Source organism: Cryptomeria japonica, chromosome 2 (genome assembly GCF_030272615.1).
Source record: "Cryptomeria japonica chromosome 2, Sugi_1.0, whole genome shotgun sequence".
Classification (NCBI taxonomy): Eukaryota; Viridiplantae; Streptophyta; class Pinopsida; order Cupressales; family Cupressaceae; genus Cryptomeria; species Cryptomeria japonica.
In genome coordinates, this window is record NC_081406.1 from 382309829 (window position 1) to 382454007 (window position 144179).

Genomic DNA, 144179 nt, shown 5'->3' on the forward strand with positions numbered 1-144179 from the left:
TTTCTTTCCTCGGTTCCTGCTCATCCAAATCAAATTCATTTCTAATGAGGTCCTTAGGAAACTAAAATTGATGGGGTCTTCCTCTGCACACTGCCCTCTTTCTGAATATGCCATTGAAGAAGTCTTCTGGATCTGCACACCTGGATATTGTAGTTGACAAATGATAGGGTTTGAGAAAGTCTTCAAAACAATTCCAACCTCCCTTGGTTATTATAAATTGATGGGCTATGGTGACCATAGGGAAAATAGTCCCTTTACCCCTGCCTGTTAGCTCTGCCTCTTTTACACTACCAATCTGTCTAAGGACTTCTGCAATTCCCACTTTGAGAGGGACCTAATAGGGCAACAAGAATGGAGTGCCTTTAAAACCAAAAACTCTGAAAACTATTGAGACTGGGTACAGATAAATGTCACCCCAATTATGAACAATCTTTATATTCCCTACAAATTCTTTTGGTCTAATAAATTCCAAAAGAACCTTGGGTATTCTTGGGTTTTCTGAGCAGAGGAGAGTCCTAATCTTGGATGCATAATATTTATCAAATTTTAAGAAACTGGCATCCTCTCTATCCCATGACAAGACGATACTCCATAGTTGCACTGGCATCTTTTCTCCTTCCTTCTCTTTGATAAGGTCCAATCCACTGGCAAAGTAATCACCACCTTTGAATAGAAATAGATGCAAAAGGAGTGAATACCATCGGAAAGGCCTATCCACCTTCCCATTTTTTATTTCTACTAACCCTCCATGGATAGCATCAGCAATGAAAGAAGCATAATCAAATGTTACTACAAGGGAAGGATTCAAAATCTGAGCAATCATTAGGAAGTAGTGATTGGGCATATTTGCCTCAGCATCTTCTCCCAAAACCTGGTAGAGTGACCAATACATTCCCTTAGCCCTGAGGGTGAACAAATTTAATGAGAAGGGCTCTTCTGTGTTGGGTCTGACAACTGTCAACCCACCTATCTTCACAAAAAATTCCTTAAGAGGCCCACTCCTAAGGTGATTCCTCTGTGCACCGTATATAGTTGAGCTAATGATTTGAAGTTTATGGGTTCCAGAAAATTTGTAAACTCATTGAGCCCAAAGGCACTTCTGAACTCTTCAGTATTAATTTCAATAAGGGATTTTCCATTTATGTCCCTAATGCTTCTTGTAACTGGATCATAATTGTGTGCAATTTGAGTCAATAGATCCATGTCCATGAATACCCCTGGAACTACCAACTTCCCTACATCTAATTACCAGATGTTATTTTGTGGGGCCAGAGAATTCCTCATTCCAAATCCAACCTTGAATAACCCCAACCCAGACAATCTGACCTATGGATCTCTCAACCAGTTTCCCTTATCATATAGCCCTTCTCCTATCTTCAAACGAGGAGCTCTAGGCACTAATTCTTTTACTTTTGATGCCTGGTTAGTTGACAACGTCAACTACTCAAGAAAATCATCACAAATGGCCCTCTCCTAATAATTAATCTTCTTGGAAAACTCTCTCTTAGGTGCCATTTTGAAAATGCAAGCAATCAAAATACTACCCCCAAATGGTTTAGCGATAAATCAAGACCTTAATTAAAACACTATAAAGCAATTACCACATAGGAGTAAAAGAAAACCTGATTTTAGCTCGAAGGAATCTTCTCTGCAACTGAATTGACTCGCTCTGTATCTGAAGACAAAAGCTCTATATCTCCTCTTCTGCAACAATTCTTTTAAATAATACCTTTACTCAATCGACAAGAGATCATCTATGGTACCCAGGGTCTTAACTGCAACATTGATGCCACATGCTTCGGCCGTCCCTTCATAATTGAATTCATGAGAGAATTCATATTTTTAACTCCAACAGGGCACAACATTCCTGCAATTCTTTCCTTTCGCTCTTTCCCTGTTTCCTGAAGCATAACCTTCAGGCAATTTCGTTAAGAGAAATCACGCCAACCGTCTGTTCAAAAGAAACTTGATCGGCCTTTATACTGACTTAACAGTCTTACCTTCGCACTGGGCCCCACCTCCTTTTCGCCATTTCACAGACTTTATATTTTGAGCACTTCTCCTTCGCGAAACCGCGCCAGATGTTAGATGGAATTCTAACTACTCGGCATTTAACTCTCATTGGGACCACCGACATCTTTACTAACCGCGCCTTTACGTTGACTGCTAGCAGTCTTTCACTATTTTGTGGAGCTTAAACATCTATCAACTTCAAGCTACGAAACAATGCGAAGCATTGGATTAATTCGGAGATGACCATCCTTTAAGGGACACCCTTTATGCCTACTTTGGTTACACCACTTTTTTATTGGTTATTGATTACCACGTGGCACTCAACCATTTGTTTTAGAAAATCGTTCAAGCCTAGTTCCACGTTGGCCACGTGTCTCTCCCTTTTACCGCCGGTTACACCTTGGTGGGCCCTCAGCTTCTTCTGAAACCATGTGTCCACGTACACATCACCATCTATCTTGGCACTTGGATGAACCCTTTTTACTTTTGCTATTTCGCGAAGCATATCCTTCAAGTATCTTGCAACCGCGAAATAGCGCTGGCTGTTGGATCGAAACAAAGTCGATCCTCTTTTAACCTTATGTTTTATCTGCCTTTGGGGACGAAAAACCTTTTCACCATTTCGCAGGGCATAAAGCACGAGCATCTTAACCTTGCGAATTCACGCGGGTCATTGGATTATTTTCTACTTGCTTGGTGCTTAACCATCTAAATAGACTTTGGTAGATGTGGGCCCTCTGACTCAACCTCAAACACCTGGCATCTAGTCACTTTCAGAGCTGACATGTCAGTCTTTCAATTACCGAGAGAAAACAATGGGTTTCAATTAATTTTTACCACTTGCATCTGCTAGGTCACCTCTTATCCCATGGCATGAATCACCTCTGGGACCCACCTTCTTTTAACCCTTCAGACCCACCTCACTGACTATTGTAGCCTCTACCATGTGCAACCATCTGACTCACTTTCTAGACCAGCTGGACTGTCTACTTGGAGTGCCACATCATTTCGCCACTTCGCGAAAGATAATTGTCGAGCATTTTCCTCCTATGAAACAGCATGAACCATCAAATCAAATGGGACTTGATCACCTTTTAGTCACTTAGAAAATCCTCGCATGTAGGGTCCCACCATACGCTTTTGCCATTTCGTGAAAGGTATTTCGCTTGCAAGTTCAGGCTGTGAAATAATGCTAGCCATTGGATCTTGGACAAGATGAGACCTCTTTAAACCTGCTCAAAATCGCCATTTAGAATGCAAAGCCCTTTCGCCATTTCACAGGTCTTAAACCACGTGCAACTTTGCCTAGTGAAATAGCGAAAACCATAGATCTTCCTGAGAGATGCGCACCACTTACTGGACCCGACAACATTAGGAGGAAAACATATAAGGCATAAAATTTTATGATTAATTCAAATGACCGCCTAGGCAAATGACAAGGGGGGACACTTCCGACAAACCTGAGACCCATTACTTAAGTGGATAAAGTAATGAAGAAATAGAAACAAAGGGTTTTTTGATAAAACATTGAACAATTTAAAACTAAAAACCCTAAACCCTTAGGATCTAACACAGGGCTGAATCAATTGATAGCATGCCTTACTCAAAATTTCAAAAACCTAGCCAATTATGGGAAAGGAAAACCCTTTTTTTAAACAATGATAAAACCAAGAAAGAATGCTCCGCTGGTGGTGCTTTTTCTATCATCCACATCTCCTACCCAATTTGCATCTATGTATGCACATAATTCAAATTTTTCATCTCTAGGATACCATAATCCAAGATTTATAATACCTTGTAAGTACCGGAAAATCCTTTTTACTATTGATTCATGATTTTCTCTAGGATTACTCTAAAATCTTGAAACAATACATACTACATTAATAATATCAGGTCTGGTTTGTGTCAAATACAATAAACCTCCTATCATAGATTTGTATCTAGTTAGATTAACAGGTGTAGATTCATCCCTTAGTGATAATTTGTCATTTGTAGTCATAGGTGTGCTTACCGGTTTAGAGTTCTCCATCCCAAATTTCTTTAGTAACTCCTTTAAGTATTTGGATTGACTCAAGAATATACCTTTATCAGTCTGTGAAATCTGCAATCCTAAAAAGAATTTTATTTCTCCAATCATAGACATTTCAAATTCTTGCTGCATTTTAATAGAAAATTCCTTATATACTCCATCTTCTCCTCTAAAGATTATATCATCAACAAAAACTTCTATAACCAAGATATCATCATTAGTCACTTTATAATATAAATTGTTGTCTGCATTACCTTTAGAAAAACCAATCTTCAAATGATACTTATTCAATCTTGCATACCAAACTCTTGGAGCTTGCTTCAATCCATACAAAGCTTTTCTTAACCTGCAAACCATATCTTTGTTATCTGTCAAAGAAAATCCATCAGGTTGTTCAATGTAAACTTCTTCTTCAAGATCTCCATTCAAAAATGCACATTTAATATCCATTTGATATACTTTGTAGTTCTTATGTGCTACAAAAGCAAAAATAATCTAACTGCCTCAATTCTAGCTACCGGTGCAAAGGTTTCATTGTAATCAATTCCTTCTTTCTGAGAATATCCCTTACATACTAGTCTTGTTTTATTTCTGATAACCTTACCATCTTCATTAAGTTTATTTCTAAATACCCATTTGGTTCCAATTACATTTTTATCTTTAGGTCGGGGAACTAATGTCCAAGTGTTATTCTTCTCAATTTGTTCTAATTCTTCTTCCATAGCTTTAATCCAATATTTATCTTCACAGGCCTCATTAATTGATGATGGTTCAATTTGAGAAATACAACATACCTCTTCATTTTCCAATCTTCCTCTTGTCATAACTCCTTTATGCTTGTTTCCAATTATCTGATCTTCAGAATGATTCAGTCTTACATACCGGGGTGTCTTTGTTTGCTGCTGTTCCTCAGTTACTATGGAATTTTCAAATGCTACCGGTGTAACTGGATCTTCATTTTGTACTGGTGGATTTAGTGTAGGGTCATTTGTCAAAATTTATGTTGCCAGTTCAGAGTCTATACACCTTGAAGTTCCTCTGAATTGTTCATCAATCTTTACATTTGTACTCTCAACAATTTTCTGCAATCTTTTATTAAAACATCTATATGCCTTGCTCTTAGATGAATAACCAAGAAATATTCCTTCATCACTTCTAGGATTAAATTTGCCAATATACTCATCTCTTCTGATATAGCATTTACTTCCAAAAATTCTGAAATATTTAAGAGTATGAGTAATACCAAACCATAGTTCATGAGGGGTCTTACCAGTTTCACCTTTGATGTGAACTTTGTTGAATGTATAGACCATTGTACTTACTACCTCTCTCCAATATACATGTGGTAGGTTTGCTTCTGTTAACATACTTTTGGCTGCATCCAAGATAGTTTTATTTTTCCTTTCAACAACTCCATTCTGCTGTGGTGTTTGAGGTGTTGATAGCTATCTTCTGATTCCATTTACTTCACAGAATGTATTAAATTCCTTAGATGTAAATTATCCTCCTTGATCTGATCTTAGACATTTGATTTTCTTACTAGTTTCATTTTCTACCATTGCTTTTAAATAGTTTGAACTTTCCAAGTGCTTCTGATTTTTCTCTGAGAAAAGTAACCCAACACACTCTAGAATAGTCATCAATGATTAGCATGAAATATCTATCACCTTGTAAGCTTTTAGTTCTAGCTGGACCACATAAATCAGTATGAATTTAATCAAGAGCATTATTGAATTTTTCTGGAATACTTTTGAAACTAGCTCTAACTTGTTTTCCAAATTGACATTCCTTACATACTGTATTGTGAGGTTTGACAATTTTAGGTAAATCTCTAATTGCCTTAGTAGTACTGATTTTCACCATGCAATCAAAGTTTACATGACAGAGTCTCTTATGCCATATCCAACTTTCATCAATATGTGCAATTAAGCATGTCTTTTCACTATTATTCAAATGAAAGATATTACCTCTAGTCTGATTACCAATTGCAATTTCCAAAACAGTTCTATTCATGATTTTGCATTTTCTATTTTTGAATTGTAACTGAAATCCTTTCTCAACTAATTGACCAACACTCAAAAGATTATGTTTTAAACCTTCAACATAGTAAAAGATATTGTACCCTTACCTTTGATCAAACAAGCTTTATCATCTCCAAATCTTACTAATCCTCCATTGTATTCTTGAAAGTTCAAGAATTTACCTTTATCTCCTGTCATATGATGTGAGCATCCTGAATCAATGATCCACTCATCCTTTACTTCAACTTTAGCTGCCAAGGCCTGTTCTACCGGTTGAGCAGTAGGTACCGGTTGATCTTCTGTTATAGCAACAAAAACCCATCCATTGTCTATCAGATCCTCATCAGAATCATCAATCACTCCTTCATCAGCAATGTAACAAGATTTGTCTTTATTCTTCTTAAATCTGTATCTTTGATATTCAGGGTTAGGCTTGTATGTTCTTCTAGCTTCTTCTCTTAGTCTAGCATGTCTATCAGGGCATCTTGAAGCCATATGACCAATCTTATTGCAGTTAAAACATTTAAAGGGTGCTTTACCTTCATACTTACTTCTAACTTGACCTTTAGGCATTTTCCTTGCAAATAGTGCTTCAAGTTCTTTAAGTTCTTCATTTTCTTTCCTGCTTTCTTCAAGTTCTCTTGCATAAAAGGCTTTCCAATCTGATTTTTCAAATGATGGTGTAGATGATGTAGATGCTTTAAAGGCTAAATCTGTCTTTATAGTAGCAACAAGACCAAATTCTTCAATTTCAAAAGCTGAAAGTTTTCTAATCAATGTATTCCTAGTTACTGATGTATTAGGCATTGTTCTTAACTCATTTATAGAAATGACTTTCATTTTATATGCCGTTGGAAACCCTCTTAAAACTTTTGAAACAATTTCATCCTCACTTAAGGTTCCTCGACAACATTTAATACCCAAAACGATCTCATTTACTCTTTCCATAAAAGCATAAATCCTTTCATCTTCTTCCATTTTCAGATGTTCATACCTGACCTGGAAGCTTTCAAGTTTTGCAATTTTGACTATGGAATCTCCTTCATTCAGTGTTTCCAAATGATCCCAAATAGCTTTAGCAGTAGACCTATCTGATAGTCCCATGATTTGTTGATCAGATAATATGCTCAAAAGTGCTTCTCTTGCTTTGAAATCTTTTTCGTCATCTTTTCCCAAGGTAGGTGGATTAGGTTGACCAGGAGTAGGAGCAGTATAACCATTCTGTAACATCCCAAATGTCCTTTCTAATGCAATTTAGATGTGTCTCCATTCTGATCTTCCATATGCCATAGTTGGTTCCATCAAGTTTAGGACTGTCCTTCCTGAAATAGTTAGTAGACATTGGATCTCCTCAAGCTGTTAAACTTCTGCAAAAGAGGACTAAGCTCTGATACCAATTGTTAGGTCCCAGAGACAACTGAGAGGGGGGGGTGAATCAATTGTCCAACAAATTTAAACCAAAAACAACTTAACCAACTTAATGCTTAATACCGGTAAACTAGTCTAATATGTCGGTAGTGTTGGCATTTTTGATGATTATGTTGTGATTATCATTGATGGACACACACTTGCATTGAGATCACTTTTGTATGTATGAGTTATGCTCAACTAGCAATTGTTCTCAACCGATATGATGCATTATAGTCCTTAGACTATTGGTGTTTTGCAGAAAGTGCTTACCGATCTGAAGCGGTATGTTGACCCCAAGCGGTTCGAGGATCTCAAGCAGTACAAAGGATCAAAGCGGCAGAACACATATTTCCCAGTCTTCATTTTGTCAAACTGTCAACCAGTATTTTGCTTAAACCGGTATTTTGTATGAACCGGTAATACTCTGTGATGAGTTACCAACTAACATTTTGTGATGAGTTACCATCCACTGATTGTTTGATGGTGTCGACACTTTAACGGTTCTTTTTGTGTTGTGTTATAGAATATGTCTAGATGCATTGAACCTAGGAAATTGTAATGTAATCCTATTGGATCAACGTGAAATCAGATTTATTTATAAGGACATCATGTCTAGGGTTTTGAGGGTTGTTGATGTTGTTGCTAGGGTTTAAGGTGGTTGATGAGTTAGAGAGAGTATGAATGTGTAGAAGACTGAAGTAATGCTGAAAGCATTAGGAATGAGCTATCAAGGATCTAACCAAGCAATATGTGCTATTAGCTAGATCACACACTTGTTGATTACTCATATCTTCGGCAAGTCTAAAGCCCTTAATCGGGTAGGCCCAAAAAGCCTTTTGTGAATCCTCTAACAAGGTGGTTCACATATGTGGATCTAAAATCCTCTAGCAAGGTAGTCTTTAATTGGACTTATCTCCTAACAAAGATTGAGATTCCTAACAGGATTTGTTCTGGTAAAGAACATTGTATGACCTTAACCGGTCTGGTTCCTATTCTGCAGATACTTACTTCTGAGTTCCATCTCACCGTGGTTTTTCCCATTTGGGTTTCCACATCAAAATCTCTTGTGTTATGGTGTTTGTGCTTCTGTGGGTGAATGCATTATTTGCTATTTGGTTTACATGTGTGCTAACGGCTTTGTCTACTAAACTGTTTTACCAATTTACTGTTAGTCTAGCAAAGTGTTTAAGTACAAAGATTTTTGGCATACTAATTCACCCCCCCTCTTAGTATTCATCAATTGGTATCAGGGCCTACCTTTCTATAAGTTTAACCACTTGGAAAGAGATATGGGGGAATACACATTGAGGGAACTTACTCATCGGCTCACTCAGTCTGAGCAAGCCTATGATGATCTTATGGTCAAATATAAGGCATCTCAAGCAAAGAGGAGAGAACATGCTGAAAAGTTGATAGAACTATCTGAAAATAGTCATCTAATGAAGTGGACATGGAAGCCTTGATTCAAGAAGTAGAAAAGATGAATGAATCCAATTCCAACCTGAGAAAAGAACTGGAAGGATTAACTATTCAAATGTGTCAAGAGCTTGAGAACTGGAGGAAAGCTAAAAATCTGGTCAAAGATAAAGATCATGAAAACTCCAAGTTGAAGCAAGAGATCAGTGCCCTAACTGCTCAACTCCATGTGAGCAAAGTGGAAAAGGAAGACATGCATGGAGAACTAAACATTGCCATCTCTGAAAATGAAAACCTGATGGAAACAAATGCTGCTATTTCCAAAGAACTCTCTGAGTCAAAGGAAATACTTGCTAAGTTCAACAAGAGTACTGTCTAGCTAGAGAAAAAGCTTGAATCTACCAAACTTGTCAAGAATACTGATGGACTTGGTTATTCTGGTCATGAGGAGGGTGAGACCTCTAGTACAAATGCTGGAGCATCAAAGAAACAACCGACATCAAAGGATAAAGGTAAGCAAAAGTTTAAACCTGTTTGCTTTAACTATCTTAGAGAAGGACATACTGCCAATGTGTGTAGGAGTAAGGCTTACAATAATTTTCCTTATTTTCTAAATGATAAGCCTAGATCCTATAGATTCAATGGTAACTGTTATACATGCAACAAGTTTGGGCATAGAGCATTTGAATGCAAGTCTTTTATGAATAACACTGGAAGATATCCTTAGAGGACTCAAGGAGTTGGTCCTGAACCTTTTGTGAATCAGAAATACAACCGGTTTAATGCATTCAATCATTAGTCAAGAAGCAGTGGCTATCAAGCGGCAACCGGATGGAGAGTAAATTGTTTGATCTGTCATGATCATGATCACACTGCTACAACATGTAGGAGGAAGAATGACAACATGAATAATGGACCTTGGAGAGCACTTGGAATGGTCTGCTATCATTGCAACAAACTAGGCCACATTGCCAAATTCTACAGATCAAGAAAGAACATATCGGATGACATACCGGTCACTCCGAAAGGAAATATTGATATTGACATTGTTCAAGCGGATATGAACAAAACCTAGAAGAAGAAACCAGCTGTGTTACAAGAACTAGTTTCTGCACCTAGTGTGGAAATAACAGAACCGGCAAACTAAGCATCAGAAAAGCTTAGGGGGAGCAAATGGTGAAATGTTTCAAACCCCCAGTTTACACCGGTAAAAGACCTTAACCGATATGCGATACCTGTCATTTGGTGGAAGATCAGAAATGGTAAAAGACAAATTAGGGTTTACGCCCTAATGGTGGAGCATTAATTACGGTAGGTGAGGAATATGCTTAAAAGGAATTTTCAAATCATTTCTCACTATCATTTTTCAAGCGAAGAAGGTTTTTCAAGTGTAGAGCGATAAAAAGTGATTTGTGCAGCGATTCAGAGAAATTTAGAAACCTTGAAGGAGATTCAAAAGCAAATTACAAACGGTCAAGAGAAGAATGCAAAGTGGTGATTCTGCAACTGACGAAGTGGGAGACGAAGAAGAATCTGAAAGCCCTAAATTCTTAATTTCCAATAGGTATTTCTTGAGTTTTTTGTTTTTATCATGGCTTTCGCATCTCATACTAGCTCTAGTGCATCTGTCGATTTAGTAAGCTTCATTCAACGCAAGTCCAAATACAATGCCCTATCACAAGTTCTTGCTGGAGTAATAGTGGAAGAAGGAATATCTGATTATATAGACTATAAAATTGAAGACCTAGGGTCTCTAGCAATCCACTCACAGCTAGGTCTATTCTATGGGAAAGATAAAAAGATCAAATTGGAGTATAGCATTTTGGAGAAGAAGAAACATCACAATGGGGTTTACTTCCTAGAGGATTTTACAGATGACCACATTAGAACCATTCTAAGCAGAGTTCATGGTGACAAGATGTACCTGGAAAGAACGCATGATATGACACCACAAGCTATCCATACCATCACCGGTTTTTGCAACGTTGGTGAAGTGCCAACCCTAAGGAAGATCATCAAAACTGAAATGACCAAGCTCACCGGTTCAGTGAGCGACTCACGAGGAATGACTGTTAATTTCATCAAGGATGACCTCGTGAAATATGCGTGCATGGTGATAGGCTACCGAATGTTCCATGCCAGCAAAATTAACTCTGTATCTGCTACAGCGGTAAATGTCACTTACCGGATGATCAAGGAAGATGCATCATTTGACCTCTGCACCGGTATGCAAAGGCAACTCCTATTGAATCTTAAATCAATCAAACAGGATAATGCACTAAAATTCAAGTTTGGACAACTACTAGTAGGACTATTTTTCTACTTCTAAGGTTACTTTCCCAGAGTGGGAGATATTCAGTGGTCTGCGGACCAATCGGTTACCAAACAGATCAAAGAAAGCCTGCAAGTAGTTGTAACCAGCTACCTTGAAGTTCTGAGCAAGTACTTTGATATTTTCAGAAGCAAGATGAGCCTTAGGATGAGGATATCCAGTGATATTGTCAAGAAATATGAAGATGATATCTTCTTTATCATCAATGTGGATGAATACATAATGGAGGCTGTTGAGCCCAGATAGGAAGAAGTAGAGCCTATGGGCTATGAGGTGATGTATGATATGCTGGACGGGTATGCTTCTACCCTAATCGCCTCACCTCTTGATCCTAAGACAAAGAGAACCAACACCTATCTAGAAAGGGTTGCACCAGTTGTAGAACCTCCTAAAAAGAAAGGAAAGGCAGTGCCTTCAGCATCGGCACCGGTTACTGTAGCCAGTCCCAAAGTGACCAAGCGGTCACCTACAAAGAAGAAACTGGTAGCAGAACTTGCCAAAGTCTTCGAGAGAAAGAGGAAGACAAGGAATAACTCACCGGACTCAGAAGAAACTATGTCTGAGGAAAAACCTAAGAAGACAAGACAAGCAAAGAAAAAGACAAAGAATGAACTGGCATCATCGACACTGGTAAATATTGACATTTCCTCCTACAAACCTTTGACACATTGTCAAAGAACTATAAAAAATATTAGGAGAAAAGTGATGAATGATTTGATTGATTGTTTTGATGATTTCAATGATGATGAAAAAGAAGCAGTTGAACAAGAAATCATTAAGTACTTATGTGTAAATGACCGGCCGCCTTCAAAAATTAGATTTGAGACATTGGATTCTTTGTATAATTCCTTAGACAATAAATGGCGCATTGCCATAGAAAAGGAACAAGAAATGAGAGAGAAAGTCTTTGCTCAACATTTTCCTGATGTATCAAATTCAGAACTATTTGAAGTTATGAATAAATACAAAGGCGTCTTCTTCATGAGAAGAAGAAGACTCTTGTTACTAGAAGGAAAGGGTCAAGAAGTGCTCAAGAATACACACACTCTAGCTCAAGAAGCTCTTAAGATGCATCGAGTGGCTGAAGCCAACAGGAAGGCTGAGCAAGAACTGACAATAACTAAACTGGGTGAAGTGTTTGATAATGAAGGAAACCAGGTTGTTGAACTTACAGACACTATTGATGTCGATGCTCAGGATGTAGATGTTGCGCATGATATATCATCTGAAGCAATAGGACAAGAGAAGCAGGCTGAACAGGTTGAAAAGCAAGTAGAGGACAAACAGGAAGAGGTAGTGAAGGAACAGGTGGAGAAGAAGAAAAAGGAAGAAGATGAGGAGAAACGAAAGTAGGAAGAAAAGAGAAAAGAGGATGAGAAGAAAAGAAAGGAAGAGGAGAAGAGAAAGGAAGAGGAGAAAAGAAAGGAAGTAGAAAAGAAGAAGGAAGAGAAAGAAAAGGAAGAGGAGAAGAGGAAGGATGAGGAGAAGAGAAAGGAAGCAGAAAAGAAGAAGGAAGAGGAAGAAAAGGCAAAGGAGAAGAGGAAGGAAGCAGAGAAGAAGAAGGCAAAGGAGGATAAGGAAGAGGAAAAGAGAAAAGAAGTGGAGAAGAAGAAGGCAGAGGAGGACAAGGAAGTAGAAGCAGCAAAGAGCACGCAGATGGAGACTCCAAAGGCAACTGGTAGTCAAGCCAAACTGGCTGACCTCACCAGTCCTATTGACCTCTAGTCTGCAAGCAAAATGGAGCTGCTACAGAGCATTAAGGTTGCTCAAGAATGCCTTGAGGTGTTAAGGAGGAAGAAGGAGGAAGATGTGATCCAAGCTGCGGTGGACACTCTTATCGGTTTGTTACTCGGCACAAACCTTCCCATGCTGATTCAGCATTGGCACAATTGAAGCTCCTATGCACCGTAGTGGATGATTAGGTGCAGAGCCTCGAAGAGGTAGCAGAGGCAAATGCTAAGAAAGAGCATCAAAAGGCTCTCAACATTGCCCTGGTGAAGAAGCTTAATGAGCTTCGGTCCAAACTGCAAAAAGCACAAAAAGATAGAAGGAATGCTCTGGATGAGGGGAATCTACTACTGAGTAAGATTTTCCAACCCCATCTCTTCTATGATGATGTGCTTGTATAGAAGCAAAAGCTACAAACTGACTTGCAGTTTTATATGAGTACCTTCAAGCTACCGTATGACTCTTTTACAGCTTATGGGAAAACGGTTCACCGGTTTCATATCCAGTTTACCAAAATAGAGTTGGAAATAAGCAACCGGACTCGAGATTTGCAGGAACTCCAACTGGTTCTACTCCCATGCCTGTAGATCCTTCAGAAATGTTATCTCAATCTGGATTCTTTAACAGTGACTTAGGAGATGAGAACAATAGACGCCATGGAAGAACAGGTCTCCCAGATGCAAACAGAGAAGGAAGTGGCTACCTCCCTACTTGAGTCCATCCATTGAACCTAGGAAATTGTAATGTAATCCTATTGGACCAACATGAAATCAGATTTCTTTATAAGGACATCATGTCTAGGGTTTTGAGGGTTGTTGATGTTGTTGCTAGGGTTTAAGGTGGTTGATGAGTTAGAGAGAGTATGAATGTGTAGAAGACTGAAGTAATGCTGAAATGCATTAGGAACGAGCTATCAAGGATCTAACCAGGCAATCTATGCTATTAGCTAGATCACACACTTGTTGATTACTCACATCTTCAACAAGTCTGAAGCCCTTAACCCAGTAGGCCCAAAAAGCCTTTTGTAAATCCTCTAACAAGGTGGTTCACATTTGTGGATCTAAAATCCTCTAGCAAGGTAGTCTTTAATCAGACTTATCTCCTAACAGGATCTATTCTGGTAAAGAACATTGTATGACCTTAACCAGTCTAACCTTAACCGGTTTGGTTCCTATTCTGCAGATAGTTACTTGTGAGTTCCATCTCACCGTGGTTTTTCCCATTTGGGTTTCCACATCAAAATCTCTTGTGTTATGGTGTTTGTGCTTCTATGGGTGAATGCATTATTTTCTATTTGGTTTGCATGTGTGCTAACAGGTTTGTCTACTAAACTATTTTACCGGTTTACTGTTAGTCTAGCAAAGTGTTTAAGTGCAAAGATTTTTGGCATACTAATTCAGCCCCCCCTCTTAGTATTCATCAGGTAGACAATTTTAATAGTTAATTGCAATACTGGCAAGGATTAATGCATGAAACAAAAAGACAAAGTCATCCACAACACATAACACCAATATTTGTACGTGGAAACCCTGTAAGGGGAAAAACCACAGTGGGAAACCTTACCCACAATTAGATGATACTACTTCAGATAGTAAGTGTATACAAATGGGGTCTACACATGCAAAAAGGCCAAGTGCCTAGAGCTCATTGCTCAATCACAAAATAGGAGTCACACTGACTACAATTGGATGGTTAAATCCAATAAGAATGTACTACTCAAAATAGCATCTTCATATGTTGGATTCAATACTGGTGTAGTTCTGATTGTCTTCACAAAAACCCTCCTTCAACCTTCAAATGGTGTCTGCATGTATAGCTCTTCTTAATCTCGCATATACCTTCACACAATCCTTTTTTGCATTCCACATTCAATCTTACAAATAAGATCTTACAATTATACCATACCCTAAAACCAATTTTAGTAGGTTGGCTCTAAAGGATAATACAATAAAATTAATTTACAAATGAATTAATACCCAATGCAATAACTGATTCACCATGTTGGCTTAATGCATTTACAACAATAATAAGTCTTCTTCATAGCATGCCATGCTGATCTGGAAAAGATAAACCTGTCGGTGTAACCTGGACCTATTTTTCGGTAACAAAAAATATGCAAATATGAATATACTAATAAACAAAACTCCAAGACAAGGTGTCTGCATGATTTCTTCAACATAACCAAGTGTTTTCCATGCCCTTCCAAGTGTCAGTGATCATTATATCCTGCCGATGTACCAGATACTAGTGACTGTGCATAAGTCACTTGCTTGCTAGTGAATGTTGCTTATTCTCCAAAGTGCCAGAGTTGATAGGTGTTGACATCAATGACAAAACCATACCAGAATACCATCAAGTTTAATGGAAGGTAGAGTAAATGAGATTGCAGAGGAAACTGCTGATAAATGGGATATATTCTTTGTGGAGAAAGAAAAACAAGAGGAAATGAATAGGCCAAAGAAAACATTAAAAGTGTATCAGAAGGAGAAGGATAAGGGAAAAGGTAAAGTTGGTGGAGTTCTGAACATCAAGATTACTGATAATATACTACCACCACCTTTGGATACTGCACCGGTACATATTGATGATACACTAGTTATTAACACTAAAGGTGTCGCACATGAAGACACTAATCCTAAATATGAGATTCTATTCACCATGAATGTGGATACTCAGGAAGTGAATATTGTTGTGGACAAGGATAGTGCAAAGGTTAAGGATGACAATGTTGACTCTGGCAACATGGTAGAAAAACTGGTAGAGACTATTGAGGTTAAGATCTCAACCCAAACAGAGCAATCATTACAAACAGAGCAACCATTGGATACTGGGAAGAATACTAAAGGTATAGATGCTAGAACAGGGCCACCGGAGATTGAGATACCGACAGTTGAGCATACAAAGAAACCTACAGAGGTAAAGGTACATACTATGGCAGAGAAACTGACAATCACTGAGACACCTAAACAATTAGACAAACCTTTACTGGTTGAAATACAAACTCAGACTGATCCACCAGAGGTAAACACAAGCAAAATGGTTACTAATGATGGAAGCAAAGAGGTAATAAAGGCAATTGGTCAGACATCCGACACATCATCAAGTGAGTTCAGACCTACTAATATAACAGAGGTACTCCTGGATTCAATAAAAAAGATAACGGATTGCAATGCTTTGGCTTACAAAGCAATGGATGACACCATACCAATTCTTAAATTGATTGCACCGAAATGTAACATAGATCATGTTAAGGATTCTTTAGGTAAATTGGACACATTGCCCAAATTTATCACTAACAATGTATTAATGGTTGATAAAGTGAATGATGATACAATAAAGGACAGAGTTGAAAAGGAGAAGAACAAATTCTTTGATGACACCATAAAGAAGTGCATATAACACATGAATACATTATTATCGGCACTAAACTCTACAATTTTTGAATACAAAGAGTTGTATAGAGAAACATGCAAACCACACATTTTGACAGAGGATATAGACAAGGAAATCGGTAAAATTCAGAAAGAAATTGAAGACTTAGCTAATAACATAATTGGCTCATCTGGCCACATATAAGTTTTTGAGCAAGAAATGGCAGGCTTTGAAGAAAAACTAGAGAAACTTGAGAAAGAGAAGGCACAAATTAAGTCTAATGCCAGAGAACTGAAAACTAAACTTGTTCCTAAGTTAGACAATCTTATCTCTCAGAGAATGAAAATATCGAAGGAATTACTTCAAGGAGAATGATCACCAAAACAGAACATGTATCATCTCACCGAAATGATCCAACAAACTGAGGCAACCTTAAATGATAGCAAAAGGTTTATGCTGAGTCTTAATTTGGTTTTAGCAAATATCTTTCAGATTGTAACCAACTGGTTACAAACTTTGAGGTGAAATTTTTGCTCTCATTTGACTATTTTTGATTATTTAGAGGAGATCATTTTCTCAGGGGGAGCACATCTTTTTGGACTTCATTTTTTGGAATAGTTTTGGATTTTTCTCATGAGTGTTGCCATCAATGCCAGAGGGGGAGATTTTTGGCATTCTACACTCTTATGAGAATAGTTGATGTTGTCATTGATGGAAACCAACTGGCAACCAACTGGCATTCATCTGGTAAGCCACCGACAGTTATCGGCACTGGCAATAGACTTCTACATACACCGGCAGACACTTCACTAGCAGCGGCAACAATGCATACCGGCACCCCAGCCAATAGGAAATAAACTTTTGTTTATTATATTTTAATGTCATTATCTTTTGTAAAAGCCGACATGACATATTGTAAAAGACTCATATATATATGTATGAGATCTTATAGGTCATTTTGCAGTAGTAGAGTATGGAGAGAGTATATGGATAATATTTTGTATAAGGAGATATAGTTGACACCGAAGGTTTTGGTTTTAGACTGAGCTTAAACTGATACTGAACCTGGCATAGTTGATGCTGATTTGAAGCAGTACATTGTATTGGATTTTCATAATCCACTTTTGTAGTCAGTGAGACTCTTATTGAGCAGTGAGCTCTAGGCAGTTGGCCTTCCTACATGTGGAGGCCCCTCATTGTAAGTAATATTTATTCATTGGCCAGTGAGTGAATATTGTGGGTCACAAATCCCACCGAGGTTTTCCCACATTGGGTTTCCTTGTTAAATATCTTGTGTTATGGTGTGTTTTCTATGTTGTCTCTATTGTTCCTATTTACTGCATTAATTCTTATTTATCGGTACACTGTTTTGGGATGCAAAGTTCTTAATAAGTTTAAATATTCTGCTAACCGGTTAGACACTGATTCACCCCCCCCCCCCTCTCAGTGTCTTTGGGACTATCATTGATTCTAACAAATAGGACATAATTAGGGTTTTTGATGAATTAATTAATTGGAAGAATAAAATAAAAGGGGCACACTTTAGGTTAAGGGCCCACTTTTATGACGTGTAGAGTGATGAAAGAAGACTTCAGATTTAATTAAATTAATTAAATTCTTAAAGAGAATTTGAAATTCAAGATGCAAATACACTAAGGTGGGTGCTAACTTAAGCAAGAAATTGTACCACCCAATTAAGGGTGTACAATTTACGACACTACATTTAGACCCCACTTTTGCAGTCATATGACACTACGTGCATATGCAAGCTAAAGTACAAAAATGTAAACATTTCATGAAAAAGGATAATCCATAAGGTGTCGGATGAAGCCCCTAGCGGTATCTATAGTACACTATTAGGAATCACACCCTACAAAACCACTTGTTAGATAAAATCACAAAATCACCTAAATGCTTACTAAGGAAGTGATGACATTTGTGACTAACTATATGCCCCCCTGTTTCAGCTTGCTAATTATTAAGGTGAAACAAAGTATCATGTTTACCAAAGAGAATTGCAAAAAGAGGTGATGACAAATGATCACAACGAAGATTGATACAAGATTTAAGTGCATCATGGAACATTTGGTAAGAAAGAGAATTGAATCACAATCTCAACACAACCAAGGGTGTGATGATTGGATCTCTCTAACAAGAGATGAAAGATTAAGCTGAAAATGTGAAATTTGGGTTTTAGAAAAGAATTACCTTCTAAGTAGTGAATAGGAGGAAGAGATCAGTATTCAAAGACATCTTCCTTTGACAATAGAGGGGATATTTGATAAAGATAACATCTTTTAAAAGGAAGAGAAGGAAGAGAAGAATACACACCTTCTCCAATATTTAGGAAAAGAGGATTCTTAGGAAAGGATTGCACACTTTCACTAAGAGATTGTTCATGAAAGATGTATCATTACAAATAGAGAATAGGTCCTAGATAAGGAAGACACATATTCTATGATACCACTCAATAAAGGAAAGGGGAATATTTAGAAAAAGAGATAGAAGATAGAAATATCACCCTTCCTGTCCCAAGAATAGATGTAAGGACATAAAAGAGAGATCATTTATAAAGGAAACATTCTTCTAAAAGAAGGAAAGAGATACTCGTCAAGGATATGCACATTTGCAACATTGAAGGGTTATGTATAAAAGATACTACTTAAGGAAGAAAAGAATTTGATGAATGTTTAGAGTCTTCCACACCAAGTAAGAGGTCCCATTTAAGGATATGTACTTAAGATCCTTATGAAGGATACATGTTCCAATATGAGAGAAGGAATTCCAAATAGGAATATACACCTCTACAATCGATAAGAGATCCCTATAGAAGACACTACTTCACAAAGGGGAAATTTGAGAAGGGGAGATGTTTGAAATCATTCTTTCCCCCACACATAGAGACAAGAGATGGGAAAAAAGTAGTCTATTATGTTAATTCCAAAGTATTATTGTGCATGAAATTGTACTATCAAAAAATTACAATGAGCCCCTAGTAGGTAAGCTACCAATGTCAAATGATAAGGAGAAACATAATAGCCACTAATGTTATTTAATTGTATGATAGATTGGAGAAATAATATGACATGTTAAATGTTCTACAATCAATGAGAGAAAAAACATGTATAAGATGACTAGTATTGAAAGGTTTTGATCAAGAGAGTAGTCTCTAGTAGGAGAAAAATAGGCCACTAAGTCATGCTCCTCTTGCACACAAGAAACCTTAGGAGAGGGATAGGTATAATTCATTAGGGCCATATTTCTAGAAGAGAATATATTAGAATGAATAGAACATAAAGCCTCATAAGTGGGATTGGAAATCTCTTGGGGAGATTCATGAAGAGAGTTGTCAATCACCATAATTTCCTTATAAGTGGGATAAGTATTGAGAGATGTAGAGGATGATTTAATTGAGATGAGGTTATCATCACTACTAAATATAGCATTCACATTGAGAGATGGTATTTTAGATGCTTTGGTGGGCTTTGAAGGATTATATCCAAATCCAAATAAAGCTTCACATGTGTTATTTTATAAAGGAACCTCAATCCCTTGTTCATTTACACCTCAACAATTGCCATTATATCCACTTTTAGCCAGGATATGGAAACCAAGACCATAGAGGTTAGCCATTTAAGGGAAGGTAGATTCTCATAGGTTTGAACATCAAAACTAGTTGAAGTAGAAATATGTGAAGGTGTAGAAATGGAAGCAACCACAAAGTTGTTATTCAATGGTTTAGACAAACTGGGTTTCTTTTTAAGATCATCATTATCTTTCTCCTTCTCAATCTTAGATTCTTTTAGGAGACCCTATATTCTCCCACAAAAGTGTTGGCATTTGCATGAAGATTGTATTGATGAACTATTATGTTTCCATTGATGTCAATTATAACTGGTAATGATGTTATAATAATGATGTTTTGCAACCAGTAGGTGAGCTAGTGAAGGAAACCAGTATTACTAGAGAAGTAGTGAGATCAACCAGTAACCCTACCTATTGATGTGCCAAACCCTAACCGATGGAGCTTGGTGAATTGGTTGTATTTATTTATGATCAAATGATGAATGGTAATGATTATGCCACGTATGCATGTTGTATGTAAATAGTTTTCAAATGGTTTTTGGTGCGTAGAGATAACAGTTTTATCTTGGGAATGACCGAGTACATTGCATGAAGTGGAAACTGCGTGATGAGCTACAAAGATTGATGAAGCAGTGATCAAGGAGCGATCAAGGTTCTCTTGAATGATGTGCAATGATTTCTATGTAATCCAATAGTCATAGTTGAAATGATTTGTTTGTAATCTCTATGAGATCTTAGGTTTGTGATGTGTTACTGACCTATTGTTTTTCTTATAAGGTCGATGAGTTGTTTTTGTTGTAATGTTGGAAATTTTGTTTAAGTGTAAGAGTGATTGGTTGCCAAACCAGGAGATGTATCTGCAGTATATGTGAAGGCTGATAGGAACATAAAAAGGATTTGTTCATGCACAATAGAGCTATTCACCATATTAGCAAACCCCTATTGTTCTCTAATAATTACAATAGTCAAATCCCTTAATAGGGTAAGCTCTAATAGGCTTAGTGTTATCTAAATCCTCTAACTAGGTGATCCATTAGCTTGGATTTCAAATCCTCTACCAAGGTTACTCCTAACAGGGTATTGCTTCTAATAAGGCATTATAGTCAATCCCTTAACCGAGTGGTCCCTAAGAGGATCTGTTCTTAACATGACTTATTGTAAAGCTTTAATAGGCTTGGCTCCTAATAGGGAGAAATTCAAAAGAGTTCAAAATACTTATGGGTATTCATCCCCACCGTGGTTTTTCCCATTTGGGTTTCCACGTCAAAATCATTTTGTCAAGTGGTTAATGTTTGATATGGTTAATTTTCTTAACTGCTAAATCCACTTAGATATGATAAGATGACCGAGAGTAGTCTGAAATGTTCTTTTACTTTTTTCAATAAAGTATTTGGATGTTTTTGTCAAACGGTTTGAGAGTTTCAGAGTTGTTTTATTTTTATTCTGTTATGTTAGTCAAATCGGTATACTTGACAGTGATATTGCAATTTGTAGTTCAGTGTTTGAACTAGTTAGTTCTGAGTTTGACTTGAGATGTTGTTTTTGAGTTTGGTGAAAGTTTAATCAGTTTTCTATCTATTGATTCACCCCCCCCCCCCTCTCAGTAGTTGTCCAGATCCTTATTGATTCATCATACCATCAATTGGTATCAGAGCATTTTAGGTCCTCTAGTGTCTAAGCCTAACAACTTGAGGTAAAGATCTTGAAGAACATGATAAAGAAAGAAGGTTTGAAGTTTAATAGGGAAAACTATAGAATATGGAGTGATAGAATGAAAATCTTTATCAAGAGTCTAGGAATTCAATACTGGGAACATGTTGTTACTCAATATGTTGCACCTAGTGGAACTATGTCTGAGGATCAAAAGAAAGAGCAACAAGACAATAATCAAGCATTGAAGGTCATTATCAGTTCTTTGTTTGATTCAGAGAATGTTGATTTCCATGGTCTGGAGACTGCTTATGAGGTATAGAAGAAACTTGAGGAAATCTAAAGCGGTGATGAGAATGTGAAGATTTCCAAAGAAGAGAGTCTGAGAGGTAAATTTGATGACATGCAGATGGATGAAGGTGAGAATATTCAAAAGTATGGTAAGTGGATCAAGGAAATAGTTAGTGAGATCAAGAGTGATGGTGGTAAAGTGGAGGATGCCACAGTGTTTAGTAAGGTGTTGATAACCCTTCTACCAGTCTACATTATCTGAGTTGCAGCCATTCAGGAGCTAAAGTCTATTGATAAAACTAAGGTAACTCTTGACTCCATCATTGGTAAACTTACTACATTTGAATTAAATGGTTATGATGGTAGTGCTCAAAAATCTGAATTTGCATTTAGAGCTTCAGTTTCTAACCCACCTATGAGGAAAAGAAGAGATGGTAGTCATAGTTATGAGTCTAGATCCAATAGAGATGTTGATGATGAAGACAGTCTGATCGAGCTTGAAGCATTGTTGGCCAAGTGGTTACCCAGAGGTAAATTACCTTTGAAATGTTTTGCATGTAACAATATTGGACACATTGCAGCTAATTGTCCTAATGGTGACAATGATCATAAGCATGAGAAGTACAAAGGAAAAGGAAAAAGAGATTGTCTTATTGCAGTTGATGGTGGTATCACTGATGAGGAATCTGAGGGAGATGCTAATGAAGACATTGTCTTTGTTGCCATTAAAGAGAAGACATCTAATCAAAAGGCATTAGTTTCTCTCATGGCTAGTTTTGATGATTGGATCATAGATAGTGGTTGTTCACACCACATGACCGGTGACCGAAGTAAATTTATTACTTTGAAGGAATGTGATGGAGGAGTTATGATATTTGGAAATGACTCACCCTACATGGTAAAAGGAAAGGGAACCATTTCTATTAATGGAAAGAGCAGTGCATATGATGTCTACTAGGTTGAAGGATTAAAGCACAATCTTTTAAGTGTAGCTCAACTCAATGACAGAGGTTATCCATTGGAATTAAAAAATGGAATGTGCAAAATCTATGGGAGTAAAGGTGAACTGATTGCAACTGGCAAGTAGACAAAAGGTAACCTATTTCACCTGAATCCTAAATTCAACAACTATTTAATTGCTAAAGTAGATGATAGTTGGATTTGGCATCGAATATTTTGTCATATAAATTTTGATAACATTGTTAAGGTCAGTAAGTCCAAGTTGGTAAGAGGTTTGCCTGAGTTGGACAAACCGGTGAATGCTCTATGCAAAGAATGTCAATTAGGAAAGATGACATCCTCAAATTTTAAGAGCAAATCCTTCTCAGCAGAACATTTGTTAGATTTGGTTCATACAGATCTCTGCGGACCAATAAGGACTAAAAGAATTCAAGGTGACATATATTTTATGATCTTCACTGATGATTTCTCAAGAATGATGTGTGTCACATTCTTGAAGGATAAAATAGAAGCATTTAGTAAGTTCAAGGCATTTAGGGCCTTAGCTGAAAAGGAAAGCAGTAAGAAGATAAAGTATCTGAGGACTGATCAAGGAGGTGAATTTACTTAAGGGGAATTCACTAGATATTGTGAAAATAATAGAATTAAGAGGCAACTTTCTACACCGAAGACACCACAACAAAATGGTATTGCAGAGAGAAACAACCAGACAGTTGTTGAAGCTGCTAGAATGATGTTTATACAAGGAGTAGCAAAAAATTTCTGGAGAGAAGCTGTCAGCACATATGTCTACACTATGAACCAGATATTGTTAAAGAGAGGTGACTATGTCAGTAAGTTTGAGGCTAAAAGTGATGAAGGTGTATTTATTGGTTACTCCACCAAGAGTAAGGCCTACAAATGTTACAACAACCGGAGACATAGAATCATTGAAAGTGTTGATGTCCGAGTGGATGAGTGTCATGAACTTTCAAGAGAAACCAGTAAGGAAAAGAAGGAAGATGAACCTTGCATTCTGATTTTGGAACCAGAACCGGTGAAGCTAGAAGCTACTGAAGTGAATGTTATAGTACCAGTTCAACTAGAACAAGTAGATTCAGAAGAAGATGATGAAAGTGAGGAAGAAGAACCTGAAGATAATGATCATGTCATTCCAAGGTATGTGAGACTCAATCATAATCCTGACCAGATTATTGGAGATAAAGATGTTGGAGAATTAACCAGAAGAAGAATTAGAGAGAATTCTTGCATGATCTCCACTATTGAGCCTAGAACTGCTAAGGAAGCATTTGGAGATGATCACTAGATTAAAGCTATGGAGGAGGAGCTTGACCAGATTGAGAAGAAAAATACATGGACCCTAGTACTCAGATCGGTGAATAAAAATGTGATAGGTACTAAATGGGTATTCAAGAATAAACTGAATGAAGATGGATTAGTAGTCAGAAGCAAATCTAGATTGGTATGCAAAGGTTATGCACAGGAAGAAGGAGAAAACTATGGTGAGAAATTTGCACCAGTTGCTAGATTGGAAGGTGTTAGGACTCTACTTGCATTTGCAACATATAAGGGATTCAAAGTATATTAGATGGATGTGAAATCAACATTTCTAAATGGAATACTAGAAGAAGAAGTATACATTAAGCTTCCAGATGGTTATGCTTTGACTAATGCAAAGGATATGGTGTGTAAACTACACAAGGCACTGTATGGTTTGAAGCAAGCAGCAAGAGCATGGTATGAAAGGCTACATTCACACCTGATGAAGATAGGTTTTTAGAGAACTAGTGAAGACAACAATATATATATCAAACCTAAAGCAGATAAGATACTAGTTAGTGAAGTGTTTGTGGATGATATCATATTTGGAGGCAATTATGACATGAGTGATGACTTTGCAAATGAAATGAGAAGTGAATTTGAAATGTCTCTAGTAGGAGAGATAAAATTCTTCATAGATTTGCAAATTCAGCAGATGAAGAGTGGTATTTTTATCACACAGTCTAAGTATGTGAAAGAGGTATTCAAGACATTTGGAATGAGTGAGTATAAACCGGTTGGGACACGAATGGTTATAGGTTGTAAACTGTCTAAGGAGGATGATGCTGCATCTATTGATGAAAAGGAGTATAGATCAATGATAGGGAAACTGCATTATGTTGTTCACAACAGACCAGATATTGCTCATGTATTTGGTTTAGTTGCCAGATTTCAAAAGAATCCAAAGGAGACACACTTGATAGCAACTAGAAGGATATTCAGATATTTGAAAGGTACTATTGACTATGGATTATGGTATCCATATGAAGGTAACTTTTATTTGAAGGTTTATATAGATGAAGACTAGCCAAGTAATGTTGATGATAGGAGGAGCACAACAGGTGGTGCATTCTTTCTTGGAGGAAGACTTGTATTATGGAGCAACAAGAAGTAGAGCTATATATCACAGTCCACTGCTAAAGTTGAATATGTTTCAGCGTATATGAATTGTACCCAGGCAATCTGGATGAAACACATTCTGGAAGGATTCAAGCTGAAGATTACAGAACCTATAAAGATTTTATGTGACAACACAAGTGCAATAAATATTTCAAAGAACCTGGTGTTGCATGCTAGAACCAAGCGTATTGAGCTGAAATATCATTTCTTGAGAGAGAAAGTGCAGAGTAAAGATGTGTTATTGGAGCATGTATCTACCAAGGACTAGCTAGCAGATATCTTTATTAAACCTCTGCCTAACACTACTTTTGAGTATCTTAGAAGTCAGCTAGGAGTTGTGCCCCTACATGAGGTCAATTGAGTAGACATGGAATACATCAGTCCCAGAGCTAATTGAAGAATCTTGAAGTAGGATTGGTGTAGAGTGGAGTTATTCCACAGGGGGAGCATCAAGTTGTAGATTGTTAATGCAAAATAGTGAAGTATAACACAACATGTTTTACTTTCACTTTGGCATTATTGTCAAAGGGGGAGAAGAACTATATGATTGACATAGAGAAGATATATAACCAGTTACCAGCTGAAGACATGGCGACTCAGTCTAAGGAGAGTACATGGTAAAATATAAACCAGGATTCCTATACCTGTGTATATGCATTACTCTCAATCATAACAATCAAGGGTTTTGATACTTTTATTGCCATCAATGCCAAAGGGGGAGATTGTTGGTATTTACATGAAGATTTCATTGATGAACTATTGTATTGTCATTGATGTCAATTATAACCAGTACTAATGTTGTAATAATGATGTTTTGCAACTGGTAGGTGAGCTAGTGAAGGAAAGCGGTATTACTAGAGAAGCAGTGAGATCAACCGGTAACCCTACCTGTTGATGTGTCAAACCATAACCGATGGAGCTTGGTGAATCGATTATATTGGTTTATGATCAAATGATGAACGGTAATGATTATGTTGTATGTAATCAGTTTTCAAATGGTTTTTGGCATGTAGAGATAACGATTTTATCTTGGGAATGAGTGAGTACATTACATGAAGTGGAAACCATGTGATGAGTTATAGGGATCGATGAAGTGGTGATCAAGGAGCGGTCAAGGTTGTCTTGAATGATGTGCAATGATTTCTATGTAATCCAATGGTCATACTTGAACTGATTTTTTTTTAATCTCTATGAGATCTTAGGTTTGTGATGTGTTACCGACCTATTGTTTTGTTGTAATGTTGACAATTTTGGTTAAGTGTAAGAGTGATTGGTTGTAGAACCAGGAGATGTATCTGTAGTATGTGTGAAGGTAGATAGGAGCATGAAAATGATCTATTCAAGTAGAGTAGTGGTATTCACCAGATCAACAAACTCCTGTTGTTCTCTAACAATTACAACAGTCAAAACCATTAACATGGTAAGCTCTAATAGGATTATTGTTATCTAAATCGTCTACCCAAGTGATCTATTAGCTTGGATTTCAAATCCTCTATTGAGATTACTCTTAATAGGGTATTGCTTGTAATAGGGCATTATAGTCAATCCCTCAATCGAGTGGTCCCTAACAGGATCTGTTCTTAACATGACTTATTGTAAAGCTTTAACAGGCTTTGCTCCTAATAGGGTAAACTTCAGAAGAGTTCAAAATACTTGTGGGTATTCACCCCCACCGTGGTTTTTCCCATTTGGGTTTCCACGTTAAAATCATTGTGTCAAGTGGTGAATGTTTTTGTGGTTATGTTTGATATGGTTAATTTGCTTAACTTGCCGAATCCACTTAGATATGATAAGATGACTAGAAGTAATCTGAAATGTGAATTTAATTTTGTCAATAAAGTATTTGGATGTTTTGGTCAAATTGTTTGAGAGTTTATGAGTTGTTTTAATGTTATTCTGTTATGCCAGTCAAACCGGTATACTTGACAGTGATATTGCAATTTGTAGTTTAGTGTTTGAACCAATTAATTCTAAGTTAGACTTCAGAGGTTGTTTTTGAGTTTAGTGAAAGTTTAGTCAATTTTCTATCTACTGATTCATCCCCCCCCCTCTGAGTAGTTGTCTGGATCATTATTGATTCATCATACCATAAAAAAGTAGGATTAAAGTCTAGAGATCCCCAATCATCGTCTGAGAGTATCCCTTTATGATAAAACATATCTTTGGGAGAGGACTCAGATTAAGTAGAATCCCTTTTAGGGGTCTTGGATTATTGGAGTGATGTATTTGAGGAAGAAGGGATGTTAGAAGAAGAATCAGAAAGGGTTGGGGAAGAATCGATCAAGGAAGACTTAGAAGAAGATGTTTGCAAACAGGCTTGAAGATTGGTATCGAAAAATAAGGTATACATCTTGTTGTTATAAATGAACTTAACTTACCTATGCAAAATGGAAGGGATAACTTGCATATTATGGATCCAAGGTCTTCCTAACAACAAATTATAAAGATTATTGGGCATGAAATGAATAGGTGTGGGTAAGATAACAGGTCCTACTTTAACAGGTAAGGTTGTGATACCTAGCGAAGACCTTGATGAATAATGATGAACAAATAATACCTCTATGGTACTGAGAGTGAGGGGTGAATCAGTATAGACAAAAACTTTCTCAACACTTTATCATATTAAAACAATGCTGACCGGTTGTCTTCACCATTGAACTTAACCATGGGTATATCGGTTAAACACAAATACTTCAGACAACATTTGACAAATCTTAAATCCTGATGACTACTTCTTGATATAATCAACCATGAGTTGTATCAACCATACCACAATTATTTAGCACTGCATGCATAACTAACTTATTCGACAACTACTCAATCATCACATGAAAACTAACAACCCATAACACATAGATTTTTTCACGTGGAAACCCAAATGAAAAAAACCATGGTGGGGATGAATACCCAAAAGCTTCTTTTGAACTCTTTTGAAGTCCGCTTTGTTAGGAGCCTAGTCCGGTTAAAGACTTTACAATAAGGTTATGTTAGGAACGGATCCTGTTAGGGATCACCTGGTTAAGGGATTGCTATAAACCCTGTTAAAGTTTACCTCACTAGACGATTTAAAGAACTCAATGAACTTGAGTCACCTGGTTAGATAATTTGCAACAAGCCTGTTAAAGCTACCCGGTCAAGGGATTTTCCTTCTATTGAAATGGTTAGAAGTCAACAAGTAAAGCTCTGATCTGATAACAACACTACATGCTAAGGCAGATCCTTTTCAGCTCCTCTCCTCTGCAATCACACTTTTCTTTGGCAAGTATCTCAACATACAAACACATCATTTGCCAACATGAACAATAACAAACATCATCGACCTTATAGACAACAATTAGGTCGGTAGTATAAACCCTAAACCCTAAACATTTTAGGTTTATAATTACAAGCAGTCCAATCCTAACCGTCCAAACATTTGCATAGAGTGAAACAATCTAAAATAGATCTCAAGTCATTCTGCTTCCTCCAATCTTCACCGCATCTGGAAATCAATACCCATCACACACACTTCATACACCGCTCAGAACATCGTGCATTCCCGAGGTAGACATTTAATGCATTTGATCTTCATGCGTAAAATCCTCAAAGAAATCCTTCACATGCACATAACTGACATGGCACCACGATCTCATCCTTATCTCTTAACTAACTCATCACAAAATGTCATCGGTTGCATCACATAAGCCAAACCAGAAACCCTAGAGCTGAATAGAGACTACCAAATTGACTCAAATTTAATGAATCCCAACAGTGGCTCTGACTAGGGATGGTTGATTGCAAGATCAACTTAAGAATTCAGAATCTATGGCAGAGCAAACCACCCAAAAATGGAATACATATCTTCTCTTCTCAAAAACAAAGGGCTCCTTATTCTACCCAAACAACAGGGCACTTTATTGAAAACCACACAACTGAAGCAAAGCAACTGTACAAAATATACAACTTATAAATGGCCTTAGGCCATCAAAATTGAAATCAATTCTTACCTCTGTCAAACACATGATTTTCATTTCCACAAACTAGAGGTAAGCTGAAATCATTGTTATCTGCCTGATCAATCACACTTCCATTTCTAATCAGCTGATCACATAAAACATAATCAGCAACATGTTCATAATCATAAAATCTTTGAAAACCAAACGAATGCTGAAAGGGCTGATCACTAGGTGACATAAGAATGCCATACTCTTTACCATTCTTTCCCAGCTGAAATGAAAAGTAATCCAACTTATTCTGAACACTTGGAATATCAGGCATATCTTTATTGCTAGTTTTCTCAAATGATGAACACTCTTCCATGATAATGGCTTGCAAACTAGAGAGGAAAACTTCCTCATAACATGACTGCACCTCATCTTGCTGATCACAATTTTTATCAGCACTTTACATAAGCAAAAACACATGATCATCACTTATCAATGGTTCATTTCCCACTTGCAAATCTGAGAAAACTATTTCAGATTTGTCATACCTTTTAAAATCAAGATCCACACAATGCATATCAAAATCTGAGTTCATATCAACATATGAATCTACATTATCACACCTGTCAATCTTATATGCATTTTCATCTTGTCCATCACTCAAATCAAGAATAGGGAAAGAATCAACAACATATGTATCATACTTCACATCCTCAAAAACATCATCAGTATCAAAACATGTACTGGTTGGGTGTGAGAGATTAGGCACATTTTTGGATGCATACCTCTGAAGATCAGCAGCTAAGAGTTCTAAAAATTGTTCACTACTTAGTGAACCTTCTTCTTCATTTTCATTTTCCTTGGCTTCATCCTCTGAGCTATGACCATTGTCCCAATCTGATAAAGGTATTAGATCAGCAGTGCTCATGTCTTTATGCACATTCATTTCATCATTACAACAACTCGCATCTGCATCATAACCTTTATCATGCTGCTCATAAAGTGCTGCTATATGTTGCAACATAGTTTCATAACTTTGATTGCAAACATTTTGTGGATTGAAATTAACAACAAGGTGATCCATATTATTAAAATTTGAAACCTCAACAGGCTCATGATTAGTTGAACAATTACTTATGTTCTCACAAATTTCTTCTTGCTCTGAATACACATCTAAACTGTCATGCTGAGAATAAGAGTCACCTTCAACATCATAGGAAACATATCCACTCACGGATTCATCTCCCTCACTGTCCTCAATCTTGTGTACATTTTCAGATTTCATTCTTTCAATCTCATATATCCATTCCTTAATACATACAACACTTTCTTCTCTCCAGGTAGTAGACCAATTAACTGAGTTAGGCTCATCAAGCTCTAAGAATAACTCAATCCAAACAGACTCATGGGGCCTAGCATCAGCTGAAAACTCATTCAATGCAGCTATAAATCTTTCATAGAAAACATATGATGACTCTTCTTTTCTTTTCCTTACTTTCCTTTTTAAAAACCAGACAACTTTATCTTGGATCTCTTGAAGACATACTGCAATCTCTTTATCAATCTCCTTCAGATTTGACAAAGGATTTGGAGATCTAGGAACTACATCTAGATCCATTAGGTTTAAAATATCTACTGAACCATTATCTTGACAATGCATCTTATTGTTTCATGAATTCTTTTCAAAACATATGCAGTCATATTTTTAGAATTATACACACTTCTCCCATCACTTAACTAAAATTTATTTCAAAACATGAAGCATGCATACTGCAAATTTCTTTTCCTTGCAATGGTGACTGTTTCACCTTATAAGGAACTTAATTATTTCATAAAAACTTTGAGGAATACCTGGTAAAAAAAATTGTTGCTGCTGTTCACTTTACTTCTGATTGGAAATTTGAAGAACTCCTCCAAATCTTAGGTTTGTTCTTACAGAGTCACCACCTCCCTGAAGAGGAATAAAACTTAACCACTAATCTTCACTTTGAACACTTTCAGATTTCTGGGTCTCACCACACAGCAGAGTCACACAATATTTTCGAATTTTCAAGGTATACACTTCCAAATCTGAAAATGAATTTCAGATTTCTAAACTTCTAAGACTCTTCCCCAAATAAATTTTGGCTAGACTCATGGGATTTGATTCAACATGAATTATTACAACACTTCCCTAGCAGAGTCACCATTTTCGTTGTTCATAAAAAATGATTAATGCAAGTACACCTGTAATTGATCTATGAAGTAGCCAATTCAATCTATGAAGAACCTCAGGGCTTGGACAACATGACAAGGATATGAATCCTCCTAATCTTCAGGCTTTGCAAAACCTAGGTGGGTGTACCTTTGATGCTTAAAATTAAACCCATTACACACCTATGATAGCATCAACAGAAGCAGATAGATCTCATGAAAGGTTCAAACACAAGGAGGGTACTGTAGATAGGCTAAATTTGCATTGACAACTCAACAGGTTTGAACATGAGATAGGTGGAACATTTCCACACAACATAAAACATAAAAAGATATTCTGATTTGATTTTTTATTTATGGTGTTCTGACAATCCTTTGATGTTACAAAAGACCAGTGCCTTATCCAGGCCACAGAGTCATGCATAAAACTGAAAGAGAGATCTTAATTACAAGTTATTTTCCATATTAAATTCTCATGTATTAATGCCTTGCATTAACACAATCCTCTGCTCTGTCACAAAACCATACTCATATATATCCAATATACACACTCAAAATCACTAATGCTGGATTTCAGGATTTAAATCCTTCCTTGAAGAATACCCAGAAGACAAACATTACACTCTCAAAGAAGACTAAAAGAAACAAATCCAAATTACCCTTGATAAAATGAAATTGTATAAATTTGAATGGTATTTTGGAGACAATTTTGTGGGAAATCACACATGCCTTGCATATGTGTAAACCTGCAAACTGAAACAAAACTTACAATAAAGACAACACTGAAAATTCAGAAGAAAACACACTGTTATTTGCAAAACTGAGAAAATGCCAGAACTAGAAACCAAGAAAATTTGGAGCCTTTCTCTCAGAATTTTGGAACCCTTCATTTACCAATGAACAACCATTTAAATATTCTGAAATTCCCTCAGAGAACCAAGTCGCCAATAAAATCAATCCGCGAGCATGAGCCAGGTCGGGCCCTAAAGTGGGTCCGGCTAAAAAAAAAATCGTTTTCATGCAACTGACCTATGAAAAGCTTCAGGAACCTTAAACACACCTCTGGAAATGATCGACATCATTTTTGGATCATCAGACTGAATTTTGCAACCTTCAGGCAATTACGCCACATTTTCGCATTTAATCGCGAAGACGTAATTTTCAAAGTGGTCAAAACACCTTTGTGGACCTCGCCATCAGACAGGTGTGTACTCTGATATACAAGGATGAACTCTACAAAATGGTTTTTCAAGACGATTCCCGAGTGAAGAGATATTAATTTTCAAAAATGCCCAACTGGCTTTGTCGACACTACGGACCTGATGAAGTCAATGTTCTGGCAACACATGATGCCTTTCTTAAAAATACCAAACGGCCTTCGTAGACCCTCAAATTTGAAACACAGGTACCTTGAAGTACATTTTAAATATTTGGATTCTTAGTTTAACCAAAAGTCTGACTGGGTGCAAATGGCGCGCTCATGAAAATGGCTACTTTAACTGATATAGCACTAAAAGTACGGATAAGTGAAAAAGATGGCTCAATAGACCCTTTTGAAAACCGATCAAACGGATTGGTGGAGGCTTGAAATTTGAAACATGACTCGTCATTTATACCAACAATATCTCGGAACAAACATTCTAACATGACATTCACTGAGGAAACTTTTACACTTTAGCAAAAACAGGGACTTGCCAAAACACACAAACTGCGAACAAATTGAGCTTTGAAAACTAAGCAAATGGATTCACAAGGACTTGAAATTTTGCAAGATAATTCACATTTATGCATATAATTGAATCCATTTTGAAATTTCTCATGAAAATCAACAAGACAAAAGATATAAACACCCAAAGTAGGCTATTCAATAAAATCTGCATTTGTGCCTAAAATGCACTTTCAACTCACCCCTCGAAATGGGTACCTGATAAACTTATCCAAATTGAATTCTGAAAGTTGTACATCACTGAATAGGCCAAATGAAAGGTGTAGGACATGAATCCCGAGCCTTACCCCCTGAAAATCAATTGGCTCCATTTTGCCCTCTCTCTAACTAGGCCATTAAAACTGACTCATTTGGAAATGCAAAGCAAAAATTTTGAATTGGGCCTCAAAACTTGACTCAAATTTAATGAATCCCAACAAACACTTTGAAGCCATTCAGTACATGCTTCATCCAAATTGCCTAAGTGCAGTTCATAAATGTTGCCACATACTTTGCTTCAGCTGTAGACTGGGAAATACAACTCTGCTTCTTGCTCGTCCATGAGACTAGTCTTCCACCAAGGAAGAATGCTCCAATGATTGTGCTTTTTTGGTCATCCACATTACCTGCCCAATCTACATCAGTAGATACTTTGAGACCAAAGTCACCATTGTATGGATGCCACAATCCATAATCAACTATCCCTTTTAGGCATCTAAGAATCCTCTTTACCGCTACCAAGTGGGATTCTCTTGGACTCCTGAAAATGAGCTACTATGCCCATTGCATGAGCAATATCCGGTCTATTAAGAACCACATAGTGCAACTTACCGATCATTGACTGGTACTCCTTCTCATTCACCAATGTTGTATCATCCTCCTTTGTCAGTTTGCAGCCGGTCACCATCGGTGTTCCAACCGGTTTGCTCTCCTCCGTGCCAAAGTTCTTCAATACCTCTTTGATATACTTGGACTGGGTAATGAAGATACCCTCCTTCATCTACTGAATCTATAGACCAATGAAGAAGTTTATCTCTCCAATCAGAGATATCTCAAACTCTTTCTTCATTTCATCTGCGAATGCATGGCTTATTTCATCATCTCCTCCGAAAATTATGTCATCTACAAATATTTCACATATCAAAATTTGATCACCTTCAAGTTTTAGGTCGATGTTTTTGTCCTCACTTGTTCTCTTAAATCCTATCTTCACAATATGAGAGTGTAACCATTCATACCATGCCCTTGGTGCTTGTTTCAATCCATACAGAGCCTTGTGTAATCTACACACCATGTTACTATCTTTTGACAAAGAAAACCCATTCGGTTGCTCAATATACACTTCTTCTTCTAGGATTCCATTCAGGAATGCAGACTTCACATCCATCTAATATACTTTGAATCCCTTGAATGTTGCAAAAGCAAGTAGCATTCAAACACCTTCTAGTCTAGCCACTGGGGAAAAGGTTTCTCCATAGTCTTCTCCCTCTTCCTGAGCATATACCTTGCATACAAGTCTTGCCTTGTTCCTTACAACCATGCCTTCTTCATTTAGCTTATTTCTGAAGACCCATTTGGTACCAATTACTTTCTTATGTTCCAATCTGGGTACCAAGGACCATGTTGCATTCTTTTCTATCTAGTCCAGCTCCTCTTCCATTGCCTTTATCCAGTATTCATCGGTAAGTGCCTCTCTAGTGGTCTTAGGCTCAAATTCTGAAATCATGCAAGAGTTTTCTTTCACCTTTCTCCTTGTGAGTATCCTTGCATCTTTGTCTCCTATGATCTGCTTCGGATCATGATATAGTTTCACATACCTAGGAATGACACTAGCTGGTTCTACTTGCTTTTCCTCTTCTTCTTCCACTTTATCTTCTTCTTCACCTGTTGGAACTTCTACTGGTATAGGAACACTGAGGTCTTTCTAGTGTTTGCAACTTGTTTCCTTCTTAATCGGTTCCCAGAAGGTTACACCTAGTTCATCTTCCTCTTGCTTGCTGCAAGTTTCCTCAAGCTCCTCAGGGGATTCATCAACCCTGACATTGATACTCTCAACAATTTTTTGAGTCCTGTTGTTGTAGCATTTGAGAGCTTTTCTTTTGGTGGAATATCCCAAAAATATTCCTTCATCACATTTAGCATCAAACTTTCTCGAATGCTCACCTCTCTTGATATAGCACTTACTGCCAAACACTTTAAAATAACTCACATAAGGAGTTCTCTTGTTCCAGTACTCATAAGGGGTTTTGTCTTTACCTTTCCTGATGAGTACCCAGTTCATAATATAGACTGCAGTGCTTACTGCTTCTCTCCAAAAAGTGTGAGCAACCTTTCCTGGGATCAGCATAGTTCTAGCCGCTTCAAGTACAGTCTTGTTATTCCTTTCTGCTATACCATTCTACTGTGGTGTCCTTGGGGCAGACAACTACCTCTTGATGTTGTTCTCTTCACAGTACTTGTTGAATTCATCAGAAGTGAATTCACCTCCTTGATCTGTTCTTAGGCATTTTATTCTTCCGTCGCTCTCCTTTTCCACTAATGCTCTGAAGGCTTTGAAATTTCCAAACACCTCAAACTTTTCTTCCAAGAATGTGACCCACATCATTCTTGAGTAGTCATTGGTAAGAATCATGAAATACTGATCTCCCTAAATACTTCTAGTTTTCATTGGACCACACCAATCGGTGTGCACTAGATCAATTAGTTTCTCTGTTGAAAAAGACTTACCTTTGAATGTTGAGGAAGACATCTTCCCAAGGTAACATTCTCTGCAGAAAGCATTCTCTGGTTTGTTCAGCAAAGGCAATCCTCTTACTGCCTTGATCTTACTCGACTTTATAATATTATCAAAATTCATATGACAAAGTCTCCTATGCCATATCCAACTGTCATCAAACTTTGCCATCAGGCACTGACTAATCTTGGCATTCAGCTGAAACAAGTTTCCTCTAGTCTGCTTATAGGTGGCAATAAGTTCACCACTCTTTCCAATCATTCTGTAGACTCCACCTTTGAACTCCAGAATGAGTCCTTTGTCGTTCAACTGAGCAACACTCAAAAGGTTGTGCTTAAGGCTTTCCACCCAGTAGACATTATCCGCACTTCTCTTTCCATTCAGTGAGATGGATCCTTTAACTTTCACCATGTAAGGTGCATCATTGCCAAACCGGACAACACCTCCATCATATTCTTCCAGAAACAAAAACTTTCTCCGGTCACTAGTCATGTGGTGAGAACACCTGCTATCAATGATCCACTCAATAGAGTTGTTAATGCGAAAGACAAGGGCTTTCTGATTAGACACCTCTTCCTTTATAGCTACAAACACTATGTCCTCATTCTCTTCATCCTCAGATTCTTCATAGGTAACACTTTCATCCACTACAACAAGACAATTTCTCCTACCTCCTCCTTTATACTTTCTAAACCTTTCCGGTTTATCCTTATTGTCATTGTTAGGACAATTAATAGCTATATGTCCTATCTTATTGCAGGAAAAAAAATTTAGAGGAAGCTTACCTCTGTATTTTCCGTTGCCTTTTGGAAGTCTCTTGGCAAGAAGAGCTTCAAACTCCATCGGAATCTCATCATCATCCATGTCTCTACTTGGCCTGGATTCATAACTGGTGTTGACTTCTTTTCCTTTTCTGGTTGGTGTGGAGGAAACAGAAGCTCTAAAGGCTTACTCTGTCTTTTGAACACTACCATCATAGCTATTCAATTCATATGTAGTCAACTTTACAATGATAGAGTCTATAGATACCTTTGTCTTGTCGATACACCTTAACTCCTGAATAGCGGAAACCCTGATTGCATAGACCGGTAACAATGATCTTAGAACTTTACTAACAATGGTGGCATCATCAATTTTCTGCTCTTGATATCTCCAACCACAGTCTTGATCCTTATGCCATATTGTTGAATGGTCTCACCTTCAACCATCCTCATGTCTTCAAATTTTCCTCTGAGGCTTTCTTCCTTAGCCTTCTTTACATGCTCATCACCACCATAAATGGTTTCCAGTGTTTCCCATACATCCTTAGGATTGTCCTTATCTTGTACATCAATGAACTCAATATCGAGCAGGTTGCTAATAAGGGCTTCCATGACTTGCCCATTTTCTTGAATCTCTCTTTTTTGATCATTGGTCAGAGTGCCAGTGGGGATTACATAGACATTCTCAACAGAGCTCCAATGTTGAGCACCCAAACTTTTGATATAAATCTTCATTCTATCCTTCCATATTTTGAAGTTATCCCTATTGAACTTAGGACCTTCCCTCTTCATCATTAAAGCAAGATCTTTTGCCTCAAGTGGTTAAGCTTATATCACCGAGGACCTGGAGTTGCTTTGATACCAATTGATGAATAATGATGAAAAAATAATACCCTAACTGGTACTGAGAGGGGGGGTGAATCAGTATAGACAAAAACTTTCTCAACACTTTATCATATTAGAACAATGCTGACCGGTTGTCTTCACCACTGAACTTAACCATGGGTATATCAATTAAACATAGATACTTCAAACAACATTTGATAGATCTTAAATCTTGATGACTACTTCTTGATATAATCTAGCATGAGTTGTATCAACAATAGCACAATCATTTAGCACTGCATGCATAATTAACTTAATCAACAACTACTAAATCATCACATGAAAACTCACAACCCATAACACACAGATTTTTTCACGTGAAAACCCAAATGGGAAAAACCATGGTAGGGATGAATACTCACAAGCTTGTTTTGAACTATTTTGAAGTCCACTTTGTTAGGAGCCTAGCCTGGTTAAAGAGTTTACAATAAGGTTCTGTTAGGAACTGATCCTGTTAGGGATCACCTGGTTAAGGGATGGATATAAACCCTGTTAAAGGTTACCTCACTAGAGGATTTACAGAACTCAATGAACTTGAGTCACCTGGTTAGAGAATTTGCAACAAGCCTATAAAAGCTACCCGGTCAAGGGATTTTCCTTCTGTTGAAATGGTTAGAATTCAACAAGTAAAGCTCTGATCTGATAACAACACTACTTGCTAAGGCATACCCTTTTCAACTCCTCTCCTCTGCAATCACACTTTTCTTTGGCAATTATCTCAACACACAAACATATCAGTTGTCAACACAAACAATAACAAACATCATTGACCTTATAGACAACAATTAGGTCGGTAGTATAAACCCTAAACCCTAAACATTTTAGGTTTATAATTATAAGAGGTCCAATCCTGACCGTCCAAACATTTGCATAGAGTGAAATGTTCTAAAACAGATCTCAAGTCATTTTGCATCGTCCAATCTTCACTGCATTTGAAATCAGCAACCCATCACACGCACTTCATACACCACTCAGAACATCGCACATTCTTGAGGTATATATTCAATGCATTTGATCTTCATGCATAAGATCCTCAAAGAAATCCTTCACATGCACATAACTGACATGGCACCATGATCTCATCCTTATCTCTTAACTAACTCATCACAAAATGTCATCGGTTGCACCGCATAAGCCAAAATGGAAACCCTAGAGCTGAACAGAGACTACCAACCAGTAGTTACACTTAGTGAACCCCGACACCGGTCCACTCCATCCTAGTTGATGATAATAGCTTCCATTCTTCATACTTCCAATCTTCATACTGGTGGATACTGGTGCACCTGTTTGAGCATATATTGACATCAATGACAACATAAATTATCACCACTTCATCATATGCCAACTGACCTAGCCACATTATCGAAGCAACAAATAGTAAGAGAATTGGGTTTAATGAGAGAAGTGTCCACATTAATCTTATGTAGTAGGTTAACACTACAAATGTTAAGGCTAGAGACATTATCCCACAAGGGTTCATCCTATAGCATTTCCATTGATAAGAACAATAATCATAAGAGGATCATATTGGTGTTGAACTTCACGAGGAGGTAACTCATCTTGGGTGAACACAATTTGAGCTTTAGGTGTTGTCATGGAGTCAATAAAAGAAGTCATTTTATTAGGTGTCACTGCAGGTGCGACATCTAAGCTCTTTAAAGCATCTTGTAACATTCCATGATAAGTTGATGAAGTTTGAATCAAATCCCAAAGAGATATATTGGTAGGAGTAGCTTTAATTTGTTCAATAAGATCATACTCCTTACCAAGAGTTTGTGATATATGAGGTGTTGGTGGAAGAATAGGTTGAGAAGTGGGAATTGAAGAAGGAATAACCAAAGGAGGATTATCTTTCCTATTGTTTCGTGTATTATATGTGTGGGCAACTGAATTGTAACCCTCTCAGGTTATTTGTTTAGCATACTCATAAGGACTCTTAGTGGGATATCCTCGTTGCATAGTAATAATAGGTTTGTTAGGAGTGCAAAAGGGATCATTATTATAACCACCTTGAACCACAAAGAGAGGCTTATTTAGATTTGGAGAAGGACTATAGCACCTCAAACTGTGAAGATGGATTTATTAAGTGTTTCATAACCATTCACATGCACCATATTTATTGAAGAAGGTTTAAAACATGTAAAGAGGATCTAGTAGAGATAAAATCATGAGGTGGCATAAAGAGACTTATCATCCTTAAACATTTCTTCATGAATAGGTTTTCTTTGGATTGTTGGCATTTGCATGAAGATTGCATTGATGAACCTAAGTGTTGTCATAGATGTTAATTGTAACTAGTAATGGAGTTGTAATGCAACCAGTAGTTGAGCTAGTGAAAGAAACCGATATTACTTAAGAAGCAGTGAGATCAACTGGTAACCCTACATGTTGATATGCCAAACCCTAACTGATGGAGCTTGGTGAATCAGTTGTGTTGATCTATGATCAAATGGTGATCAGAGATGATTATGTCGCATATGCATGATGCACATGATGAGTTTCAAAGTGGTTTTTGGCGCGTAGAGATAACTGTTTTATCTTGGGAATGAGCACGTACATTGCATAAGTGGAAACTACGTGATGAGTTATTGGATTCGATGAGCGGTTATCAAGGAGTGGTCGAGGTTGTCTTGTACAATGTGCAATGATTGCTATGTAATCCAATGGTTATGTTTGAACTGATTTGTTTGTAATCTCTATGAGATCTTAGGTTTGTGATGTGTTACCAAACTTTTGTTTTTCTTATAAGGTTGATGAGTTATTTTGGTGGTTTTGACAATTTTGGTTAAGTGTCAGTGTGATTGATTTCCAAACCAGAAGGAGTATCTCTAGTATGTTTGAAGGCAGATAGGAGCATGAAAAGGATATGATCAAGTAGAGTAGTGCTATTTATCAAATCAACAAAACCCTGTTGTTGTGAGGCCCTACCTCGACTCAGTTTGACATTTTCAGTTATTTGCATATTGAGACTATTATGGATGCTTTATTTTATGCTTTATGGATTTAGAACTTATATGATTCCGTGATTTGGATCACATTGACATATGTTGATGCTTTATTTTATGCATGATGATTATGAAACTATATATGTTGCTAGAATAGAATTATTTTGAAATGGTGAATGTCATTATTGGAATTGCAGGACTTCATTTTGATGATAGAAAAATGATGCTTGTTTTATGAATGGTTCAATTTTGTGAGTTATGTGGAATCGAATTTGAATGAATGAGATATTGAATTATTGTTGCCAAATGTATGAGTGTTTGATGTGCAATGAAATCCATGTATTTAATTATGTATAATTGGGATTATTTGGAATTACTAATGTGTTAATTGAGATGCGTAGGAAAATTATCCATGTGACCATGGAATTTATATGGAGAACCAAACCTAGACCAATGTACGTTTGTTAAGCCAGGGGTTGTCTATTTGGAGAGACAACACCCCGTTTGTAATGTATTTTATTTGTGAAGTGTATGATGCTTGAGTGTTAAAATTAATTTTTATGTATATGTGTAATCCTACAAGAGACAAATTCCATGAGTGATTTTTATATTGTATTTTTATTGTGTCACTTGACACATGTGCTGATTAGTGTCATTGATTTTGACTTGTCTCTTGGAGGGAGTTTTGTTTCTACCAAAGCCATTCAAAAACATGAGTGTGGTCCCAAATTTGCCTTGGGTAGGGAGTCTTGGGAGTGGTCAACTCAGGTTTGACCCGTAGGTAAACTTCAGTTGGGTTTCTAAGGGGTTAAATGGACTCCTAGGGTCAGTTTTAGGGCTTTTCCAAAGGTCCAAAGGGTATACCTATGGGCTAGGGGTATTTTGAAACATGTGACTACTCCCATGTGACTGTTTAGTCACTTCAAAAAGTGGTTTTTCCAAGGTGAGCGAAAATTCAACTTAGAAAGTTCCTCCTAGGATAGACAACCTTCCCTTTTGATGTCAAACTCTCTTCCCCATCTTCTCTCACCTTTTCCCTTTCCAGTTTTAGTAATGTGTAAGAGTTTGGGAAGAGCAACCAATGGGAACTCTCACCTCACCCAAGGGGTTGGGGAGTGTGTGAGAGGCCTTCTTAGGCAAGGATTAGAGACTTAGTGAGTAATCACCCACTCTCCATTGTTGGAGATTATGCACTTGTTTTTGAAAATTAGTTGTAGTATAGAATTTTTGGGAAAGATTGGAGGAAAGTTTGTGTGGATTTGGGCAGCTCTTCCCCAGCTAAATCTAGCATACCTATTGGCAGAATAAGGTTGGTTTTATTTCCTCTTATTTATGTTGTTTATGTTGTTTTGTTGAAGGAAAGAAATGATTGTTGAAGAGAGATGTGTTTATGTAAATTGTTGTAGAAAAAAAAGAGTAGTTTTCATTTCTATGTTTGGTTTATGTTTTCTTATTTTTTTTTGGGAGTGTCCAAGATCTCCTACTCTTGGGGGAGTAGGATGGTCTTGGGGTGGAAGGAGTATGACAGCCTTGGGTGAGAGGCTCTCCTTATGGAGAGTGATCTCAAGGGTGTCCTTTATGACCCTTGCTGCATAGCCTTATGTATGCATTTGGGGGTCATAAGGGGAGAAAATATGGCCTTTGAGCCTTTGGGGGGCATAAGGTATGGAGATGTATCTTTTGTTGTATTTTGTATTGCCATGAGGTGGCTTGAGTTGTAATTTTTGGCTTGCAATCTCCCCAATGGTACTTGGTCCACTTCCACCCGTGGAAAGATCATCACAAGATGTGGTGAAAGTGTAGCTTGGGATGGGAAGATGTAGGTTGAGTGGTTGCCTTATTTGTTGTGTTGTTTGCTTGTTTGCAACCCGTCTAGTGCTTGGTTCTCCAAGCTCGGGGGTGGCTTCTAGTAAGCCTAGGCTGGGAGGTGAGCTCTCCATGGTCAAGTTGTGCTTTATTGCAGGTTGCTTGGGATGGGAAAGGAAGGAATAAAGAATGTTGTTGCTGTTTTATGTTGCAGAAAAGTTTAAATGACAAATGTATTTTATATTGAAGTTTGTTTAAAAAAAAAAAAAAGAGCCATTGTTGTATTTATTTACCAAAAGAAAAGAAATGTATTCCTATTACCATGGAAAGGAAAATATTGTTGTTTTATTTCCAAAACCATTTGTATTCATATATACTTTGTATTTACATTTGCTAAAGAAATATATATATTTCCCTACTCGGTTAGTTTCACAAAAGGAAGAGGAAATGAACTAGTTGTATTTAAATCTTCAAAAAAAAATGATGTTGTTGCATTTATGTTTATTTGGCAAATGAAAATTTATTTCTGTTTCTTCATGTTCATTTAGCTATATTAATGCTGCTGCAAATTTAATTAAACCTGTCATTATTTTTCCATTCAAAGCAGAAATAAATCTTATTATAGTTAGTCTATTTCTTTTTCAAAAAAAACTAGCATTTAGTTTTAGTTTATTTGGTTATCAAAAAAAAAAGAATACATATTAAGTTTGTTGTTTAGGATGCATTGTAAATGCTAGAAGTAGAATGCTGTTTTTAAACAAAAAAAAGACAGAATATTCAACATATATATTTCTTCAATTTTTTAAAATAAAATAAAATAGATAAATATACTCTTTCCCATTAATCAAACTACAAATAACATTAGTAAAATCCCTGCATGCATTCTAAGGTTATACAAAACAATAATGAACTCAAGAATGCCTAAGTGAGTTATAATTTAAAAATGTATCAATATATATATATTTTTTTTACTCCATTTAAGTGTTCATTCTGAAAACCTGTTTATTAAAAAAAAAAGGGGGAAAAACTAATAAGCTTGTTAATCAAGCCATTCAAATATATATATATATATATATATATCATTCATTATTTGTGAAATCTGTATATATTGTCATACCTTTATATTTATATATATATATGTAAATAGAAAAATATAATAAAAAAAAAATTAAAAAAAAGAAATTTCGCATTTTATTTTAACCCCCCAAAAAAGGGGGGTTTTAAAAAAAAATATCGCACTGTATGTAGGGGGCCGCAGCCTTGGGCGGCAGCGCCCACAGTCTGTGGGAGCCCACAGCTGTGGGCGGTGCCATCCACAGGCTGCGGAACCCGTAGACTGTGGGCAGCGCAGTCCACAGCCTGCGGGAGCTGCAGACTGCGGGTGGCGCTGTCTGCAGCTCGCGGTACCCCGCACTGCCGGCACCCCCGCACCGCCTCTCTTTGCATACTCCACTCCACCTTCCTTCCTCCCTCCGCCATGAAACCCGCTCCGGTTCGGCCCTGTGCGCCGCTGTGAGCAATAAAAGAAATATGCCGCCTTCCATGGCCGCCGCACTCCCACACCTGCACACACACACAAAAAAAAAAAATCATTCACACACACACACAACACTTGAAAGAATAATAGATGTTAAAATATATTTGCCCTAACCCTAGATTCGGGTTAGGGCAAGCACACTGGGTTATTTTTTTTTAAAAAAAGAATGTGTGTGGGAATGGCTTAAAAAAAAGGGGTTAATAGTTAAAGTAAACTATAACCCCCCCCATTCTCTTAGAATATATATTCATGAGCATAGGTATATGACATTATAGGTAAGTCTATATATATATATATATATATATATATATATATATAAATATATATATATATATATATATATATATATATATATATATATATATATAATATATATATATATATATAAGGAATTTAACTTCTATGAATATTTGAAAACAAATTAGATAGTGGTAGAACTAAGTTAAGCACGTTAAATTAGAAAATAAATGTAGAAGCATTGTGATGAGAAGATTTTAAATTCTTAGGTAGAATAGACTCTCATAAAAAGAAAAAAGAAAAAAATATAAACACAACGATATTTGTAGGGGCAAGTGGCCCATTTAAGTCTAAATTATAAAATATTTTAATTTATGGGGATTTTATTTAATAGGGTTGTTAAACTTAATAACTAGGACAATTTATTGAGACCCTAGGCGAATAAAGATCTATAAGAGATGATTGGACAAATAATTTTGGAGATTATTTATTAAGTTTGAGATTATTGACTAAGAGGGTTTAATAAATTATTAGTAGAAGATTAATGATCTCTATTTTGGGGAAATATTAGCTCGCTTATCACTTAGATCATTTATTGCCTCATTAATTTAGTTGCTTGATTTATTTGAAACATAGTTAAGACCAAACTAGATTTGCATTACTTTAATTAAGTAAGTCGTTCTAAGTTAAGTAATTTAAAAAAAAAATTATTCCGTTTGTGCCCAAAAGTTTGGGCATGACAGTTGTTCTCTAACAATTAAAATAGTTAAATCCCTTAATTGGGTAAGCTTTAACAGGCTTGGTGCTATCTAAATCCTCTAACCAGGTGATCCAATATCTTGGATTTCAAATCCTCTATCGAGGTTACTCTTAACAGGGTATTGCTTTTAACAGGGCATTTTAGTCAATCCCTTAACCAGGTGGTCCCTAACAGGATTTGTTCCTAACAGGACATTTTTGTAAAGCTTCTAACAAGGCTTGGCTCCTAAGAGGGTGAATTTCAGAAAAGTTCAGAATACTTGTGGGTATTCATCCCCACCGTGGTTTTTCCCATTTGGGTTTCCACGTCAAAAATCATTGTGTCAAGTGGTGAATGGTTTTTGTGGTTATGTTTTGATATGGTTAATTTGTTTAACTAGTAAATCCACTTAGATGTGTTAAGATGACCGACAGTAATCTGAAATGTGCTTTTACTCATGTTAGTAAAGAGGTTTGATGTATTGGTTAAATGGTTTGAGATTTTTAGATGTATTACACTATTATTTTGGTATGGTAGTCAACCGGTATACTTGATAGTTCTATTGCAGTTTGTTAGTTTAGTGATTGATTTATGAGTTGAGTTTTGATTTTGGTGAAATTTTAGTTTTTTTTCTATCTACTGATTCACCCCCCCCTCTCAAAAGTTGTATGGATCCTTATTGATTCATCATATCATCATGGATTGTATGAAAGGGAGATCCTCATAGAAGGGACTATTAAGGATATCAAGCACTTGTGACCTAAGATCATTCCCTTGTTCCAAAGTATCCTTACAAGGGGTGTACATTTTAGGATACGGATCAACATCATTTATATGGTGGGAATTATTGAAAGAAGTGTCGATAGTCTCTTCTTGCACCAAAATGTTATCATGGGTAGAATCAATTTTGGGAGATGGACTAGGAGTAGGCATGAATGCTTCATCTCTAGAAGGAGGGTTATTGAAAGAAGGCATAATGTGACTAAGGAAGGTAGATATAATATCCTCCTCTTCCACCAAAGGATCCACATGGGGAGGTACGCTCTAGGAGAAGGATCAACATTACTTTTCAAAGGTTCATCCTTGAGAGGGAGATATTTGAAAGAAATATTAACAATCTCTTCCTGAACTAGAGTATCCTCATGAGTAGAGCCAAGCTGGGGAGAGGGAGATGCTTCATATTTAGAGGAAAAATGATTGAAATCAATAGAAGGTGAGGTGTTATTAAGAGAATTGTCAATCATATCACCCTCTTTTATCATAATTTCATCCTCTTTGACCAAGGTACTATCATCAAGGAGAAACAAATTAAATGAACAATCAACATCATCATCCAATGGTTCATCCCAAATAGTGATATCATTAGGAGGAGTGTTAAAAAATCTTCCTACATAATGATGTTTGTATGGGTAGAGACAATTTTCGAAGAGGGAATAGCATTATCTATTAATGCTTCCTCTTTAGAATGGAGAGCATTAATACATGTATTATTAGAACCATCCTATTGCTTCAAAATATCCTCAATAGGCTCATTAGGAAGTGGGTGAAGTGTTAGAACAAGGTCTAAGAAACTATCATGATGAAAGGACAAGTTGGTCGAAGGCCGACATAGGTAAAGTGGGGTTCGAGGCAGCCCTGAAAAAAAATTTGCCATGAAAATATTTGAAAATTTCCTTTTCTTTTTACAAAATGTAATGAAATAAACAATTCAAGCATAATAAACTAAATATCTAATCAATGAAGCAGTTATGTGATTAAGTGCAAACATGAAAGTGAATGAGCTATATGTTTAAGAAATGAACACACAATGCATATGACAATTTTTTTTTGAGATTTTTTATATTTTTGATAGAAAAGAAACATGCAATAACAAAATCTAATAAAAAATGCAGATCTAAGAAGGTTGGATTCATGTCAGGTTCACCAAAATGTGATGTCAAAAAAGGGGATTAGGTAGTTTAGGACCTAACCCCACTTTCCTCTACACATTGGAATACAAAAGAACCTAAGAGATAATTCTCTTTAATAACTTCTTGTAAGAGAGAGAGAGGGCCAAGGAATGTCTTTAGGGTTTCTATTCATTTGCTGCTATGAAGAGGAGATGTGCAAAATGTGATGAAATGATCAACTATGCTAGGAGATGAACAAAGGTGTAAATATGAACTCAAAATACAAAAACTTGCACATCTAAAACTACAAAAGTGCAAAGATCAAAAAATAATTCATATGTGCACCTATCACTGAAATTGGAGGCTAACTAAGGAAGACTAAGGCACCATTCCCTGGTCCCTGATATTGCAGAGAGTGGAACTTCTGGATTTTATTGTCTAAGAGTCTACACTGCTAAACTGCCAAAAGAATCAGAAAAACTTCGAGGGCCAAGGCCCCACGCCTTCATCCTAAACCACAATACCATGTCCTGGTCTCAGAAAACTGAGACTTTTTTCTTTCCTTGAGTCTGCACCTATGTGTTCCATCGGTTCTAAATTTTGTGCATCCGTCAAATTCCTATACCTACACTCACAACTTGAAAAATGGTGTCTAGGTGGCTATATAGGGTTTTTCCTTAGTCAAACACCTTGTTTTGGTGATTTCCACCTCCACAAATAGCCAATAATGTATTGAAAATGTGTTCGCAATAATCTTATGTGTATGCAAGATCCTAAATGAACAATAAAGTAGATCTAGAGTTCTACCCTACACTTTGGAGAGCAAACCCTAAATGATTGTAAATGTAAATGTAAGTGCTTCAAATGACAAATGCAATAATGGATCTAAAGCATGAATATAAATCTAAAAATGAATGTTATGAAGCTCATACAAAGACGTGAAAATAATATGAAACTGTACGAAACCCTGAGGGAGAGGTACAAGCCGATCAATAGTCAGTGATCTCCCATTATTCTTCAATATCTTCAAATATCCTAATTGATGTTGAAGATGATTGATGAAGGCTTGATAAATTCTTGATGAATGCTTGATTTGTTGATTGGAGACTCCAAATAACTTGCACTTTTAGTTCATAAGAGGATCCTTCAATTGCTAAAGAGTTGATCCTTCAAATGAGGAAAGGAAAGGATATAAATGAGGAAAGGAAAGGATATATGTATAAAACCCTAACTTTGTTTTGGGTCATAGGCCGACCTAGAATTAATATAATTTCACAATCTCCTAGATTCAAACATTAAAATACTGCCAAATCATGCTCCCAAAATTCAAGGACAAAATGTCGAGACCAAGAGGCCGCCTCTTGGTCCGAACAAATTTTTCTCAAATTTTTGGGGAAGAAAGATATCATGACTCTAAAGTGAATTTCAGGAGGATGTGGAGATTCAAGGTGTCTAGATATGCAAATTGGGCCTTGAAGGTCTAAATAGGACATAATTAGGGTTTTTGATGAATTAATTAATTGGAAGAATAAAATAAAAAGGGGCACAATTAGGGTTAAGGGCCCACTTTTATGATGTGTAGAGTGATGAAAGAAGACTTTAGATTTAATTAAATTAATTAATTAAATTCTTAAAGGGAATTTGAAATGCAAGATGCAAGATGCAAACACACTAAGGCGGGTGCTAACCTAAATGTGAAATTGTACCACCCAATTAAGGGTGTATAATTTATGACGCTATATATATACACATGCACATACACATATACATACACATACACATACACATACACATACACATACACATACACATACACATACACATACACACACACACACACACATACACATACACATACACATACACATACACATACATACATACATACATACATACATACATACATATATATAACCAAAACAAAATCCATTGACCAAGTTAGCCAAGAAAAAGGATTGTAACGTGTACATAATTTTCTGACCAAGATATACAACCAGACCAAAAACATGAGACATGAAATGTAAACCATACCCAAACCATCATTCAATGTGGAAATCCAAACCAAATGAACACTTCTTGTGGGATTACCAGACCAAATATATATCATATCCAATTTCAATATAATGACCTAAAGCTTGTATCAATAACAATTTTGCACAAGAGGAAGAGTTCAGACCAACATAGACAAAACTCAAATAAATCTAGAACATAACAATATCATTCCAATGCAGCTTCTCAAACATAGAACTAATTATATCGATCTTTGGTTCCAAACCAAATCACCTCATACTTCACCAGCTTCTCAACACTATACCCATACTTATCCATACCACTGATGTTTGTTCCAAAATATATCTAGACCACACTATTTAACATCAATGACAACAAAACACATATCTACAACAATCTCCCCCTTTTTCATTGATGGCAAACAATAAAAAATATTTACCAAAAAAAGTCACCAAATAATCTGGCAAAACAAATCACAATAACTCCCCCTAACTACAATGTCTCAAAACAAAATAACATACATTTTTTAGTGACCTTTCTCCCCCTTTTCCATCAAAGACAAAGGTCAAAAAAAACACGCAACAATAATCACCAAAGAAATCATTCAAAGTTATTCAACCATATATCTTTGAACTGCTTCTTTACTTTTATCATTGAGGCCTTCCAAGAAAAAATAGTAGCATCCAGAATTCTACTCCAACTTTTAGAATCAATACATTTATTCATAGCCTCATATAATGAACTTATGATTGTAGCACCTTTCTCAATATTTTTTGCATCAATCAATAATATCAAATAAGAAGAAATTTACAATTCAATATTAGCTCTCAATTCTACAAACAACCTGATAAACTCATCTCTATGACTTCTCCTCACGGCTAACTGATTATGAAATTCACGTGTCTTATCCCTTTCTTTACCATAAACATATGATAACACATTGTAATCTTTACCCATTTAAACCAGCTGAGACCCAATCAGATCAATTTCATCTTTAAATTTTTGTGTGGTAACCAACCACATCAAATAGAATTTATACAATTTTTCAACTTCACCAATTTATTTCTTGAAATTAAACAAATTAAGAATTAACACATGATGTGCCTTCCTACATTTCTCAATAATCATTTCTTGCATATTTATTCAGTGAGTTCCCCACTAACATCTTCTACAACCATTCTTTCAATAAGAACTTCAACAAGCTCCTCTAGAAGACAATCTGCAATATCAATCAGAACCAAATTGTTCTGCACTAAATACTTCACAAAAGCCTTCTCAATAACATCTGGCTCATATGACACATGATCATTGATAAGAATCACCAACAAGATTTATTCCACCAAGCATCTCAATTATCTCCAACACTTTTTCTTCTGTCAACTCATCATCACCATATATTTCTTCATAAATTTGTTGTTCCTTCTCTTTTGCTTGTGCACTTTTAACTATTGCATATTCTTCTATAGTTTCTTCTTCCTCATCATCGCTATCCAATTTCACAAGCTCAATATTCTCCTTCTTCGAAATACTTTTCTCTTCTTTTGAACCCTTTTCTGAAAACTAGAGGTGGAGGCATCTCCAAACAAAATTCTTGATTTCTTCATCTTCTTCTCCAATACCAACATTCTAAACCTTTCAATAACTCATCTCTTGAACCCAATCTTTCTACACATGGATCTTTTGGCATCATCAAAAGTTTCTTTTCTAACTTCATACATTCATCTTCAGAAACCTCATAAGGTAGTGAAGTTTCCCAAGAAACTCTCAAAACCACAACTTCTAAGAAGTAATTATGTTTATCAACTAAAAACACAATGCCATTCTCATAATATTCCAAAACCTTGGGAGGAATCTGATTCCTCAAGACCAAAACACATCTAAGTTTTTCAAAGAAATTTCTACACATCTTAGAACTATCTTCTGGACCATCTAAATAACCTTTGATCTGAGATCCAATGGTCATATCATTTCTTTATGCAATGTTCTCAATTCCAAGCAACAAATGTAGAAAATAGAAAACCAAAAAAACAATTAGAAAACCATCCGAAACAGATACATATTGTAAAGGGGAAAAGTTGGTGACTTGGCAATTTACAAGGTAGAAGGAGAAATCACCAAATCACCTATTTTCTCTTTGGGGAGATGCCTTTACATTCAAAAGAGGGGGTAAATCCACTAGATTCAGTCACTAATCAGATTAGGATTGAATTCTAAGTAGATTGTTTGAAATGGAATATGTTTGACCCTCTTTTATAAGTAGACTAGTTGAATTAAGACTAAGTGTTCGAAATGAAGACAAATATGAGAAAACAGTGAGCTACAGATTCGAGATTTTGTCATGCACCTGGATCTAAGAAGTTTGAGATGATTTGGTGTTGCTTTGCAAAATCTACAAAAGTAGCAGGTCAAAAAGGGTTATCAAAAAGGGTTTCTTCATCTCTGCAAGTAAAGCTTAATTCCAGAGGTACATCTGTGCACCTACTTCCTACACATAGAAGGAAAGGGAAATGTGTTGGGAATAGGGGTTTGCCTTTAGGTCAAACCCCAGTTTTGGAATTAACCAATTGATTTAAATAATGTAATTGAAATGACTAAAAGTAGAAATCCTCCTCTTTGAGGGGATGCTGAATTGATTGAAAATGAAATGCTTATACCTCCTTGTGAATTTTTACATGTCTCCACATGGAATTATGACTTCATGAATTAGAATGATGATCTCCTCTTCAATGCTTTAAATCTTGACTCTATTGATACTCCAAAGCTTGAAGGAAGACTGAAAATGCTCAATTTATCTTGAATGATTGATCTCTTGGATGCTTAAAGACCTCTTGTGTGTGCATGATAGATGTCCAAATGAGAGGGGAAATCATTTTATATACCTGTCTGTCGGATTAATTGATTGATTTTCTGATATGAGCTGACATGGACAGGTTTTCCCACTTCAAATTTGAGATAGGTCAAGGGGAGGGGCCCAAGGATAAGTCCCCATCAAGGAGGACCAGGCGGCCATGCCCTGGTCCTACCCTAATTTGGGGTAGGATCAAGGTGGTAGTTAGGTGCATCATTGAGTTGAATGAAGTTTTTGACATGTGTGAGCATAATGAAGTCTCTGATTAGGCTAAGGGGCACACACTAAGGCGAAGACCCAAATATGGTTGGAAATTGCAAGGAGTGCAATTTTAGGATGCTATACATATCACTCTTTGTCATCTTTAGATTATCAAACAATTGTCATCGTAGAATCTCACATAAATCATACTCGACATTTTCTCTAACCATCTTGTATGCTATATGAACTCTGGTAGATGCACATGAGACATCTCTATTTCTATAATAAACTTTGTATGATATTCCAATTGTTGCATATCTAATGTCTACATCTCTAATGGTGTCAATTCTTAATGATCTTCCATTTTATACAACACAAGTCAAACGATTCAATTTAACATTCTTAATGGATTTCAACATCTACACTTCACCAGTCGCACATAACCCTATCACAATATGAAACACCTCTTTCAAAATCAAGTATGGTTTATCAAGCCATAAATAATCACCATGAATCCTGCTAAGAACAATTTTGATAATTCCTTCATTTTCGATCATCAGAAAATAATTCCTTGTATCCAAATCCTTATTTCCTAGGGCATCAAGTTCATTTTTCAATCTCTATGAACTATTAGCCAAATTTCTTTGTCTAAAATCTCTAATCTTTCCACAATCATGCTCCTTTAAAGTAACATGAATATACTTACAAACTCCTTATGAATAATTCGATCATCAATTTCAGAAAAAAGCTCCAAATGAATCTATTTTTGACTGAATAAAAGGCTTCAATTGTAGTGCCCCTCCCTGATTCATCTTTTCTTTTGTACATCAATAGACTATATTGTTATAGCTTAGACTATTTTATGATGCTTTTATTGGATGTTTATGGATTTACTTATGATTTGGATGCTTCAATATTGATGATAGACATATTATATTTGCACTTGGCATTTTGATTTCATGTGGATGATGATATTCATAGATTATTATGATGATAGACTCTTATATGTACTCATTTTATATGTGTGGTTTATATTTGGCTATGGTGACTTGATGATATCTTATGATGTATTAACCCTATTTCATGATTATATTGGATAAGTTGATGCTATAATTATTGTGACTGTTTACTATTGTATTCATGATAGAGCCAATGTCATATCACTCATTGCAAGCATGATATGATGTTGTGATTCTCTTCACTTGTCTGCCTATTTTATGATATACATTATTATATATGTTGTCGTACATGTTTTGTTGATGACAGGTTTGCAGGTACTAGTCATCGACTCCACTTGGCTTCACGGGTTTGAGCTTATCTTATCCCAATGGCAAGTTGATCGAAGATGACATGAAATCCCATTCTATACTCTAGGTTTAAGTTTATTACCCTTGTTAGTTTAGTGTCTTGGTGTGAGTTGTTGTTTAGCGTCAAGTGTTCTCTTGAGTTGTCCTATATTGGGTTGCTTTGAAGTGTTATGATTATTGATTAATTAAATTATTAATTAATTGATTGATTTATATAGTTTAATAATGTTAAATTAATTTAACGGATTTAAATAGTTTATAATAATAAATTATATTCATAATTGATATTAATATTTAATATTAATAAGAGATTTTAATTCTCTTATTGATTTAATGAGTATTGAATATTTATTATTTATTTATTTGAGTATTTATTTATATACCTTTGGTTATTTTATTAATTAGATTTTATATTTAATTGTGCCCATAGTTTAAACTATCATTGGTTGTTTATATTATTATTTCCCTTTTTATCCTATTGGGTCAATTAAATATTATATTTCTTACCTACCCCATTTTACGATTGGATGAGTGTATTGAGGTAAGATATTTAAATAATATTTTATGTATTTACCTTGGTAATAGAAAGGGTTGGTAAGAAATATATTTTAATAGATTATTTCTATTGGCTGATATTTTTCTATACTTTGGCTTTGCTTTTCTATTTATTTAGTTTTTTGTGCATTCATGTGGGTTGGCTTTCGGGAAGAATTTGCATTGGTGAAGATTGGATTTTGGATTTTATTGGAGTTTGCTTGTCTTGGCTGGATTTGTAGCTGGATTTGTACCTGGATTTCTCTTCATCAAATTTGGTTTTCTTTCCATAACTTCTTTATCCAGGTTGGATATTTTTACTCCCTTGATATTGAATTTGTTTTCTGGAAAAGATTGTCTTCTGCAGTGACTGTGTAAAGATTGTCGTGGGGGCTGACTTTGGGAAAACTAGTAAGATTTATGATATAGATTTACTTAAATAATCCATGAAGGGGAAAATGAAATTCTTGTGAATAATCTTTGTGCTTGGCCGTATATGGTTCTCTATGAATGCTCCAGTGATTCTATGTGATTGTGTGCTTGTCTCTGGTTGTTTTGGTCATATTATTTCACAACGATGTTATTGATCAGTTTAGCTAATGTATCATGTTGTCTAGTTTTGAGGTAATTCTATTGTAATTTTATAAATCTATCTTCAAGGTTCTTGGTTTGATTACTAAATTATCTGGTTGCTTAGGCCTTTGGGGTCACTCTTTTTATTGTATTTTCGACTTGTTTTCAACGTCATTAATGGACTTATTTATTCTCTGAGCCTAATCATATTTTTCTATTTCCTTTTTCTAAGTTTAGTCCGTGTATGCATTGAACTGGGATTTGTATGCGCTAAACCTTTGATGCGCTAATCCTTTTATCAAATGCACTAAAGAATTCAGTAAATGTGCTATTGTGTTAAACGAATGCACTATTTTGTTTAACGAATGTGTTATTGTGTTTAACGAATGTGTTATTCTATTTAACGAATGCGTTATTTTGTTTGTCCTATGCACTAATTGGTTCATTAAATGTGTTGATTAGTCATGTATATGTGTTGGGATACCTGTTAGATGTGCTACAGAGTCTGTGATATGTGCTAAAATAGTTGACAGATGCGCTAATCTGTTGTGTTTGTACCCTTGAGACAGTTTTGGATTTTTGGGCCTTTTTTGAGTTTACTGTTATGGTTTTTGTGTTCATCCAGAGGTAGGGTATGTGTGTTTTGAGTGTTATGTGGTGATCTAGGACTATGATATTGATTCTATTGAGCTTTTGAATTTTGGACTTTTAATAAAAATGATTTACACATTTTGTTGTGTTTTATGCAAGATGAGAAACACCTTGCTAAAGTGTTGGTCTCTTTGGTATAAATGCCTTTTGTGATGGTATGTGACTTATGTGTTCTATGAGGCTATGATGTTGGCGTTATTGTGCATTTATGATATTCTTATGTATATGGAGATCTTGGATAGTCGGATTATGTTTATGAGCCCTTTTTTGTTTTTCTTATGCTTGTGTTGTAACCTTAAGGCCTAGGTGCATGGTTATGGGGGTAGGCTTCCATGAGTCTGCCAAGGTCACGAGGAATAGACTATTAGGATTCCTTGTTCTTTGGAGCTAGGGTCTAGACCATTTGGATAGCTCATTGGAGGTTTATTGTAATAATCAAGTGATAGCATAATAAATTAATCATAGGTGGGTTGGGTAGTAGTAACTCATCTAAGTAAGATAAGAAATGTGTTTGTGGTGTCCCATCTCATGGCTTGGAGACTGAAGTGAGGTGGCATATTTGGTAACTCGATAAACCGAACTCCCTTGATTTCCTCAAAGGTTGAGACAGTTTGACATGTGTATCTCAGGTGTCGGGCTGAGTTCTAGGATATTCTTATTGGTGATAGCATGTGATGACACTCTTCCCTACATGTTGGTCCTAGTTCCTTATGATTTGTACTATGGTTCCTTTGGATGTCTTCTATGGTGGATTATGTTATGTCTTGTGGTCTTGGAGTTATTTCATCTCTTTGGTAGTTAGGTATTAGCCTAGATCTAGAGTGTGAGTGGGATCTTGTGTCATCTCCTAGCATGGGGGGTGGTTCCTTTGGTTCCACATGGTTGAGTGGTTTGATGCCTTCTTCCATTGGGGTGTTCTTCATTGGATTCTCTTGTGTGGATGTGGATCTATTATCTCTTTAGATATGGACGGTTCTTGTAGTAGATTATTGTAATATGATTCATTTCGGATTTAAGTTAGTAGGACTTAGGAGATGGTTGCAATTTAGGAAGAAGAATTATGTAATTGATGTTATGAGATCTTGTAACCATTATTGCACTTCTTATGTATCTTGGATAGAGATTCATTAATGGAAATAATGAAATTGTCTCTATGATTATGTATTTAGTGTTGTATATATTTCTAATGTGATTTAAGGAATGGATTAGAACATGGTAGACAATAATATAATAGAAAATGGATAATGTCAATGTGTAGGTCTCAGAGACAACTGAGAGGGGGGGGTGAATCAGTTTTCAAATAAATTCAAACCAAAAACTTATTAACTAACTTAATGCTTAATACCGATAAATCAGTTAAGTATGTCGGTAAACAGTGTTAACAGAAAATTGCTATACCGGTAAGAATTAATGCATGAAACATAAGCACAAAGTCATTCACAACATATGACACCAATATTTGTACGTGGAAACCCTATAAGGGGAAAAACTATGGTGGGAAACCTTACCCATAATCAGATGATACTACTGCAGATAGTAAGTGTACAAAAGGGGTCTGCACATGCAGAAAGGCCAACAGCCTAGAGCTCACTACTCAATCACAAATGGGAGTCACACTGACTACAGTTGGATGGTTAAATCCAATAAGAATGTACTGCACAAAATAGCATCTTCATATGCTGGATTCAGTACCGGTGTAATGCTGATATACTTCTACAAAAACCTAACTTCACCTTCAAATGATGTCTTCGTGTATGCCTCTGCTTGATCTCACATATACCTTCACTCAATTCTTTTTTCGCATTCCACACTTGATCTTACAAATAAGATCTTACATTTATACCATACCCTAAGACCAATTTTAGTAGGTCGGCTCTACAAGATATTACAATAAAAACATTTTACAAATAATACAATATCTGATGCAATAACTGATTGAACATGTCGGCTTAATGCATTTACAACAATAATAAATCATCTCCACAGCGTGCCATGCTGATCTGGAAAAGATAAACCTGTCGGTGTAACCCTAGATAACCTGGACCTATTTGCCGGTAAAAGCAAATATGCAAATAAGAATATACCAATGATTATTACTTCAAAATAAAGTGTCCACATGATGTCTTCGACATTACCAAGTGTCTTCCATGTCATTGCAGGTACCAGTGAACATTATATCCTGCTGGTGAACCATATATCGGTAACTGTTGCACAATTTACTGTTTGCCGGTGAATGTTGCTGGATCTCCAAAGTAGGTGTATTTAGTAGGTGTTGACATCAATGACAAAACCATACCAAAATACCAACACAATGAATGGTATATGGGTATTAGGAACATCTGGTATTGATGGTTTAAAATGAATCTTAGGGGTTTGTGGGATTTGTATTATTAATAACAGGATTCATGAAAGAATAGATGTTAGTAAGATAGTATGCATTGGACTATAAAAGTAATTATGATATCATGTATATGGTGAGATGTTCTTGGTAAGGTTATGTTATATGCTTGGATTAAGTAATGGGGTTAAGATACCGTAGGGAATGTTAATGATGTATTGTGTTTATTTTCGCTTGTGTTATGTGCTCTTGTGATTATGTTCATGATGATTAATCATATATCTTTTTAATGAATGTTAAATGCACTTGAGTAGTTAGTTGTTTATGCTGCATTAGTATATGTTTAAAAAAAAATCTCTATTTGCATGTTAGATAGTTGTATTTCTCTAGGATACTTTGGCAGACATTATATTAATTCATGCACAAGTATAGGTTTATCATTAATACTTACAATTTTTCTATTCTTGCCAATTATTCTTTGCAAACCATTTTGTTACACTTTCGCTTGAATTCGCTCCTTCGCACTCCTTCATTTCTCAAATAGCAAGTGCACAAATAATCATAATCGCTGAAATAAATAATCACAAATTAGGTCTTCTAAAATTTGATACATTGTTTGTTGAACCTCTGAAAAATTACATTTGACCCATAAGATAAGTTCTAAACCTCTAAAAAATCACCACACATATCTGGCAAGCATCAGACCAAGAGTGGTCGTAAGGATGTATTCATTAAGGCTCCCCCTCAAACCCTGCAATCTAAGTCAATTACTGGAAGAAGGAATTTCATCCCTAGTGGATGTCAAGGCACCTTCAATACTTCCTCAATCTTCTCTTCTGATTTCCTTACCCATACTGCCTTTCCTTTTCCTTTAGAGTCTGCTATATTCTATGGACAATCATTCCTTCCTTAACAGTTTTTACAAAATTTTGCAATATGCCCAACATTACAATTATAACATACCAGACTATTTTGCATCATACTTCTAGTCACATTTCTCCCAAAATTCTTATTCGTGCATTCAACATCTTTGTACCCATGTCCATTGCAAGCATACCCATATCCACTGAAAAATCTAATATTTTTGTTCATATTCATTCTAATCCTACATTCACTAGTCTTATGTCCAAACTTGTTGCAATAATGATAATTTCCATTGAAAGAGTAATTCTTTATCTAATTTCTACATCCACTTTCTTTTTTCTCTACTTGATTGCATGTTCAAAAAACAATTTCCTTTAAAAGATAAATACCTGGGAGGAACATGAGAAGGTCTCTCGTTCATTACAGACTTTCAAAAATTTTGATTAGGCATGAAATAATTCTTATCCTTAGTAGCATTATTCAATCCCTTGTCCTTTTCTCTATTTTCTTTTGAACATTCACCAATGTTTCCACAATTATGATATTTAGCATCTTTGTGCTCTTTTTTTAGATTTGACACTTCCTCTTCAAGTTTCAAGCATTCCTAGATTTCTCATCAAGATTTGTCTCATATTCATCAATAGATTTGTTTCCTCTACCCACTAAATTTTTTAAGAAAGTAATGTTCTCAACAACCTTCTTATACTTATCTCTTCATTCATCCAGATCAGCCAACACTGAATTTAGTTCTCCTTCCATATCAACAACTCCTTCAACATCATTCCAATCACCTCGATCAAATGAAGTCATATCAATCAGCTCTTCTTCAAACATCTTGTTCAAGACTTTGGATCTACCTCAAGTGGTTAAGCTTACTCAAGAGGAACCACACTCTCATATCAATTGTTGAACACACACTAGATGTTGAGATGGGGGGGTGAGGGGGTGAATTAGTATGAAACTAAAAAATTCAGAGCTTAATAGCACATAACAATTTGAATTCACTTAACAATATCATGGAGAATTAAATAACTGCAACATAAATGCTTGCACAAGAACACCAAGATTTATACATAGAAAACCCAAATAGGGAAAAACCACAGTGGGAGTCAACCCACAAGATAATCTACTATATATGAGATGATTACAAAAGATAAAGCTAACTGCTCTAGACTATTGCACATATGCCTTTTGTAGCCTCATAAAATTGTGACCCTGCAATTTTTAATCGCATTTGGGTCTACACATTGGCAGACTAATCCCTAAGCCTGACTGGAGACCCGAGACATGCTCGTACCATCAAAAACTTGCATTTTCTTGCACTCTGCATTGCTTGTTCTCATTGTCTGTCCTGAATTAGGGCTAGACAGGGGAATGGAGCCCTTGTCCCTACCCTATTTTTAACCCCCCTTGGTCCTATCATTCATTGGGATTGTCAATTACGAGCAGGAAAAGGTTTTCCTATGTCGGCCTAAGACGAAAAATAGTTAAAAACCCTAATTGGCAAGTATATAAGGAGCGTTTTCCCCTCTTATTTGCATAAGGTACAATAACTATGATAAGTGAAATAAAGTGCAAGTGTTCAAGCATTCAAGAATTAAAGCATCCATTGAGCATCTCAAGTCTCCTTTCAAGGCTAGGTGTTGCATTCAAGACAAGGATTCAACCATTGAAGAGGAGATCCCTACCCACATTCAAGACATTCAATTCCACATATCCTTGCAAACAACTCTATCTACATTTCAATTACATCCTATCTTGAGGTTAATTCTACTTCAGACATTTCCTTTCATTTACTTGCAAGTATTTTTCATCATTTGGTTAATTCCAAAATGGGGTTTGACCTGAAGGCAAACCCCCAATCCCAACAAAATTTCCTCTCTTTTTAGTGTGTAGGTTACAGGTGCACAGTTGTAATTACAAGTTTGGGCATCATTTTCAGATATGGAAAAACCCTTTTTGGCACACGGATTTTTCGGAGGACCAAGTACAATTTCAACCCAGTCCTGACAGCTTTCGCTCAAATTCACATGGAAGCTTCATCTCGACATTTTACTGCTAATCCCAGGTGCACAACTTTATCCCAAATCTCTATCTCAAGTTATAATCATTTCTTTATCATCTTCATGCTTAGTTTCAATTCACTTAATTCAACTTGCCTATTTTAAAAGAGGGTTACATTACATTCCAAATCATTGTCAATTCATTTGGCATTCAATCTCTTTCCATTGAGATTGGATCTAATGAATTCAACCCCCCCTCTTTTAAATGTAATGCATGTGAGAAATTGAAGGGAATCCTTTGTGAAACTTTCACTCCTTTCTTGAGGGTAAAGATTTCCACTTGATCTCCTCTCATCACTTTTTAACCCATTACACCTTTATTTTGTCATTGATGCCAACCCCTTTTATTCTGGAAGTATTCTGGAATCCAAAAGTTTAGCAAATGAAATATCTTGGGTGAAGTGGTTGTATAAGTTTGGAAGTTGTGTGCAAAAAGCTCGTGTGATGTTCTAGAGGTATTTTATGTTTTATTTACATCGTCAATAGGATTTTTCATGTATCAACCATCATTCTAGCTATTTATTTTTGGTTTGGAACTTTTTGGATTAGATTGATTTTGTTGGCATTTGCATGAAGATTGCATTAATGATATGTTATGTTGTCATTGATGTCAATTAAACTAGTAATGATATTGCAAATATTGTTGTTATTGTATATATTGTCTTATAACCGATAGGAAGAGCTTTGTGAAGGTTATTGTTAAACCGGTATGTAAGTTTGTGAGTTGAACCAGTAAACCGGAGTATAAGGTTAAACTCTTTCTATGTTATGTAACCAATAAACCCTACCAGTTGTTTTTGTTAAACCCTAACTGATTAAGGTTGTTGAATTGGTTATGTTGGTTTATGATATGATGTTGAGCGGTAATGATGGTGACACGTAAGGTCATTGTACGAAGACAAGTTCAATTGTTTTGGCGCATTTGTTTGTTTGTCTAGGGAAGGAGCAAAGTGTATTTCATCTAATACAAAACACATGATGAGTTACTGAGCTCAATGAAGTAGTAATCAAGGAGCGGTTGAGGTTTTCTTGATTGATGTGAAGAGATTTCTATGTAATCCAATGGTCATGCTTGTACTGACTTTTTTGTAATCTCGATGATGAGAGGATTAGACTTTTATTGTGTTACCAACCTAATTGATTTGTATTTAAGGTCGATGAAGATGTTTTGTTTTAGTGTTGGCAAGTGTTGGCAAGAGTTGGCAGAAATCAGTTGAGTGTGTTGTTTCCTAACCAAAGAATGAGACTGTAGTTTGAGTAAAGGCAGATAGAAGCTTAAACGGATCTAATTAAGCAAATGTAGTGCTATTCAAACAGATCAAGAAATTCCTATTGTTTTTTGATAATTACAGTAGAATTGAAATCCCCTAATCGGGTAATCTCTAACAAGATTGGTTACTTATTAAATCCTCTAACAAGGTGGTCCATTAGTTTGGATTCTCAAATCCTCTATTGTGGTTACTCCTTACAGGGTATTTTCTTCTAATAGGGCATTTGTAGTCAATCCCTTAACTGGGTGATTCCTAACAGGATCAGTTCTTAATGGGACTTTTGTAAAATCTTTAACAGGCTAGGCTCCTAACAGGGCAAACTTCAGAAGAGTTCAAATATTTTCTTGTGAGTCCCATCTCACCATGGTTTTTACCTATTTGGGTTTTCCACGTATAAATACTTGTGTCATGTGGTGAATTTTTTTGTGGTTATGATCTTATTGTTGATTTGATTATTTCTGATAAGGCATGATAACCAAAAGCATTGAGAAATGAAGCATTTGGATGTTTACAAGTTTGATGTTGTTTATTGTTAAGTTGGTGTAACAGACAACTTGTATTCTTATGAGTATTGATCTTAACAATGGTATTTCATTGATAAGTTTACTTTGAGTGATTGAGTTTGAGTTTGGAAAGTTTGTATCAGTTTTTCTATTTACTGATTCACCCCCCCTCTCAGTAATCTACCAAATACTTATTCTTTCATCATACCATCAATTGGTATCAGATCATCTCAGGTCCTCTAAGGTCTAAGCCTAATAACTTGAGGAAAATATCTGCTAGATCATGATGAAGAAGGAAGGTCTGAAGTTCAACAGAAAAACTATAGGATATGGAGGGATAGAATGAATATTTATATCAAGAGTCTAGGAAGTCAGTATTGGGATCATGTAGAAACTAAGTATATTGCACCTACTAGAACTCTGACTGGTGATCAAAAGAAATAACAACAAGAAAATCATCAAGCACTGAAAGCTATCATCAGTTCCCTCTTTGATGCTAAATATGTAGATGTTTATGGCCTTGAAACTGCATATGAAGTATGGAAAAAACTTTAAGAGATTTATAGCGGTGATGAACATGTTAAGATAGCTAAAGAAGAGAGTCTAAGAGGAAATTTTGATGACATCAGAATGTTTGAAGGTGAGAATATCTAGCAGTATGGTCAAAGGATAAAAGAGATAGTCTTTGAAATTAAGAGTGCAGGAGGGAAAGTGGAAGATGCCACAGTGATTAGTAAGGTACTAAGAACCTTGCTACTAGTCTATGATATTTGAGTTGTAGCTATTCAGGAGCTGAAGTCCATTGATAAAACTAAGGTAACTCTTGACTCCATCATTGGAAAGCTTACTACTTTTGAACTAAATGGTTATGATGGTAGTGTACAGAAATCTGAGTTTGCATTTAGAGCTTATGTTTCTAACCCATCTGTGAGAAAAAGTAGAGATACTAGTCATGGTTATGAATATAGATCCAGCAGAGATGCTAATGATGAAGACAATTTAGTGGAGCTTGAAGCATTGTTAGCAAAGCAGTTGCCCAGAGGCACTAGTAAATATAGAGGTAAACTACCTTTAAAATTTTTTGCATGCAACAAGATTGGTCACATAGAGGCTAATTGTCCTAATGGTGAAAATGAGCACAAGAGAGACAAATTCAAGAAGTATAAGGGTAAAGGCAAAAGAGATTGTCTTATTGTTATTAATAGTGGTATCACTGATGAAGAATATAATGATGATGCTAGTGAAGATATTGTGTTTGTAGCTATTAAGGAAGAGATATCAAACCAAAAAGCATTAGTATCCAGGATGGATAACTCTGATGATTGGATCATTGATAGTGGTTGTTCACATCATATGACTGGTGATCAGAGCAAATTTCTTTCCTTGAAAGAGTTTGATTGCGATGTTGTTAGATTTGGCAATGACTCAACCTGCATGGTTAAAGATAAGGGAGTTATTTCTCTTAATGGGAAGAGTAGTGCAGATGATGTCTATTGGGTTGAAGGTCTAAAGCATAATCTTTTGAGTGTGGCACAACTCAATGAAAAAGGATACCCACTGGAGTTTAAAAATGACATGTGCAAAATATTTGACAACAAAGGTGAATTGATTGCAACTGGGAAACAAACTAAAGGTAACCTGTTTCATCTCAATTCTAAAGTTAGCAACTATTTCATTGCACAAATAGATGATAGTTGCTTTTGGCATAGGAGATTTTGTCATATAAACTTTGATAACATTGTTAAAGTGAGTAAATCCAAGATGGTGAGAGGTTTGCCTCAGTTAGATAAATTAGTTAATGCTCTTTGCAAAGAATGTCAGTTAGGAAAGATGACTTCTTCAACTTTCAAAAGCAAATTCTTTTCAGCGGAGCACTTGTTAGATTTGGTTCATACAAATCTTTGTGGACCAATAAGAATAAAATGCATTCAAGGTGACAGATATTTCATGATTCTCATTGATGATTTCTCAATGATGATGTGGGTCACATTCTTGAAAGACAAGACTAAAGCTTTTGGTAAGTTCAAAGCATTCAGGGCCTTAGCTGAGAAAGAGAGCAGTAAGAAGATAGAATGTTTGAGAATAGATCAAGGCAATGAATTTACTTCTGAGGAATTCACTCGGTACTGTGAAGTGAATGGTATCAAACAATAGCTTTCTGCACCGAGGATACCACAACAGATTGGCATCGCAGAAAGAAACAACTGGTCAGTTGTTGAAGCTGCTAGGACAATGTTGATACAAGGAGGTGTAGCAAAAATGTTTTGGAGAGAAGCTGACAACACAACTGTCTACACAATGAACTGGGTTCTGGTAAAGAGAGGTAAGGAAAAGACTCCTTATGAATATTGGTATGGAAGATCACCTGATGTTATCTATTTTAAGATATTTGGAAGCAAATTTTTTATTAAGAGAGGTGATTGCATTAGCAAATTTGAGGCTAAGAGTGATGAAGGCATATTTCTTGGCTATTCCACCAAGAGTAAGGCCTACAAATATTTTAAAAACCGAACACAGAGAATTGTTGAGAGTGTTGATGTTCGAGTGGATGAATTTATTGAAGTCTTAGAAGGAACTAGTTCAGAGAAAAAGGATGAAGATCCTTGCATTTTGTTTTTGGAACCAGAAACTGTGAAATATGAAACTGGCAAAGAAAATTTTGATGCACTTGTTCAACCAGAACAGATAAATTTAGAAGAGGATGATGACAATGAAGAAGTTGAACCTGAAGATAATGATCATGCTATTCCTAGATATGTGAGACTGAATCACAATCCTGAGCAGATTATTGGAGATAAGGATGCTAGAGTACTAACCAGAAGAAGAATCAGAGAGAATTCTTGCATGATCTCCACCATTGAACCAAGAACTGCTAAGCAGGAATTTGGTGATGATTATATGGTTAAAGCTATGGAGGAGGAATTGGATCAAGTTGAGAAGAACAACACTTGAACCTAGTACCCCAACTGGTAAATAAGAATGTTATAGGTACTAAATGGGTATACAAAAACAAGTTAAATGAAGATGGTGTTGTAGTTCAGAACAAGGCAAGATTAGTCTGCAAGGGTTATACACAAGAAGAAGGAGAAGATTATGGCAAAACTTTTGCACCAGTAGCAAGAGTGGAAGGTATCAGAACTTTACTTGCATTTGTAGCCCAGAATAAGTTCAAGGTATATCAGATGGATGTTAAGTCTACATTTTTGAATGGGATATTGGAAGAAGAGGTATACATAGAGAAACCAAATGGTTATGCTTTGACTGATGAGAAAGACATGGTATGCAAATTGCATAAGGCTTTATATGGATTAAAGAAGGCACCTAGAGCATGGTATGAAAGGGTTCATACACATCTAATGAAGATAGGATTTCTAAGAACTAGTGATGATAGTAACATATATCTCAAGTCTGAAGGAGATGAAATACTGGTCAGTGAATTATTTGTTGTGATATTATATTTAGAGGTAATGATGTCATGAGCAACAGTTTTGCAAATGAAATGAAAAATGAGTTTGAAATGTGTTTAGTAGGGGAAAAATAAAATTCATAGGCTTGCAGATACAGCAAATGAAGAATGGTATTTTCATTACATAGTCTAAGTATGGGAAAGAGGTTTTGAAGACATTTGGCATGAGTGACTATAAACCAGTTGGGACACCAATGGTTATAGGTTGTAAGTTGTCCAAGGAAGATGAATCTAAGTCTGTTGATGAGAAGGAATATAGGTCAATGATTGGCAAATTACACTATATTGTTCACAATAGACCGGACATTGCCCATGCAGTTGGTATAGTTGCTAGATTCCAAAAGAATCCTAAGGAAACACACCTGATAATAACCAAGAGAATCTTTAGATACTTGAAAGAAGCTGTTGACTATGGATTATGGTATCCATATGGAGGAAACTTTGATTTGAAGGCATACACAGATGCTGATTGGGTAGGAAATGTTGATGACCGGAAAAGAACAACCAGTGGAGAATTTTTTCTTGGAGGAAGGCTTGTTTCATGGAGTAGCAAAAAGTAGAGTTGTACTTCACAATCTACTGTTGAAGCTAGGTATGTTGCAGCTTATATGAATTGCACATAGGCTATTTGGATGAGGCACATTTTGGAAGGTTTTAAGATGAAGCTCTCAGAACCTATAAAGATTTTATGTGATAATACAAGTGCCATTAATATTTCTAAGAATCTTGTTTTGCATGCATGAACCAAGCACATTGAATTGAATTATCATTTCTTGAGGGAAAAAGTTCAGAGTAAAGATGTTATCTTAGAGCATGTTTCTACCAAGGAGCAGCTTGCATATATTTTTACCAGACCTCTGCCTAAGACTACTTTTGAGTATCTGAGAAGTCAGTTAGGGGTTATCCCTCTTCATGAAGTTAGTTGAGCATGATGTTGACTGCATCGGTCCCTGAATTACATGCAAAATTTTACAAGGGCTGATGTAGAAGTGGATGTATTCCATAAGGGGAGCATCAAGTTTTAGTATGTTGTTGATACACAGTGAAAAAATTTATATTACATGTTTTACTTTCAATTTGGCATTGATGTCAAAGGGAGAGAAGAATTATGTGATTATGAGAAGGAAAACCAATGATGGACTGAAGACAAAGAGAGCATGTGAATACTTGGTAATGTAAACCAGGATTCCCATTCACAATCACAACAACAAGAAATGGTGTTGATATTTATATTGCCATCAATACCAAAGGGGGAGATTGTTGGCATTTTCATTAAGATTGCATTAATGATATGTTATGTTGTCATTGATGTCAATTGAACCGGTAATGATATTGTTGATATTGTTTTTATTGTTGATATTGTCTTATAACTAGTAGGAAGATCTTTGTGAAGGTTATTGTAAACCGGTATGTAGGTTTGTGAGTTGAACTGGCAAACCGGAGTATAAGGTTAAACCCTTTCTATGTTATGTAACCGGTAAACCCTGCCAGTTGTTTTTGTTAAACCCTAACCGATTAAGGTTGTTGAATTGGTTATGTTGGTTTATGATAGTGGTAATGATGGTGACACGTAAGGTCATTGTATGAAGACAAGTTCAATTGTTTTGATGCATTTTTTTGTTTGTCTAGGGAAGGATCAAAGTGTATTGCATCTAATGCAAAGCGGCGTGTGATGAGTTACTGAACTCGATGAAGCGGTAATCAAAGAGCAGTTGAGGTTTTCTTGATTGATGTGTAGAGATTGCTATGTAATCCAATGGTCATGCTTGTAACAACTTGTTTGTAATCTTGATGATGAGGATTAGATTTTTATTATGTTACTGACCTAATTGATTTGTATTTAAGGTTGATGAAGTTATTTTGTTTTAGTGTTGGCAAGTGTTGGCAAGAGTTGGCATAAATCAGTTGAGTGTGTGGTTGCCTAACTAGAGAATGAGTCTGCAGTTTGACTAAAGGCAGATAAAAGCTTAAATGGATCTGATCAAGCAAATGTAGTGCTATTCAAACAGATCAAGAAACTCATGTTGTTTTCTGACAATTATAGCAGAATTGAAATCCCCTAACTGGGTAAGCTCTAACAAGCTTGGTTACTTATTAAATCCTCTAACAAGGTGGTCCATTAGTTTGGATTCTCAAATCCTCTATTGAGGTTACTCCTTACAGGGTATTTTCTTCTAACAAGGCATTTGTGGTCAATCCCTTAACCGGGTGATTCCTAATAGGATCAGTTCTTAACGGGACTTTTGTAAAAGCTTTAATAGGCTAGGCTCCTAACAGGGTGAACTTCAGAAGAGTTCAAATATTTTCTTGTGAGTCCCATCTCACCGTAGTTTGTACCTATTTGGGTTTTCCATGTATAAATACTTGTGTCATGTGGTGAATGTTTTTGTGGTTATGATCTTATTGTTGATTTGATTATTTTTGATAAGGCATGATAACCGGAAGCATTTAGAAATGAAGCATTTGGATATTTACAAGTTTGATGTTGTTTATTGTTAAGTTGTTGTAACAGACAACCGATATTCTTATGAGTATTGATCTTAACAGTGGTATTCCATTGATAAGTTTACTTTGAGTGATTGACTTTGAGTTTGGGAAGTTTGTATCATTTTTTCTATTTACTGATTCACCCCCCCTTTCACTAATCTATGAGATACTTATTCTTTCATCATACCTTCAAAGTTTAACATATTTCATATTTTGGGTCCGATTGTATATTTTGGGTCAGGAACATGTATACACGTTATAATCTTCTTATGGACGACTTGATGAGATGCTTTCATTCTAGATCTTGTGTGTTTATGTGTGTGTGTGTGTGTGAGTGAGTGAGTGAGTGTGTGTGTGTGTGTGTGTGTGTGTGTGTGTGTGTGTGTGTGTGTGTGTGTGTGTGTGTGTGTGTGTGTGTGTGTGTGTGTGTGTGTGTGTGTGTGTGTGATGTTATGTTGAAAAGAACATGTATGTGTATGTGATAAAAGTGTGATGAAGATGTGAATGTGAGTGAAATTTGATGCAAGAGAATATTTATAAAGATATTATAGTATACTGGATATATATGTAGTGATCCAGAAGGTTTGGTGGTCCAAATATTTTAGTAAGAGTAGAGTTTTGTTCTTTAACAGTGACTGTAATCAGCATTCAGAGATGCTTCTATCTATATAGTTTCTTTTCTAATTTGTAATTTTGTATCTTGTCCTGAGTTTAGTTAGCTTCAGGTTTTGTAAGTCCTCTTTGTATCTTGTCCCATGAGTAGTTAGCCTTGGTGTGCAAGTCTAGAGCAGTGATCTTTCTTTTGTAATCATTTCATATATAGTGGATTATCTTGTGGGTTGACTCCCATCGTGGTTTTTCTCAGTTCGATTTTTCCATGTATAAAGTCTTTGGTTCTCATGCATGAATGATTTATGATGTTCTTGTTAATATGCACATCTGAAATAATATTGTTATAGGTTTTTTGGTTTTTGAAATTTTTAGCTCATGTTGATTCACCCCCCCTCTCAGCATCTGGTGTGTTTTTAACAATTGGTATTAAAGCTCAGTTCTTCTTGAGTAAGCTTAATCGCTAGAGGTTGATTGAGAGTATTGAACTCTATGTTTGAAGAAGAACTAAATGATATGGATTCCATGGAACATAGAAACCATGAAAGTGAAGGTGTAGTTGACATGGAAGGAGAATTAAGATCCAATAGATTACAAATCTGAATAAAAGCAGATTCAAGATAAAGAAAGTTGAAGATAGGGTTGCCCACATGATAAAGTTTTTGGATGAGGAAAGGAAGTATATGGATGATCTTGACACAAAATTGAATAGAAAAATAGAGGATTGTACTAATCTTGAGAAAGAAGAGCATAAGCTAAGAAAGGAATTGAAGCAAAGGAATAACTGAGAAAGGCCTAAATTTGAAAGGAGGAAGCAAAGTTCTTGATGTTGTACTTAATGCTTAGAAGAAAAGAAAAGACAAAGAAGGATTGGGATATGACGAAGGATAATGCCCTAAAGGAAAATAGAAGATCAATGATCCTTTGATTTCTAACAGGTACATAGAGCTAGTGAGTGTATAATTCAAGTAAGGAATCAATCTAATGTAATAAGATGCTATTCGTGCAACAAGATTTGGCATAAATAAAATGTGCGTAGAACCAGGATGACTTGCAATAGATACAGGAATGCAAATGTTGGACAATTATTTCATGGAGTGCATTACTCCTACAATAGATATGTGCATAAAGATTTTGAATGTAGAGCAATTAACACGTCGAAAAATATCAGAAGGCATGGGAGTTATCAACAGAGGAGTCTGATTTGCTACAATTGCATAAAAGTAGGACATTTGGCAAGAGAGTGTAGAATCATATCTAGTATGTCCTCCAGAATAGAAAAGAAAGTGTATATTACTCTTGAGAAAGAAAACATGAAGAAGATGTGGGTAAAATAATCTAATGAAAAGACTGAGCAGAATGCAGAGGTTGTACCAACACCGGTTGATGGTGTTATTTCCTCCAAAAATTAAATTTGCATGCCATACTAAGGGGGAGATCTGAAAGAAAAAAATTATACCCCTTCAAAGTTGAAGTAGTTGGTTAGAAGATTGTTTTCTGATGTCTTAAGAATAATTTTTGTATTACTAGAATGATAGATAAAAGGGAAGGTTGTTTTGAGAAGTACACTTGTCATTAATGTCCATGCACTTGAAAGAAAATATATTAGAAAGTCAATTATTTTAATTATTTGTGAAAACAAAGCTTGAAGATTTGTAGTGTAAATAATAAGCTTAGTGTGTTGCGCAAAGAAGCTATAGTCCATAGTATTTCAATACTAGTTGTTGTTGATCCCTCTTTGAAACCATGTCTTGTGTTAAAGTTGTATCCTTTCATCGCAATGTTGGCTAATACAGATGGAGAATTTTCTAGGGTAACTCCTCATTGTTTATACATCGAAGACATACATGATTATATTCATGTTGAGATGGAGCATGTAAGCCATTTGAAATTAAATGACCTTTGGGAGCAAGAAACTGAGGAAGACACTATAACCCTAAAGAAGGAATTCAAAAATCTTAGAAATTCAGGTTTGGTTGTTTGGAGATTTTTCCTAATTTTTTTGATGAAGTTGAGTGAATTATAATAATATTGAGTCAAATTCATAGAGATACTATGTACCTTGACAAACCCTATTGAATCACGAAGGAAGCCCTTTGAACCCTAACTAGTCTTTGTCAAAGGGGAGAGGTTTGACATGATATCTACTTTGACAATATCCAAATATGATGGAAGAGCAATGAATATAGAGAATATCAAAGATGTTGGAGTAAATCTTGCAAAAAAATATATAGCTTAGAAAATTTACATTCAGAACCGTGAGTCTTTTGATCTGTCTGAACTTATTTTGATTGAATAAAGGAGAATCTGAGAAAGATGAAGAAAAGTAAATATCCATTCAAATTGGGTTTTTGATAATTTGTTTAGCATTTATGTTTTTAAATCAACTTCTTGGTAAAGACGATGTTGTTTGGGAGAATTCATCTACAATTGGAATGCAAATGGGTGGTTATGTTAGAAAGTAAATTCTAGACATCAAGAAATACCAAAGAGATTTTTATGGTTGGTACAAATGATTTCAATCTTCTATGTAACAAAAGTACAGGTTTTCATCAAACCTAGTGAACAGTTACAAAGATAAATTCACCTTCACTGCTAGCAAGGATAACTATTACATATTTGTAGTGGAACCACAAGTTGGGTGGATTCTAGAATTACTTTACGAGGTGTTTGATATTGAGGTAGTTGCACATATTGAGTAGGTAAAGAATCTGGATATTTATATGAATGAGAAACGTTTTGGGATAGTATAGGAAATTGAAGAAAGTAAAAGAAAGGATAATTTTGCAGACTTTGCACAAGAGGATGTTTGCAATATTCACCAAGATGGGACTTATTGAATTTGCACAAAATATGTGTCTTGAATATCCAAGTCCATGCCATTACCTTCCCTAACAAAGCCTAGTGTGTCAAAAGTATCTTGAAATGTGTAGAATTGAGTTGTGTATATAGAAAATAAGAGGAAGCCTAGGGGGAAGACAAGAGCACAGAGGAAAGAAGAAGAATTTGATGAGAGCTCTGATGAGGAAGCTGAGAAAGAAAATTTTATTATGAACCCTAGAAAGCTGAAGCTTGAAGCAAAGAAACCTCTAGTCAAAAATCAAAAGAAGGGATCATCATTTAGTGAAGAGAAAGGGAAATTTGTTGTTGATGAAGAAAGTTCTAAAGTAGAAGTTTTGAATTTAGAAAAATTACTTCATGCTATTGTTGATAGCCAATCCTTGAAATATATTTTGGAAAACTATGATGTATCTGAAATTGAAAATGGGGATGTTGTGAAAATTATTGTCATTAGATACATTATTTTATTTGATAAAACATTGAATGAGATCAAAGATGATATCTTGGATAAAATTTATGAAATTTTAGTGGAAAAGAGACAGGATGCGATGAATAAAGAAGAAGATTTCAAAATGGCTATTATGGACAAACTTTGTAATTTGTTGAGCAGGGAAGCTTGTTTGAGAGTTCAACAAGCTTTGAACACCCATTTCCAAACCAAAGAGAGAGTTAACCTTAGTATGGATGGTGATCCTAATGATATCAAAAGAATAAGCAAGCAAATAGATGACATCAGAGAGGAAGTTGTAGAGCAGTTTACTATTTGTCTATCATCCTCAAAAAAAGTTTCTAAGAAAGAAAATTTATGTGAATCTAGTGTAAGTCATGTTGCTCTAGTATCTAAAGTAAATGTACCTCTAGTTGGTCCAAAACCAGTTTTCGTTATTGTTGGTGTATCTGATTCTGAGGTAGAAAAGGAAGAAGAAAAGGAAATTGAGTAAGAGATTGAGAACGTATTCAAGAATTTGAAAGATCTATAAGATGGTAACGCTTTAGATTCTTTGTTACAATCCTATGGGAGTTCTTCTAAAGGAGACACTGTTAAAGAAGATCGTGAAGATAAGCCTGAAGAAGAAGTAAGGAGAGTTGAGTTTGAAAAGAATTTGATTGTTCTTTCTACCAATATTCCTGATATTCTATATAAATTGTTACAAGTTCTTGTGTCAAAAGGAAAGTTGGACATTAATTCGTTATCCCCCCAACAAATGTTAGTGCTTGGAAATTCTTTACTATCAGAAGCTAGGAAGAAAAACTATGTTTCAAGGAATTTAGTTGATGATATGCTAAATTTTCTTCATGTGAAACTTTCGAGAGCCAAAGTTGAACTTTGGAATGATAAAGATCAGATTAGAAGTTGATGCAACCATGACCTAGAGGATCCTCAAAGAGAATAGTCCAGATCATGCAACAAGAGTTTTTGGCAACAACAATGAAGGAAAACTGAGAGGGGGTGAAGCATATTTCATTGGATAAAATAAATTAAGCACAATCTCAAATTTCAATCAACTGTAGCAAGAAAAAAATGATAGAAACACACATAACACTGAGATTTTAACATGGAAAACCCGGTTAAGGGAAAAACCATGGTGGGAACCTACCCAAAATAAGTTGATAATTTGCAGTAGTATGTGTGAATATTATAATGGGGAATGCACTCGCATTCAGGCACACTACCTAGAGCTCAATGCTCAAGATACAATGACATAGAAGGCTCCAACCCTCAGGGAAGGTTCACTACCTTACAATAATGATTGGACTACAATCCAGATTACATGAACTGCAAAAATAGCATCTGCCAATGCCTGATGATAGTTCTAGTTAAGCACATTTGTTTGCCCTGCAACAATCTCTGCTCAATACATCATACTAAAGGATAAATTTTCTTATGCGCACATACACCATTCTATGATAATGCAGACACCACATCCACACCCAAATTACATGAATCTAACACCTATTTATACAATTCATCAACCTTGACTGCAAGGTCGGCCAAATCCTCATCCCTTAATTATTAAATTATTACACGATACATAGATCAACCATCAGACCAATATAATGCCATAAACAACATAGCATAGACCTAAATCAAATCTCCAAACATGTATCACCACCAAAAATATCGCCAAGCACAACCGCAACACGTTACATCATCAGAAATACAACATAACACGAAGAATATCATTAGATCTACAAAATCACCAATACCGCACACAAGGATCAATGTGGACCAACAAAACAAATATGACATGATCAAGAAACACCAACAAGCATATTAGAACCATATGTAATAGTTTCACCAACACCATTTACTCAAATCTTCATTGATCAACATGCTAACACTCAACAACAACAATTCAAACTAGAAAGATAACTTGCAGATCACCAAATCATAAACCATCTGAAATGATTATACACATGAACATCCAAAACATTCTCCCAAATTTGCAACCAAATATATGATCATACTAGAACACAATGGATCAAATACCAGAACACTACAATATTGAACACAAAAGAACAATCTTCAAACTGAAATCGACAACTCAACCAAATCACCATATAGCATCATGGAATCAGTAAATAATGTGGTAGAGATACTAGAGATACTTCATTACTGAACCACAAATCCTCATCAGCAAACCAAACCAAATCAATTCTCTGTAATCACCAAAACACCAAACACAGGAATATGTTGACATCAATGACAACATATCCTAGCAGCAACAATATCCAAAAATCTCCCCCTTTGGCATCGATGGTAACATATGAATGTGAAAAACAATCAATCCAAAGGAATAGATCAACACCAACAATCTCCATCAAACTCCCCCTAAGATTATGCACACAAAGCTTCAAAGGTAAGGCACGTTTTCACATGCTTCTCTCCCTTTTTGACAACAATGCCAAAGACAGAATAAAAATTATGCTTCTCTCCCTAATAATCACTTCCTCTAAGAAGTACAATCTCTCCCCCTTATGATAAACTCACAACTGGTCATCTGAACCACACACTGACTTCTTCGACAGAGTAGAAGAACCAACTCATCAACCCATATAAGAGATAAGGCTTTAAAATCCACCAGATTCATGCAATTGCATGCATCTAGTTCTCATTAGGAGGGGCAGAGACCACTAACGTGTCTCTTAAATAGACAAATGTATATGCAGGCAAAGGTTTAGTGAAAATATTTGCAATCTGATCCTTTGTAGATACATATTCTAGTCTAACTTCTTCATCACTAACTTTCTCCCTCAAGAAATGATACTTTATTGATACATTCTTTGTTTTAGAATGTAGTTCTGGATTCTTGGAAATATTGATAGCAATTGAATTATCAAAATATATAATAGTAGGATCATCATAAATCACTCTAATATCCTTCAACATCTGCTTCATCCAAACTAACTGAGTGTAGTTGCTAGCAGCAACAATGTATTCAACTTTAGCGGTACATAGAGATACAACATCTTACCTTTTACTTGACCATGAAATCAACTTCTTTCCCAAAAAGAAAGATCCATCGATACTGCTCTTTCAATCATCAACATCGCTTGCCCAATCAACATCAGCATTAATATAAGCACACAATAGAAAATCATCATTCTTCAGATACCATAACCCATAATCAACAGTCCTCTTCAGGTATCTGAAAATCCTCTTCACAATAGTAACATGAGTCTCTTTAGGATTAGCTTGAAATATAGCACAAAGACAAATAACATGCATAATATTTGGTGTAGTCTGAGTTAAGTACAACAATCCACCAACCATAAATCTATACAAAGTCTGATTAACTTTTTGAGATTCATCATTCTTAGACAACTTGCATCCAGTTGTGTGTGTGAAAAAGTGGTATGTAGCTGCAAGCACAACACTTCAATTAAGTCATTATATGCATGGTTAGTAATCAATAATCAATAAGTAATAAACCATAACAAAATGACTAATTGCCTTCTAAAAGATGCGAGTATAAGATTTCTTTCAGATTGTTATAAGCAATACCAGTGACTAGACTACACCAAGATGAAGGATTTAATCTATATGATATTAACTATATGGATGCAAGATGGATGAATAATTCAAGAAAATAATCAATTCAAGCAATAATGGATGTAAGCAATGATGGATGTAAGCAAAATGGATGCAAATAATCTAAAAAAGCACAATAATCTTCAATGACTCCAGAGCGAAATTAGCATGATAATAATCTCCAAGCGTGTTCTCAAAAATCTCTGGGGTAAATTGGAATGAGAGCTGAAGACTAAATTTATAGAGAATTACCAATAGAAAAGCTCAATTTAGAATTAATTGAAAATAATTAAGAAATCGGGTTAAGTTAACCTTGAGATAGATTCCAATTTTAGTTTAATTGAAATGCATTCAAATTAGAAGTCCAAGTTGCATTGGAAATAATAATAAATTAATTCCATGCATTTGTGATAAAAATAGTTAATTCTTTTATTTATTCAAGAAAAGAGTCTTTTCAATGCAACTGAACTTCTTTTTCTGAAAAGCTTTGAGTTCCAATTTTAGAGAATAATTCAATAATTCAATTTAATTTCTTTTCTGATTTCAAGTTCTAAATTTAGAAAAAGAAATAATATCTCAAGTTTGATTTCTCTCTCAATCCAATTCTTTTTGTTTAATTTCAACTCAACTCTTGCTTTGTAATTAATTCCTCTTTTGTAATAAATTAATTCCTTTTGCATGATTAAATGACAATTCTATTAATTAATTAAATATGCAAGGATATTTAATAAATTAAAATAGGATAATTGATCAAAATGATATTCTTGGGAATGATTCAATTAATTAAATGAATATTTAATTAATATTGACTAATTGATTTGCCATGTGATATTTGATGATTAAAGAATTAATAATGTGCTCAAGATTGATTTAATAACTTTGGTTAGGACCTTGGTGATGTTGTCGAGATTAGGGGCCCATGGTTTAGATGACCATTTTTAGGGTATTACATTTGCCCCTCTTTGAATTAATGTGCTAGCAGCTCGTTGGTTCAAAGAATGTGTGATGTCTAGGAGATGCCAGTTCTAAACTTGAATGATCATGAACTAGATGAAAAGCAAGGTGTTTAGCTTGATTCGAAGCGATAAAATTGAATGAATTCTAATTAAAGTGATACTATTCTCGAACTTGATTGAACTGAGGAATGATACAAACAAAAGATACTGAACTTGAACTTGATTGATCAAGAAGCGGATCTTACAGATCTAGAACTTGATTGAACTTAGATGCAGCGAGTGATGATAAAAATTGATCTTGAACTTGATTGATCAAGATATGATGAAGATAAACTATTCAGCTTGATCAAGAAATAAATACTGAACACCTACTTAGATTGAGTGTGATCAAAGATACTCTTTAAAATTTTGATTGAGTTTAAATGAATAATCAGTTTGATGTGAAGCGATGAAACTGATTAACGTTAAGAGATTGATTCAGATGAAGGACAAATATCAGTTTGATTTGAAGTGATGAAACTGATATGCCCCTAGTGATTGATTTGATTCAGATAATCGAGAGATCTCAACTTGATGTGAAGCGATGAAGCTGAGATGCCCCTTAGCAATGAGAATTGATTTTCTTTAGTTAAAAAAGATTTTTCTCGACTTTTGATGAAGATTTGAAAAAAAATGTTCTCGACATTGAAGATATGAGGTCATAAGGTCATGAGTATGCCCCCTCGGGAGCGAAATCAAAAGATAGCGAGCGTACATGATAGGCAATTGTTGGTGATAATAAGTTATTTGAGCGCAAATTGATCCTAAGGAATTTTTGAAAAATTCGGCGTTGATTGATGAGTTAAATGCAGAGTTGATCGTAAATTTGATGTGTAGAATTGATGTGTAGAATTCAAATTGATATTAAGCATTAAAATTGAGCACAATTTGAAGAAAGAATGAGCATTTGATGAAAAGAGCGCTAAGCGGTCCAAATTATGAGATTGACTAGCAAAATGATCTCAAATTTTGATTTTGATCCTGAAAATGGAATCAGAGTGGTCAAATTAGCTAAGGGTAGAATTTTCATGTCCATCAGAGCAAGTTGAAAAATTAAGTTTTTGGCTATATATGGGACAAAAGTGTCATTTTCAAATCATTTTAACCCTCCAAGTTTGAAAATTCAAAAATCCTTTTGCGAAGAAAGTGGTGGTCCCTACTCGTCAGCGTCGATTCGAGCGCCAGAGATGTCATAATCAACCCTAAAACTATGAGCCAATAGTAAGTGATTGATCTTAAGCCTCTCTATGTTTTCAATTTTGAATTTTTTTGCTCATTTTTCAAGTTTTTCGCATGTGTGGGGTCGGGTTTCACGTTTTATCATGCGAGACAGGATTATGTCTCGTACGAGTAACTAGTAAATTTTCTTTTGTCATTTGAAGTCATTTGAATTTTCGTTCGGGATGCACCCTTGTATCATATGAAAGGTCTTTTAAACACCATTTTGTCGTGCGAAACCTAATAGTTTGTCATTTGGGTTTGTTTTGTCGTACGAGAGCTATTCCTAACTCATACGAGATTTTGTCCCTCTGTGTTTTGTCGTTCAGGAGACAGTGAGCATTTTTGAAGGTCTAAACGTGAAAATTTGATTTTGCATTTGACTTAGTTGGATTTGCTTGATGTTTTACTTCTCTTGTAAGCTAATTTGGAATGTTTTCTGATGCTTCGTTGTTGGGTTTTTGCAGGTTTGATTACCTCTTGTGCTCTTTAGATGTGTTTATCCTCCTACTATGGTGTTAGTTTGACATTTATCTAAGGTTGAGCAGGCTCATATTGATGTATGTGGTTTGACTCATCTTCTTGGTTTGCCAGATATCCGTGTGAATCATGGAATGCTCACAACATTGGTAGAGCATTTCCATTCAGAGCATAACACCTTTCATTTGCTAGTGGGGGAGTTGACTATCACTCCCAAGGATGTATATAGGATCCTTTGTATCCCTTTTTTTGGGGATAAGGTGGATTACAATTCAGGACACCTTCCAAGATTACAGGCAGTGAGGCATGTCTTCAGAGATCTTGACATTTTGACTCATTCCATTAGTTGGGACATATTGATGAGTAGATACAACGAGGAGTTTCCTCTGGCATGTATTCTAGCAGGATTTATTGGTTGTTTCCTGATGCTAGATAGAGGGCAGCATTGTTTCTAGTGTGGTTAGGACAAGATGTTGATGAGATTGATGGAGACCCCTCAGAGGCTTGGCTGGGGTTCTTGCTTGTTGGCTCACATGTATCGTGAGATGCATGAGATCGTGTATAGAGATGGTCCGAGCATGGTTGCAGGTGTATATATTTTACAGGTTTGGGCTTGGGAGCATCTTCCCATTTGTTGGTCAATGGTAGATGATAGTAGAGAGATCGGGCAGTTGATTATATATAGGTATGTCGGTTATATTATGCAGCCCCATCTGGGCAAGATAGATTTTTGGTGGTGACAATTAGACGATTTGATAGTTGTAGTGTGGAGACCTTATAGAGGTTTGGAGCCTTGGGATGACTAGGAGCTAGTCTACAGGGACCTTTTTGTCACACATCCTCTTATTGGGAGTTCACAGACCATTGTGGAGCAGTTTGTCATTTCTCAAGTGATGAAGCAGTATGGTTGGTTGTAGGGGATCTCACAGGAGTATACAGCATATGCGCATTACACATATGAGGAGAGATAGGGATGGTCTCCTCAATTATCTTATGCCTTGGCCATGTAAGAGCTAACTGGTCTACAATGCCTCAGATGGGATTATATGGATGATGTTATGGATGTGGGGGTATTGCCCTAGTACAGAGAGTGGTTCCAGTAGCATCCTTTTCCTAGGTTTACTGATCCGGGTGAGCAAGCACCACGTATTGAGGATGTTGAGGAGGATGCCCCGCACAGGTACAGGGATAGGGTCCAAGACAGGGCTAGAGACAGGGACAGGGACAGAGAGATGAGGCTCCGAGACAAACAGGTGGTGATCCTGGTGCTAGTAGTAGCAGGGTTCCAGCTGAGGGTGGATAGTAGAGGGGTGAGGGTGGATCCCTTGGGAGAGTAGGAGTGAGATTGGGTGGAGCTCAAGAGGACCGAGCAGCTCCGAGATAGGTCCGGTAGCAGAGGGAGGAGCAGGGTGATACTGGAGGTGGAGATGGGGGTAGAGAGCTGGCGAGAGAGTAGGGGACAGACACAAGACGGTCGATGAGAGCACATCTTGTAAAGCTGTAGTCACAATTGATAGTGGCTCAGACTCAACTGGCAGAGTGAGACTGGTAGCTTGTAAAGGTGAGGGCTGAGAGAGATTGGTAGTTGGCTGAGCTAAGAGCATAGCGTGATCGTCAACTTGCAGCAATGAGAGCGGAGCGAGACACCCTCCAGCAGGAGGTTTTACATCAGAACAGCAGGGCAACCTACTATGTCACGGCATATAGCGTGGCAGTTCCAGTAGTGCAACAGGTGATTCCTTATTCTCAGTATATGGCACGTTCTGAGGGAGCTCAGGCACCTCGATAGGATCCTGGTCATCAGGCTCCTCCTCCTCCACCAGGTGATGAGGGAGAGGCTCAAAACTACATATTCTTCTTGTAGCTCGGATATATTTTTTGTAGACACCCTCATTTTTTTGTAGCCTATACGATTCTTGCTCCGATGGGAGTTTGTATATGTCATTTGACATCATTTTGTACCTTTAGACATGACATGATATATATATACGAGATCCGATTCGACTTCATCGTACTTGTGTTGATTTGTTTATGAGATGTCTTTTATATGCTTTATTCTATATGTATGCATTTCTTTTTAGTATGAATGTATGTAATGCAAATGATTATGGATGTCTATTTTTGTTTCTTTTCATATGCAAATAAATGAATGTGTAATGAGTAATATGAGTAATGCAATGTTTTCATTTTTATATGCAATAAGATGAATGTAGATGAGTAAATAATAAAATATATGAAGCTATATTAAATGTTATGTATGCAGCTAACATCTCAAAAACACAAGTACTCGATCGAAGAAATGATGATAAATGGACCACTTAGCGTAAGAAATGATGATACTTTCAGCTCTCATTCAAAAGATAAAGAGATTATTATCGTACCAAAATCACTCTAAATTCACAAAAATGCAAAATGATATGCAAAATGATATGCGAAATGATATGCGAAATGATATGTGAAATGATATGCAAAATGCATCCTAAACCTAGTCACTGGATTTAAAATACTTAAGATTCATCACTGAGCATAACGAACACAATAGGCAGGTTAGAGTTCCTTTCTTTTTCAATGTGCAATATTAATTATCTTGTCCGCAATGACCCTTTTTTCATTCATATCCTTGGACAGATTTTGCAGGGACCCAAATTGCATCATAAAGAAATTCCCTCAAAACAAACAAAGAAATGATATGGACCTCCCTGTAGCATAAAAATAAGCGGAGTCAAGGTATGTGAGGTGATTTCACCTTGTTGTGAAGGCTCTTATCATAGACACCCAGCTAATTTATATGTTTCCAGATCATTAGGATCATTCCTACAAGCAGAAAACAAAGAAAATATTATGCCCCCAATCCTTGCTCCTCTTAGTCACAATAGACTTCCTCAAGTTACTCAGAGGGATAATAATAAAAAACCAATATAAAAGACACCACACAAAGAAAATTTTTGTTTTCCAATATGTTGTTTTGCTTGTTTACTCAGTGATAAAAACTCTTTGGTAGTTAGGAGACAGGTGACTGACTTGGAGTGGACAACCAGGTTTCACTAATGGAAAGATGACTTGTTTGACACTGCTTAGGATATGTAATGTGCTCTGTCAAGTAACCTAAGACTAGGATGTTGATCAGTTTCAATTCTTGAGGGTTCCAATAAACCAGGATGTCATGAAAGTGACTGAAAAATATGTACAAGTGAAAGCAAAGATGCATGGAAATGGGAATTGCCAACGTTGCGTTGATAGAATGAGTGCTTGAGTACAAGAGCGCCTATTTGCCAGGTTTTCACCTGCTTGGCAGAGATTTTAAAAAAAAAATTACCAAGGTGCCTATTTACCAAGTTTTCACCAGGGCATTTTCTTTCTTTTTATTTATTTTTTCTTTTGATGATTTTTTGATTTTTTTTTCAGGACTTTTTCCAACTGTACAAGTTGGTGGCATAGAGAATGCTAAGCAAAGAATTTCTTCAAGTGAATGTTGTTAATCGATTCATAGAGCTATTCTCCTTCTGAGTTTGAGATTTGATAGGCACCAGAGCTGAATACTGCAATAACAATGTAGGGATCCAGCCAGTTGGGTTCAAACTTCCCTTTATTGTCGTGAAACTGTTGATTTTTTGGATTTTCTCTTAGAACTAGGTCACCAACCTGAAATTCTCTTTGTTTAACTTTCTTGTTATATCCTTTAAATATTCTCTTCTGATACACTCTGAGATGATCAAACGCCACTTGTTGACGCTCATCCAACGATTCGAGTTCTTGCAATCTAGATATTCTATGATCTTCATCAGTAACAAGACCTTGCAAAGAAACTCTTAGAGATGGTATTTCTACTTCAATAGGTAGTACTTGTTCGGACCCATACACCAAAGAGAAAGATGTAGCCCCAGTAGGTATTCTAATACTTGTTCTGTAATCCCATAGTGCAGGATTGAGCTACAGATGCCAATCCTTCCTAGATTTGTTCACTGTTGTATGCAAGATAGTCAGTAGGTTTTTGTTAGATGCCTCAACTTGTCCATTACCTTGAGGGTAATATACCAATGACCAGTGTTGCTTTATTTTGAATTTCTCACAAAGCTTGTCCAGATCTTTATTCTTAAACTGTCCTCCATTATCAGTCACAATGGACGAAGGTATCCCATACCTGCAGATGATATAGTTCAGGATGAACAAGGCGACTTGTTTACCGGTTGCTTTAATGAGCAGAACTGCTTCTACCCACTTGGTGAAATACTCAGTGGCAGTTATGATGAATTTATGTCTGTTGGATGAAGCAGGATATATCTAACCAATGAGATCAAAGGCCCATTGCTGAAAAGGCTAGTGTGTTATAAATGGTATGAGGTCCCTTGCTGGGGCATGTATGAGATTTCCATGAAGCTGACATTTCTCACAAGTCTTAGCAAATTGGATGGCATCTTTTTCCATGTTTGGCTAGTAGTAGCCAGCCCATAGTAGTTTCCGAGCTAAAGTAAGGTCATTCGAATGAGATCCACAAATGCCTTCATGAACTTCTGATGACGTACATTTAGATTCTTTAGTTTTTAGACATCTAAGCAATGTACCATCCAAACCTCATCTAAATAAATCGTTAGCTATGATAACATATCTCAAAGCATTTCTTGTTAGGTTTCTTTTCTTATTTCGGGTAAGATTTCCAGGGATAATTTGGTCGCATAGATAGGAATAGATGTGGTTGTATCGGGATGAGTCATCCAATAATAGTACAGACCATTTGGGTCTTAGGAGAATCATAAGCAGGGTAATATAACTCTTCCACCAGGAAATCAAAGTGAAAATTGGACTCCTGTAACTCACATATAGATGCCAAGGTAGCCATAGCATCTACTGCTCTGTTTGCAGACCTAAGAATTTGTTGGAATGATACAAAAGCAAAATACTTCTTAAGATCATCAACCATTCTCTTGTAAGGAATCAGTTTCTCATCTCGAGTCTTATATGTATCATTGGTTTGATTAACCACCAGCTGAGAATCTCCATAGATATACAATTCTGCAACCTTCCATTCAATAGCCAATTTTATCCCATTCACCAAAGCTTCATATTCTGCAATGTTGTTTGTGCAAGGGAATAGAATCTTATAAGACTTTGGGATTGAATACTTTTGAGGAGTAATGAATAATATGCCAACACCTAAACCATTTTGGGTAAAGGACCCATCAAAGAACATTTTCCAAGATTGCTAAGTAAGGTGCATTATAGATTCATCTGGAAACTCTATGTGTAGCGGTTGAGTGTCCTCAAGTGGAGCTTCAGCAATTTGATCAACAATTACCTGTCCTTTTATGGCTTTGTGTTCCACATATTCAATGCCAAACTCTGTAAGGATCATGACCCATTTTTCTAATCTTCCTGTAAGTGTTGCCTTATTGAGAAGATACTTGAGTGGATCAATTTTGGCCACTAGCTTGACTAAATGTGCTAGCATGTAGTATCTCAGTTTTTGTGATGCAAAGACTAATGCCAAGCATGCTTTTTCTATTATAGTGTAGTTCATTTCATAAGACACAAATGTCCTGCTGATGTAATAAACAACTCATTCCTTTTTGTTGTCATCATGTTGTGCCAAAAGTACCCCCGGTGATGAATCAGTTGCTGATATATATAAGATTAGTGGTTTACCCTGAATCGGTGGCATCAATATCAGTGGATTTGATAGGTACTCTTTTATCTGCTGATGATGTTGTTTGCACTGCTGATCCCAGTTGTATATTATTCCTTTTCTCAATACCTTTGTGAAAGTTTGAGCTTTGTCTGCTAGCTGAGAAATGAATCGTTTGATGGATTGGAGATGTCCCTGTAGACTTCTCATTTGATTGATGTTCTTCAGAGGTGGCATTTCCATTATAGCTTGGACCTTCTCAGGATCAACCTTGATTCCCTTCTTTGAAATGATATAGCCAAGTAGTTTACCAGATGTCACTCCAAATGCACACTTCTTTAGATTTAATTGGAGTTTGATCTTTTCTATTCTGTCGAGTATAGGACCTAACTCTTGAATATGCGTTGATCTTTTCATAGTCTTCACTAAGGTGTCATCAACATAATCTTCCATATTCTTATGCATCATGTCATTAAAAATAGTTGTAATTGCTCTTTGATAGGTTTCTCCTACGTTCTTTAACCCAAATAGCATTGCGTTCCAACAAAAGGTTCCCCATGCACAGGTGAAAGCTGTTAGGCCCAATATGGAAAGCTAATGTACTGATAGGGGAGCGGTGAATCAATACTCCAAAACTTTTCCTTATTAATAACTTTACTATTATGCATAAACAGAATGGTGCAGTAACATAAAATAAAGCTAAAACAAATAGATAACAATCATACATGATTCACTCCATAACACATATATTTTGGTTATGTAGAAACTCTTGGTTAGAGAGAAAAAATACGGTGGGGATGGCACCCACAACTTCACTACTGCAATAATAAAGAGTGCTCGGTTAGAGCTACATTTTAGCTATTTCTGATAGCTTAACCTGTTAGGAGTAACAAGATCTATTAGATCTACCTTGCAAAAGGATTTTACAACATTTTTTCTGAATGTTGCACTTGTTTAGAGGCTTTACAATTTATAGACTTGATTAGAGTCTTTTACCCTATTAAAGGTTTCTCTTTCAACTTCACAATATTACAATAAAATCATTACAAATATCTGCAACTTTGCATCTGAAATGTTATAGTAGATTCTATGTGCTCAGAATAGATTACCTTGCTTATAGCATACCTCAGTAACCCATATAGTAACTTGGTAAACCCTTCTGTTTACTCTGTTCTTCGACTGTTCTCTGAAAACCTTCTCGGTGACCTCTGTGTCTTTGTAACAATCTTCTTACACACATATATACACCCTTAACTCATGCTGTATAAATAGATCTCTTAAGACGGTGATCTAATTCATTGCTTTGATCTTACAAACAAGATTTATCGAATGAATAACTGTACAAAATATTTCATTGGTTAGATTGATCTCAAAATCATACACAATCTTCTAGTGCAATTTCCAATGTAATAACGGTTAGATGTGCCTTGATCTTGTAACACGTTTTCATATGCATGTCCAGGTTCAATGTATCTGGTAACATGTTTCCCTCAGTGTATATCAACTTGATGTGTCATCTTTGTTGCTCGGTAGTCATAAAAAGATACTCGATAGATAACTTGATGTATACTGCGTTCTGAGACTACTTTCCTCTGTAACCGACTAGACTGTGCATACCGACTTCTCTATGTATACCGACTGCATGATTCGGTAGTGTTAACCGACTACAGTATATAGTATGAATTTGAATATAAAAACTAATGGCAATTTGATAAGTAGTATGACGTTCCAACAAAAGGTTCCCCATGCACAAGTGAAAGCTATCTTTTCTTGATCTCCAAGAGCTATTTTGATTTGATTATATCTAGAGAATTTGTCCATTAGTGAGTACATTTCATACCCAGTAGTCATGTCGACTATCATATCAATGTTTGGCACTGGAAAGTCATCCTTTGGACAAGCTTTGTTAAGATCTCTGAAGTCTATGCAAACTCTAATAGATTTATCCACCTTCGACATAGGTACTATGTTTTAAATCCATTCGGCATAATCTATAGCTCTGATGAATCTAGCTTTGAGCAATTTTTCTAGTTCAGCCTTGACTAATAGTGCTACATGCGGGTGCATCATATGGAGTTTTTGCTTAACTAGTTTTACTCCTGCTTTAATTGAAAGATGTTGCATAATGAGATCAGGATCCAAGCCTGGCATATCAGAGTACTTCCATGCAAAGTTTATTTTCTTTTCTAAGAATAGCTGAGTGAACTCCTTCAATTCTTCTACTGATAGTGATTGAGCTACATGAATGATGTGTGGTGTCTCTTGACTCCCAATGTTCACTAGCTGAGTTGGCTCGATCAATATGGAGGACCTTTCTTGGAAATGACTTGGCAGTATATCAAGTATCTCACCTTCAGGCGCCTCAGAGAGGTTTTCACCTTTAGGTACGTCCTTTATTTTCTCTTTTTTAGATTCTGACACCGCCACAATGTGGTTTTCACCATCAAATCTTTTATTTTTATTTTTCTTGTTTTTGTGACTAAGATACTTGATATCCACTTCAGTCATGTTTTCAATCTGTTCATTGGTGGAAGAGTCTATAGGTTCAACTGCATTGAGATACTAGGCTAACATATAGTCATTGGAAAAAGTAGGTATATTCATGGGCTGATTTTGTAAAGTACAGTCAATCAATTCAAGATGTACTAAGGATAAATCTTGGATATGTTCAAGAGCATTCACCGTATTGTTATAACAGTAGCGGATCAAAAAATCGAGTTCCAAAAGAATACCTTGTGTAAGTGTCTTGAGACCAGGAAGAGTCAGATCATGATTATTAAAGTTCATGTTAATATTTAGTTGATCTAATCCAATAGACATACTTGTAATGTCGTTCACTACGCCAGACTGGACGTCATATCGTGGTTTAACAGTGATAAGATCAATAGATAGATTTTCATTATTTGTATCAGTTGATTCAGAATTTGAGGCTGAGTAGATATTGTCCTGAATAGGACTGTCATTAGAGTCATCAGGTGAATTTTCTGAGTCTTCTTCAAGTGATTTAATAAGTGTATGTATGGTATCAACACCAACATCTTTAATACTGCAAGTTCCTTCATGTTGTGGTTCATTTATCACTTGTGTCTAACACACCTATTGACATGATCTTAATGTTTCTATGATTTGCTGTCGTCTACTCCATTCAACTTCTTCTAGACTGATAACTGGTTCTTGTTCTATAGCTTCCAACTCTTCTTGTGTAGTGCTATACCTGATTTGTTCTATTTTAGGATAGGGGTACATAGATGAGAAACTTTATGGTATTCTTCCTTGTTTCAGTCCTTGTTCATAATTTGCTTATCTCTTTTGTCTAATCTCCAGTATTTCTTTCTTTAGTTTTATGTGCATTAGCTCTTGAGCATCATTCATGACATCGATAGACTCTTCTAGAGTTTCTGTAGTGGATGTGTCTGAGAGGTGGTCAGGACCCCATTCATACTCGTTTGAATCAGTCTCCAAATCATCTACTTGTTTCCTGCTAGTATATGTGACTGGAACTTTTAGTGGTGCAAACAATTCTCTGATTCTTACTACTTCATCTCTTATATCCTCAGGGACTTCAACTTCCTATATTATTGTAGTTGATACCATCGAAGCTTGAGCACTGACTGTTTCTTCTTTCTTGACTACTGATTCCTCTTTCTCTTTTCTACACTCTGCTTTTGTTTGTTGAGTGTCTACTTCATGTAATGTTAAAGGCGATATTCTTTTCTGCCACTTAGACTTAGAAGCATGTTTTTGGTCTGATGTCTTTTTTGGATTGTATCCCAGTCCAGCCTTATCATTTGTGGATTCGATTTGTAGCTGAATTGGTTCAATAATACCTTCCTTTTGTTTGCCCAGAGGACCAGTACCTGAGTACCCCATGCGTTGAATCATTTTGTAGTCGAGACCATATTGGTTTGAGGAAATCTCACAATGTCGTACCTCCTCATTTTGACTATCTTCCTTAAAGAGCCAGTTAAGAACAACCTCTTCTTCTATTTCATCCACCAAGGAGGTAGAAGACTATACAAAGAGACCATCATATATGGTATTTGGAGCTGAATTTTGTGTTCTCATTGCCTCTGATGGCTTGCCCAACTATTTTGGTGATGGAGGGAGAGAAACTAATGAAAGTACCAATTCTATCTTGTAGCCATCCATGCTGGTATTTGTAATCTTCAATCTCTTTTCTAAGTATTTCATTAGTGTTTTTGGATCTACATTTGGAGAGGCTGCCCTATTATGAGGCACAAAAGTATCTACACCTTTTGTCAATGCATTATAGATGATATTTGTATCAACAGGAATACTGACTTCAGTTCCGTTATAAGGAAACTTTAAGCATTGATGATATGTTGATGGTACTGCCTTCATTTCATGAATCCACGGCCTGCCCAGTAATATATTGTATGACAAAGGAATATCAAGTACTTGGAAAAGGACATCTCTTTCTATTGGTCCCACTTTGATAGGTAATGACACCAGACCTTTAGAAGTCCTTTCTTCCTCGTCATAGGCTTTTATTGTTATTTTCTTGCCGGGATCAATGGCATTTTCAGAGAATCCTAGTTGTGTAAGCAGACTATAAGTATAGATATTCAACCCCGTGCCTCCATCTATCAAAACACATTTGACTCTATGTTTGTGGATCATGGCTTCAATATGAAATGGCTAGTTATGTGGATTATTTAGTGAGTTATCATCTTCTTCAGAGAAGGTCAAATAGTGAGGTGAAGTCATATGACCCATCATAGACTGAAACTGATCAATGTCTAAATCTTTTGGAATGTTGGTGGTGAGCAATGCTTTGTCTAGGATCTCTTTGTAAGTAGATGAGAGTTTTAGCAATTCAAAGATTGAGATTTGAGAATTTGTCCTTTTCAACTGTTCAACGACACTATATCCAGAAAATGATGATGAAGTTAACCTTTTAAATTTGTCCAAGGTTGATTCTTTTTGTTTGTTTGGTAAGGTTGGTGGATTTGATGTTGCTTGAGTTGAGTCGGAAGAATAGCTCCTTGGAGGGTGACTTTCTTTTGAGAATGGGTGAGAGCTCTTGCATAGCGTAATTCATTTGGTTTATCTTGGACTATAGTCACATTGTAATATTTCGAGTGGGAAGGCTCAATCATGTTGATAACGTTGTCCTGACTGGCATAAGTATAATTTACCTTGGCACCTCCTTTGGTCTTCGAAGAATCACCTTGTTTGTAAATAGACAAAAGGTCTTTAAATGCTTTATGATCTGCATTAGTTGGATGATTCCCAACAACAACTTTACCAGCGTCTATGAGATCTTGAATCTCATGTTTTAGCTTCATGTAATTGTTTATGTTATGACCTTTATTTCAATGGAAGTCACAGTATTCATTTTCTCTCCACCATCTTGGTTTAACTTCTAGATCATATGGTCTGGAGTTATCTGGTAGTGTTATCAAGTTGTTTGCCAATAGAGTTTTGAAAGCGGATTTATACAATTCTTCGAGAGGAGTAAAATCATGCTTAGGTTTGGAAAGCCAAGGCTTTTCTTTGAACCATTCCTTTATTTTCTTTGGCAGATTTTCTGTTGTAGCCTCAGTGGCTTTAAGTGCTTGTGTAGCACTAGCCAAGTTGAATATTATGGATTTTGAGTTGGCTTTGACAGTGTCTACTACTCCATCATTAACAACATTCTTGTTGTTGTCTTCGCCAAATTTCCAATACTTGTTCTTCTCTTTAGAGCTAGATCCTAGTTGTGTTTCTTTCCAAGGTGTGATATCCCCCTTGTTTATGAGCACATCTTCCATTCGAATGGCATTATCTACCATTTTGTTAAATGATGGGTGTACTTGCATTTGTATACTATATTTTAGTTCAGGGACCAAGTTATTGACATATATATCCATTTTCTCAGAGTCTAGGATAGGTCGAGAATACCTAGAAAACATCTTTCTCCAGCATTGGAGAAAAGTAAGAAGAGGCTCCCCTATTTTTTGTTTAGTATTGCAAAGCTCGATCATAGTCACATGATGTTGAATGTTGTATGAGTACTGTTGTAAAAATAGTTGGATTAGTTATTCAAACGTTTTTATTCCTTTGGGTAGACTTGAGAACCATTCCATTGCTTGACCCCCTAAACTCCTCGAGAAAAGGCACATGAGGTATGTTTGATCATGCATGAACTCCATACAGGCAGCACAAAACTCTCTGACATGATCTTGGGGATCTGAGGTACCATTATATTTGTCAAATTTTGGGATCTCCACTCATGAGGGAAATGGAGGCATGTATAGATTCTTGTCAAATGGAAAGGGACATATTGTTTCCAGAGAATATTTTTTTGGGGACTTGTCCTTATTCTTTAGTTTTGTGACCTCCATTCATAAGGCTAGTAATTGTTTGTGTACCACGAGTATAGGTGATTCTTTCTTTTTAGTAATGAGTGTCTAAACATCATATCCAGTAGGAAGTTTAGCACCTTGTTTTGCTAGTTCTAAGAAATAGTCTTCCTTCTCTTGGGTCATGATAGCTTTCATCATTTTTCTAAAGTCTTTGTCCTTTTGATAGTCAAGGATTTCTTTTTCTAGAGGTTCAGTGTCTTCATCAGCCTCACTTGATGATGAGGAATCATTATCATTTTTGAGAAGGTTATTATCGTCCTTATTTCCGTCATTGTGTTCCATCTCATATATAGTGGGAGATTTAGGCTCATCAAAAATTGGTCTGCCTGATGATGACGGTATGTCAGTGAGTGGATCCTTTTCGTAAAATGGATTATCAATGTATGAAAAGGGTATTCCTTTGCCTTTGGCTTCTTGCTTATGAGAACCCCTGGTTTGTGTAGGCATTTTTATGGATTAGTGTGACCTAAAGTTGTTTGTGATGTAGAGTTCAAGATCAATTTCAGAGCTAGTTGTTCAGTTAATGTATTGTTTGGGAGAAACAACTGAGATTCATTCTAATTTCAAGAATGATCTATCCTGTATAAGACGTTTATCTAAGTTGAATTTAAGCATAATGTAAGATCCAGTCTGGTTTCAAGAATGATCTATCCTGTATAAGACGTTATCTAAATGGCTAAAATATGATAGGTAGTTTATTGAACTAGCTGAAAGATGATTGACCAAATCATACAACGCAAATGGCAGAGGTACACTGTCTTGATCTGTTTATGCTCAGGAAAATTGATAACCAATATTATGTTTGCTGTAAGCTATTTTTAGGCAAGTTTGACTATTCTATTTTGACAAAACCAGAGACTCGTACGACGGGATATTCTGAACCGGATGACAATTTAGCAACTACAATATGACAAAAGTTCTATTTCATATGAGTTTATGCCTCGTACCGTATGATAGATGGGTATGTGTAGGACAACAAAAGACTTAGAGCAGTTATGTTTCATATGACACAGGATACAAAACTAGACGACAAATTAAAATGATTCGTACGACACAGGATCAAGTCTAGGATGACAAACCAGAAAACTCGTACAACATAGGATCATCTATAGCACAATAAATTATCAGACTCATATGACTTTTCACAGGATAGAGCCTAGAAATTCTGAGTTTTTTCGATTGCTGAGTATGATAACTGAGTATGACCAATTCTGAGATGGACTAATTTTGGACCAGGATATAAAATTTTGACTTAAGATGGACAAGTTTCTGACACGGACACAGTTTTGACTTAAGATGGACTAGTTTCTGACATGGACAGAGTTTCGACTTAGGATGGACTAGTTTCTGACACGGACAGAGTTTCGACTTAGGATGGACTAGTTTCTGACATGGACAGAGTTTCGACATAGGATGGACTAGTTTCTGACACAGACAAAGTTTCAAATCACTTAGTTGTTTCTTGTCTTCTCCAATTTTTGGTATTTCAATTTTTGTTTCAGGGATGAAAAATTAGAAAACAAGTATTATGTATAGTAACTCCAGTCACAGCATGCAAACCCTAAGGAATTTGGTGAGGAAAGAAAACCTTTGGTTGTAGACTAAGGTTCACACGCAATAGCTAATCAGAATACGGCTATTGAGTCTCACGCAATGGATTCTCAATGTCGTATTATCAGGCTCCAAACGCTAATGGGGGCATGAAATGACAAGTATCTTGGGAGAGTTACTATCTCTCTTGCACAAAGATTATCCCCCTTTCAGAGATGAACTGGGTAGCTTCTAATTTTAATTGGAACTACTCAGGGATCCGTTTGGCACGTCAAGGTATAAACTCAATTAAGAGGTCTCCCACCTTGAAAACAAAGGTTTAACATACCCAAAGGTATAGAGGAGAGCTATTCTCGAGCACTGATGTTGACTTGATTTTCATCAAATCACGTTTATTTTATAGTGGGTTGGAGTACTTGGCATCTAGTCATTCCCACTTAGGTCGTTCCCCTCACACCGGTCGTAATGGCTTTAAGAGTTTTTCAACCCCTCGGGAGGGCAGGCCTGCTAAAGATGTACAAATCGCAAACAAAGAAAAAGCCTCAAGGGTCTGGATTTCTAATTTTCTAGAAAAAGACAAGAGCATACTCTCCTACCTCTCAAAATCTTCTAAAAACACAAAAGACAGATTTGTTCTTTACCTAGATAGCAAGTTAGGTTCCTAAAAAATGAATTTAAAGAATACACAATGTTTAGTTGATTCCCCTTAGGCAACCTGCAAAGACAATGAATTAGTAGTCATATTGTCTTTGTGCGACAAGCATATTCTTTGACAAGCATTCTCCAAAAATTGATTAGGCTGTGAAAAATTCAAAAAATACAGAGTCGTATGACAGTATGAAAACTCGTACGATACAGGATCCCAACTCGTACGAGATAGGATTCCAGTTCGTATGACACCAGCAGTTTGTCGTTTCAGCCTGTGGTAATTATCATACGAGATGTACGGACGAAAAATCAAAAAATCTAAAATCTGAAAAATAACAAAAAAAAATAAGCAATCAGTCTTGAAGGCCGAAAAATGTAGTCTTCTGCCCCACGGTGGGCGCCAGAGATGTGTGTGTGAAAAAGTGGTATGTAGCTGCAAGCACAACACTTCAATTAAGTCATTATATGCATGGTTAGTAATCAATAATCAATAAGTAATAAACCATAACAAAGCGACTAATTACCTTAAAAAAGATGCGAGTATAAGATTGCTCTCAAATTGTTATAAGCAATACCAGTGACTAGACTACACCAAGACAAAGGATTTAATCTATATGATATTAACTATATGGATGCAAGATGGATGAATAATTCAAGTAAATAATCAATTCAAGCAATAATGGATGTAAGCAATGATGGATGTAAGCAAAATGGATACAAATAATCTAAAAAAACACAATAATCTTCAATGACTCCAAAGCGAAATTAGCGTGATAATAATCTCCAAGCGTGTTCTCAAAAATCTCTGGGGTAAATTGGAATGAGAGCTGAAGACTAAATTTATAGAGAATTACCAAGTGAAAACCTCAATTTAGAATTAATTGAAAATAATTGAGAAATCAGGTTAAGTCAACCTTGAGATAGATTCCAATTTTAGTTTAATTGAAATGCATTCAAATTAGAAGTCCAAGTTGCATTGGAAATAATAATAAAATAATTCCATGCATTTGTGATAAGAATAGATAATTCTTTTATTTATTCAAGAAAAGAGTCTTTTCAATACAAGTGAACTTGTTTTTCTGAAAAGCTTTGAGTTCCAATTTTAGAGAATAATTCAATAATTCAATTTAATTGCTTTTCTGATTTCAAGTTCTAAATTTAGAAAAAGAAATAATATCTCAAGTTTGATTTCTCTCTCAATCCAATTCTTTTTGTTTAATTTCAATTCAACTCTTGCTTTGTAATTAATTCCTCTTTTGCAATAAATTAATTCCTTTTGCATGATTAAATGACAATTTTATTAATTAATTAAATATGTAAGGATATTTAATAAATTAAAATAGGATAATTGATCAAAATGATATTCTTGGAAATGATTCAATTAATTAAATGAATATTTAATTAATATTGAGTAATTGATTTTCCATGTGATATTTGATGATTAAAGAATTAATAATATGCTCAAGATTGATTTAATGCCTTTGGTTAGGACCTTGGTGATGTAGTCGAGATTAGGGGCCCATGGTTTAGATGACCATTTCTAGGGTATTACACCAGTTACCATAGGAGTTCCAACATGTTTTGAATTAACTAACCCAAATTGAGAAATTAAAATCTCTTCAGCAGCAATCCTTCTCCTAGTCATCACACATTTATTCTTATCACCAATAATCTAATTTTCTGAATTATTCAATCTTACATTCCTCGGAGTCTTCTGATTGTTCTGATTGTAGGCTCTTGCACTTCTTCACCAACGACAAAAATATCCGGATTAATTATCTCCATGATTTCAATCTACTTTAGGATCTTAGTCTGCACACGCTTTGAAACAACATTTTCATCATCAACTTCATAATTGCATGCTCTGATATGTTTTCCAAGACATTCATCTACCTTCACATTTGCACTCTCTACTATCTTTCTCAATCTCTTGTTGTAACATTGGTAGGCCTTGCTCTTAGTAGAATATCCTAATAAGATTCCTTCATTACATCTTGTTTCAAACTTTCCTATATCCTCATCTCTCTTGATATAACATTTACTTCCAAAAACTTTGAAATATCTAACTGTAGGAATGTGACCAGACCATAGCTTATAAGGAGTCTTACCAAAATCACCTTTTATACGCACCCGATTGAATGTGTATACAACAGTGCCAACAACTTCTCTCCAAAAGGTCAGTGCAACATTTCTTCAAGCAGCATAGTCCTAGCAGCATCTAAAATAGTTTTTTTCTTTCTTTCAACAACTCCATTCTGTTGAGGGGTTCTAGGACCAAATAATTGTCTTCTAATTCTATTCCTCTCATAAAATGTATCAAACTCTAGCTTTGAATATCTTGAATTTCTCCAGCACTTGTGATTTCTCCCTCAAAAAGGTAACCCACATCATCCTAGAATAGTCATCAATCAATCAACATGAAATATATGTCACCCTACATGTTTCTCACTCTTGTAGGACCACATAAGTCAACATGCACTAGATCTAATAATCCATTAGATGAATACAACTTACTCTTAAAGTAGTCCTTGTTTGCTTTCCCATCTGACATTCCTTACATACCGAATTAGCAGCCTTTACAATCTTAGTCAAATCTCTAGCAACTTGAGTAGAACTTATCCTTATCATGCAGTCAAAATTAACATGACACATCCTCTTATGCCATAACCAACTTTCATCAATCTGAGCAATCAAACAACTCTTCTCACCAACATTCAAGTGAAAGATATTACCTTTTGTCTTACTTCCTAATGTAATCTCTATACCAGAGGCATTTAGGATCTTGCATTTACCAATCTTGAATCGCATACCATATCCTTTGTCAACCATCTATCCAACACTCAAAATATTATGCTTCAAACCTACATACAAGACAACATCAGTATTGTGCTTACCATGAATCACACAAGCTTTATCATCTCCAAATCTCACTATACCACCATTATACCTCTCCATATTCACAAATTTGCTTTTATCACCTGTCATATGGTGTGAACAATTGTTTTCAATCACGCATTCATCTTTCTCTTCAATCTCAGCAGCCAAAGCTTTCTCCTCAACAATGCAGCTTATAGGATTCAGTGGTACCAAATCATCTTCCTTGATATCAATAAATACAAACTCATCTTTTGAATTCCCATTCTCTAATTCTTCATATGTCACACCTTCATCATCAACATAATAGAATCTCTTTTGATTTATGTACTTTTGGTAGGGATTATAGGGCTTATCATTCTTTTCATGCTTCTCATACCTATCTTACTTATCAAATCTATCATGTCCTTCATGCTTATCATATCTAGGCATTCTCTTGGGGAACCTACAAGAAAAATGTCTTATCTTATTACAAGAGAAACATTTCAAAGGTAACTTTCCATCATACTTACCGGCTCCCTTAGGAAATCTTCAAGCAATAAGGGATTCAAGCTCATCAAGTTCTCTTTCTTTCTCTTCCATCTCTCTCTTTTCTTTTTCATATCTGGATACCCAACATGAACTTTCTCCCAGATCATACTTTTGCTTCCCGGATATAGAGGCTTTGAATGTAGTCTCAGATTTACCATGCAATTCTCCAAATTCGCTCAACTCAAATGCAGCAATCTTTCCAACCAACATGCCTTTGGTCACACTAGTCACACTCCAGATTTCATCAATAGAAACTACTTTATGCTTGTAAGCAGGAGGCAATGACCTCAACACCTTAGCAACAATCTCATCTTCTTCAAGAGTTCCACCGGCACATCTAATTTTCATGACAAGATCATTCACCTTAGTCATAAAAGATGTTATATTTTTATCTTCTCTCATCTTCAATGCTTCATACTTCCCTTTCAAACTCTACAACTTAGCAACTTTAACTTGCGAATATCCTTCATACAAGGTCTCTAACTTCTTCCAGATCTCAAGTGCAGTTTGAAAACCCGTCACATTAGTCATCTCTGAATTAGTCAAGGAACTCACCATTGCTTCCTTAGCTCTTATTTTACATTCAACGTCCTTGATCTCAACAGCAGTAACCGGTCCATTATAAGGAACATTGTAGACATTCTTTGTAATCTTCCAATACTCTTCTCCAAGACATTTCAAATGAACTTCCATCTAGTCCTTCCACACAATATAATTGCTTCCATCAAATCTCAGACTCTCCTTCTTGAACACATAATCTTTCATCCAAGATCTCCTCAAGGGGTCAAGCTTCTTCTAAAGGATCTAGCTCAGATACCAATTCTTTGCAACAACAATGAAGGAAAATTGAGAGGGGGGGGTGGGTGGGGGGTAATTAGTTTTCACCGGATAAAAAAAATTAAGCACAATCTCATATTTCAATCAACTGCAACAAGAAAACAATAACAACAATACACATAACACCAAGATTCTGATGTGGAAAACCTGGTTAAGGGAAAAACCATGGTTGGAACCTACCCACAATAAGATGATGCTTTGTAGTAGTATGTGTAAATATTACAATGGGAAATGCACTTGCATTCAGGCACACTACCTAGAGCTCACTGCTCAAGATACAATGACCCAGAAGGCTCCAACCCTTAGGGAAGGTTCACTACCTTACAATAATGATCAAACTACAATCCAAGTTACATGAACTACATAAATATCATCTTCAATGCCTGATGATAGTTCCGGTTAAGCACATTTGTCTGCTTTGCAACAATCTTTGCTCAATACACCATACCGAAGGATAAATTTTCTTATGTGCACATACACCACTCTCTGATAATGCAGACACCACATCCATACCCAAATTACATGAATCTAACACCTATTTATACAATTCATCAACCTTGACTACAAGGTCGGCCAAACTCTCAACCCTTAATTACAAAATTACATCACACGATACATAGATCAACCACTAGATCAATACAATGTCATAGACAACATAACATGGACCTAAATCAAATCTCCAAACATGCATCACCGTTGGAAATCTTTCCAAAGACAACCACAACATGTTACACCCTTGAAAATATGACATAACATGAAGAATATCATCTAATCAACAAAATCACCAATATCGCACATAAGGATCAATGCAGACCAACAAAACAAATAGGATACGATCAGGAAAAACCAACAAGAACATTAGAACCATCTGCAATAGCTGCACCAACACCACTTACTCAAATCTTTATCGATCAACACACTAACACTCAATAACAACAATTCGGACTAGAAAGATAACTTGTGGAGCACCAAATCATGAACCATCTAAAATTAAGATACACATGAACATCCAAAACATTCTCCAAATCCACAACCAAAGATATGATCATACCATACCACAATAGATGAAATACCAACTGGAATCTGTAACTCAACTAAATAACCATATAGCATCATGGAATCAATAAAGAATGAGGTAGAGATACAAGAGATACTTCATTATTAAACCATAAATCCTCATCAGCAAACCAAACCAAATCAATTATCTGCAATCACCGAAACACCAAACACAATATTATGTTGACATCAATGACAACAACATATCCTAGCAGGAGCAATATCCAACAAGAGTAACACAATGGAAGAAACAACACAAAACATAAAAAATAGAAAATTAGACATCTGCATCATCATATATTCATCATAGAATATCTGGTAACATATGGGCTACATGCAGGCTAACATGCCTAATTACAGACTACATCCCAGAATGCAATTCATCTGGACCTCCAAGAAGTATCTGAATTACAATTTATGAATCTAGATCATCATACCACTTCCTTGTCTTAAGGGATTACATACAACAATATATATACCATTCGGAACACATCCAGATCAACCACAAAACATTGCATTTACCAAAAAAGGAAAATGAAACATGTAAAATAGGTCAGCCCCAAAACATGAAGATCTCATCTGCCAAGAACAAACATGAAGTGCAAACCACAAAGGAGGTTCTACCAAGGGCCTAAGAACATTGTGTGTTGATCTAAATTGTTCTAAAATCCAAGGAATCACTCTGCATGAGAAGAAATCTCCAACATAGATGATAAGCTCAAAATTGCTCTGAAACCAAGAAATAGACACTCCAGAAGGAATAACTTGTCAAAAAAGAATTAAAATAAACTAGAAATCTGGAATAATGAACAAGAACAAGCCTGGAACATGAAAATATGATCCGCAAGAAAAAAGAAACAACTACTAGAAAATGTTGAAAGTAACAGAAAAAACTGCAACAAGAACAAAACTAAAAGTAAATATTTATGGTTGATGCAAGATTGCTCATAGACTGGGGATGCTCCTGCATCAGACACCCCATGTAGAAAAATATGTTCCATGAGAGGAAACTCATGAACATTGAAAATGATTTGGGATATAAACCCTATGCTCATTTTTTATCCAAATGTCTTCTTTGTCTACAAGCTTCTTCCTAACCTCTTCCAGAACCTCGGCCAGATTCTCTAGCTTCTGTTTTTCTTTATCCTCCCTTTACTTGCTTCATACCTGCACATTGTCTCTAAATCTCTCTTTCTTCTGCAACTCAAATTTATTTATACCACAAGATTTCATCCGGTCTACCACCATCACCTTAACATTACTGCCATTCGGTACCACCTTGCTATCAGACCTATCCACTAGATCCTTCTGTGAATCCATGCCACCATCTAGTGTATCCTCTGCAACCTGCTTCTCGGCACTGCAATTATTCACAAGACTCAAATTCTTCACCACCTCCTCTTTCTCCTTCAAACAAGCCAAAGTAAAATTTTTCCCATCCTTCTTAATAGTGATCAGGTTTCTTCTACAATCATAAATAGCTCCTCTATCAAATTGCCAAGGTCTACCCAACAAAACATGACAAGCACTCATAAGCAAAATGTCACACAAGAATTCATCCTTGAAAGGTCCAATATTAAAATTCACCAGTAACTTCTCTCTCATTTCCATCGTATGATCATCATGCAACTAACTAACCTTGTAAAGGCTAGGATGCACAAGCCTCTTCAAACGAAGCTTCAGTACCATCTCCTCTGATACCAAATTATCAGTACTTCCAGTATCCACAATAACCTTACAACACTTACCACCTTATTTGCAAACAACCCGAAAAACATTCTTCCTTTGAGTAGGTCTGGTATCCTCACTATTATGCTCCATCAAGACTCTTTTGGACAAAAGGGACTCTCCCTACTATGGTTCTAACACATTATATTTGGTAACTCTAGCTTCTTGATCCTCATTTTCTATGCCATTCCTTGTTTACACTTAAAAGATCTATGTCTGGTTTCTCCACACTTAAAAACATCTACCTAATGCTACTGTCACTACCTTTTCTCTATGTCTTTTGATATAGTTCTTTACTCCATTTAGATTTTGGTTATTCTTCAAGATTCTACTTTTCTATACTGCCATTCACTTGCCCCTTATATCTCTCCTTTCTTCTAGGGTTATTCTACTATCTCCTTTTCTCTTTATCTTTATCCTTCAAATCATATTGACAAGCCTCCTCAATTGTATAAATATCCAGCATCCTCATCTCATCCTAGATGTTAAATCCAATTCCATTTATGTATCTAGCCACCTTCTCTCTATCCATCTTTCTATGTCCAGATCTGATCATCATCTTATAGGATTTAAACTCAGATGTTGAGCTACCCTGTTAGGGGATTTAAAAATTAAGGCTTGTCCGGACCTACCTGGTTAAGGGATTTGACGGTTGTAATTGTTAGGATAACAATAGTTTAATGATCTTCATATAACACTTGTGTCTGATAAGATCCACTTCAGTTCCTGCAAAACTTCAACAACACATCAATACAGAGCTTCACTAATCACTACTCAATCAAATTTGCATCCTTTGCTAATGATCACACTCATACTTATCTCATAACTCATCACATTTTTTATAGACATCAACTTAGTCAACTCATAACCTTGGAACAATTTCCTAGGTTTAATGAATCTAGACAAAATTATGTTACACACCTTACTTATGTCGGCCACTGACATAACAAACCAAAAATAAAACAAAACACTATCGGTTTACTGATCTTGGTGACTTTATCACTACCAGTTAAGTGTTCTTTTAAATAGCCTTCTCTATACATAAAATCTTGATCATCCTTTTCAATCTGCTAATGCGGTCATGAATATAGCACCAAATACCTATCTCCACCACTCTTGTAAAATTGCATCATCTAACTCTTCATCAATCGTCTATACCGATTGCTTGAATGCAACTATGTTCCTATTTACTGGGACCTATTTGTCAGTTCACTGTTAAACTGTCTTTTCTATCAGTTATGCTTTACCGGTTGGCTTACAAGACTTATGTGACTATGTTGGTAAACAAATTTGTCATTGTGGTCGTTTATCTGAAACTGACCCTGTTTGCCCACTGAGAAATGACAAACGTTCCAACAGTTAGAGAGATTGAAGTGAAACCGCAATCTTCCTCTGCGTTTGAGAGGGGCGGCTCCCTCGTATGATAGGGGTATTTAGGATTTTGTGTACTTTTAACCTAAAAGTATATAAAGGAGAAAACATAAAACTAAAAATAAATAAAGATAGAAACCCCAACAATAGACATACGACCATCAACTAAGATTTCCCAACATTAGCAACAAATTACAAGGGGAGTTTCTAAGGTAATATGCTTTGCCATGAGATGACGATAAAGAAGAATGACAAATATCAACATATAGAGAGATAAGATACTTCAACACATTCAAACTGAGATACCAAAGGTTGCTTGTGCATCATCACATCAATTGTACAAATCACATATGCATAAAAAGACTACCAATTTGACATACGAGAAATCATAAATGATAACACATGAATACATTTAGAACACATGAACTAAGATGTATTCTTCATTATCCTTTTGGAAATATACAAGTCTGAAATCCTTTCTATACATGGTGCAAATCAAAATGTCATTACAAGTTTCTCCTGGAATTCTAGCAGAGTTTTCCCCTCCATCAAAATACCCCATACATAACAACAAGCCTACTATTTATAGGCTTGTAGGATAACTACCTTATAACCAACTTCAATCCTAGGTTAATAACTAATTCTTTTCTGCGTAAAATTCAATCAGTTAGTAACTTACACTTTTATGCACAGAAGAAGTGAACTTTCTAGCCTTTGGTTACAATAAGCAACATAAGTCACTTTTTACAAAAATAATATCAAACCCATTACATTGAAGAAATAACTCATTGTCGATTTCACCGAGGTGACCTCCATGTCTTCATCTACATCTCTATCTTTGTAACGTTTTCATCATCAACTCTCTGCTTACACTGTGGAGTGTAGCTGCATACTAAAACATATATGCATTGTAGTTTCTAGAGACTTTGAGCTTGTTCTTCTCATTCTTTTCTTGAAAGCACCATAATTTACAAGTTGGAATGCTAGTATGTTGAAATTTGCATCATGATATGACTCATCTACAAGGATAATCTTTAACCATCATAAAGGAGTTTGGACATAACCAAATTTTGTCACACTCACACCCATCAAACTTGCTAAGCCTTCCAGAATAAATACAAAGTGATTTTTAATCCAACTAGATGAAGTCAAACTTTAATTACTCAGAAGATTTGCATGCTTAACCATCTCTTATGCATTCCCACCATCTTGACAAAGAGATATTCATTCCCAATTAATTTTGAGAGTCCCCTTGTGCAATCCATTATGTGCACGTTCTTCAATCCTTTGGTTTCATTCTTTGAGAGGACACTTCTTTGAGACATTTTTATCAATTTTTATAAAACCTTATTAGTACTTCCACATTTTGCATGTGCAGTGACAATGGCAATGATGCCATTAAATCTATTTTGTGCATATTCTCTGCAAATATTGCATTCACTGAGATGACATCTCTTTGAACTAGCATGTAAGTTGGTCAAATGCCTTAGTTATGCTCTCATATTTCGTGTACATGTCTCTTATGGCTTTTGCAACTGTGAAAGTCAAAAAAATTCTTATATTCTTTATGCTCTGATGAATGTCTATACCCTGTCGTGATTATGCTCCATGATGCATGTATGTTTACCAAAATAGCTGCAACTACAACATCTCTCGTAATTCATCTATCCTTTATGCTTTTATGAATGTTTGAATGTCTATTACATGATTGGAAAAACTCCCTTATCCTTTTTACATTCAATGGCTTCCACCTTGGCTTGTGGGCAAGAAGACTACGATGCTAAGGTATATCATGTAGCTTTATACCTTCTTTTGATGTATTTTGTCAGATAATCTGCCTGCTGTGATTATATTCTGCGGTGCACATACATTTTCGCCATAGTGTATAAGTATTGAGACCACGTTTCTTTAAGGAATTTTGTCCATCATTTCACTTTCTTTGTTTATGCTCCACGATTTGAATTTGTGTCTGCCACGTTATATTATCAAATAGTTCACGTGCCATGTCAATGCTTCCATGATTTCCATTCATCAGGTGACATATTTGCTTGAGGCAGTTTGTCAAACAATTAAACGCCTTGTCTATGCTTCCACTATTACGTTTCACATGGTATTTTGCCAAACACTCCACGTGCATTGTATTTTGCCTTCATAACCACCAGAGTGGCTATGACTACAACATTTGATGCAATCCCTCTATCTTCGCGGTTTGATCTTGTGCATATCCTGTGATCATTGCATTTAATGAGACCATATTTCTTTAAGGAATTCAGTCAAACAATTGTCACACGGTGCCTAATTTTTCCACATTTTGCATCATACGTGGGAAGACTGTTATGCTAGATTTAGAAGGTACTCTCTCTATCCCCATTCAAACTCTATCAAAAAATTCATTTGTTGTGAAAATGTTCCACGTTTTCTGCGTACAAGTCTTCCAGAGCAACTGCCACTATACGACTGACAAAATTCCTCTATCCTTTGTGCTATGATGAATGTCGTGGCAGGTTTAAAGACTTTCACTTTTAATCATTGGGCAAAAATGGTGTAATGCTATGGTTGTTGTGTCTAAATTTCCATATTCTGCAATACTTTAACCATGATTTACCTATGTGCTAATCATGTCATTCTGTCAAACACTTGCATCATTCATTGCCCTCCTCCCATGATTGGAATAACATTTACTATGATGCACATATTGCAGTCATATATATATATATATATATATATATATATATATATATATATATATATATATATATATATATATATATATATATATATATATATATATATATATATATATATATATATATATATATATATATATATATATATCATCCCCTGGGATGATAGTTCACTGAGTCATTCCATCAAACGATTGGCACCTTATCTATGCCTTCCACATTTCCAATGGTTAACGCATTTCACGGTATGTCTTTGTGTATTGGTGATGTCTCACGATCTCCATTCTGCAAAATTTTGTCAAACACTTGACATGTAGTGGTTGTGCTTTCATGATGTGCATTCACATCGATCAGAGTAGTTTTAACACCATTATCTTTGTACACACAAAAACTCTTCTGGAAAGGTTAAGAATGCTCCAAAACGGAGCATTTCTAACCTTCTTGACAAGGCAGGCCCACAAGGTTAGGAAATGAGGTTAGAGATGCTCCGTTTTGGAGCATTCCTAGCCTTTTTTTTTTTTTTGTGAGAGGTTAGAAATATGGGTTAAGAATGCTCCAAAATGGAGCATTTCTAACCTTCTTTTGCAAAGGTTATGATTATGGGTTAAAAATGCTCCAAAATGGAGCATCTTTAACCATTTCTTTTAAAGATTATGACCTTGACCTCCAGAAACCATTGACCATGGAGGAGAATAAAGGAGAGATAAAAAAGACATTCTAGACAAATTTTTCCCTCAAATGGCCACAATATTAAAATAATCTAAAATATTCAATTATTTATTTGAAAAATAATTTAAATATTTTAAATTTAATGCACAGGCTTGAGAAAAATGACCATATCTTCCAAACGATAGGGAGTTAAGTCCTGAAATTTGAAAAATGTGTTGATGATAGGGAAACGAGCCAACAACACCATTTACTCCTCATGACAAATCCTAAATGAGATATTTTGATCATTTCTAGGCAACAGACACCAAAAATTGAAGTTTTAAAATATGACAAAGTATGAACTGGGTTCAAGTGAAAGTTGGCCACATGATACAAAATGACGCTTAGATCCTGACTGTCAACAGATTTCCCTCAATTTGTGGTAATTTTCAAAATTCTTCCATTTTTCATATTTTGACTAGTAATGACCTTGGACAATGTGCTCATTACTTATGCATAAACGTGTTGGTATTTTGGCATGGTTTTGTCATTGATTTCAACACCTACTAAACACTTATCAACTCTAGCACTTTGGAGAATTAGCAACATTCACCGGCAAGTAAGTGACTTATACACAGTCACCAGTATTTGGTACACTGGCAAGATATAATGATCACCGGCACTTGGAAGGGTATGGAAAATACATGGTTATGTTGAAGACATCATTTGGACACTTTGTCTTGAAGGTTTGTTTATTGGTATATTCATATTTGCATATTTGTTGTTACCGGCAAATAGGTCCAGGTTACACCAGCATGTCTATCTTTTCCAGATTAACATGGCATGCTATGGAGATGACTTATTATTGTTGTAAATTCATTAAGCCAACATGGTGAATTGGTTATTGCATCGGGTAATAATTGATTTGCAAATTAATTTTATTGTATTATCCTTTAGAGCCGACCTACTAAAATTGGTCTTAGGGTATGGTATAAATGTAAGATCTTATTTGTAAGATCGGATGTGGAATGCGAAAAAGGATTGTGTGAAGATATATACGAGAATAAGTAGAGCTATACACGCAGACATCATTTGAAGGTTGAAGGAGGGTTTTTGTGAAGACAATCATAACTACACCAGTATTGAATCCAACATATGAAGATGCTATTTTGAGCAGTACATTCTTATTGGACTTAACAATCCAATTGTAGTCAGTGTGACTCCTATTTGTGATTGAGTAGTGAGCTCTAGGCACTTGGCCTTTCTGCATGTGCAGACCCAATTTGTATACACTTACTATCTGTAGTAGTATCATATGATTGTGGGTAAGGTTTCCCACTGTGGTTTTTCCCCTTACAAGGTTTCAACATATAAATATTGGTGTTATATGTTGTGAATGACTTTGTCTTTTTGTTTCATGAATTAATCCTTACCGATATTGCAATTAACTGTTAAAACTGTCTACCGACATATTAGACTGGTTTACCGGTATTAAGCATTAAGTTGGTTAAGTTGTTTTTGGTTTGAATTTGTTAGACAATTGATTCACCCCCCCCCCCTCTCAGTTGTCTCCAGGACCTAACAAAACACCCATTGGATCTTTACTCGACACTGAGATTGATTTGAAATTAAAATTTTAGGTATGCCAAATATTGGGGAAACAGACTATAAAAACATAGTTGTCGTCAATGACAACATAAAACAAGTCACCAATCAACTCTTTACACCAAAACATCATAATCGAGCCAACACAAAATCCATGTAAGAGATACTCAGGTTATCTTGGTTTAATTATACCTAGATGCTTGTATCTTCTTACAAAATTTTAAAAGCTCAATGATGAAAAGCAGTACAAAAATATGTCAGGCAAGATTACATTTTATTACATGCATTTAGATTAAGCATTGCATTTCATTATTATTCATTATAAGCATTTTTTATCCATAAGGATATCCTCTATTCATGGTATGAGATCTATGGTTTTCTTTGAAGTCATTGACATTTCATTATTGAGTATAGTTGGCAAAAATTAAAAAAAATACATCATTCCTTTTTAGTTACATTATTTATGTCATTTTGTTAATTTTTTTAACAATTTAGTTTTCACCATTTCTTCATCAAGATAGCGGTTTCGTTCATCATAATTGTCAACATTTTTTATTTTTTTACCTCACATGTATATATATCCATCACACATTGTTATAATTAATTACGTCATCATACAAATAAGTCAATCACGAACATATAGGATCATAATAGATATATTCCTTAAAAATATTGTATATATTTAAAACATATGTGTTATTACTATAAGATGCATCCATTTAATTTTATCATATAGGATAGCATACATCAATATTAAATAAATCTCATATTCATCTCCTATATATAAGTTCATGTATATTATATGCACATAAGAATCACTTTATAACATCACCATCATCACATAAGTAAGAAAATGTAATCTATCAAAATTAAACATCCATAATAATCATGAGATCGTCTATAACTTATATGAACATTATTGTATAAAATCCTCATGTGATTATTATAATAAACATCATGGATAGGTCATCATCATAGACATGTATACATAGTAATCATATCATCATCTAAATCATGAAACATCATCATCATAGGTATCATCACATAACATGCTTAAATAAAAGCAACGCATAAAACAAATATATCAATTTCATCAATATCCTCTATATATCATCATAAAAAGAATAAAATGTCTAAGTGTACAACAATATCAACAACAGTGTCTTGATTCAAAACTTTATATATAAAAAATAAATCAATCAAGTCCCCATCTATGAACAATTGCCACCTGAAGTTATGTGTCTCTACTGACCTATACCCGGAGGACCTTCCCCTGGATCTCCTCCTGGAGGACATGGTGGTCCCATGACTCCTACACTCTCAGTATGTGTCCGCCTTGATCTCACATGGGAATTCTTGGAAAATCTCCCAACTCTTTGGTCAAGAGGTAATGTCTGCTCATATAAAGATCGCCAATAATGTATCTCCTTCCTAGCCAAAACCATCTCTCTAATGGTATCACCACTAGACCCATGAGTTGTTTGTTTTAACTGATCTATCAATGTTAATGCTCAATAGAGGTATCCCTCTCAACTGTAAGATCATGCATTTGTCTCTAGGGATGAGGAATATGTGCCACTCGTGCCTGCAGCTATGCTACTTGGGCTCTCAAGACCGTAATCTCTCCATCATCCTATCTAGGAGCCTCACCAAGCTAAGCTCCTATCTGTTGTTGAGCCTGTATGTCTGGATAATCTAAGGCCTATTCCTATATTTGAGGAAGGACTATGGTTAGTCTTATCCATCAGATCAACTATGGACCCTCATCACCATCCTCATCATCATCTCCTCCACCTCTACCTTCATCCCCATCATCTCCTCCCTCCCTACTATGTCCTCCATCTCTATCTCCATCCCTATCTCCACACCTCTCTCCTCTACCTCCCCTACCCCCATCTCCACCCCCACATTCTCCATCATCTCCCCCTCCCTTTTGTGCACCTTTGCGCCTCCTCCTCCTCCTCCTTGGTCTATCATGATCATGATCTTCATCAAATCTAGGAGGAATCTCTCCAAGACATGTGAGTCTCGAAAAAGGATGATCGACAAAATACTGTGCATAATCATGTGTCATCCTGATTGTTTGTTCCCAAATCAATAAATTGGAAAACCCTAAGAGTGTGCTAGGTTCTATGATCAGTTTTACTGACTGATTTGGCCAACGAATAAGATTCTTCTAAAATAAGATATCTTCTACTCTTTAGGCTCTACAAGAGCTTGGCAGGTTTACCTTATATTTAACAGATTTATAACTTCAATCCAAATCCTTATTTTAATTTCACTTAGTACAACACATATACTTGAAGTGAATACCTAATACCTTGCTACCTTTAATTATGGCGTGTCTTCTTGAACAAATAAAAGAAACTAAACTTTCGAATAAATATATTTTAAATAATAATAACTAGTGCCTATTTGAGGGCTATAGAGTTATTCAATCCAATTCTTGATTATTATTTAAGTTATTTGGCATCAAAGTGTTTATATTTTATATAAACAAGAAAAAATGTGATATTGTAGGATTCTTCTTCTTAATCTGTTTACTTGCTTCCAAACTACTATAATTTAACCAAATGGAATTTAATTTTGCCTGATAGAATCCAATCAATTAAATCGCACAAAACAGTAATAGTTGCTTTGATAAATCAAAATTACCCTTAGTAGTTTGATTTAAACATGTAAGAAAGAAAGAAATTGGAGATAAACACATATTATTCTATCTTCAAGATCAACAAACAGCTGAGCCAGAAACTTTCGATCCTTGTATACATTTTGCCACTGAAATGAGCTACAAAATTTGTGCAATGTTCTCTTATTTCTCTATATGCTTTCTTTTTTTATATATTTTTCTATATCCCTTTTACCAATCTTGGTTTCTCCCTTATACAAAATGAGGAGAAGCAAGAAGCTTCAAACTGTTATAATGCACCTTTTCATAACTAATTTGTATATTAAAAACTAAGCAAAACATTTAGAGTCCTTTTGAATGAACTTTAACAACATGAAGGAGATAAAACATAATGTTAAAACAAGAAAATTCATTAATTGATAATAAGTTCATTGTCATGATTATACGAGTGGCAACCCATGACCCTTGGGTCTAGCAAGGTTCTACTTTCAGCTCTGTGGCTTTCATAACTATCAGTTGTTATCATATGTCTTCAATTCCCACAGTATCCTTCAAATGAGTGGATTCCCACTGATACACTTCATAATCATCGAGCCACTGATAATTCAAGATGATAGGCATGTTTGCTAGGTGATCACTCCATTTCTTGTCTATCAAAGTTTGTACCTCTGCAAAAAATCTAGTATAACCAACATCTAGATTAATAATCCTATCCTGAAACAAATTGAAGCACTAAACACTAGTATCTTTATCCTCCTTCGTATGCAGAATAATTTTTTGCACCATCTAGCTGAAATCACTCTTCCAATTATTGAAATCCCTAAGGTGTCCATCCTTATCCATGATGAGAGGAATAGTCTAGTGTTGAAATGTATGGAAGAAATCAATCTTAGCTTTCACCTTATGTTCTTCAGTGGTGATATTCTTGAGTTCTTCAATGATTATGTGTACTATTATTTTAGTTTCCTTTATCTTAGGAGAAACATTGAGATTTCTTCGAGTCACTCTACACAAAGTAACCAAAGTAATATAGGCTAGTTGCCACCTTTTTGACAAACTTTCCAATTTAGGTTTGTCTTCTTTGAACACCTCTATCATTTTTAACAAAGACTCATAGCCTTTGTACACTTCTTCCAATTTATCAATTATGATCTTAATCCTATATGATAGAGTTTACTCAAAAGCATTAAGGATTTGTTGTGGTACTCTTTGTAAGATTTCTTGATTGGTAGCCCTCATGTCCTGAATCTCCTTTCCATATCTTTTCTTTTTCTCACCCCACTCTTTACTGCCTTTGGTTCTGTCTATCAGCTTTGAGGGGCATATTTATGCAGAACAATAGCCTTACTTTGATTCTCGAGGTGTTTTTCTACCTTTTCCTTCATCATAGCATTTTCAACACACAACCTATTTATTTCATCATTCATGTCCTTAAGTCCTACTTCCAATTCAACTATTTTTTCTTGCATATGCTTTACAACATTTTTGGTGAACATTGCAGATTACATAGTCAAAGTGGCTACCTATAATGGAGAGGTATCTTTCATGGTTTTCAAAATCGTTGTCCCTTGTGTCTACTTCACCAAATCTACTAATTCTGGTTTATTTTTGCTTTTAGAGTTCACCCATGCAGCTAATACTTCAGTCTTGGAATTATACCCCATACCACTTGCTCCTTCATCTGAATCAAATTCTTCTATTAACATGGGATCTCCTTGTTGTCTTACTTGATCGAATAAAAACATATGTTTTATTGTCATTCTTGGAATAATCAACATATTGCTTTTCAAGACAACCTCCCTGGCTTCCTCAAGAATGATATGCACATCATCAAACTTTGTTTCCTTAAAAGTTTGAGCAATGAATTCCTCATGCTTATACTCATATATACCCATGAGGTTCATTTGCTTCCTTTCTTCAAATTCCTTCATTTTTATTTTCAACCAAAAATCTTTGAACTTCGGGGTGTGAATGAATTTATCATCATATAGGAATCTCATAGAAATTTCTACCCTCTCATCAATAGTGTTTACGAGATCAAATCCTTCTACCGTTTGGGCCTCGTATCCATGTGTCTCTTTCTCATATTTTTGTTGATTGACATGTAATTGCTTTGTTTCTTCATTCCCTCACAGGGCCCTTAATGCACTAGAAGCTTCATCTGTGTCATCCTCCCCTTCTGATTCTCCATAAGGGACGAGGGGACTAGATCATTCAACTTTTGTTTTTTGGTAGGGGGGTAAATAGGAGACATCTCCTATGTGGATTCATTATGAAGCAATCACCAATTAGGAGTGATGGTATGATGAAAGAATAAGTATCCGGTAGAATACTGAGAGGGGGGGTGAATCAATATATTGAAAAACTGATACAAAGTTCCCAAATTCAAACTCAATCACACAAAGAAAACATATCTCAGTCAAGATCAATATTCATAAGAATACTTGAGATCAATCAGTTTAACTGTTATGACAACTTAACAATAAACAACTTCAATCTCGTAAACATCAACAATGCTTAGTCATAACTCAACATATTCATCTCTCAATGCTTCTACTTATCATGCCCTATCAGAAGTTAATCAAATCAACAAATAAGATCATAACCACAAAATAATTCACCACTTGACACAAATGTTTATATGTGGAAAACCCAAATAGGTAAAAACCATGGTGAGATGAGACTCACAAGGATAGCTATTTGAACTCTTTTGAAGTTTGCCCTTTTAGGAGCCAAGCCTATTAAAGCTTTACAATAAGTCCTATTAAGAACTAATTTTGATTAGGAATCACTCAGTTAAGGGATTTACAAATATGCCTTGATGAAAAGCACAATACGCTGTTAGGAGTGACCTCGTTGGAGGATTTAAGAATCCAAGCTAATGGACCACCTTGTTAGAGGATTTAATGAGTAACCAAGCTTGTTAGAGTTTACCCGGTTAAGGGATTTAACTTCTACTATAATTGTTAGAAAACAAAAGGTTTTCTTGATCTATCTGAATAGCACTAGATTTGCTTGATCAAATCCTTCTAGGCTTCAATCTTCCTTCACTCAAAATACAGATCCATTCACTGGTTAGGCAACTACACACTCAATAGGATTCTATCAATCTTGCCAACAACCTTTACAAACAACTTCATCAACCTTAAATACAAATCAATTAGGTCGGTAACACAACAAAAACCTAATTCTCATCATCAAGATTACAAACAAGTTGGTACAACCTTGACCGTTAGAAATCATGACAATCTCTTCACATTCTTCAATAAAATTTCAACCGCTCCATGATCACCGCTTCATCAGACTTTGTAACTTATCACACGTTGTACATTAGATGCAATCCACTTTTCTCCTTCCCTAGACAATAAACAAATGCGCCAAAACAATTTGAACTTATCCTCATACAATGATCACACGTGTCTCCATCATTACTCCTTATCATATAATAAACCAACAAACATGATCGGTTAGGGTTTAATAGCTCATAGGGTTTACCAGTTACATTGCATAGAAAGTTTTAACCCTTTATACCGGTTCATCGGTTCAACTCACAAACTTTTCATACCGGTTTACAACATCTTCCACAAAGCTCTTTTTACCGGTTACTAGCCAATATCAAAAACAACAATATCAGCAATAACATGAATACCATTACCAATTCAATTGACATCAATGACAACATATCATTAATGCAATCTCTATTCAAAATGCCAACAAACTCAAAATGCTAACAATCTCCCCCTTTGGCATTGATGGAATACAAATATCAATGTCTTTGATTGTTGTTGAGATTGGTGAATAGGAATCCTAGTTTACATTGCCAAGTATTCACCTTGTTGTTGTTTGTCTTCGGCCTGTCATTGGTTCACCTAATCAGTGTTAGGCCCAATATGGAAAGCTAATGTACTGAGAGGGGAGGGGTGAATCAATACTTCAAAAAAATTCTTCAATAATAACTTTACTGTTATGCATAAACTGAATAGTGCGGTAACATAATATAAAGCTAAAACAAATAGATAACAATCATACATGATTCACTCCATAACACATATATTTTGGCTACGCAGAAACTCTTGGTTAGAGAGAAAAATTGTGATGGGGATGGCACCCACAACTTCACTACTGCAATAATAAAGGTTGCTCGGTTAGAGCTACATGTTTAGCTATTTCCGATAGCTTACCCTGTTAGGAGTATCAAGATCTGTTAGATCTACCTTACTAAAGGATTTTAAAACACTTAAACTAAATGTTGCACCTGGTTAGAGGCTTTACAATTTATAGACTTGATTAGAGTCTTTTACCCTATTAAAGGTTTCTCTTACAACTTCAAAATATTACAATAAATCATTACAAATATCTGCAAATTTACATCTGGAATGTTATAGCAAATTCTATGTGCTCAAAATAGATTACCTTGCTTATAGCATACCTTGGTAACCCATATAGTAACTCGGTAAACCCTTCTATTTACTCTGTTCTTTGACTGTTCTCTAAAATCCTTCTCGGTGACCTATGTGTCTCTGTAACAGTCATAACACTTAGTGCTTTTACATGTCTTGCTTCATATATATCTATATCTTCCTTTTTGTCATGCTACATGTATATTTCTGATCTTAATCCATGTTGTATAAATAGATCTCTTATGATGGTTATCCATTCATTGCTTCAATCTTACAAACATGTTTTATCGAATGAATAACCATGCAAAATATTTCATTGGTTAGATGACCTCAAAATCATACACAATCTTTAAGTGCAATTTCTAATGTGATAACGGTTAGATGTTCCTTGATCTTGTAACACATTTTCATATGTATGTCCAGGTTCAATGAATCTGGTAACACGTTTCACTCGGTGTGTTATCTTTGTTGCTCGATAGACATAGAATGATACTCGGTAGACAGCTCGGTGTATACTACACTCTGAGACTACTTTCTTCAATAACCGACTAGACTGTGCATACCGACTGAATATTTTGGTAGAGATAACCGACTAGAGTATATAGAATAACTTTGAAAATAAAAACTAATGGCAACTGGATAAGTAGTAACAATCAGACACATAATTCTTCTCTCCAATCACATAATTATTCTCCCCCTTTAACAACAATGCCAAAGTGAAAGTAAAAAGAAAATGTAATTCTTCTCTCACTATGCATCAACATCATTTTGCAACTTGATGTTCCCCCTATGGAATACATCCACTTCTTCATCAATCCATGTAAAATCCTGCAAGTGGTTAAGGGACTGATGTAATCAGAATCATGCTCAACTAACTTCGTAAAGAGGGACAACCCCCAATTTACTTCTAAGATACTCGAATGTGGTCTTAGGTAGAGGTTTGGTAAAGATATCTGCAAGCTACTTCTTGGTAGAAACATGCTCCAAGATAACATCTTTACATTGCACTTTTTCCTTCAAGAAGTGATATTTCAATTCAATGTGCTTAGTCCTTGCATACAGAACGGGATTTTTAGAAATGCTTATTACACTTGTATTATCACACAAAATCTTTATTGGTTCTGATATTTCCATCTTCAAACCTTCCAAAATGTGTCTCATCCACATAGCTTGTGTGCAATTCATATAAGCTACTACATACTTAGCTTCAATAGCAAATTGTGAAGTACAACTCTGCTTTTTACTAGTCCATGAAACTAGCATTCCTCCTAGAAAGAATGCTCCACCGGTAGTACTCTTTTGGTCATCAATATTTCCTACCCAATCAACATCTGTGTATGGTTTCAAATCAAAATTTCCACCATATGGATACCATAACCCATAGTCAATAGTACCTTTCAGATATCTAAAAATTCTTTTGGTTGCCATCAGATGTGCCTCCTTTGGATTCTTCTGAAATCTGGCAACAATACCAACTGAATGGGCAATATCCGGTCAATTGTGAACAATATAGTGTAATTTGCCAATCATTGACCTGTATTCTTTTTCATCTACAAACTTAGATGTGTCTTCCTTGGACAATTTACAACCTATAACCATTGGGGTTCCAACTGGTTTACAGTTACTCATACCTAAATTCTTCAAAACTTCTTTCACATACTTGGATTGAGTAATGAAAATACCATTCTTCATCTACTGGATTTCTAAGCCTATGAAACTTTTTATTTCCCCTACTAATGACATCTCAAATTCAATCTTCATTTCATCTGCAAAACAATTACTCATGTCATCATTATCTTCAAATATAATGTCATCTACAAATACTTCACTGACTAGTATTTCATCTCCTTCAGACTTGAGATAAATGTTGTTGTCATCACTAGTTCTAGCAAAGTCAATCTTCATCAGATGAGTGTGAAGCCATTCATATCATGCTCTGGGTGCCTTCTTTAATCCATACAAAGCTTTATGCAATTTGCATACCATGTCTTCCTTTTCTATCAATGCATAACCATTAGGTTTCTCTATATAAACCTCTTCTTCCAATATCCCATTCAAGAATGTAGACTTAACATCCATCTAGTATACCTTGAACTTCTTATGAGCTGCAAATGCAAGCAATGATCTGACACCTTCTAGTCTTTCTACTGGTGCAAAAGTTTCTCCATAATCCTCTCCTTCTTCTTGCACATAACCTTTGCATACTAATCTTGCCTTGTTGTGAACTATAACACCATCTTCATTTAACTTGTTTCTGAACACCCATTTAGTACCTATAACATTCTTGTTTACTTTTCGGGGTACCAGGGTCCAGGTGTTGTTCTTCTCAATTTTATCCAACTCCTCCTCCATAGCTTTCACCCAATGATCATCACCAAATTCCTCCTTAGCACTTCTAGGTTCAAAGGTGGAGATCATGCAAGAGTAATCTCTTATTCTCCTTCTAGTTAGTACACCGACATCCTTATCCCCAATTATATGTTCAGTATTGTGATTCAATCTCACATACCTAGGAATAACATGATCATTCTCTTCAATTTTAGCTTCTTCATTATCATCTTCCTCTGAATTTATTTGTTTCATTTGAACAAGTACTTCAAGATTTGCTTTACCAGTTTCTGATTTGATAGTTTCAGGTTCCAAAAGCAAAATGCAAGGATCTTCATCCTTCTTCTCATAACTGGTTCCTTCTAAAACTTCAGGACATTCATCTAAATGAACATCAACACCCTTTATCTCTCCATCAATCTGGACTGATTAGCAAGATTAAACACAGCAAAAACACAAAGATATGATAGAGGAAATGCATAACAAATTGATTTATTTCATGAAAACTAATACAACCAAACTAATACAACCAATTGGGTTACAGATACCGGCTCACAGGCCTGCTAAAACATGCTCAAACTACAGAATAGGTCACAACCGGGACCTTCAATCTTAAGATCTATCTTCTACGCTCAATCTCACTACTTCATCATTCAATTGTTACATTATAAAGATTAATTAAAATGATATATAGGATCCAAGGGATCCGGTCAGCCCAAAAAGGGATCAAAACCCGAAGACAAAGACATAACGTGTAACACCAACAAGGTCGGCCTCCGCTAAGAGATTCCTCCACAAAATACAAAGGATGAAGTGTAGATCATGGGAAAAGGTCGGCCACATGCCAAAGAACATTAGAATCAATGCCCAAGGATCCACAAGCTTTAGAAGGGGGTTCTGGTAGATCACCAAAATAGGTCCAGGCAACCAGTAATAAGAAAGTGTCAACTAGTAACAAGAAACTGTCAAGGAAACCGAAAGGGATAACTTGCCAAAAAATGATCCAAATGTGATGCAGTCTGGAAATAAGAAATATGATCAAGTATTCAAGTACAATCCAACTCCACAAGATACGATGAGCCAAAACCTAAGACACACAAAAAGAAATGATGAAACTGCAAACAAAAAGAAAAACATAAAGGGAAATGTTTTTGGTTGATGCAAGATTTCTATGAACCAGGGATACTCCTGCATCAAACATTCAGGGTTATTGAAAAAGTTTCTCTCACTTTGTTGGGGTCAGAGGAAAACCAAGGTAGTCTACCTCTACCTAAGAAATCCAAGATGAATCTTCAACTGGTCTGTCCTGCCACTTCACAAGATACTCCCTATACTAACTGCATCGGGTACTATGCCCAATCCTACTATCCAAAATGTCTTCAATCTAATCTAGGTCCTTCCGGGGCAACTGTTTCTCCAAGTCTGCAATACTATCCTCACTAAATTTTGGTTCATGATACTCATGAAGATCTGCAATGTTAAACATGGTTGAAATACTCAGACTATCTGGTAACTCCACTTCATCTGCATTTCTAGAACTGAACTTCCTCAAAATCCAGCAAGGTCCAAACTTTTTCATCTATAATTTGTTATAAGTTCCAACCGTGAATTTCTCTTTTCTCAGATATACCATCACTTCATCATCAAATTTAAATTCCTTATGTCTCCTCTTCTCATATACCTTCTCCTTATACTTGTTGTTCATGTCCTCCAAATGTTGCTTAACTTGAATATGCAAGGCTACCATGTGATTTGCAAAGTCTTTTGCTTTTGAACTTCTCTGGTCTTCACTACTAATATCTCTTAATTTTGATATACCTCTAGGATGCAATCTAGTAACAATCTCAAAAGGTGTTCTTCTAGTACTCCTATTTACTGAATTGTTGTAGGCAAACTCTGATTATGCAAGCATCAAAACCCAACTTCTGGTTTATCTCCAATTAAACATCTCAACAAATTTCCCAGGCTCTGGTTAACTACTTATGTTTGTTAATCATTCTGTGGGTAAAAAGTAGAACTGAACTTCAATTTTGTCTTCATCTTCTTCCAAAGTGTTCTCCAAAAATAGCAAACAAACTTAGTGTCTCTGTCTGAAACTATGCTCTTAGGTAATCCATGCAATCTCACTACTTCCTTGAAAAATAGTTCTGCTAAATGTAATGCATCTGATGTCTTCTTATAAGGTATGACATGAGCCATCTTCGAGAATCTATCCACTACCACAAATATAGAATCATTCCCTCTCGATGTTTTAGGCAATCCAAGCATGAAATCCATGCTTATATCCTCCCAAGGTCTTACCGGTACTGTCAAAGGTTTATACAATCCCACATTTTCACTACTACCCTTTGCAACTTGATAAACTCTACAACTTTGCACATATTTATTAACATCCTTATGAATATAGGGCCAAAAGTACTGCTCACTCACCAATGCTATTGTTTTGTCAATACCAAAATGTCCAGCTAATCCTCCACTGTGTTTCTCCTTTATCAGATTCTCCCTCATAGAACTCTTAGGTATGTACACCTGAACTCCTTTGAATAACATCCCATCCTGAATGAAATAATCCAACCACTTGCTTCTATCTACCATAATCGGTTCTCTACATGCTCTCCAAGGTTCTGCAAAATCTAGGTCATCATCATACAAAGTCTTCAATTCTTCAAATCCTAATACTGTCACTCTCATCTATGTCAGCAGATTCCTTCTCCTATTCAATGCATCAAAAACTTTGTTATATTTTCCACTTCTATGCTTCAACACAACAGTGTAACTCTGCAAAAACTCTACCCATCTCATATGTCTCTGATTCAACTTACTCTGACTGTTCAAATACTGCAAAGCTTGATGAGCTATATACAACACAAACTCCTTAGGCAATAGGAAATGTCTCCACTTCTTCAAGGCTTGAAATATGGCATAAAACTCCTAATCATACACTGAATATCTCCTTCGGACATCATTAAATTTCTCACTAAAATTAGCTATTGCTCTCCCTTCCTAACTCAAGACTGCTCATATTGTTGTTCCACTTGCATCGCAATCCACTTGAAATATTTTATTGAAATCTGGTAAAGCTAACACAAGTTTCTCAGTCACTTTTTGCTTCAATAGTTCAAAAATTTTGTTTTCTCTGGTGGTCCACTTGAATTCCTTCCGATCTCCCCTCATGGTCTCAGTCATAGGGTTGCAAACTGAATTGAAATTTTTGATGAACTTCCGATAAAAACTACCCAATCCATGAAATGATCTTACCTCTCCAAATCTTTCTGATGTAGGCAAATAAATAATTTCTTTTACTTTCTCAGGGTCCATCTTCAAAGCATCCTCAGATATCACAAATCCCAAATAGCCTAACTCATCCTTTATTAAAGTACACTTCTTAATATTTATTAGCAACTTTTCTTCTCTTAACCTCTACAAAACTTGTCTCAAATGCAACAAATGCTCAACTTTTGTCTTACTGAAAGTCAAAATGTCATCCAAATACACAATAACAAATTTACCCAATAATTTATTCAATACCTCATTCATTAGCCTCATGAAAGTACTCGGTGCATTAGTTAACCCAAAAGGTATCACCAACCATTCATATAGTCCTTCATTTGTCTTGAATGTTGTCTTCCACTCATCTCCTTCTCTGATCTTGATCTGATGATATCCACTCTTCAAATCTATCTTTTAAAAGTATTTGGCTCCACTCAAATAGTCCATTATGTCATCCATCCTAGGAAAATGAAACCGGTATTTCACTGTGATCATATTTATTGCTCTGGAATAACTACACATTCTCCACTCTCCATTCTTCTTAGGTGCTAATACTACTGGTACTGCACAAGGGCTCAGACTTTCTTTGATGAAACCTTTCTTCAAAAACTCCTGCACTTGTCTATTCAGTTCTTCATTCTCTATTGGTATCATCCAGTGCACAGCTTTGTTAGGCAAACTAGCTCCTGGAACTAGGTGCATGCAATGACTGATACTTCTCATAGGTGGAAATCCATCAGGTACATTATCTGAAATGATGTGTTCATATTCTGTCAGCAAATCTTTTATCTCTTTTGGTTGTTCCTCTTCATGCTTCGGATTCTCAGTCTTCTTAGGAATTAACACAAAACACACATTCTCATGTCTTGATCCATCCAGGAATTCCTTCCATCTACCAAATAGATTCTAGCATTCATACAGACTTCACTCTTCAAAGGTTCCTCCAAGGGCAACAAGATTTTCTTCATCCCATTGGCCAAAATAGTGTATGTATTCTTCCTCCCATCATGTACTGCATGTCTATCAAACTGCCAAGGTCTACCCAACAAAAGCTCACAAGTATCAATAGGCATAATATCATACAAGACTTCATCATGATAATTCACAATTTTTAATTTTACCAAACATTGCTCACTTACTAACAACTAATGTTCATCCTGAATCCACGCTCTCTGATAAGGCTTAGGGTGTTTCAATATCTTTAAATTCAACTTATTCACCATCTCTTTTGAAATAAGATTATCTAAACTACCACTATCAATAACAACTTTACAACACTTAATGGATACTTTACATTTGGTCTTGAACAAATTCTTTCTCTTCAAGGGCTCTTCATCTCTCCTAGTATGACACAGAGCTCTCCTCATCATCAACAGTTCTCCATCTTTCAGTTTATTGTCATATTCGGTGGGGTTTTCTTCCACCATAGATGTTCTTCTGGTATGCTTTGTCTTCTTACACTCAAAAGAATGATGTCCTTCCCCTCCACACTTAAAGCAAGTTCCTCTAAATGTTCTCTTGTCTGGTCTTCCAAAATTTTGATTCTGGTAGCCATCCGATTCTCTCCTCCGATAGAAATTTCTATCATATTTTCAATATGAATTACCTTCTTTTTTCAATTCCTTGTCCTTGTTCTAATCTATACAAGTTCCTCTACCTCTAGTATATCCTCTTTCTCCTTGAAATCTTCCTCCAGTAAACCTTCCACCTCTACCTCTTTGCCTCTGCTCATGTCTTTTGTTTAGCTTCTCTTCTACCTTTAGGGCATACTGGTAAGCATCTTCAACACTCTCTAATTTGATCAAACTAAGTTCATCTTGTATAGACACCCACAATCCATTCAAATATCTTGCAACTTGTTTAACTTCATCATCAACATGTCTGGATCTGATATTCAACTTGTAAAATGCTTCAGTGTATTCCTTCACACCAGGTTCATTTTGTCTCAAATTTTGCAACTTTCGAAATAGATTTAGTTGATAATCAGCTGGCATAAACTTTCACTTCAACTTACCAATTATCTAATCCCATGTCTTGATCTTCTCTTTACCTCTTCTTTGTCTATCAACTTGAAAATGTTCCCACCAAAGAGCTATGTGACCTTTCATCCAGGTACAGGCATATTTCACCTTCCTTTCTTCTACAGTGGTTTCAAAATAAAAATATGTCTCCATCTCTGAGATCCAATCCATCAATTCATCTGAATCCAACTTCCCATCATATTTTGGCTAGGTAAAATGAGGTTTAGTATTTTCCCTACTCAAAGCCCTCAAAAACCTTGCCTCATCCAGATTGACCACCAGTGGGTTTACTTGTTCAGTTGGGGCTTCTTCTCCTTCATCTTCACTTGCATCTTCACTATGTCGACCTCTTCTTTGGGATGTCTCCATGGCTTCCAACTGGGTTGTTATCCCTTGCAACATTTTTATCATAGTGGGGTATCCATTCCCAAGTGCTCCACCATTCCTAGTTCCTCTTCAATCCATCGTTTACGCCAATCCTCTACAGCTGATGGTCGGATCCATAACCCACCACCCTACAACAAAAATCTTAGGACATGCAACATCCGGAATGAAAACTTTCTCTAATACCACTTGAAGAAGTCACCATTTAGGAGGGACCTCAAAGAGATCAATCTAGCCTAGTCGGTGAGAGAAAACATAATAGAAACACAAAGATATGATGGAGGCAATGCAGAACAGATTGATTTATTTCATGAAAACTATATACAACCAATTGGGTTACAGGTACCAGCTCATAGGCCTACTAAAACATGCTCAAAGTCTATAATAGGTCACAATTGGGACCTTCAATCTTAAGATCTATCTTCTACGCTCATTCTAACTACTTCATCATTCAATTGTTACATTCTAAAGCTCAATTACAATGATATATATGATCCAAGGGAACTGGTCAGCCCAAAAAGGGATCAAAACTTGAAGAACAAGACATAACGCATAAAACCAACAAGGTCGGCCTCCACCAAGAGATTCCTCTGGAAAATCCAAAGCATGAAGTGTCGATCATGGGAAAAGGTCAGCCACACACCAAGGAACATCGGAATCAATGCCCAAGACTCTGCAAGCTTTGAAAGGAGGTTCTAGTAGATCACCAAAATAGGTCTAGGCAACCGGTAACAAGAAACTATCAACCAGTAATAGGAAACTATCAAGGAAACAAATAGAAATAACTTGTCAGAAAATGATCCAAATGCGATGCGGTCTAGAAATAAGAAAGATGATCAAGTCTTCAAGTATAATCCAACTCCACAGGATCTAGTGAGCCAAAACTGAGACAAACAAAAAGAAATATTGAAACTGCAAACAGAAAAGAAAATGTTTTTGGTTGTAGAAAGATTTCTATGAACTGGAGATTCTCCTACATCAAAATAGGAGACATCTCATGTGTGGATTCATCATTAGAAACATCATGAATAATAACCCCTTGGGGTTTTTTTATTGGGACTATGGCCTATTTTGGTGGAGATCCCCCACCTATTGACTTACTATATATTCTTTCAAAGCCATTCAAACACAACTCAATTATTTTCAATTCATTAACTTCTTCATTGTAGAATCCAAGGAAAGTACAATCTTTCTTCTTCTTTTCTTCTTCTATCCTTTCCACAATGTGCCATTTTTTCCTCCTTTGCATGATCTCTCCAAGCAATGTACAATTTCTAATAAGATCCTCCTCTATCAATACCTCATGTGAAATTGACTTAACAACAGATGCAATTTGATTCTCAAGATCACACATTCTTTCTTTCCAAGACTAACAAATAATTAGTTTTCATTTAATGCTGCATCTTTTATAACATATTGGAGCCAATGGAAAAACGTGGAAATGTGACATGATGAGGCAGGAATCTCCCCTTTCTCCTTGTTGCAATCACTTCTTTCTCTAGCCACAATATTTTCCATACAAATTATAGGAAAGCGATTCTATCAGATACAAACGTGGGTAATAAATGACATGTTTGGGGGCATCCATATACCTGAATGATGGTATTTTCACTCATATAAAAATAGTCTACAAAATATTGAGTATGACCCTTTTCAGGATCATAGACCAATGGCCTCAACACCCTCCTTATGTAAAGTGACAATATTTCAACTAGATGATTAAAAACACCACAGACAGACCAACCACCATGCTGAAGCCATGGGCGCCTTCCAAACTTTGCAAATTACTAAGCAACTTCGATGCAGGAAGGTGTGGATTGAGGGAGACTCGAATAATATTATTCAATGTCTTAAGGGGAAAAGTTCACCTTCATTGACGATTTAACATATTATTAATGCCTCCAAGAATATAATCAATAATTTTGAGGATTTTTATATTTCTCATAACTATAGAGAAGGTAATTGTGTAGCAAACTATTTCACTAACACGGGGGTTAGAATTAACACTAGGAAAGTGTGGTTTAATGAATACACCTTGGATTATGAGTTTCGGTCACTCATTATGCACGATCGAACACATGGAATATATGAGGAGATCCCTACTATTTTTTATGATGAAAGTTATTAATTTTGTCATCATTTTATGGAAAGCATTTGGGTTGGCTGCCTTAAGTTGTTGTTATTACTGCCAGACTTTGCATGCTTTATGGGCATTATTTGATTTTGAAGTTGTTGCTGCTTTTTCTATTGTAAACCCTATTCGTCTAAAGTTTGTTGTCTCTAAGCTAAGCTTTAATACTATGTGGGGTCAGCAGTGTCGGGTGGAACCTCCTAACTATGCTAACTAGAAGAAAAATCCTACCATTTGGCATTGATTACAGAAGGGGGGTGTGGTGACTTTTCTGGAGAAGTTTCATGGGCACATTCAGAGTGTTATGAGACAATTTGTGAAGGGATGGAAGGATGGTAAGGTGCTTTTGTTTATTATTGTGACTAAAATTAATGAAGAACTAATTGTTGAAGTGACGAGGATGTCTACAGAGGGGATTAAGTTTTGTAGAGATAGAAAAATATCTGATGTTGTTGTGAAGAGATTCCCCGAGAAGGAGAAGGAACGTGAACATCTGGGTGAAAGTCAATAAGACCTATTTTGAGCTGAAGCAGATTAAAGCCATATGGCGAGGGCTTCTGAGGGTGATTATGGAGTTCTTCACTGTAGACGGTAGGTTCACTAAAATTTATGAGTATCACTTTGTGTTCTTTAACCATTTCCATCATAATGAGAAAATATCGTTCCCATTTTATTTGTTGTCTTCTTTGAATGCAAGTATTTCTGATTTCAAGGAAAACCCCCATGTTAATCTTATTTTACACCAAGGTTTAATTGCTCTGATTTTTGAGCATTTGAAAGCTAGGGCTTTTGAAAACCCCAGTAAGCTATCCCTTGTTTCTACTAAAAATATTGATGGTAGTGAGGAATCAAAGTCAAAAGGATGGGAAATTGATAGTGATGATGGTTATTATGCCCCTCATTCTATCAAAAAAGACCAAAACTGGGGTGAAGATGGTTGTTGCGGGTGTAAGTATGGGTTCCCCTAGTGTTGGTGGGGAAGGCTCACGTAAACGCCCTAAGGGTAAATCTGAAAAAAGCCACTTTGAAGGTTTTTGATAGCTCTAATGACTAGGATTACATGGACCAAACTCAAAATGTTGAGGTATCATCTCCCTCTCATGGCTCAGAGCAAAATTCTCAAGATTCGACAGAACTTTCCCCTCAGAATTTTCATCCTAAACAGGAGATACCATTTGATGTGCTTAATGTCACCAAAAATTGCTCTTTGGAGGTTTTCCATCTTTTTATATGGGTATTCTATGAAATCAAAAATATCAATCTTAAGCAGCGGTCTTTATCTTCCAAGATGGATGTAATGTAGGCTAATGCTAAAGATTTGTTGCATAGTACTGTGAGATCTCACCCTATCAATGCTAGTAAAGAGATGATTGAGTGTACTTCCGTTGGTGTTTTGTGGACTGAAAGTGAAAAACAGGTGATGACAATTTTTTTGGCCAAGAATATGGAAGATACTCAACGTGCTAAGGAAATATTTGACAAAAAAATTATGGATATGGAGGCTAGAATTGTAAAGTGTGAGACTACCCTCATGGAAATTATGGAAACTAGTCAGATTATTGTGATACAAACACTATGTCTATCATGGTCAACAAGATGGAGAAAGCTCACATGGACAAGCTTGTTGTTGCTGATGATTCAGGTCCTCCAGGAAAGTGCACTCATGCCAGTATGAAGAAGAAATCCATTGAGATGCCTCAAGACATTTTGGACTTGAAGAATGTTACCAAGAAGATGCACTAGCTTAGTGCTAATGTTGAGGAGAACCTTAAAAATCTAGGTTAATCTTTTTCTATTGCTGGTTTTGTGCTGTAATTTTGCTAGCCTTTTGTTGTTTTTATGGGGTGAACAGTCTTTTATTTGTCTTTTGTTGTCTCTTAGTCCTATTTGGTTGTTTTTGCTGTAATTTTGTTATGACTGGATGTTGTTTGATCTATCTTTTGTAATTTGTTGTAAAGGGTTTCGGGTCCCTTCAAAACCTATTTTTCTCATAATAAAAAACAACAAATTAATCACATAAAACCCTATAGTCTGCATCCCTGCAACTTTTGTCCCATATGTAACACTAGAATTGAACCAACAACCTATTGTCATTTTCATCTACTACTCCCAACCTCAATCTCTAAATGAAATCTTGCCTATTTTGAAACAGGATCAGATAACACAATAAGGATTAATGACGAAAGTCAATGCTCTTCTTCTCCTTCCAGGCTAGCATGTTCATGTATCTTCCTTTCAATCTCAAAGGCAAAATCAAATTCCAAGTTCACCTCTGAATTTTGTATCCTCATTGCCATGTACATTAGTGATATAGGAATCTTAGTTTTGGCATCCTGCCCTAGCATTTGACATAAGGCAAACTAATTTTTCTGAAAGTATCCAAGGAAATATTCAACTAGGAAGGGCTCACTTCTTTGTATTATCAGAGGATTATTGCTAATGCCCCTTCTCCTGTAGGATGGGAGTTCATCCTTCCTGAATGTCTTATGCAACCTATTATAGTCCATCACGAACTACTCAAGGTCAATCTTAGTTAGGGCTTGTTTATTGAGCATAAAGCAATCAACAATGGCAAATTTTGTAATCACCAGCAGAGGGTTCCCACTTGGCATCCTAATAGTTCTAGTGACAGGGTGGTAATTGTTTGCCAATAGTTGAATTAATTCAATATCCATGAATACATTCATTACAATCAATTTTGCAACATCATAAGTCCAAGAGTTCAACACAGGGATTTTTCCATCCTTATTCTTATAAAAATACCAAAACAAGTGTCTCCTTCAAATAGGAATTGAAGCATCTCTACAACCCTCCATTTTATCCTTGAACATATTTTTGGCTCATGTGTTTTTCGAGCCAAGCAATGCATCTAAGATTGACTTCTGCAAAGGCCTTTCAGTTGGGTTTACTACCCTAGGTTTGTTTTATGAACCCTCATCATCTTTAGAGTTTTCTCCCTCCCCTATTTCTCCTTTTCTCTTAGGCATTTTATTTTGTGTTCCTTATTTGAAATTCAAACACTTCTACATATGTAGTAGCTTGAGGAGGAAACTGAGTACTTAATTATGATTATTATGTGCAATTCTATCTTTTTACCTTCTTGTCACAGAGCTCAACCCACACAATTCTCAAGATTGGGATGAAAATTTTGAGCTAAATATCAACTATTAAGGGTGACCTTTGGGGTCTTTTCTGCATTTAATTCCTTCATGCCATCAACAGATTCACCACCCTTTTCAAAATGAGGTTGACGGTATTATCAACTTACCTCAGCTAATTGTTTTCGTCATATCACAAATATGCTTTATTAATTTGGTTTCACTATTTCAAAATAGCAACAACACTTATCACTATATCACTGTACCTCCTTTTCTTTTATTTCAGCTCCCTGTGATATGGCAAAACTAGTTAACATTGTTATCGCCTCACCGAAATATAATTTCTTGTTATTTATGTCCTCCTTGCAATATAGTGATATTTTACTGAGCTATCATTGTATCACGCTCTTCGAAAGTCCTTAGTTTTCTTTGCTAGCGAAATAGCGACATACTTTACAAGCTTGTTTTCTTATCACCATTTTGCAACCTACCAAATATAATAAGTTATGGGACCCCCAAAATAGCGATGGCATCAACCCACAGTGCAACCTTAGTCGTTGTTTTGCAAACTATTTAATATGGTGGGGTATGAGTCCCGTGAAATAGAGAAATCCATACAGACTTGTATTTCCTCCTTCATTGTTTCACAAAATGCTCAGATTAATGAGATTCAGGTTTGGTGAAACAACGACACTTAATGTGCCCTATATCATTTTTGTTGTTTCATTGAGTGCATAGTATAACATGACATTAGTCTTGAGAAACAACGATACTAATCTTATTTTGTTCCCCTTTTCGTTGTTTCACAAGATGCTTAATATAATAGAGCTATGATCTTGTGAAATGAAGATAATTGAGGCTTTTGATTTATATTGGCTCTCTAAGATGATAAATGGGTATTTTTTTTAAAAAGAGTGGGATATCAAGGTATTATCTATCGGATAAGGATTTCATTGAGAACATGATTTTTATATAAGGTTTGCTTATATCTCAAAGTATTTTTATATTTTGCTCTAGAATTTTAGGCTAGAAAACACATTGAATTATCTGTAATCATGGAACTCAACTTGTACATAGATATAATTCTATTTTGCTTAGGACAGTAGTGGGAAAATAATTTAAGATATCATAATTATTTGGAAAACATTGTAGGTTCCAACACTGACATCTACCACATGAGGTTGTAAGTCCCATGCTTGGAATGGGAGTGATAAGAACTCGACTCGTGCTATCTTGAACGATACAAATGGACCCCAATCTAGTCTCTCCTTGTATTTTTGTGTGTACTCTATCATGCCTTGGGGTATCCCCTTTTTCCTACCAAATTGTTGGTATACCCGATTAATCAAGAGCATCTCTATAACATAGGGTGTTTTCCCTATTAACCATCGTGACTAAAAAAGAAAATGTAACTATATATCATCATCCTCTTAGGGCTCACAATCTACATACGGTCTCCATATCATTGCATCAATGTTATCCATCACATGCCTCTAATACTCCAGCTTTCCCAACTTAGGCTAGGATATTAAACCATGATAAGAATAAATATATGACTGTCCTACTCCTCTAAACCGCATGCACATAGGGCATGTAACTGCAATATGCTCTTGTAGACACCTAAAAATGTCTCATTGATCATGTACTAATTATTCATCCAAATTGGTTAAATAATTATTTAATTAAGTTAATTAATCTTATTCTTCTAATTTCATATTTCCTCATCATCTTACTAATTATTATATTTCTATTTTTATCATTGTTTAATCATTTAAACCATTTTCTAATGTTAATTAAATATTTATTATTTAATTAATTGTGATTATTAATCCTTTAATTTAAATAATCTATTATTTAAATAAATTCATTTTCAATTTCTATCTCTATTCAATTAATCATCATCTTTCTAAATATTAATTAAATATTAATTAATTAATTAATTAATTGTGATTTTAATCCTTTAATTTAAATAATCTTTATTATTTAATTAAATTCAATTTCTAAATAATTAAATAATTTTTTTAAATTATTTAATTAACCAATTAATTCTTCAAATTCCAAATCCCCAAATTCTAATTTCATCTAATTTCATTATTTCTTCTAATTCAAATTCAAATTTATATTCTTCATATTTCATCTAATTTCAAATACGCATGATTTGAAAAATCAATTTGAATTTAAAATAGATTCAATATTTGAATTAAATCTCATGCAAAGATTAAATTGAAAATCAAAGTCAAATTGCAAGCATATGCTAAATTAAATCATTATCTTTTCAATCTCTATTTCTATCTTCCACTTTGCTTTTTTCCAAAAAGATTTCAATCAATTCTCCTCCAATAATTCTTTTTCTATCTTTCAATCAACTTTTTTCTCAATTAGTTTACTCAATTATCTTTTCAATCAATTCTATTCCACCTCCAAATCAGCAGTTCAACTATCAATTAACATGTGAGCTCACCTGAGTTCCACCTCTTAATCATTATGTTCCATCTCTCATTCAATCTTCTCCAAAAATCTATAAATTGAGCATTTAATTCCTCATTTTCAGAATCATGAACTTTGAATCTTTGTGTCATTTGCAGGTTGCCCGCGTAATATCTAAGAGCCATCATACCATGAAGAAGAGAAGAACAATGGAAGCCATATGCAGTCATGGAATATGGAGACTTAATTGAATATTTTATATTCCTATTACTTTGATTTTCATTATTTCATTGGTTTATTTAGGATCCTTTGATTAGATAGGGATTTATGATTTCCCTTTTATTCTGATTGAATAATAATGAATTTTACATATGATATTTTGGTGAACCCGACGTGAATCAACAACACTCTGATTTGGAATTTTGTGTATGCCTGCAGGTAAAGGTATTGGATCTTGCAACTACAACTCTCTTTTAAATTCATATTCTAAGAGGTTTTCTGATATTAATTGGTGTTTTATTCAAAAATTTCAATACTAACATTATGCAGATCAGGTTCTAGGCAAGATTGCAGGTTGTTCAAAGATTTTTTCATATCTTCCAAACGATTGAGAATTTCTTCATGATTTTTTTTCTATAGGTTGATGATCATCTCACGGCTCTATAGTAAAAAATTAGCCTTACATCATCATTTTTTAGTGAGATATGCTAGTTTGAATATTTTTCATAAATCTTAGATTTTTGGAGCAAATAAACAAATTATGTGAGATTTTTTTACTGCAAATTAAGGATCCTGAGACACGCCTACAGTAAAAAATTTGGATCTGTAGTATTCGTTTTGACCAAGATATGATCATTTTAATTTTTTTAATAAATTCTGAATTATGGGCACAAATCATAGATTTTTTCTAAAATTATTAAATTTATGGAAAACTCTTGAAATTTCACAAGGGTATCTGTTTTACACTTTTGATTTTGATGTCAAATCATTAACGTAAAGCTAGATCTTTAAAATTTATGTTTTTACATAAATCTACTCTCCAGAATGCAAATTAATGTCTTTTTCTAAAATTCTTAAATTTTTGGAAATCTCTCAGAAATTCATCAGGGGTATCTTCTTGGTAATTTTATTTTGGGGTTTAAAAAAAAACTTTTTTTTAATGTTGTCATTTTGATTTCTGCTAGTAATTGTTTGTTTGCAGTGTGTGGCAAAATTATAGAGAAGGCTTGATCATCCCAGTCTATTTTGAGATTACTGATAATTTGATTGCAGGATCCTTTAGGGTTAACTCACTTTTGGATTTTGGGTTTAAAATTGACATGCATGATCTCACACTTCATCTTGGAGCTTAAAATTGGCATGCATGATCTCACACTTCAACTTGGTGCTTAAAATTGATTTTGGGTTTAAAATTTACATGCATGATCTCACACTTCAACTTGGTGCTTAAAATTGATTTTAGGTTTAAAATTGACATGCATAATCTTACACTTCAGCTTGGTTCTTAAAATTGATTTTGGGATTAAAATTCACATGCATGATCTCACACTTCAGCTTGGTGCTTAAAATTGACTTTGGGTTTAAAATTGGCATGCATGATCTCACACTTCACTTTGGTGTTTTAAAGTAGACATGCACATGTGTATCTCACACCTCAGTTTGGGCTTTAAAATTGACATGAATTTGGCTTATGAATAGAATAAATCACACATTGTGATTGTAGATAGGAAAATGGAATACATCAAAGCAATACTAAACTAGCTCAACCACAAAGACTAGATTGCAATGAAATTGGTCCTATTACACGCAATGAAGCTATGAAGATAAAATGTTAATAAAATTGAAAATCATAGAAGAAAAGCATCTCCTTCATATCTCTCCATTGTCCTCCTTTCTCCTCCAAATAGTGGATTTGTGGATCTCACCTACAAGTGCAAGAGAAAAGTATGAAAGCAAGATCGATTTTGACAGCACGAAGATACTACAAGAGTGGTTGATTCTGATGAGAAATGCATCCAAATTATAGAAAATTTGGAGAGAGGACAACAATTAGAAAGAAATCAATATTAGATGCAATTGGCTTCAAAACTGGCAAAAAACAGATTTAAAAAGAAATGCCATTGCACACTTTCCATGCAAGAGGATAAGACTAGCCATCAAATCTAATATTAGGATAAGATGCCATATCCAAACTCATGACAAATAAGGAAACATGCTTCCAAATTAAAGCACAAAAATAAGAGCCACTTGAGAGATAATGAGTTAGAAAATAGGATTTAGCAATTAGGAAATTAGGTGGAAATGATGAATTAGATATTAGGAAATTAGAAAGTGATGAAATTAGAAATTAGGAAATTAGTAAATTAGTTGAATTAATTAATATGTTTTCATTCATTAATTAATTCATAAAAGAGGGGAAATTAATTAGCCAATTAAATGAATATTTAATTGTGACAAGAAGACTTAGGATAAATGAATAAATTATTTAACCTAGAGGGAAAATGACAAATAGGACATGACTAAATCACATAACCCTAGGAGATGAATTAGAAATGCAAGAACGATAATTAGGTCATGACAAAATATAATTGATATAGGGTTGATTAGATCATGATTTAATGATGAAAATTGGATAATTGATAAAGTGTCGATGTTGATTGAAAGATCAATGATAAATTGATCAAGATTTACAAGGATGAAATTGATAGATGCCAACTGATGAGGATGGATGACTAATCAATCCAAATTGATGAGAAATGATGATTGATTGAGATCGATGACAAATCGATCAAAGATTGATAAAAGGTCGACTTGATGAAGGTTGAATGACCAAAGACCAATGACAAATCGGTCACAAATTGATGAGATTGATAAATTTATGAATGATCAGGAGAAAACCCTAATTCAACATTAAGAAGGATTGATGATGTCCAATTGACATGATAATATTGATAATGATCAAATATCGCAATTGATAATGATAATGTTGACAAGACTTAATGGAAAATGTGATAAATGCAAGAAATGCAGAAGAATGACAAAATATCAACAAATAATAAAGATCTAGTGTGCGACATAGAAGAAATGTTAATAGGATGCGAAAACCCTAAAATAAGGTCACGCGGACATGTTAAAGTATGACACCGCAAGCATTGACTATTTTCAGATGCCTACATTTTGCCCCTCTTTGAGACAATACGATTATGAGAATTGCTTCAAAGGACGATAAATAAATATGCCCCAAATAATGACAACATTTATGGATTTCCCCCTCAAGGAATTGGCCGAAAAAATACGAAAAAGAGGCCAATTTATATAAAATAATACCAAGACTAGACCAAGATGACTGCAATGACTAACAGAAGAAATGTTAGTTAGAGGAAATTATATGGAGAAGAGTTAGTGGTGAAGAAAAATATTGCTTTCACAAATGCACAAAGAGTAGGTGAGAACCTTTATTTAATATTGCAAAATGGATGCAGCGCATCATGGCATTGAAGGCCAAAGCAATAATGCAATCCCTTTGCATAAAACAGACACATTGCAGACAAGGAATGAGTCAAAAACTGCCTAAGACAATATGTGTGTCAAAGGTCAAGGTATGTGTGGAATTCACAAAGAGAACGTACTTATCACAGATACCAAAGACATGTGTGCCCCAGAAATTTATGAAACACTCCGCAAACAAAAAAGACAAAAACAAAAACGATCATGAACCATCTCGACCACTCTAAATCACTCAGTGACATCATCGAGTGACATAGGAACATGATCAAAGATAAATCAATCAAAGATAAATCAATGAAAGATAAGACTCACAAATCTAAGCAAGTCAAACAAACATTCTGATCTTCATTGCCAAAAGGTGATATGTTGTAGTGACAAGACAATCATGTTGTTTGGTTTCAGGGAACACAGTACCCCGTCTAAAACCAGAAATAGTCTGGTTTCGAGTATACCACACCCTGCATAAGACCCATGATAATGTTGACAAAGGACTAATAATCTTGATGTTGTTTTGATAAGACAATTGAATCCGTTTGAAAGTTTGGTTTGGTGAATAGTTCATCTGTTAATGTGTTATTTCATTTAAGCACAATGTTTAATGTGTCATTTGTTTGACGTCCACCCAAATGTTTGTCTATGTTTTAAGGGGATAGTTTATTGGAGAAATGAAATGAAAGTGATTGTTTTAGGATTTTTTATATTTCAAATTTTTAGGGTTTTTGAATGTTTTATTTTTTGTTCTTTTTTCAAGACATTTTATGATGTTTTTGGATTATTTTAGGAAATTTTTTCGAATGTTTTTTACTTTTTTCAAGACATTTTAATAATGTTTTGGGGATTATTTTAGGTCATTTTAAAAAAAAATTATTGATTTTTTCAGGACTTTATTTGATTTTTAGTAATTTTTTCAAGACATTATTTGATTTTTAGTGTTTTTTTCACGATTTTATTTGATTTTTAGTGATTTTTTCAGGACATTATTTGATTTTTAGTGATTTTTTCATGACTTTATTTGATTGTTTTGAAAAAAAATTGTGATTTTGCCCCCAATGTCTAGCAAGGCAAGGAATATGGACAAATGGACAAAGAAGCTTTGCCGAAATGTTGGTGGATAAGGGACTTGATAGAGGCCATTTGTTATGGAGAAAAATCAAATTCAATTCCCAAGGACTAGTGCATGATGAGATAAGGGACTGGATGTGAAAATGTAAGAGCAATGGAAGGTCATGAGGGACATGTCAAGAGTTTAATTGAAACCATGTTTTGAATTTTTACATCCTTATGTTTGATCAAGATCAAGGGACGAACTTGGACTGGACAATGATTGGATATGGGTAGGATAGGCAAGATGAAGAATGGATGAGGGATATGGACTGAAGGTTGTGATAGGCTAAAGGATAATGAGAGAAGGTTATAATAGGTTAAGGAATATGGATCAAAGGTTATAATAAGCAAGTGGATAAAGACCAAAGGCTATGATAGACTAAAAGCTACGAACAGGATGCATTATTTTCATTAAGATCCTCAGCCTTCTCAAGATCAAAGGTGGAAAAGGGGAAATGGACATGAGGGATGATAGGACAAGGGGTATGATAGGGGTATGATAGGATAATGAAGGGAAATAGGATATGAAGGAGGAAAAATACCCCCAAGTGTGGTGTGAAATAAGTTCATAAATTATACATGATGCCTGTTTGCCAGGTTTTCATCATGGTACTTGCCCAAGGTGCCTGTTTGCCAAGTTTTCACTAGAGGACGAATTATTTTTATTCTCTTTTTTTTCTTTTTTTCTGATTTTTTTTTGTATTTTGACTTTTGCATATTTGACTCTTTGGAAGAAAATGGATACTTGATCAAGGATGGAAGGACTCAAGCATCTTGTTGTTAGGATGGTACCCTTCAAAAATGGACCATGACTATTAAAAATATGTTCAAAGATGTTGGTAGGATAATGACATGGATATGAGATGGGACTAAGGGTTTAGGCTTAGGATTGGATAGGATGGATGAAAGGAATGAAAAGAGGTGTTGGATAATGGATAGGGTATTGGAAGAATTGGGCTTGATCTGATGGAAATCCTAGCAAGATCAACATTGGCACACACCTTAAGGGATGGTAGACTGATGGAAGAGAAGTGAATTGTAGATTGTGAGATGTGGATGAAGGAAAGGCTACAGATTTTGGGGAATAAGGACCCAAAATAGATGAAGGAGGTGATGAAGGAATAGATTTAAGAGGTTTGGATGGAGGAATAATAATTTTGGATGCCAATCTAGATTCTTGTTTAGGATTTTGTGTATCAAGCAACCGCTTAGGGATCCACATGGTTTTTGATTTCTCATTCTTTTGTAGTTCCTTAGAACGCATTGCTTGTGCAAGTGTCTTTGGAACCCATATAGATTTTGACTTTTCTTTAATTTTCTCAGTAGGCCTTTGTGGCCTTTTGAATTTTTTATTTTTCTTTTTGGATCATATTTTTCTTTGTTTTGACATGTCGATTAGATTGGAAATGTTGATCCTTGACTGTACATGGATTTTTGCACTTATAACTTTTATGCTTGGCATCCAAATTGGTTGGAGAAGGAAAGGAATGCATAGATGGATAGGAATGAAATGGAGATCTTTTAGATGGGTAAAAGGTTCTTGCAAATGTGTGCCTTTGTGGATCTCGCATAGGAGATGGAAGGATATAGCAACCTAAAATGGATGGAAGAGATGACAAGGAAGGCGTATGTTTGGATTTAAACTTTGTAGGGATACCAACATCTTGAGAGTTAGCTATGTAGCTATGACCATTAATATTTTCTTCATAAATATTTTGACCCATAGCATACTCTTTGCTTTGGGAGAAAGATGTGAGTCCATTTTGAGGTGGATGTGGTATGGAAGAAATGATGGGATCGGGGAGTGGATCAAACTAGACCGAAGTGGAGGAACCCATTGTGCATGTAGGGGGTTCATGAACATCTTGCACCAACATTTTAAAATCATGAGGGGAATCAGACAATCATGATAGGCTCTTCATGAGAAGGAATTGGAGGAATAATGGGGTCATCAAAGGAAATGAGATCTTGAAGTATATATGGAGGATTAGGACATAAAGATGGAGGAACAAAGGTATCTTGTAGAAGATTGAAAGGAATGATAGGATCTTGTGGAGGATTTAAAGGGATGATAGGTGTTAATTCTATGAGGATCTGGTTAATACTAAGAGGGGGGTGAATCATTATTAACACCAATTTGAAACTTTAAACCCAAATCAAACTTACAAAAAATCTAACTTCATTTACCACATATGCCAACTCATTAAACAATACATGTAACCACTGATAAACTGCTATAACTAGTGTATTCATTAATAATGAATAAACTAAAGATAATCAATAACATCACATGAAAATAATTCCATGCATGAACACCATATTTTTTGACGTAGAAACCCAAATAGGGGAAAAAACCACAATGGGAGTTAGTACCCACAAAGATTTGTACTCTTTTCAAGTATGCCTTGTTAGGAGCTTAGCCCTATTAGGAGCTTATAATACACCCTGTTAGGAGCAGACCCTGTTAGGAGTCACCCGGTTAAGGGATTTGGATGTGCAACCCAGTTAGGAGCTTAATGACCTATTAGGATCAACCTCGTGAGAGGATTTACCACTCTTTTTGAGAGCTTCCATGTTAGGGGATTTATAAGATTAAGGCCTGTCATGACCTACCTGGTTAAGGGATTTAATCTATTGCAACTGTTAGGAAACAATTGTAAAAAAGTGATTTGTTACTTGCACTTCTCAGCTTGCTAAATCAGATACAGTTATGCTCCACTATCTACAACTCTCAAGAAAATCTCATTCTTCTTTGGTACGGCTTCACACTCTTTTCTAAGAACACCGACACAATGAACATCAACTAAGCCAACATAAATAATACTTTCCACTAGGTTGGCCACTAAACCATAAAACTTACTACATAGATCATCACAGATCTTTACAACTCATTACAGATCATCATATGGATCATTACAATTAGTCATAATTCAATATCAACCGTTGAATGATCATAAGTCATCACAACAAATCGATCTAGTACAAAGTCAAACCCTTAGCTCATTTCGCTAAGCAATTTGCACATTCCCAAGAATTCCTCTCTCCAAACATGCCAAAACATCTTTCAAACACTTTACGTGATTTTTGTCACGTTATCATCAACATGTAGACTTGATGTTGATCACCGCCATACCAAACATCATTACCGGTTTGATGATTTCTTCATTGATTCTAAAACCCTACTAAAACCCTGGCAAAACTTCATGAAAAATTAGAAACATGCCTTCTGATAGTCATCACAAGATGCGGTTTCTGTCAGATACTCATTACTGTGATAAAAGATTACATTGCAAACCACAAATCACCAATCATCCGCTTCAAGTAAAACATATCTTCATATACCGGTTAAAGTCCTATTTCACAGTCTTTTGTATATTATCGGTAAACCCAGTGTCCGGTAGACTAAATGACTTAGATGACAAACCAAACATCAGATAAGAGCATTAATCATCAGTTTCCATCAACAACAACACAAATAACTAATCAGTTCATCTAATCACAAAATCTCAAGTCTTCTATCCTCTACTAGTTCAGTCATCAGTCTTCAACTGCATCACCTCATCTACATGAGTTATGCTAATCATGCCAATTGTATATGGTGAAAATGGATAACAATAATAATGATATTGAAAGGCTAAATGAATTCAACCACAAAACCCTAGCCTAACAACAACAAAGATCCACCATAACATATGAAGATTACCTAAGACAATGCAAATCAAATGAAATCACAAAGATTATACCATCACATGTCCAATAGGGTTTGGATCTCCATTCTTCCTATCTCCATTGATCTTGCTTGATATATTTGCTCTCAGATTTTATGTGCACAAGAGCTCAACAAAGAACGGAATGTGGTTGCAAGTAGGATCGTAGTCTAGTCAAGTGCATAAAATTCATTAGGGTTTGATAATGAAGGAAGCATCTCCTTATATAGAAGACACTATAAGAAATGTAGGGATAAGATTGAGAGGTGTAAAAGGAGGTTGGCTATGATTAGAGGGTAGGTAAAAGAAATAATAAAATAATGAAAGAGGTAGGTAGTGTATGAATTAAGAGATGAATGACATGTGTCATGGGTAGAAAAGGTTAATGAATTAATTAAATAAATAAAGATTTATTTAATTAATAGAAGAATTAGGCTAAAGTAATTAAATAAATAAAATATTTATTTAATTAGACTGGACAATTTTGGGTATCTACACCAACATTCTCCCCCTTTGGCATTGATGGCAACACCAATCAGATATACCAATTAGACTACTACACCATCACTGCTACTTGATGTTGATATCATATCATCTGTCGGTCTCCTTCTTTTGTCTTCTCCCCCTAGACCAATACTTCTCCAACTTCTTTGATCTTTTTCTTCTCTCAAATCTGATCTTGTTCTTCTCCAAAATTTGATCTTGTTCTTCTCATAAATTTGATCTTGTTCTTCTCCCCCTTTGACAATAATTCCAAAGGTGTGTGTGCATCATTTATCTTCTTTACTTCTGCTCAGGTCATCATCATCTATGCTAACCAAATCAGAACATTATATCCAATCATTATATCAAATCATTAAATCAGAGCTTTATATCCAAGTTTCTCCCCCTACAGAGTATCTTGCACCTCATCAATCCTCAATGAAGAATAAACATTAGTCCACAGGATTTATGCATCTCCATCATTCTAGTTCTTCTGGTGTAGGGGTCTAACCCCTAGTTTACCTCTAAGAAACTCAAAGGTAGTCTTTGGTAAGGGCTTAGTAAAGATATCAATTATCTGATCTTTACTCTTCACATATTCCATCTTGACCTATTTTTCTTGAACTCTTTCCCTTAGAAAATGATACTTCAATTCAATGTGCTTAGTTCTAGCATGAAGTACAGGATTCTTAGAAATATTTATTGCACTTGTATTATCACAATAGATAGTTACTCATTCGGACATATCTATTTTGAATCCTTCTTGCACATGTCTCATCCATATTACCTATGTGAAATTCATGGATGCAGCAACATACTCTCCTTCAACTATAGATTGAGAAACACGTATTTTTTTCTTGCTCGTCCATGCCACTAACCTTCCACCAAGAAGAAAAGCTCCACTGGTTGTGCTTTTTCGGTCATCCATATTACCTACCCAATCTGCATTAGTAAACACATCCAAAGTAAAATCTCCTTTATAGGTATACCATAAACCATAGTCTATTGTGACTTTGAGATACCGGAAAATTTTATTCACTACCACCAAATGTGTCTCCTTAGGCTCTTTCTGAAATCTAGGAACTAATCCAACAGCATGAGCAATGTCTGACCTACTATGAAAAACATAGTGCAACTTACCAATCATAGACATGTACTCTTTTTCATAAACAACAAGAGAATCATCTTGTTTGGACAACTTGCAGCCTTTCACCATTGGTTTTCCTACCAGTTTGCAGTCTTCCATGTCGAATATCTTCAACACCTCTTTGACATACTTTCTCTGAAAAAGACAGATACCTCCATCCAGTTTTTGGACCTGTAACCCAATAAAGAACTTTATTTCACTAATTAGAGACATTTCAAATTCCTTTTTCATTACATCAGCAAAATCCATACACATATCATCATTTCCACCAAAAATTATGTCATCTACAAACACTTCTACTATCAGCATCTTGTCTCCATCAGTCTTCAAATAAATTTTGTTGTCCTCACTGGTACATTGGAATCCAATTTTGATAAGATGTGCATGTAATCTCTCATACCATGGTATCGGTGCCTGGTTTAGACCATATAGTGCTTTATGCAATTTACATACCATGTCTTTATCATCAAATAGAGAAAATCCATCCGGATGTTCATGTTACTACTTATCAAGTTGCCATTAGTTTTTATATCCAAAGTCATACTATATACTCTAGTCGGTTAACACTACCGAATCATGCAGTCGGTATACACAGAAAATTTGGTATGCACAGTCTAATCAGTTATAGAAGAAAGTAGTCATAGAGCCCAGTATGCATCGAGCTATCTATTGAGCATCATTCTATGTCTACCGAGCAGCAAAGATAATACACCGAAATGACATACACCGAGTGAAACGTGTTACCAGATTCATTGAACCTGGACACACATATGAAAATGTGTTACAAGATCAAGGCACATCTAATCGTTATCACATTGGAAATTGCACTTAAAGATTGTGTATGATTTTGAGATCAATCTAACCAATCAAATATTTTGTATAGTTATTCATTCGAGGAATCATGTTTGAAAGATTGAAGCAATGAATAGGATCACCGACATAAGAGATCTATTTATACAGCATGAATTAAGGGTGTATGAATGAGAGAAAAGAAGACTATTACAGAGACACAGAGGCCACCGAGAAGATTTTCAGAGAACAGTCAAAGAACAGAGTAGACAGAAGGGTTTACCGAGTTACTATATGGGTTACCGAGGTATGCTAGAAGCAAGGTAATCTATTCTGAGCACATAGAATCTGCTATAACATTTTTTATGTAAAGTTACAGATAGTTGTAAAGATTTTATTGAACATTTTGAAGTTGTAAGAGAAACCTTTAACAGGGTAAAAGACTCTAATCAAGTCTATAAATTGTAAAGCCTCTAACCAAGTGCAGCATTTAGATAAAGTGTTGTAAAATCCTTTAGCAAGGTAGATCTAATAGATCTTGATACTCCTAATAGGGTAAGCTATCAGAAATAGCTAAACATGTAGCTCTAATTGAGCACTCTTTATTATTGCAGTAGTGAAGTTGTGGGTGCCATCCCCACCGCAGTTTTTCTCTCTAACCAAGAGTTTCTGCCTAACCAAAATATATGTGTTATGGAGTGAATCATGTATGATTTTTATCTATTTGTTTTAACTTTATTTTATGTTATTGCACTATTTGGTTTATGCATAACAATAAAGTCATTATTCAAGAAAATTTTTGGAGTACTGATTCACCCCTCCCCTCTCAGTACATTAGCTTTCCATATTGGGCCTAACAATTGGTATCAGAACTCGAATCTTGGAAAAGGGTTTAACTACCTAAAGAGAAAGATCTTATCAATAGAAGGCTACAAACAATCTTGGAGGATTGTGTATCTGCAAGAAGAGATGGATCATGCTAATCAAGTGATTGCAGACATCCAAAAATGAATGCAAAAATCTCTGAAAGTGAGAAGAAGACTGTCTGATGATTTGCATGATTCTCAAGAGTTAGTGGAACTAATCAAGACATCATCTAAGAACAGTATATCTGAAGAGACTGAAGAAATGATTGAAGTATTGAAAGAAAAGAACAAAGCATTGGCTAATCAACTAAAAGCAATGAAAAGAGAACATGAACATTTCAGCACACAGATGACTGAAAATCTTGATGCATTGAGGACAATCAAGGATAAAGTAAGAGATCTAGAAAGAAAGAATCAACAACTTGAAGCTTTAGTATCTGATAAGAGTGATGAAATCATAAGGTTGAATAGGATTCAACAAAATATGACAGATCAACTAGGTTATGCACATCATGAAGCAAATCTGAAAGATGATGAAAATCAAGCATTGAAACTTGAAGTATCAAGGTTAACCAATGAACTTGAAATAGAGAAGAAATCCAAAGAAACACTGAAGAAGAGCTATGAAGCATCAAAGATGTTGGATGAGCAACTGAATACAAGAAGACCCAACAAAGATGCAGGGCTCGGTTACAAAGGAAAAGACTCTACCAAGAAGGGAATCTATACTATCAAGAGAGGAGAATCATCAAAGCAAGCTGGAATCAAGAAGAACATCAAAAGAAAGAATCTTATTTGCAACTATTGTGGAAATCAAGGTCATACTGCCAACATGTGCCAAATTAGAAAAGGTAAGCAACCGAATGTCACTAAGTCCAATGGTTATTGTTACAATTACAATAAATATGGTCACACATTTAACCAATGTAGGACAAAGTCTATTAACAATTATCAGAAGGCAAAATTCAAAGGGTTTTGTAGAAACTGCAATAGATATGGACATAGTAATGAGAAGTGTTGGTTTAAGCAAAAGAACTACATGTGGTCTGCACACCAAGCAAACACTAGAGGTTACAAAACTTACACAGATCCTTACCGACAATATGTAGTAGTACCATGGGATTACAATACAAGGATTCGGTGTGAATGTTGTGGAAGATATGGACATATTAGTGCTAACTATTTTATAAGGTTTGGAATGAACAACCGAAGATCATGGAGAAATCCTGGTATGGCATGTTTTCATTGTAACAAAGTTGGACACTTAGTTGGAGATTGCAGAGATCAACCTAGAGGAGACACTGAAGAAATAAAAGGCAAATTATAGATGATTTGGAAAAAGAAGGAAGTTGTGTCAAATGAAGAAAGCACCTTGCCTACCAAGTTAGGTGCACCTACTCCAAATTAATTAGTAAAGGTACGAAGGGACTGCATTCTCTCAAAATTAAATCTTAACAATTCATACTTCATTATGTACTTAATTTAAAATCTGCATAGTTAAGATGTAGTAGTAAGTTTGAAATTCTATCAAAGTTTTTGGAGCACTATACAGGAAACCTGTCAAGTCGGTGAATACAAGAAACCTGTCAAGTCGGTAAATGAAGGAAATCTGGTTACTCGGTTAAAATACAAAAAGGAAAGAAAGTTTAAGAGGAATCGAGTGCATTTAATGTTTTGACCTAACCTACACAAAGCCCGATAAGGTATATTGTGTACTTAAAAGCATTTTCGCGGTCATTTTCATTCACCAAGTTTTCGAGAGAGAAGAGAAGAGCGAATCAAGGCGATCAAACCTCCTACAAAGCAAAATTCAAGGTATTTACATCAATCTCATTGCACTGTTAAGCTAGTTTACCGATCTTATCAAATTGTTATTATTTGTTGAGTGTGAAGCGTCTGTCATTTGAAATCCTAAAACCCTAAGGACTCTTTACTAGTTTTTACCTGAAATCTTAAATGGTGCCCAAGATCCAAGATCCCATTATTGTTAAGAACTTAGAGAAGCCCTCACTGAAATAATCTTTGACTCCCAAAGTCACTTTCGAACTGGATGAAAAAACCGCCTTTTCACTCATCCCGGATCGAGTCCTATTAGTCGAGGACGTGAGATTCTTCACCAAATGTCATGTTGAAGAACTCGGTCATGTTGAAATCAAAGACACATATGATGAATTATGCACCAATGGTAAAATGGATAGCAAGTATGAGAATATTAAGATAAAGGGATTAACTGAAGCCCTAACCTATCCCCGTGTGTTCAAACCCCAGTGGGTCAAGTTTGTTCTGAGCAGAGTTCATGATGATTTCATGTGGCTAGAAGAGCAACCATTTAAAATCACCAAGGAAATCATTCATGTGATCACCAATTATCCTATTTATGATCATGCCTAAGCTCAAAAGATGATATCACAAAAGGAATTGATCAGTTTAACCAGAGTGGAATCAGATTACAGAGGACTGAAATTGAACAATGTCAATGATGCAGAACTTAAGTTTTCTATTAGAGTAATTGGTTACTGTTTCTTCCAATCAACAAGGGAAAACAGTGTACCCTGTGCAGCAGTTGACTTAGCTTATAAAATTGTGAAAAAGGGAATGAAAATTGATTTATGTGAGGTGTTACTGAAGAACCTATTTGAGAATCTGAACACAATAAGGAAGCCGAAAAAGAACAACTTGGCAAATACACTAAAGTTTGGTTCACTTCTTGTATGCATGTTTTTCTACTTTGAAAAATTCTTTCCATCAGTCGGTAAAGTTGTTTGGGAACTACACCGACCAATCACCCATCAGATCAATGACCTAATCAAGAAGCTAGGTGATAATTTCAATGATATAATGGATGATTATTTCAGCAAGTTTCAGGATAAGATGCACAACAGGTACCGAATTCCACCCCAGCTAGTGGAGAAATATAAAGATGACATATGCTTTGAGGTAGACACTGATTATTGTTATGTGAATGTTGTGTAACCAAGAACTCAATCTTTGCCACCTATGGGTTACGAGATTGACTTTGACATCACACAACAGCAAATTGATGCATTTCTTACATTACCAAGGCATGCTACCAAGCTGAGGTATGGAACCTACGAAGAAGTGAAAGGAAAGGTAAAAATGAGCATTGTAGTACCCAGAGCTACAAGAAAGGCAACAAAGATGATAAAGGTTTTAATGGAGAAATTCGGAGAAAATTCTTCCTTCACACCTATCAAAGGCACTCTTGCCATCACCGAACAGGAATCAGAAGCTCAAGAGGCAGCTATAACAGTGAGCACTGAATTGCCTAAAGGTAAAGTGTTAAAAAGAAAGAAACAAGACACTTCAAAGGCCCTATCGACTCCTCCAACAAAGAGACCTAACACAAGAGCATCTGCAGCATCACCGAGTAAGAAACAAAAGAATGTTACTATTCCAAAGGTAACCAAGACCTACAAGAAATCTACTCGGAGACTCATTTTGTCAAAAGAGTCTAGTGACACTGAATCTGAAGATGCAAGCAAATTTCAGATTGTCAAAAGCAAGAAGGTAGATGTACATAGTGTTGAAAATTTGTGTACTAATCTAAAGGAATATGGTGGATTTGGTGGATTCGGATATGTCAAATACGAATCTAGATCTGCTAATGAAAAGAGACAAATAGAAGAAGTTGTCATTTGCACACTTCTAAAATTTCGAGTGGTCCCATTAGAAATTGCTAATTCAATTCCTAAAGAATTATATGCACATATTGATAACAGGTGGCAATATGCCCTGGACTCAGAAAAATAGATCAGAGAAAGAAGTCTTGTACATCTCTTTCCTGACATGTCAGTAGATGAGATCAAGGATCATCTAAAAAACTGCCAGACACAATTTAAAGTCAAACAAAAGGCCTTGAAATTGATGAATGGCCTATATATTGAAGTGCAGAAGGAAACAAAAGAGCAATTGTAGGAAATCTTTCGGAGAAGGGATGCTGGTGAGCAAGCTGAAGTTGAAATTGTTGATGTCACCAAGCATGATCCTGATGTCACTGAGCACGGTCCTAATGCTACCAAACAAGACCCTGCTGACACTATTCAAATAGATGAAGATGTCATGGATGCAGAGGCACCGAAACAGGAGATGATAGAAGGCAATGCATATGCAAAACTTGTATCTAGTGAATCTGTTTTAGAACAAGTTCAGCCTTATCCCCTGGTCAATCAATTTGTCTCAATCGAAGCTCCTCAGGATACAGCACAAGGCACCAAAGGTCACAAGTCTATAGCAGGAGAAGATACTACTCTAGAACAGACCTCACAAGCACCTTCGAGCATTGAAAGTGTTGCAACTAAGACACCCAGTACCGAGACACCAAAAGACACCACAGAGGCTACAGGAACCAACCAAAGTGTTGCCTCTATCGACCAACCTACCGAGGGTCAGCAAGCCTCCCAAGCTATTGTCTTGGTCCAACCGGCCAAAGGTAAAGAGAAGAAGGTGAAAAAGAA